Raw genomic sequence first — 129,970 nt, 5'->3', positions numbered from 1 at the left:
TTTGGATGCAACGGACGAGGGTGCACATCGGCGCTGTACGCTGAAGATGAAGGCGGTGGTGCCGCAGAGGAGCCAGATGGGTGCCGAGACTCGGGAAGGTGGAGTAACGTGTGGTGGCTCCGGTTACACACCTTACACCGATCACCGCTTCGGCAATCGTGGCCGGAGTGTCGGTGAGCCAGGCAATTGGTGCAGTAGCTGAAGTGGAGGACAGCTTGGAGCCTTCTTTCGGAATCCAGGCGGAGAAAGCGGCGGCATTTCCGTAGAGGATGGATTTCAGAGCAGACTCGGCATTGGTAGGACTTAGTACCTCGGAAACGTGTGCTCTCCACGGTGCGGTCGGGCTAGGGCGAAATGAAAAAGTCGAAGAAGCATTTCAAGTGAGCTTGGAACGAATTACGGGCACATTTGGGACATTGGAAGCTTCTCTGGAAATTTGACAAGAAAAGGATGCAACTTGATGGCTCGCCGTATCGGACACGGGACCAGTGAGCACCCATCCGAAAATGGTTTCTTGGCCGAGAAGAGAGCCACATATGTTGGGCTGTAAGCCGCTTGACATGACCGATGGTAGGATATCGGCTCCAATCAGGACATCGATTGGTGAGCTCTCGAAGAATGTAGGATCCGACAATGGAAGACTCGGCAGATCTTTCAATAAACTTGGCGAGATAGGATGCAACGGAAGATGCTTTGCCAATTCCGGGATAACATAGGCCGAAGCGTTTAATCGTAAACCCGGCCTTGTTGGGGAGCGCATAGAAACTTGACAGAGCTTATCGGAATGAGCGGATACTGTCTGATTGAGGCTGGAGATCTATGTCTGAATACGTTGGAATGGCAATTGAATCGTGTTGAAAAGGCGTTCCGTAATGAACGTTGCCTCGGAGCCCGAGTCGATCAGAGCTCGGGCGCGAAAATTTTTCCCAAGGTGGCAAATATTAATAATTGCCGTGCCTAGAAGGACAGAGCTTGTGCCGTAGGCGAAATACGTCTGAACGTTAGGATGAGGTTCGGAAGAGCTTGAAACTTCTGCGGACGGTACCGGTCGATCGACGTCTGGCCAAGCTGTGGAATTGGGTACGGATGTGGAATTGGGTACGGATGTGGAATGCAACTCGCTGGATGGTGGATTGCCACGATGCATAAGCGTGTGGTGTCGTCCTCCACAAGTGTTGCAATTGTGGGAGCTTGAGCAGTCGCGAAGCTGATGGCCTCTTGCGAAGCAATTTAAGCAGAGCTGCTTTTGCTTTATGCAGTTGGAGCGGATCTACGGTCATTTGTAGGAAATTAGGACATAGTCGGATTGGGTGATTCTCCTTGGAACAGAGATCACACGTGCTCTTGCTCGGATTCACGTGGCTTTGGAACGAGTGCGCTGTCCTTGGAACAGGACTGCCTTGGGAACGGAACGGATTGGACTGGCTTTGGGAGGATGGCGGATTCTGATTGCCTTTGCCGGGTGCCGGATTCGGAGCGCCTTGGGAAGTGGAAGGGTCGCTCTCGATAGCCTCTAGCGTTAGCCTCTGAGTCAGGAAGGAGTCGATTTCCTTCCAGGGCGGCACCTCCTTTTTTTCCGATACGGACGCTTCCCATAACGCCCGGCTTAACTTTGGCAATTTGGAAGTGCAGATGGTCACTAGGAGACTATCCCAATTGTCGGTACAGACGTTGGAGACAGCTAGTGCATTTAAGACCCCCTGCATTGTACTTTGTAGTTCCTTCAAAGCCCGACTGCACTCGGAAGTTACGCGGGGCAAGAAGAGGAGGATGTTTATCTGGTTGGTAACCAGAAGCCGATTATTTTCATATCGGCTGCGGAGAGCCAACCATGCGGACTCGAAACCGTCATTAGTGAGGGGGGATTTCTCTACGATGGCCTTCGGATCGCCCCGGGTCTTCTCGGTGAGGTAGTACAGCCTCTCTACCGGAGACAATCTAGGATTGTTGATCACCGCAGTGAACAGATCCCGGAATGTGGGCCAGCGGACGTAGTCCCCTGTGAATGCCTCAATGCTGACGGGAGGCAGTCAACAGTCGCCTTGTTGGACTGGCTGTGAAGGAGGAAGAACTGTGGATGTGGCCAGTTGGGCATTGAGGTCACTGAGGCACTGCTCAAATACCCCATAGCATTCGCCGTATGTGTCACGGATGTCCGCCTGAGGTGGCGGATTGAGCCATTGTGATGCAGTGGCGAGAGCTGACGGGGCTGCTGACGAAGGAGCCTTTCGGATCTTGTTTGGTCACAGCTGGAACCTTAAGAGTGACAGGAGACGGGAACAGAACCGATTTGGTCCTTGCCGCAGGGCTGCTACTGGCTTCTCTCGGAGTGAGGGGTGCCTTGATTCTCTGAGTAGGCGTAGTTCCGGAGGCGGACGAGGTGCGTAGCCGGTTGGAAGAGCTCACAGGCAGAAGCTGGTTGCCGTCCTTGTGACCTGTTGGCATATTCCGAACTCACACACGCACAGAAAATCGGATTTGGAAGTCCTGGAGGGACAGAAGACTGATCTGAGTGGAATTCCAACAGAAAGACGCCAGGAAACAAATATAACCCACTTATGGAAGGCTGTCAGGAAAAAGGCCTCGACCTTGTTGGAAAACAATAGTCGGGTCGACTCGGATTGTTTGAGATCACGGTGAAGTGGAATTTCTCAAACAATGAGTGACTTATATTGCGCTGAGCCGAGGAGAGGACCGGTTACACTGATTTTGGCAATATTTTGCAAATATTGTTAGTGCGGGCTCCTCCGTTTACCTCTTTGACGCAGTCGTGATCAGAACTGGGTTATTTGCGGATGGACGGCGGACGGAATGGCATTTATATCCTCGATAGTTCATTGGAATGGGCGATAGTTTGCTCTTTATGTCGGTTTGGATCGACAAAGTGCAGATAAACCTAGTCGCCGTAAGCGTTACCGCAAACTACAGTCAAGAATATGACTGCGGAGTGGGCGCTGGAGAACTATCGGGAGAAATACCGAAGGAAAACAGAAAAAGGATGACGAAAAGGTTTAAATTAGAAATCGTGGATCGTTCAATTTATTTCTTGTAGTGTCGGTGTGTTTCTTTGGAAATTATCAGATGAGAGTAAGGTTTTCTTTTTATTTTTTATTAATTTATTTTTGGTCGAACGCAAGACTCGGTTACGATACCGATATTTTTGGATTGCGCCACCTCTAATGCACGGAACAAAAACAACAACAAAAGACCCAAACACCAATTTGCCAATTGGCAGTGGAAATTGCCAAATAATTACTATAAGTGCGCCGTGCCTTGGTCGCGAGTAATTTATTCGGAAAGTGGAGGATGTTGGAGTTGTGGTAGCGATCGATAAAAGTCGTTGGAATGCACGAATTGCCCGAAATCGCGAATTTTATATTAAATATGGCACTTGCGCGGAGTATGTGTGTAGTATGGAGTGCGGTATTCTTCTACGGGGAGTGGTATTTTTTTGTATGGAATTCTGTTTTGTATATAGTTGGCGATATATTGCGGCCAACTATGGGAATAAATGTTTGAATGTATGGAAATAAATATATATGTGTTTATAGGTATGGAAATAAAACACTTGATGTGATTGTAGTTGCACTCGGAGTGTGCCAAAGTATATTTTATTGGGGTGGGTCGTGCTGGAATGCACCTGTAGAGACACGGATGTAGATGTGTGTGTATGTACGCCGCTCTTATGGGCTGGAATGTACGTACATACATATGCTCGGAATGCACTCTTTTTTTGGTTTAATTTTTAGTTATTTAATTTGTCCGCAAGTAATGGACAGACACAAGGAATTGAAGAACTACCGTATCACTGGTAGTTGGAGATGAACGAAGGGAGAACGACCGGAATTGCCGATAATATTGCGGTGTCGAAAAAAGAAGAAACGGATAACGGATGGCACAGAATGAAGAAATAAGTACATATATAAGAATATATATATGTACTTATATCGCGGAACTCGGACTTTTCGGAATTTCGGAACACAAATCGCGAATGGCAGGGATTTGTGGCACACGAAAATTGTACTTATCTTGGGATCCTGGTGGTGAAGGCGATGCCGTGCTCGAAGGCTGGATATGGTTGGGGAAGGCGAAGTATATCCGGCTCGAAGGACCAATGTTTGAGCGTAGAGGCGTGCGAAGTTCCACAGATGTTTTCCACAGATAAATATGACAGGCAAATCCAAATTCTTCAAGTATATTTCGGGGTTTATTCTGGAGCTTAGGTTATATATATATATATATGTATGTTTCGCGTGCAAAAGCCGGCCGTTTGCTTGTGGGTGAAGAAGCGCATTAATTAGATCGGTGGTACTCAAGCTGCCGAGGGCTGTCGGAGGCGAGAGCGGGAGCGTGAGCGTGAGCGTGGGCGGGAGCGCAAGCGTGGTGAATATGCGCTCGAGAGCGCGTCACCGGAAAAAAGGAAATGCCGCCCTGGAAGGAAATCGACTCCTTCCTGACTCAGCGATACCTAACGCTAGAGGCTATCGAGAGCGACCCTTCCACTTCCCAAGGCGCTCCGAATCCGGCACCCGCCAAAGGCAGTCAGAATCCGCCATCCTCCCAAAGCCAATCCAATCCGTTGCATTCCCAAGGCAGTCCTGTTCCAAGGACAGCGCACTCGTTCCAAAGCAACGTGAATCCGAGCAAAAGCACTTGTGATCTCTGTTCCAAGGAGAATCACCCGATCCGATTATGTTCGCGCTTTCTGAACATGTCCGCTGATGCACGTTCTAGTTGCATTAAGACAAAACAGCTGTGCCTAAATTGCTTCGCAAGAGGCCATTAGCTTCACGACTGGTCAAGCTCCCACAATTGCAACACTTGTGGAGGACGACACCACACGCTTATGCATCGTGGCAATCCACCATCCAGCGAGTTGCATTCCACATCCGTACCCAATTCCACATCCGTACCCAATTCCACAGCTTGGCCAGACGTCGATCGACCGGTACCGTCCGCAGAAGATTCAAGCTCTTCGGAACCTCATCCTAACGTTCAGACGTATTTCGCCTACGGCACAAGCTCTGTCCTTCTAGGCACGGCAATTATTAATATTTGCCACCTTGGGAAAATTTTCCGCGCCCGCGCTATGATCGACTCGGGCTCCGAGGCAACGTTCATTACGGAACGCCTTTTCATCACGATTCAATTGCCATTCTAACGTATTCAGACACAGATCTCCAGCCTCAATCAGACAGTATCCGCTCATTCCGATAAGCTCTGTCAGTTGTACATTCGCTCCCCAACGAGGCCGGGTTTACGATTAAACGCTTCGGCCTATGTTATCCCGGAATTGGCAAAGCATCTTCCGTTGCATCCTATCTCGCCAAGTTTATTGAAAGATCTGCCGAGTCTTCCATTGTCGGATCCTACATTCTTCGAGAGCTCACCAATCGATGTCCTGATTGGAGCCGATATCCTACCATCGGTCATGTCAAGCGGCTTACAGCCCAACATATGTGGCTCTCTTCTCGGCCAAGAAACCATTTTTGGTTGGGTGCTCACTGGTCCCGTGTCCAATACGGCGAGCCATCAAGTTGCATCCTTTTCTTGTCGAATTTCCAGAGTAGCTTCCAATGTCCCAAATATGCCCGTTATCCGTTCAAAGCTCACTTCTAATGCTTCTTCGACTTTTTCATTTCGCCCTAGCCTTCCCCTTCCGCTACGGAAATGCCGCCGCTTTCTCCGCCTGGATTCCGAAAGAAGGCTCCAAGCTGTCCTCCACTTCAGCTACTGCACCAATTGCCTGGCTCACCGACACTCCGGCCACGATTGCCGAAGCGGTGATCGGTGTAAGGTGTGTAACCGGAGCCACCACACGTTACTCCACCTTCCCGAGTCTCGGCGCCCATCTGGCTCCTCTGCGGCACCGCCGCCTTCATCTACAGCGTACAGCGTTGATGTGCGCCCTCGTCTTCCTGTGAGCCGCCCCGGCATAGGAATTCCGAATCCAGCAGCAACCTCCTTGCTTCCAAATCGGAGCATTTAGAGTCTTTGCAATCCTGCAAGGGGGGGAGAATGTTTAGAGTGAGGACGGCGCTGGCGGGGCAACAGCTCTGTGGGCATTCCAGCTACGCAAGCTGTTGCCCTCGCTCTCGCTCTCACGCTTAGGAGCTTTTTTCCCCCGGTGACGCGCTCTCGAGCGCATATTCACCACGCTTGCGCTCCGGCCCACGCTCACGCTCCCGCTCTCGCCTCCGACAGCCCTCGGCAGCTTGAGTACCACCGATCTAATTAATTAATCACCCACAAGCAAACGGCCGGCTTTTGCACGCGAAACATACATATATATATATAACCTAAGCTCCAGAATAAACCCCGAAATATACTTGAAGAATTTGGATTTGCCTGTCATATTTATCTGTGGGAAACATCTGTGGAACTTCGCACGCCTCTACGCTCAAACAGACTCCTTGCATCGTACTTTGAAGATCCTTCCAGGCACGACTGCACTCGGAAGTTACGCGGGGCAAGAAGAGGAGGATGTTTATCTGGTTGGTAACCAGAAGCCGATTATTTTCATATCGGCTGCGGAGAGCCAACCATGCGGTCTCGAAACCGTCATTAGTGAGGAGGGATTTCTCTACGATGGCCTTCGGATCGCCCCGGGTCTTCTCGGTGAGGTAGTACAACCTCTCTACCGGAGACAATCTAGGATTGTTGATCACCGCAGTGAACAGATCCCGGAATGTCGGCTAGCGGACGTATTCCCCTGAGAATGCCTCAATGCTGACGGGAGGCAGTCAACAGTCGCCTTGTTGGACTGGCTGTGAAGGAGGAAGAACTGTGGATGTGGCCAGTTGGGCATTGAGGTCACTGAGGCACTGCTCAAATACCCCATAGCATTCGCCGTATGTGTCACGGATGTCCGCTTGGATTTCTGGCTCCTCGTCAGTCATCACCGCGGAGCAGGCCTTATATTCGGCCTCGACGTCCGTCCACATGCTGAGGATTTGGCCTCGACGGACCTCGGACAAAGAGGCGGATGGGGCGGCGGTGATGCGCTCTGCCAGGTGCGACAGTCGGCCAATAGCGGCGACCAATTTGGTCCGAGCGACTGAGGTGGCGGATTGAGCCATTGTGATGCAGTGGCGAGAGCTGACGGGGCTGCTGACGAAGGAGCCTTTCGGATCTTGTTTGGTCACAGCTGGAACCTTAAGAGTGACAGGAGACGGGAACAGAACCGATTTGGTCCTTGCCGCAGGGCTGCTACTGGCTTCTCTCGGAGTGAGGGGTGCCTTGATTCTCTGAGTAGGCGTAGTTCCGGAGGCGGACGAGGTGCGTAGCCGGTTGGAAGAGCTCACAGGCAGAAGCTGGTTGCCGTCCTTGTGACCTGTTGGCATATTCCGAACTCACACACGCACAGAAAATCGGATTTGGAAGTCCTGGAGGGACAGAAGACTGATCTGAGTGGAATTCCAACAGAAAGACGCCAGGAAACAAATATAACCCACTTATGGAAGGCTGTCAGGAAAAAGGCCTCGACCTTGTTGGAAAACAATAGTCGGGTCGGATGTTTGAGATCACGGTGAAGTGGAATTTCTCAAACAATGAGTGACTTATATTGCGCTGAGCCGAGGAGAGGACCGGTCACACTGATTTTGGCAATATTTTGCAAATATTGTTAGTGCGGGCTCCTCCGTTTACCTCTTTGACGCAGTCGTGATCAGAACTGGGTTATTTGCGGATGGACGGCGGACGGAATGGCATTTATATCCTCGATAGTTCATTGGAATGGGCGATAGTTTGCTCTTTATGTCGGTTTGGATCGACAAAGTGCAGATAAACCTAGTCGCCGTAAGCGTTACCGCAAACTACAGTCAAGAATATGACTGCGGAGTGGGCGCTGGAGAACTATCGGGAGAAATACCGAAGGAAAACAGAAAAAGGATGACGAAAAGGTTTAAATTAGAAATCGTGGATCGTTCAATTTATTTCTTGTAGTGTCGGTGTGTTTGTTTGGAAATTGTCTTTGTATTTTTTATTAATTTATTTTTGGTCGAACGCAAGACTCGGTTACTCATCGCATCTTTTGCCGTGCTCTGTTGTCAAGCTGATACAAGCTGATACGGACTCGCCTTTACGGCACTGTGCACTATTTGGGTCTTGGTGCACTTACATATTTCACACCCGTTAATGAAATCCTTAACATCCGTTAGAAACGACGACCAATAATAGTAGCGCCGAATCTTTTCAAGCGTTTTATTTATGCCTACATGCGCAGACAGCGGGTGCTCGTGAGCCGTTTTCAGAACCGTATTTACGAGACCCTTCGCAACCCAAAATGTCTGATACCCTTTCGCCTATCACATGCTCTGTGCGACGATTGTGATTGATTGCCTAAAACCTTTACATTTGGCATTTGAGCTTGGTTACCCGAGACTTTAGCCCAAAAAGCAACGTATTCCGACGAATACGACGAATCCCTCCTACACCTGTATGACCGGCATCACAATGGATATAAAAGGGCTTTTCAAAATTAGGGGTGTGTAACACGGGCGCTTCACACATTGCGTTTTTCAACGCCGTGAATGCTGCTTCGGCTTCATCAGACCAAATGAACTGGCGCTTCTGCTTTAAGGTGTCCGTCAGAGAAGACGCAATGGCCGCAAAATTCTTAATAAACTTGTGGTACCATCCCGTCATACCCAAAAATCGACGTACCTGTTTCACCGACTTCGGAGCAGGATATTCCTTGATGGCCTCTATCTTGTCCAATTCCAATCCTATAGTTCCGTGACCAATATATGCCCCAGGTAATAGACCTCCGGTACACAGAACTTGCTTTTTTGTATATTCAGAGTCAACCCAGCTTCGGACAACTTCTCGGCTATTACTTTCAATACGCTAACATTCCGTTCAAAGGTCTCTGGCACTATAAGCAGGTCATCCAGGTATATAAATACTTCATTTCGAAGGTTGGCTGGGATAGTGCGGTCCATAAGCTTGGACATAGTTGACGGCGCATTGGTAAGCCCAAACGGCATAACATTAAATTGATACAGCGCTCGTCCAGGCACAGTGAACGCTGTTTTATCCCTAGACCCTTCTTCTAGCGGTATCTGCCAGTAGGCATCTTTAAGATCCAAGCTTATTATATATTCTGCCTTGGGAAAGCGGCTTAGTATCCCATCTATTATTGGCATTGGATAAGCGTCCTTTCGAGTCACTTCGTTCACCTTGCAGCTGTCTATACAAAGGCGAACTTTACCCGGCTTCCGGACAAGTACTACAGGACAGAACCACGCACTGTTGGATTCCTCAATGACCCCAAGCGCAAGAATCCGATCCACCTCTTCATACATCAATTTCTCAATTGCTGGGGAAACTGGATAGTGGCGTTGCTTTACGGGCTTTGCCTCTCCTACATCTATTGTGTGAGACAACAACGTGGTCTTCCCTAAACCTTTGTCATCGAAAGACGGAAGCCCCTGAATAGCCTTTTCAGTTCTTCACGTTGGCTCTCTGATAAAGGGCGTTGTTCTTCTGGCTGACCAACCTCGTCGCAATTGTCTATAACGTCACTAGGACCTATTTGTGGATACAAATCAACTGGCAATAACCCAAATTCGGTCCAAAAATTGATGCCTAAGTACAGAGGCTGCGTTAGGGCTGGAATGAGGTGCAGGGTTACAACCCTGGTTACACCTTTATAGCCAACTTCCGTTTTCAGCTTCCCAACCACTTTCTGAGACTGCCCGCCTACTGTCTGAACTGTCGACGCCAGGGGCTTAAACTGGGCTTAAATTGACTCTCAATCAGCTCTCTGGCCAACTCGCCGCCAATGCAACTAATAGATGCCCCTGTATCCATTAAACCAACTAAATTCCTGTCTAACAAGGTGACTTCTGCATATGGTCTAAGATCGTCTGATATTATTGACGTTATTATGGCTTTTCTCTCTATCTTTTGATTTTTAACAGATTCGGCCAGGCGCAGTTTAGCTCGATTCTTTCGGTTATTTCCTTATTATCTACGAGCATATTATAATCTATTATATTGTTTTTTGTCCATTTGCCTCTCTTGGGGATTGCGTGGTAGCCTCTACTGAACCTCCTCGGTGCTCGTCGCTTTGGAAGCTGTCGGTCTGCGTGCACTTTTCAAAGGTGCACGTCCTTGGGTGTTTTTTGGTGCTTTGCACTTTTGACACGACGGCTTGTAAGTGTCCGGTAGACCACAGCCATAACAAAACACCCGTCGCTCTGCTACACAATTTCGGAATCGATGACCACTTCCACTACAGTTCCAACAAACTAAATTAAATGCAGCTATCTGCCCATCACTTTCCTCCGACTAATCTTGCCCTGGGCTTTCCACAGCGTGAACTAACCGTCTTGGGGCTGGACGAGGCCTGGTCAACGGATCTTTACCAACAGTTTGCATGAACAATTTTCGGGTCTTCACGAAGTGCTGCAACTGTGCAATGCTGAACACCTTTTCGTAAAGGAATCTCCGGCAATAAATTGGACCGGAGGGCCTCCATAAGGGAGTTTTCTATCAAATGTCTTGATAGGGTATCTGCCAATTGAACTATGGCCCCATAGAACACATCAAATGGTTCGTTCTCCTTCTGCTTCCTTCGGTCGATTGCAGCTCGAATGTAGAAGTCTGTCTTCTCATCCTTAAACTACACCAACAACGCAGCTTCAAGGTCGCCCGATACGATCGTCCTTACACTTTTATGGTAGCGCCAATACCAGTCCCTGGCACTTCCTTCAAAGAGGTTATTGACGTATTTCGAAAGTAACTCGAAATTTCCGTCTAAAGTTTGTGCCGTGAACGCCTCTACCCGATAAATAAAATCATCGACAGATATTCCAGACCTTCCCGAGAACCTAAGCTTCCACTTTACCAAAATCTAGCTAATCCGCTCTGGTCGAATGTCCACACTCATAGGTGAGCTTCGGCTGACTGATTCGAGTCCCTGCGAAAGCAACGGTGTTGGCTGTCGTGCCGATGTTTCTTCGGCTTGGTGACCGCTTGAGGGAACATTAGCAGCATTTGCTAGTTGGCCCGTGAGAGAGATAAGACTACCTTGAAACCAAGTAGCGATCGCCTGGCTTAACATCTCGGTTTGCCTCAACGAGACCTGAGCCAACATTTCCGATTGGCGAACAGATGCAGCAGCCATGGCCTCGGCGATGGTTCTCTGCAGATCGCTACTAGTCGGAGACGGTATAATTGGTCCCTGTACATCCTCGGAGGTATTCTCAACTGTGTCGTCTATTAGACTCGAAGTCGATGACTGCAAGGATGTTTTGCACAGGGGACAAGCCTTCTTAATCCCTACTCTATTGCTGAAACAGGCCCTATGGAAGGAGTGACCACAAGAAGTATTAAGAAGAAATCAACAAAAAAAAATTCAAAGAGCTGCCAAGAAAAATAAAACCAATAATGGGGTGTATCTTTATCGATACGTATGCTGGCCTTTTCCGTGTGCTACAATGCATACTCGCAGCTACCGGCGATCACGCTATTTCGCGATAGATCGTAGTTTGGTACCACGTTTCCATCCGGCGATAGCAGACACAGCTTAATGAGTATGGGATATGCCCACTAAACTCTCCTTGCCTTTTTTTTTGAGCATCTCTCTCCATTTTCCTGATCGGAAATTCTGACCGGACCAACGGGAGTGTGCCCCAGGATTGGCGGAAAGATCAGTTTGAAGAAAAGAAGGAATAAAGTTCAAAAAGGTTGACGAATCGGGATGGTGCGAAATATTTCGTGCAACCATCATTCCAGCGTCCATCATAGACCCACATGAACCTCCAGATCGGTCACTTCGTCAGGTGGCAATAGTTTGTTCACCCACTGCTGGTCCAATAACAAAGTGACTACCAGACAAAAAACGAGAAGGAACGTGTGAGTCGCTTCTGGGGACGCGACTCTACTTATACTCGTACTCAGTCAGTATATACATTTTTGAACTTATGATTTTACATCTAACATGTAGATTATAGATGTACTATTTATATTCTACATCTCCTCCGCTAGGGGTTGCTCGCGCACTGAACGAGGCAGAGTGTGCGAGCGAGAAAGAGAATGAGTAGCGTGGTCGTTGGTAGGAGGGGGCGGGGGAGCCAACAGAAAATTAATTTCTTCATTCTGCCTATAATTATGATTCGATCTGATTCAGATTCGGCAATGCCCATATCGGATTCTGGTAGATATGGGCATTCTCTACGATACTGCGCTTTTAGTTTTATCGTATCCTTGAAATTGTGCCTGCCACAGATTTTCGTTCTTTGTGTGGGCGGAAGGGGGCGGGGCGAAATTTTGAAATACACTTGTAGCAGTGTGATGTCACATGAGTCTGGGAACAAAATTTGGTTACCCTAACTCTTATAGTCTCTGAGATCCAGGCGCTCAACAAGACGGACGGACGGACAGACAGACAGACATGGCTATATCGACTCGGCTATTGATGCTGATCAAGAATATACACAAATCTAATATACCCCTTAACTCTTTTTTGAGTACGGGTCAGAGAACTGCAAGTGTGTCACTTTTTGCCACCCTACTCACACCCAACGAAAAGTGTGTGCCGGTACCACTCGCCACCGGCTAAGCAAAGCAAAGACACACACTTATCAAAAGTTCTGTGTGTGTTGCGAGTGCCGGCAATATCTCGCACTCACTCGCACAATGACTCGTTTTTGTTTTTTGCACGCACACAAATGCTTTTAGGCAACGAGGTGCCGGTCGCAGTCATACTCAAAACGAATGTAGGAATAGGCGCAACTGAAAAAAAGGCTATATACATTGCACGTGCAACCTATGTATCACCCGTTTGTTTTCTACACACCATGGTGCCTGTGTGTGTACTTATGTGTAATTTTCGGCCGTTTTGCTTTTAACTTGGTCGCTTGTAAGTATTCAAGTTCATTGCTACTTTGATTTTGCCAGCTTCCGCTGTTTTTGAAGAAATGACTCCAGAAACAATTAAAAAGGGAATTGAGCGTGGTGTATGTGTATATACCATAGCTCCAACACACAAAGGCAAAAGTATAATTTGGACAATATTATGTGACATTTTACAAGAGTACCAAACTGTGCTAAAAGGCTGGGTTTATTGCAATACATGCGGAAAAGTGCTCAAATTTGTTTGCCACCAAACTTCAAATTTGTCCCGTCACAAATGCTGTCTGTCTTTACGACAGCCGACGGAAGGAAAACAAGTTTCTAACTTGGACAAAAAAACAGCTACATAGAAGTGCAGTGAGTGGGTTGTACAGGATTGTCGCCCATTTTCTGCGGTAAGCGGGACTGGATTTCGGAACCTGGTGAAATTTTTTGTACAAATTGGTGCTACGTATGGAGCGAACGTTGATATTGACGATCTACTACCGACGCCACGACATTGAGCCGAAATGCGGAAAAAGATGCAGAAGAAAAGCGGGCGATAATCTCCAATGAAATATAAGAAGCAGTGGATAATGGCTGCCAAAGAGCTGCCAAGAAAAATAAAACCAATAATGGGGTGTATCTATATCGATACGTATGCTGGCCTTTTCCGTGTGCTACAATGCATACTCGCAGCTACCGGCGATCACGCTATTTCGCGATAGATCGTAGTTTGGTACCACGTTTCCATCCGGCGATAGCAGACACAGCTTAATGAGTATGGGATATGCCCACTAAACTCTCCTTGCCTTTTTTTTTTGAGCATCTCTCTCCATTTTCCTGATCGGAAATTCTGACCGGACCAACGGGAGTGTGCCCCAGGATTGGCGGAAAGATCAGTTTGAAGAAAAGAAGGAATAAAGTTCAAAAAGGTTAACGAATCGGGATGGTGCGAAATATTTCGTGCAACCATCATTCCAGCGTCCATCATAGACCCACATGAACCTCCAGATCGGTCACTTCGTCAGGTGGCAATAGTTTGTTCACTGCTGGTCCAATAACAAAGTGACTACCAGACAAAAAACGAGAAGGAACGTGTGAGTCGTTTCTGGGGACGCGACTCTACTTATACCCGTACTCAGTCAGTATATACATTTTTGAACTTATGATTTTACATCTAACATGTAGATTATAGATGTACCATTTATATTCTACATCTCCTCCGCTAGGGGTTGCTCGCGCACTGAACGAGGCAGAGTGTGCGAGCGAGAAAGAGAATGAGTAGCGTGGTCGTTGGTAGGAGGGGGCGGGGGAGCCAACAGAAAATTAATTTCTTCATTCTGCCTATAATTATGATTCGATCTGATTCAGATTCGGCAATGCCCATATCGGATTCTGGTAGATATGGGCATTCTCTACGATACTGCGTTTTTAGTTTTATCGTATCCTTGAAATTGTGCCTGCCACAGATTTTCGTTCTTTGTGTGGGCGGAAGGGGGCGGGGCGAAATTTTGAAATACACTTGTAGCAGTGTGATGTCACATGAGTCTGGGAACAAAATTTGGTTACCCTAACTCTTATAGTCTCTGAGATCCAGGCGCTCAACAAGACGGACGGACGGACAGACAGACAGACATGGCTATATCGACTCGGCTATTGATGCTGATCAAGAATATATATACTTTATGGGGTCGGAAACGTTTCCTTCTCTGCGAAACACACATCCACTTTTACCACAAATCTAATATACCCCTTAACTCTTTTTTGAGTACGGGTCAGAGAACTGCAAGTGTGTCACTTTTTGCCACCCTACTCACACCCAACGAAAAGTGTGTGCCGGTACCACTCGCCACCGGCTAAGCAAAGCAAAGACACACACTTATCAAAAGTTCTGTGTGTGTTGCGAGTGCCGGCAATATCTCGCACTCACTCGCACAATGACTCGTTTTTGTTTTTTGCACGCACACAAATGCTTTTAGGCAACGAGGTGCCGGTCGCAGTCATACTCAAAACGAATGTAGGAATAGGCGCAACTGAAAAAAAGGCTATATACATTGCACGTGCAACCTATGTATCACCCGTTTGTTTTCTACACACCATGGTGCCTGTGTGTGTACTTATGTGTAATTTTCGGCCGTTTTGCTTTTCACTTGGTCGCTTGTAAGTATTCAAGTTCATTGCTACTTTGATTTTGCCAGCTTCCGCTGTTTTTGAAGAAATGACTCCAGAAACAATTAAAAAGGGAATTGAGCGTGGTGTATGTGTATATACCATAGCTCCAACACACAAAGGCAAAAGTATAATTTGGACAATATTATGTGACATTTTACAAGAGTACCAAACTGTGCTAAAAGGCTGGGTTTATTGCAATACATGCGGAAAAGTGCTCAAATTTGTTTGCCACCAAACTTCAAATTTGTCCCGTCACAAATGCTGTCTGTCTTTACGACAGCCGACGGAAGGAAAACAAGTTTCTAACTTGGACAAAAAAACAGCTACATAGAAGTGCAGTGAGTGGGTTGTACAGGATTGTCGCCCATTTTCTGCGGTAAGCGGGACTGGATTTCGGAACCTGGTGAAATTTTTTGTACAAATTGGTGCTACGTATGGAGCGAACGTTGATATTGACGATCTACTACCCGACGCCACGACATTGAGCCGAAATGCGGAAAAAGATGCAGAAGAAAAGCGGGCGATAATCTCCAATGAAATATAAGAAGCAGTGGATAATGGCTGCCAAAGAGCTGCCAAGAAAAATAAAACCAATAATGGGGTGTATCTATATCGATACGTATGCTGGCCTTTTCCGTGTGCTACAATGCATACTCGCAGCTACCGGCGATCATGCTATTTCGCGATAGATCGTAGTTTGTTACCACGTTTCCATCCGGCGATAGCAGACACAGCTTAATGAGTATGGGATATGCCCACTAAACTCTCCTTGCCTTTTTTTTTTGAGCATCTCTCTCCATTTTCCTGATCGGAAATTCTGACCGGACCAACGGGAGTGTGCCCCAGGATTGGCGGAAAGATCAGTTTGAAGAAAAGAAGGAATAAAGTTCAAAAAGGTTAACGAATCGGGATGGTGCGAAATATTTCGTGCAACCATCATTCCAGCGTCCATCATAGACCCACATGAACCTCCAGATCGGTCACTTCGTCAGGTGGCAATAGTTTGTTCACCCACTGCTGGTCCAATAACAAAGTGACTACCAGACAAAAAACGAGAAGGAACGTGTGAGTCGTTTCTGGGGACGCGACTCTACTTATACCCGTACTCAGTCAGTATATACATTTTTGAACTTATGATTTTACATCTAACATGTAGATTATAGATGTACCATTTATATTCTACATCTCCTCCGCTAGGGGTTGCTCGCGCACTGAACGAGGCAGAGTGTGCGAGCGAGAAAGAGAATGAGTAGCGTGGTCGTTGGTAGGAGGGGGCGGGGGAGCCAACAGAAAATTAATTTCTTCATTCTGCCTATAATTATGATTCGATCTGATTCAGATTCGGCAATGCCCATATCGGATTCTGGTAGATATGGGCATTCTCTACGATACTGCGTTTTTAGTTTTATCGTATCCTTGAAATTGTGCCTGCCACAGATTTTCGTTCTTTGTGTGGGCGGAAGGGGGCGGGGCGAAATTTTGAAATACACTTGTAGCAGTGTGATGTCACATGAGTCTGGGAACAAAATTTGGTTACCCTAACTCTTATAGTCTCTGAGATCCAGGCGCTCAACAAGACGGACGGACGGACAGACAGACAGACATGGCTATATCGACTCGGCTATTGATGCTGATCAAGAATATATATACTTTATGGGGTCGGAAACGTTTCCTTCTCTGCGAAACACACATCCACTTTTACCACAAATCTAATATACCCCTTAACTCTTTTTTGAGTACGGGTCAGAGAACTGCAAGTGTGTCACTTTTTGCCACCCTACTCACACCCAACGAAAAGTGTGTGCCGGTACCACTCGCCACCGGCTAAGCAAAGCAAAGACACACACTTATCAAAAGTTCTGTGTGTGTTGCGAGTGCCGGCAATATCTCGCACTCACTCGCACAATGACTCGTTTTTGTTTTTTGCACGCACACAAATGCTTTTAGGCAACGAGGTGCCGGTCGCAGTCATACTCAAAACGAATGTAGGAATAGGCGCAACTGAAAAAAAGGCTATATACATTGCACGTGCAACCTATGTATCACCCGTTTGTTTTCTACACACCATGGTGCCTGTGTGTGTACTTATGTGTAATTTTCGGCCGTTTTGCTTTTAACTTGGTCGCTTGTAAGTATTCAAGTTCATTGCTACTTTGATTTTGCCAGCTTCCGCTGTTTTTGAAGAAATGACTCCAGAAACAATTAAAAAGGAAATTGAGCGTGGTGTATGTGTATATACCATAGCTCCAACACACAAAGGCAAAAGTATAATTTGGACAATATTATGTGACATTTTACAAGAGTACCAAACTGTGCTAAAAGGCTGGGTTTATTGCAATACATGCGGAAAAGTGCTCAAATTTGTTTGCCACCAAACTTCAAATTTGTCCCGTCACAAATGCTGTCTGTCTTTACGACAGCCGACGGAAGGAAAACAAGTTTCTAACTTGGACAAAAAAACAGCTACATAAAAGTGCAGTGAGTGGGTTGTACAGGATTGTCGCCCATTTTCTGCGGTAAGCGGGACTGGATTTCGGAACCTGGTGAAATTTTTTGTACAAATTGGTGCTACGTATGGAGCGAACGTTGATATTGACGATCTACTACCCGACGCCACGACATTGAGCCGAAATGCGGAAAAAGATGCAGAAGAAAAGCGGGCGATAATCTCCAATGAAATATAAGAAGCAGTGGATAATGGTGGAGTATCGGCAACCATTTATATGTGGACGGATAAGTACGTAAACAGAAATTTTTTTGGTGTCACTCTCCATTACTTACAAAATTAAAAAATGAACGATATCATTTTGGGTTTGAAATCGATGGATTTTAACATTTTTGCACAATTTGATGTCGAAAATATAGCAGATATTAAATTCGTGACAGATAGGGGAGCCAATATAAAAAAAGCATTGGACAAGAATATTCGATTAAATTGCAGCAGCCATTTATTTTCAAATGTGTTAGAAAAATCCTTTGACGAATCATTTGATCTTTAAGAAATATTACACGCATGCAAAAAAATCGTTAAATATTTTAAGAAGGCAAGTTTGCAGCATAGACTTAACACAACATTAAAAAACTCATGCCCTACTCGATGGAATTCCAATTATACTATGCTCAATTCTATAGTGAATAACTGGACAACAGCTAATCATATATTAAGTGAGACTGAGGGCGGTCAAAGACTCATAATCGTAAACATATCGACTCTAAAAATAATACTAATACTTCTTCATAATTCCGAGAAAATTCTCAAAGAATTGCAAACGTGTAGCTCTCCTTCATTATGCTTTGTATTGCCCTCGATTGCCAAAGTTCTGAAACGAATTCTGAAGACATTTCGTCAATGTCGGTTCTTAAAGAAAAAATAGTAATTAATGTGAACACGATTTGGAAAAAAAATTGAAGTATTTGGCACAAAGCAGCCTTTTTCTTATACCCACCTGCAGCAAGCATGGAACATGAGGAGATGGAAATAAAAATGTTCTATAGTGATAAAATGGAAAATTTTAGTTTCTATTCAAACGAAACTTTCAGTACTGAATCAAGTCCTGCAAGCCCAATTGGTCAAATGTCAACGAAATCTACCAGCCAAACGCTTGTGACGAAAACTACATTTTTCTTTTCCGAACTGGTGGCTCATTCAAACAAAAATTTTAAATCGCCCTTAGAAGAAATAGAAAGTTATTGTACTGAGAAAGTAGCTTTGAGCGAGGACTTCGAACCAATTGAGTGGTGGAAAAGCAAAGAAAATTGGTATCCTCATTTGTCAAAATTAGCATTGCAAATGCTTACAATACCATCCAGCAGTGCAGCAGCTGAAAGGGTATTTTCTTTAGCGGGCAATATTATAACTGAAAAAAGAAATAGATTAGGGCCGAAAACCGTAGGCAATTTGCTTTTTCTACATTCATATTATAAAAATTGTAAACTATAATTTCATTTAATTAAATGCACTGAATCACAAAAATATTATTTAACTATGTTTAATGCACTGATGCAGTACAATTTGATTTGATTTTTATGTTAAGTATTGATTAATTTTTATATATTCTTTAATTTGTTAAGTGGATGAATAAATTAAATTCTTGAGCAGAATATTATTTTGTATTATGTTTTCATCATGCAGAATAAAGTTAATTCTTCGTGCTTGTCGAAATTTTCATATTTCGACTAAGTGACGTTTTTCCAGCAGCAGGTACTAAAAAAAGCAACAAGGCGAAGGCTTGCAAAAAAAACACCTAACACCCAAAACACTCTATACATTTTGTGCCTCAATTTTTGTGCTTCCCTTTTCACCCCATCCTTCTTTCGACTCCGATGCGTCAACGTATGCCACACTCTTGCACACAGCTACCTTTTCACTTTTGTTACTTGTGTGTCCAAACACTCATGCATTATTGTATTGTACACTCAGTTGTCCGGTGGTTAGAAACACCGGGTGTCAAAATCACCTTTCATTTACCCGGTGCACCTTAAGTGCCGGTGGCTTGATGCAGTTCTCTGGTACGGGTATAAAAAGAGTATGAAACAGGGTGTTATCCCCAAAAATCGGACAGGAACTGGGTCACGATGTGTTTGTGACCCCGTATCCCCACCCTACCATGATCACCACTTCCGTCTCGTCTGGTAATCCCTTACGGAAAGCCTTCACAGCTTCCTAAACACTCTCATTATTATCTTCATCCTTCCGGCATGGTCCACGCATTTTAAGATACTAGCAATTCATAATTTTACAAACGACAAACAACTAACTTTAATGCCGATTTCTTTGGCCGACTGGCGTTACTGGAAAGTTGTGCAAGCACAAGCTTCGTAAGCCCGAGAAAGACAGAAGGCCGCTCTCGATCTCTTTGGTCTTATACCGTATAAGAGTATTTTCTTCTTCTGGGTTCTTCCTCTACGTAGTACCCTGTTGGGTCATTGGGGTAAGGGTATGCCTATGGGACATGGCTTGGCCAATAATAATTTACCATTTCGTTTTCGCACTCACCCATTCCAATACGTCGATGAAAGCGCTTTCCACTAGTATTGCTGGATCGCTGAAATTGAGAATTACAAAATCAATCAAAACCAAACCCAGCCTAAACTTGGCATACCTTGATATCCCCCATTAGCCACCATATCTCGCAATGCCCTAAAGAGATATGTGGCTGGCTACCGGCTCGTTTCTTGTTTCGCTTCTCCGTTTTATGCGTGCATTTGTATATTTGCGCGGGCAAGTCCTTTTTTTTCCTGGGCGCCTATGCTCACTCTCCCGTTGTTCCCGCTACATTAGCGCTCTCACGGCCGTTATATGTGCATTTAAGAGCACGGCCAAGCCGCTACTTTAGTGGAAGCCCACGTCAGCGCTCTCGTGGCCGTTGCACTCTGCGAGAAGTTACTTCTCTCCCATTCTCCCTACTCTACCCTTGTATGGGGGCTATGTCTTATAACTACAACAAAAAATATAAAGTATTAACTACCCATAACCCGAATAGCATATATAATAAGAATTACCGAGTTCAAAAGTAGGTTTTTAAAAGGATGTTTTATTTAACCGAACATATATATTAGAACATAGGATATGATAATGAATTGCCCAACTCAATGTTAGATAGTCTCAAACGGAACTGTCTTCTTGTTCTCGAGTTATTGATCTCGAGACCTCTGTTGGGAAGCTTAAAGCTTATCTCCTTAAGCTTTCGCCTTCGGCTGATATTTCGTCTTCGTAATTGAGTGATGATGGCTTCGGCTGAGAGAGTCGAAGCTTCGGTTGCGAGAGGCGTTGTTTTGGTGAGAGCGGCTGATAAGCGATGCGTTGGCCTATGTGTGGGAGGCTTGGGAGATGCGTCGGCTTGGATGAAACAGGCAGCCGTAACTGGTGATTGGTGTCAGCTTTCATCTTGAGAACTCACTTGTTTACAAGAGTTCTCCCTTCTGTTGGAGTGTGGGACTGATTCTGAATTAGTCATGTGATGGAGTGTGGGAACGAGCTGATAACGTATTGGTCGGCGACGTTCTATTGCATTCCAAAGTTTTGGGTTGCATGGGACTTCCTGTTGATTTCGGTATGGACGAATCATGCGTTGTTTATGCAGGTGTTGGGGTATCTTCTCATATGTTTATCCTATTTCATATAGATGCGAATACATGGGTGTAATGGTGAGTGCTGGGCATATGCATAACGTGTATAGGTGTGGGTGTGGTTATGAATATGTCAAGTGCTTAACGTATACTTAATGCGTATATGGGTGTTATGTTATGTTACTCCCCCGGCATTTCTTATAAGCCTGTCCTCAGGTTTTCACTTTAAGGTATAGGGAGGGAATTTCATCTATAACTATTGGGGTACTTTTTTCTTCTTCTTCTGTTTCTTTACATATTTAATTGTTATATATTTAGGTATTTTCTTAAATTTAACAATTCGAAACCCGATTATGCTTATTATTGATAAAATTAACATAATTATTATAACTATTTGCAATATGTTACTATATTTTGTTTGTTCTATAATTATTTCTGTTGTCTGTACATAAGACAATGGTTCTAATCTAGTTATGTTATTACTCACATAGACATTTTGTGTGAAATCTAGCATTGAATTTGTTATTGTGAATTCGTTTAATTGGGTTGAACAGTTGTAAATCTTAATTATGTTATTTCCTTCGATTGTTATTTCTTTGCCTACACAATTTTGGTTTAGTTTGGATTTGGGAAGGTTCCATGTTAAAAATATATTTGGCTCAACGTAATTAATTTGGAAATTCTTAAATGTTTTTGTGTATGGACTTTTAGTGGGTTTTTCTTTTAAAATCCCTGTTGAGCTATTGAACTTTTTCAATAGCGTAGTAACTCTACTAATCGAAAATTTTTACTTTGATTAATTCACAAGACAGTTTGTTTGATTATGTTTGTTTTCTTTATTTGCCATACAAGGCGAGAGGGAAGAGTATGGGCAAGAGTTAGCAACAGGTGGACCCGTGGTGGACCGTGTTGAAGCGAGAACAAATGGGTTTTTGTATAATAAGAGCTTAGCTCTGCTCTCTTTGCGCTGCCATGGGCCGGCGCTTAGCCGAACATTCTCCCCCCGTTGAAGAGCACGGGTCTTCGACATCCTTCTTTGGCAGCATACATAGCTTTGCGATAGCCCTCGTGTTGCTCCCAGTAGCCGTTTTGAGCTCAGCTACCCTGGAAACGCCATCTCTGCCGGCGATCAGTTTCGTCACCCTTCCCAGCGGTCACTTAAGTGGAGGCAAGAACGAGAGTTCTTTACGAGGACCACGTCGCCGACGCTGAGGTTGGGCTGCTCAGTTCTCCATTTTGCCTTCTCCTGCAAAAGCGTGAGGTACTCTTCTCGCCAGTGGGACCAAAAAGTCTGCTGCAGGAAGTTGACCTGCCGCCAGCGATCAAGACGATTGAAATTGAGTCCGGTCACATCTGGTTTTGCGAAGGTACCTAAGAACGCCTAAGTCGTCGGGATGATCTGAAATGGGAAGCAATGGCCTTGAATTTATTATGGCAGTGATATGGCACACTAGCGTTCTCAGGTCATCAAAGCACAGCAAGGAGCTGGAAGCGGAACGGTAGAAATTATGTTTGGCTGTTTTAACCGCAGCCTCCCAGAGTCCGCCAAAGTTGGGAGAGCGAGGGGGAATAAAATGCCAGTCGATATGATCCGCAACGCAAAACTCCTGAACTTCCTTTATATGCCTTTCTGCCAGGAAAAGCTTCTTCAACTCTGCCAACTCGTTCTTTGCTCCCACAAAGTTGGTTGCGTTATCGGACCAAATTTTCCTGGGCCGACCGCGAGTTCAAATGAATCGCTTTAGAGCGCTTATGAACGCTGGCGTCGATAAATCCTGCACAAGCTCAAAGTGAACGGCCTTGGTGGCAAAGCATATGAAGAGGCATATGTAGCATTTGATGGGTGGTCTGGTCCGCACCTCACTCTTATAAAAGAACGGAGCACAAAAATCCACACCGGTGACTGCAAAAACGTACGACGCATTCACACGATCCTTCGGCAAGTCGGCCATATGCTGAAGCAGGCGCGGCTTGGCCTTTAAACATCTGGTGCAGCTATTTACGACGTTGGCTACTGTCTTGCGCCCTCCAATCGGCCAATACTAATGCCGAATAAGTGCGAGCAATGACCGAGGCCCAGCGTGCAGATTCTGCTCATGGACATGTACAATTACAGCAGATGTGACAGCACATATCAAGTGATGAATTTTCCAACCGCCCACCGACGCGTAACAAGCCATGGTCATCCAGGAATGGCGCAAGTGACGAGTCGTCGAGCTCTAGACTGCACCTGCTGTTTAGCCGAACATACTCCCCCCGTTGAAGAGCACGGGTCTTTCTTTCTTTGGGTCTTTCTTTCACTGGTCATCCTTCTTTGGCAGCACTGTTGTTGTCTTCAGCACCGTCTTCAGGACCGCTACTCCGGACTTTATGTCTGACCCTATGCTGGGTCGAGCGAGGGGCCACTTCAGATGAGCTAACTGAAAATAGTGAAGCAGAAAGTGGAGCTGCCTTGAGAGACGGAGAAACCTCTCCTGCAACTATCCATCCCAGTCTGGTCTCCTGAAGACGTGGCAGTGCAGTTCCCAACTTGTTATTGCCTGGCGAGGGCGATGGGATAGCTGGCGTGGCTGAATTCTATCGAAGAGATTGTGTCTAGAGCTGGTCCTTTCAGGCAGGATCGTAGGTGCTGAAGCTTTTCCACATTCGTTAGGTCAGAATCCTTGTCAATTATGGAGGCAAACATGCCCCGAAACGCGGCATATTGCGCGTAGCCCCCACTGAATTCGGGAAGCTTTAATTCCGGCAGGCGAGGCCGACTCTGCACTATGACTGTAGCTGGGGCCTCTCCAACATGGTCCGTCCGCATTGTTGAGCATGGGAGCATTGTGGGCTGCCGCTTGTTTAACTCACGCTTCATGCTAATCTCCAGCATGACCACGCATTCGTCAAACTCCTCCCTCAAGGGACTGTCGATCTCATCGATATCAATCCTCTCCAGGGCATTATGGTGCTCGTTGAACGAAGCGATCAGATCCGCTAGCAACTTTAGTCGCACATTCAACTCCTCCTCACTGAGTTCGCCAATCCTCTCCGACAGCAGTTTCCATTCTCCGTGCTGCCCCTACCATGGATTGCACCTTGAGCTTGTGGAATGCAGCTTCCGAATCGACGAACAATGGTGAGGGGGGCAGGATTGAAGGGGTGCTATTAGAAGCCATCGTATATGTTCAGCAGAAAAGCTGGGTTTAGAGTCACTGAGAGAGTGTAGAGGTTAACAGCCGGTGAATAACCTCGAATAGATTTACACGAACTGTACAATCGATCGCAGCGTTCAAAACACACGGACTTGCAGTTTTACAGATCAGCAGCGTAAGCTAACAGTTTGAAACGCACTGCACTTGTGCATCCGACAACAACAAAGGCATGCACACTGAGAGCACGAAACCGAAACGAAACAACAACAAGCAAGCAGACCGCAAAGCAGATGACGCGAGAACCGTTTCTGTTGCTTGTGCACATACGACAAAACGAACAAACCGTGGTTCAAAGCGAATTTATCCAACGAAAATGTTATGTTTTTTGTGATAAAATTTAACGAGTTTGTGTTTATATCACGTCGGGGTCACCAAATGTTGAGCAACTGAGCTTTTTCAGTAGCGTTGTTTTGCGAGGTATTAAAGAGGCGATGATTATTCAGTTCATATTTTCACAATTTATTGTACTTAAGTTTATATATATGTTTGTATAGAAAAATAGCGAAAGGTGTGCAGATTTGCTAGCAAGAGTTTACGATGGGTCGATTGAAGGCGCGGGGCCGATTCAAGACTGTTGAAACCGAGATATTTGTGTTATGAGCGTATAGAACTTGTGGCAGGCAGCTCACTGTGCCAGACAGCAAAACGTTTAACTACGGCGGTGATCGAATCTGAAGTGTTTTCTGCTTTCTCTGACGAGCCTTCCCTACAGCGGCTGACGAACGCCGACAGAGAGCAAAACACCAGATAGAGCATAAGCAAAGCAAACAGTTGAGTGTCGTACTCTGGAGTTCCTGCGTATATGAATATATCTGCAGGTGTTCGGTTGGTAGTATTATGTCGTATTTATTAAGTCTATTTGTTTTCGAGGTCATTCTCACTGGATATGATCCTCAATTTTTCGTTCACAGTTTTATGGAATCTTTCAACGTCTGATATTTCATTTTTACTGGATGTAATTAAGATTTTGACATCTTTCGAGATTAGCCATGCTTGCAATGCTGCGCACATAAAGGCTGAATCTTTGTCGGCTTTAATTTCTTCAGGTTTTCCCATTTCATTAAAGACTTTGAGTATGGCCCTTTTGGTTTCCAACCAGTCGCGACTGTTGACTTCTATGAGTGTAGCGAATTTTGAGTATATATCGATACATGATAGGAACTGTTGGTTACCTATCAGATAGAAATCCATTACGTAGCAGATCGGATGTTTAAGACTTCCGGTGTGACTTCAAATGACAACTTGGTGTTTCTATGCTCAGTCTTGGCAATATTACACGTTGTGCATTCGTTTATTATATTCTGTATCAGTTTTTGGTGGTCAGGGTAGTAGTATTTTCCCTTAAACCAATTGATGGTTTTCTATATTCCTGGATGAAGTAATTCTTTATGGTTTTTCATTATCAATTCTTTGAATTCCGCGTAATTTGGTATATCTATGAGTTTTGTACTCGATTTCATAACTTTTTTGAAATTGTTTGGACTGATAATTTCCAAATACGCTTGTTGGAAAGTTGGGAAATCAGTCTCGTTATGAATATAATGCACTCTTTTTGGTACATAGATATTCCTTAATGAGTTCTTTGGCCAAGGTGTTAGTCATTTCCTTGTATGTGATTTTGATAATTAATTTATGGAAATAGTGTTGTGTAGTTACTTTATCTTCATCTCCCCTTATCAACTCAATCTGGTGATTGAAATAGTTGATTGGTCGTTCCGTAATGAGAATATGATTGAGATTGTCTTCTTGCGCACTGTGTATTGTGGCGCCTGCACTGTCAGAAACTTCTCCGAGTCGGTTTTCGTTAACTTTGACTCGGGAAAGTGCATCCGCTACATGGTTTTCTTTGCCAGGTAGATATTTGATTTTGAAGTCGAATTCGTTTAATTTGATCTTCCACCTTTGTAGTTTCATGTTTGGTTCTTTGAGGTTGTTTAACCATACTAAAGGCTTATGGTCGTACGATCGGAAATACTTAGTTGCCTAAACAATCGCTAATAATTCTTTCTCGATGGCGGAACGGTTGATCTCATGTTCGTTTAGCGTTCGGCTGGCGTAGCAGATTGGCTTATGGTCTTGCGATAGGACCGCACCTATAGCCATGTTACTAGCATCGGTAGTATCAGAAAACTTTTTGTTGAAGTCTGGATACACGAGAATAGGGTCTGAGGTGATGAGTACTTTTAGTCTCTCGAATGCCTCGACATATTTCTCTTCTTTAGGATCTATTATTGCTCGTTTCTTTAGTTTGAGCGTCATAGGCTTAGCTATGTTAGCGAAATTAGGAATGAACTTCCTATAAAATCCGCATAGTCCTAAGAATGACTTGATTTGTTTTGCGGTTTCTGGGATGGGAAACCCTGTGATCTTTTTGGGATTTGGTACTGGTCATTCCGGTGTGACTATATGACCTACGAACTCAGTTTCTTTCTTCAGAAACTCACACTTATCCATTTGTAGCTTGAGGTCTGCATCTCTCAGCTTGATAAAGACTTTTCTTAGTTTTTTTTATTCATTAATTTTAACTTTAAACTTTAGCGTGGCTTACATCTAGTAACAATAACTGTAAGGGGCTATACACCTTGGAGATACCTCCGAGGAACATAGCAATCTGCGTTGACAGTCAAGCTGCCATCAAAGCCCTGGTATCCTGCAAGACCACAAGCAGACTCGTACGTGATACGGTGGACGCACTAAACCAGATCAGCGCGCACTCAATCACACTCACGTGGGTTCCGGGTCACACCGACATAGCGGGCAACGAGAGTGCGGACGAGTGTGCCAGAAATGGATCGGCCAAGCCAATGGCGGACGCAGTCAGCGACATAAGGAGACCACTACGAGACATCATCTCGCAGATGATGGGCCGAGCCAGAACGAGATCGGACAGGAGGTGGAACACCACACCAAACTGTGAGATCTCCGCTCGCTCTGGCCCCACTACGACCTTAAACGCACCAAGACTCTCCTAAGCTTCAGGAAGAGTCGGGTGCGAACACTGACGGGAGTTATAACGGGGCACTGTGTCATCGGCCGCATGGCCACAAGGTACAGACTGCCCCACCATGACTTCTGCCGCAGCTGCGGGGACGAGGAGGAAATAGAGAGCATCCAGCACCTTCTCTGCAACTGTCCTGCACTCATGGGGAGACGTCACCGAATACTCGGTGGCGCCTTCTACGAAGATCTGGACAGCCTGGCAAACATGCCTCTAGAGAAACTGGTGCTCTTTATAGAGGCCTCGGGATGGTGCGCGAAACCTCCCTAGGCACCGGACAATATCCCGTGACGAGTGTGGGCATCACAATGGGCAGACTTGCCTCCGAGTGACCTCGACTTCAGTCGAGCAGCCCTATAAACCTAACCTAACCTAACTGTAAGGGGTGAAGGACAGGGGTTTGATGGGGGGTAGGGGTCGTGCGTCGAGCGGTACTGCCACAAGGCAATGCTTCGCCGCCGCGAGGACACCTACTCCGTCCGTTCCTTCCGCCTTCTCTCCAGGGACCTAAGCGTTCTCATCACGCTACAGGCGAACACCGCGGCCGCTTCCCAAACTCTTGGCTCAGCCAGCATCAGCGGCACCAGAGTTTCCGCGCTTATTCTTGCCCCTGCTGCGGCTTCCAACTCCTGCCGCTCGTAGCCGAACCTGTGGCACTCAAAAAGAACATGCTGAGCGTCTTCCACTATACCAGTGCCACACTTTGGACACCAATCCTCCGTCTCGTGGCCGAAGCGCTTGAGATAGCTGTGGAAACAGCCGTGCCCGCTCAGAGCCTGGGTGAGGTAGAAGTCTACCTGCCCGTGCTTCCGCTCCACCCATCACGCTATGCGCGGGATGAGGGTTTGCGTCCAGCGCCCTTTTTGTGAGCTGTCCCACCTTGCCTGCCAGTTCTCCAAGCTGCTCCTCCTGACGGCAACCTTCAGCTCGGCCACGGTGTGGGCCGCTTCTCTGTCGTGAGTGGCGTCGTGTATATCCTTCCTCTCCCGTATCAGCTCACCGAGAGGGATTTGCCCGGCGATGACCAGCGCTGCTTCGTCCGAGATGGTTCGGAACGAGCACGTGATTCTGATGGCGCATATCCTATACGTGGCCTTCAGCCCTCGCATATAACTTTTTACCTTCGCTGCCTCCGCCCACACTGGCGCGGCGTAAAGCATTTGCGACGTCACGACGCTCGTCAGCAGCTTCCGCGTTGCCTGCTTTGGGCCTCTGGTGCATTCGAGAGAGCGATCCTTCGGTCCCGCTGGCCTTCCGGTGGGCGTATTCCAGGTGTTCCTTGAAGGACAGTCTCGTGTCGATGTGAACACCCAGGTACTTAATCGACCTCTGCGATTGGATTGTGGTCCCTCTGACCTGCACTCTGGCTGTTTCGACCGTTTTTCGGCTCGATATGAGCACCGCCTCCGTCTTTTGAGCCGCGAGCTCTAGTCCTGCGACCTCTAGCCACGACTCGACGGAGTGGATAGCCTCGTTGGCGAGGTTCTCCACTGCGGCGAGTTCCTTTGCGACCACCACTATCGCAACGACGTCCGCGAAGCCTACCATGCTTGTACCGGCTGGCATCGGAAGCCTCAACACTCCATCGTACATGGCGTTCCAGAGCAGGGGTCCCAAGAAGGAGCCCTGCGGGACTCCGGCTGAGACTTCGTATGCCCTGCAACCCAGACTCGTGTCCATCGTAGGCACCCTGGCGCTGAAATAGCTGTAGGCTATGTTCAGCAGGTAACCTGGGATGTTGAAGCCTCTCAGGGCCTCCAGCGTTCGGCTCCAGTCGGCCGAGTTGAAGGCGTTCCTGGCGTCTAGTGTCACCACTAGACAGTAGGACTCTTCCCCTTTTCCACCTGGTTCCTACGGCAGCCTCCTTTGCCGTTCCGACGACCTTCGAGATGGCGTCCAGCGTTGACCTTCCCTTCCTGAAGCCGTATTGGTCCGGGGAGAGACCGCCAGCAGCTTCGATAGCTGCACTCATCCTCGTTGCGATCACCCTCTCGAAGACCTTCCCAATTGTGTCCAGGAGGTAGATGCGCCTGTACTCACTGGTTGAAACTTCCATCGGAAGCAGCGATAGTGCCAGCTTCAGCGCTCTGTTGGGAATCGCATCAGGGCCCGGTGCCTTCTTGGGCTTAAGGTCTCTGCCCGCCTGTCGTACCTCCTCTCCTCCGTGACCTCGGAGATCTCACCTATGCCAATCTCGGGCCGAGGAAAGCTCTCGACTTTTTGTCCTCGCGGGAACAGGGCGCTGACTATCCTCTCCAGTACCACGGGATCAGTTGGGGCTTTGCCGCCCGCGTTGAGCCTTTTCACCACAATTTTGTAGGCGCATCCCCAGGGATCTGCTTCTGCTGCATCGCACAGCCTCAGGAAGCACTCCCGTTTGCTGTCCCTGATGGTGTTCTTCAGCTCATTCCTCTCCGCTTTGTAGCGCTCGATGCAGGGGTCTAGGCGCGAAGTGTCCCTGGCACGTTGCAGTAGCCTTCTGGCGCGGAGGCACGTTCTGCGGAGTTCAGCAATCTCCTCGCTCCACCAGAACACCGGAACGTGGTGCTTCCTGAATGACCGCCTCAGAAGCATGCTCTGGTCGCAGGCACCTTCCAGTGCGGCAGCCAGTCTGTTCGACCTCTCGTTGGCTCCATCCGTCTCGGTTGCCGTGAAGCTCTCCAGAGCGCCTACAAAGGACTGCGTCCTCAGGGTGTCCTGCCGGTACACCTTCCTCTGCTGGGGTGGAGTTCACCCCCTCGCCGGGGCATGCCTACCGAACACTCGATGGCCTCGTGGTCGCTGGCGGTGTAGACATCGGGCGTGGCGTGCCAGCGAGTTGCTGGCGTATGTTAGGTCGATTACCGACCCCGCGCCTGCTCTGTTGAAGGTCTGCTGGGACCATTAGTTGAGCAGGCTACATCCAGAGAGGCGAAAGCCTCCAGCACCGTGCGGCCTCTGGCATTTGTTCGGGAGGACCACCATTCCTGGCCCCAGGCGTTGAAATCGCCCCCGACCACGACGTTGCTCCGTCCTCGCAGGTCGCTACTCAGCTCATCCAGTATCCGGCTAAATGTTTCCAGCGAGAGACTAGGTGCTAAGTAGCAGCTATATAGCCAGATCCCGCCTACACTCGCACGGAAGAATCCTTCTGCCGACTTGGTGTCACGCATCTGTGGCGCATCCGCTCCACAGAGCCACAGGGCCGCTTTGCCAGAGCGCTGTAGGACGGCTTTGCCCAAGGAGAAAGGCAAGCTGACCACTGCCAACTGTGACTCTGCGTAGCTGCGGCGCAGGCTCCGCACTCTCACTCGTCCCTCCTCAATTCCAAATTGTATCTCCAGCACTACCACCTTGTTATCCTCCGTCATGGCACGCACTGACGCTACATCGCCGAGGACCCGAGCGATGCTCTCCTTCATGGCCTCAGCGCTCTCCGCACTATCTTTGGCCACCTCCAGCAGAAGATTGCCGTTCATGGTACGGCGTACCTTGCTGACGCAGCTTCCCAGGTCCGACAGCTGCTTGTCCTCCCTCCTAGTCACCATGGCCAGTACATGACTTGCCGCCTGCCTGCACCACGATCGCGTCTGGGCGTGCGCGGCTTGCAGACCTCGGCTTTTTGGCTACCACGTTCCATCCGCTCTCCGGGTTCTCTGGGCTCTCGGGGTTCCTAGCAACGCTGTGAGTTGCGTCCTCTTCTTGAGGCTCGATTTGGGGCTTTCTTCGGGTCCTCCTGTGTGCTGGGGCGCCTTTCCGCTGCGCTGGGCGTGGGGGTGGCGGAACCAGAAATTTGCAGATCACGCAAAAGCCTTGCATACCCCCAGGCTGAGCGCGAGGCAATTAAGGAAGTGCATAGTTCGAGGCTTAACCAGGCAGCCAGGTGGGGCAACCCCGCTCAGGGGTGTCCATCAGGGACGTGGGACCGGGAGGGGGATGCCCCATCTCAGGGGAAATCTGTGGCCTGCGCGGGAGCCACCTAGTGCAGACCAAGAGCAGAAGAGATGGAAGCAGCAAACCCTTTCGTGGGAGCTCGCCATCGTTCGCCAGCATCCACGTCAACTCCAGCAGCGGGACCGAGCACGGACCCGGACGGAGCCCGGACGAGAACCCTGCCAGCCGGCAAGCTCGCAAGAACGACACCGCCGAGAGCAAGGCCTCCCAGGAGGCAACCTGCCTTGAAAACCTCGTGGAGTTGGGGGAACTATTGCAGGAGGTGACCACCAAAATGATGGACAAAGCTCCACTACCGATGCTTCCTCCACGGCCGGCTGGCTCAGCCTTTGCCACGGCTCCGTCTGAGCTGCGGCCTCCTTGGTCCAGACTTTCGTCGTCTGCTGCTCCTTATCAGCGCTCTGTGTGCTCTGTGAGCATCTCGGGCACATGAATTCGGCGTTGTGGCCTTCCTGCCTGCGCCTTCGCCCTTTGCGGCTGCTCGCCTCGGCTCGAGGATGCTCGAGTGAAGCACCTTCATGCGCACAAACGTCGCCCTCGTGGGAATGGTGATGTGGCGCGAAGCCTTGTCCATCATTTTGGTGGTCACCTCCTGCAATAGTTCCCCCAACTCCACGAGGTTTTCAAGGCAGGTTGCCTCCTGGGAGGCCTTGCTCTTCTTGGGCGGCGTCGTTCTCTGCGAGCTTGCCGGGCTGGCAGGGTCTCTCGTCCTCTTAGGGGTCTCCCTAGGGTCCGGGTCCGTGCTCGGTCCCGCTGCTGGAGTTGACGTGGATGCTGGCGAACGGATGAGCGAGCTGCCCACGAAAGGGTTTGCTGCTTCCATCTCTTCTGCTTCTTGGTCTGCACTAGGTGGCTCCCGCGCAGGCCACAGATTTCCCCTTGGCTTCACGATGGGGGATATACCGCCCCTCCCCGGTCCCCGACGTCCCGTTGACTGGGACACCGCCTGAGCGGGGGATCGGAGGTTGGTCGGGTCCGTGACCTTTTCCCACGTGCCACCTGTGCTGCCTGGTTAAGCCTCGAACTATGCACTTCCTTAATTGCCTCGCGCTCAGCCTGGGGGTATGCAAGGCTTTTGCGTGATCTGCAAATTTCTTGCACCCTGGCAGCTGCTGCCTGCTACGAGACTTTTCTTAGTGACAGAAGGTGTATGTCCAATGAGGTGGAGAAAATTATTATGTCATCTAAGTATACCAGACAATCGGTGAAAAGACAATCTTCCAAAAGATCGTTCATGCATCTTTGGAATGTGGCAGGGGCGTTGGTTAGCCCAAATAGCATTCGAGTATACTCGTAATGACCATGTTTGGTTGAAAAGGCCGTTTTCGCTATCGAATTGGGTTCCATTGGGATTTGATGGAAACCTTTTGCTAAGTCGATCGTGGTGAAATATTGTTACCTTCCTAATTTGTCTAGTTGTCTAATTTGTCGTCCATTCTTAGAGTTGGAAATTTATCCTTTATGGTTATCTCGTTGAGACCTCTATAGTCTACGACTAACCTGTACTTCTGTTTTCCAGAAGCATCTATTTTCTTTAGGATCATTGAAATGGGGGAACAGTAAGGCCATTTCGATTTACGAATTATTCCTTGTTCGATCATTTCTTTGATTTGTTTGTTGACTTCTTCGTCATGTATTTGGGCATACTTATATGGTTTTCTGTATACCGGATCTTCGTGAAGGTCAAATCGTCACCATCTCTGTATTGCACATCACTGAACTCATACAACACCTTCTTCAAATTATCTTTTTCTTCATCGTTTAGATGACATTCCCTTAGTTCATTATCGATAGCGGAGGTAAAGTATTGATCCCTTTTTGAGGATGAGTCAAGGCACTTCTGTGCGATATTATCTTCTTCCCAAGATGTATCTTTTCACTTATATGCGGTCCTAACTTCTTCAATTGCATCTCCACTAAGAATGATGTTCTTTCTCCTAACCTTACAGTATTGTCTCTGTAATTAATAACGGCCTTGCTGGCCATCAGATATTCTCTTCCTAAAAGGATATCAAAGTTGTCCGCGAAGTTATACAGGTAGAACTTCTGCTCACTGGGACAGACTTTGTTGGGGGGCTTAACTATACTGTTTGTTAACTTAACTGGTCCGTTGATGGTATGGACCTTGAGGTTTTCTGTTTATTGGGGCATTCGGAATGTTTTCCTTTATGATGTTAATTGAAGATCCCGAATAGACGATACCTCTAAGTATCTTATTATTTAATTTTATTTTTATATAGGATCCCCCTCGGTTTCTTCCGAGGCTGTTTGATGAAAAGGAGGAATCAGTGGAGTGGCTTGGGAGTGAGCAGATCCTTGGGGGCTTACCTGGGCGAACATTGTGAAGGATGTGTGTGTGCGGTTATGTGGCTGTGCCTGCTGCTGCTGGGAGCTCCTTGTGTCTCCTCTGCAAGAACTCAGATCGAGTGTGAGATGCATTTTCCGCGATCTCTTCAGTTTTATCTTCGATTCGGGCACTGGCCACTGGCCTACGTCTCCGTCGCCGTCTCCTGCTGCACACACTCCAAACTGGACAATCTAATGGGCAGAGTGACAATTGCGTCTCGTCTCATTTGGTGGCTGCATTTGCAGCCGATCTCGAGCTCGATCTCGATCTTGCACCCCAGACCTCATCTGTGTGTGAGATCGGTGGCTATTTCGTGTTTCTGGTGCGGATTTCATCATGACTGCTAAACATTTTGTCAATGGAATAGCTCCCAGCAAGCAACCAGCACCACTCACAGACCAGACCAGATCGGGCTATAACCATAATGTCTGTTCAAGAGCGCCGCTCCAGCTTCAGCTTCAGGCACAGCTCCAGCTCTCAGATCTGAGCACTCTGAGCGATCGGAGACTCGTTTTCCGCTGCCCAATCTGGTTTGGTTTTTTTTTTTTTTTTTTTTCGGCGAATACTCAGTGAATTCTCCAAGCGAGCCGCCTAGGCCTAAGCCTTACTTTGTCTGATGTAATATCTGCCTCATATTGAGGCAGTTGCAGGTTGCAGTTGGAGGCAAAGAGACCAACAATAGCAGCAACAACAAAAACTACAAAAAAAGATCATTCATAGTATTCCATTCATTCCCATTATTCTTATGAGTGGACTTGCTGTTTATGCTGCTCTTTAGACAGGGTTGTTATATCTTTTCGAACTAAGGTCATAAAGGTCCTATCTGGGAGTTTACGCGATATTACGTCTTTGATTGTATTATTTAATGCATTTTTATAGATCAGGGTGTTGGCTGCACTGTTTTCTAATGCTAGCTTGTTAGTAACTACAAGAGTTTTTGTTTCTAGATCTTCTATAAACTTATGAAGACTCCCATTGCATTTTCTGAAGTAGATCTGTCTCAAAAGTTCTTCATATGTTGTGTGGTTTTTAGATTCGTCTTTTAGAGCTGTATTCAGCTCTAGCCAGGTGTAAGCTGCACCTCAATGCACCTCCAAATATTACTCGTGACTGTCTGGCGTCTTGCGTCGGGTACAGTTCTTGGATGTATTCGATGCGTTTGATGAAGGAGCTCAGCTTTCCAGCTGATCCGTCATATGCTGGCACTTGTCGAATTGACAGCAGTGCTTGGTTTAAGTGAATTTCACTTAGGGTTGCTGGTGGTAATGCCATTTTGATTTGTAATTGATTTTAATTCACTTCACTTGTATTTCACTCAATTGATTATTTGGTTGTTGATTTATTTAAATCATTGCGGCTGGTGATGTATATAAATCGTTGCGATTTTGGTTACACAATTATTGTTTTGTTTAACGTTTGTGTTTGGCCTAGTGCTACGTTGCACCTAGGTTCTTTGTCGGATTCACTTGGTCTAACTAGCTTCGCTTCCAGCAATCTAGTCGTTTAGATTGCTTCTAATAGATTAGTACCGGAACAATAACGTTAGTGTTGGGAATCCTACCGGCTGCGCCAATAAGAATTCCCGAGTTCAAAAGTAGGTTTTTAAAAGGATGTTTTATTTAACCGAACTTATATATTAGAACATAGGATATGATAATGAATTGTCCAACTCAATGTTAGAAAGTCTCAAACGGAACTGTCTTCTTGTTCTCGAGTTATTGATCTCGAGAACTCTGTTGGGAAGCTTAAAGCTTATCTCCTTAAGCTTTCGGCTATATGTTAAGACATATATACTAAAAAAAAATGTGTGTTCTTTATGTATATGGTGGATTGATATGGATTTAGGTGCCCCCTCTTTATAGGGTCTGGGCCCTTCTCGCTGCCACGGCGACTTCCGCTCCGCCTCCGTCTTGGCCTGATGATGAACAGACTAACGCCAACGACTATGCGACTTCTGGTCGGTCTGACGGCGACTTGTCTCGTCCGTTTTGCGCTGGCGGTCTCGGCACCCCTGTGCTCAACGCTAATCAGCGGATGATCGGGAACTGGCTCTTTTAGGCCTATAGCTGTGGTCCTAGAGGTCTGGCACAAACGCAAGGTTTCTTTTTTTCCTTTTATCTACCGCGATATTTATATATATATGTATGAATTATGCAGTTCCCGACTTGGTAAAATTCTCCGTCTAGCTCCATACTTTGGTAAAACTCGACAGCCGGAGCAAATCTCGACCGTCAAGAAACCCACTCTTCCCAATCCGAAACCGAAGTGCCTTTCGCCTTACTGTTTCGTTGGTGGCCAAACTCCCGCCTGCTGCTCTTGAGCCTAAATATGTTCTCTTTCACCCCCAACCTGTGATACATTTAGGTACTGTTACTGTAGCCTGCTTTCGGGTGAAATCTAAATAATCTTTGACGCTACAAGCAACTTCATGGTTCTTTCCTGATTGGGGGGAAGCATGAAGAATTAATGGACAGGGTGTAGTGGGTGCTTGTAGGAGTATAGGAAAGGTTTTTGTTAGTGCCTGAAAGAAGGAAATATCGTTTTAGGGCTAGTAGCCAGGTACCGGTAATAATAGGTTTGGGGTTATCCTAAGTTACATGTCATGTAGAGGTAGCGCCATCTATCGGCGATGCTACGAATGGGGTTAAAACAAAAAGAAATTCCCCCACACGCTAACCAACCGTTCAGAGTGAATGGCGAAGGATCGGTCAAAGGAAGATCCGGAGAGCCCAGTTTTTTCAGTCGGTAGACTAGACCCAGTTTTTCTTTCTCCTCGTGGCCTTCGAGGAATTAAGTTGTGGTGACAGAAAACTTGCCGTGAATTCCAAAGTTTTTGAAGAAAAGTTACATAAATTTACAAAATACAGTGCAAATTACCAAATAAAACCATTACTTTGCTAAGCATATAACACGGCCACGTTGCCGATACAGGCCAGTCCAATCAGTCCGAAACTATTTTGTACATCGGCCCACCGATCTGGAGAAAATTTGTCGAATAAAAACAGTCCGACCCAAGAAAGCTCCCTCGGATTTTTGTGGTGCCAGTTCCGACTGGTTAAATATGTGATTTTCCGTAACGGTGCGGGAAGCAAAAACTTATCCATATTTTCAATTTCCATATTTCAATTCAAAAATTAGAATTGCCACCTAGTTTGGAGTTTAAATAAACGCTTTTTAAACTGACCAAATAGCAGCAAAAGGAAAACAGATGGAACCAAAGCTTTAAGCCCCACCAACAACCAGCTGATCCACATATGTACGGGCTGTGCGTGTCGAAGACAGACGTCAGCTCTGGCGTAGCTCGGCGTATTGGCGTGTTCTAGCTGCATGCTCTCCAAGGTGATCGATTCGGCCTCCAAATCTGCATCACCAGCAGCTGTCGTAGCCCCTTGCTTGGCAAACGATATAAGCTGCTGCACTGTAGGAGAGTCGGAGTCAGTTTTTCAGCGATCAGTGGCTGAGAGACAGTTGGCATTTGCAGAGCCCGCGGAGTAACCTTTTTGCGCCTGTAATGCAGGCCATTACGTTTTGAGATGGCATCACCTACGAGGCCTATACATTTTACGTGCACTACATTATCGCAGAGCCAGCATGGGATGCTCGACTGGTCGTGGTTTATCTGCGTCTTGCAGGTTTTGGCGGAACAGACAATTGAGAACTCCATAATTAAGTTTTTATAATAATAATCACTGTGGCACATTGTGGTTGTATGGATGAGAAGAGAGTCGAATAATACGTTCAACATAAATGTTTTTCAATAATTGGAGGGTATAAAATACACAATATTCCATTCCCGTTTCCGGCATCTTCAGTTGATCGACTCCTATTCCGTCTCCCGCTACGCATATGGATGCTTCATGGTATTATCTCTCGTAGGGATTCCCGTTTTTCACTTCATATTTCATATTTAAAATCATCTTCTTGTGCAGCATCTTTATTAATGATGATAATACTCACACAAAACAAATTTCAAAACAGATCAAAAATTTATATAACACATTCCAAACAATTTTCCGACTTTTTCAGCAAACAGGCACTTTTAAAATATTTTTAAACAATTAGCCAAATCGGTTTGAACAGATTTATTTCATCTGCACTCTAACCGACTGAATTTATTTTTTGATTTATATAACTCCACACAAAAAATCAAGCAAGCTTTTGACAGCCCTGGAAAGGCATACTTCATACAATAATACTAACATTATCCTAGTATTCTTAAATTTTTGAATTTTCCGCAATTTTCTTCCATAAGAACCTTCTACTGACAATAACAAATACAACAAGAACAAATTTGCGAATTCGGTCCAGCCGTTCACGCGTGATGCCGTGGCCAAGAAATATAGGGATATAAAATAAAAGGAAATTCAAAACAAATAGATATCAGACCACGGTAAAGACTGAGAGAGGGGGAGAACAGTTGCAGAAGCAGCTAATTTGAGAGAGAGCTCTATTGCACAAAATGTTTCGTGCAGTTAGTTAGATATAGGTGATGGGAAGAGAATGATAGAACGAAAAGCTACAACAAGAGAGCGGGCTAAATGTAGTTTGAGCGTACTTACAGAAAGCAAACAACAACAAACACACACGAGAGAAGACAAACTTTATCTACACTTGTCTTAATGGATATAACAGAAGACTGCACACAACATTTGGTAGGCGTTACACAAGACTTAGGGACGAACATGGATATTTTAATACCGAGTATAATTATGTTTTTAATTTAGTTTTACGTTTTTGATGGAGTGGTAAGAACCATATTTTGCTCAGAAATTTTTGGAAAGTTGAGGAAAGCTAATCTTTGAATACGGAATATACTTCATTATGCCAGCTTTAACCATCGTACCATACATTACACTAGTCAACACTAGAATTAGGCTGTGGCCCAAAATAACTTTTTCTGATAGATTTTGGGGTTTAAAACTTTTTAATGAATTATGGTTTTATTTATGGTGTAGTTTTTTTTTAAAGAATTTTTAAAATCTGTTTTTTTTTTAATGTTTTTTTTCAGAGGTAGTGCTTCTATTTTTTACATAACTTAAGTATCTTATATCTGGTTGCAAAGAACTTTGCAGTTCGAAAAAGCTGACAAATGCAGCTGTACCTTTTGTACCTGCAGCTCAACGCCTGAAAGATATTAAGCTTTCAAATTCAAATTTCATCATTTTTTGCCGTATTTTTTTTTGAAATTTTGACTTTAAAAACTCGGGAAAAGTCGAAAAAAAAATTATTCCTGGCCATTCGGTGGAGCTAAAATTCGTTAACCAAACCTCAAAAGTGAAAAAATGAAAAAAGACAGACACGGCGGTGAAAAGTCATAAGTTTGCACTTAGAATGGTTCAAGAAAAGTAGGTTATTTGAACACCAAATGCTTAATTCATCAAGGTCAAGTTGTAGGCGAGTATGCAAGTACCAGTCGGAAAAGGAAAAACAAATTTTAACGTCATCAGCATACATTAAAGTAACTGAGTGCAAAATAACTTGGGGCAGGTCGTTCACAAACAAATTGAAAAGAAGCGGAAAGCTCTACTATCCCATAGGCACAGGAAACAGCAGTATTTTTTGTAACCACCTTGCAACCCCATTACCATTTGTGTTATATATATTTTATATTTTTAAACAATTTAGCCATTGTTTGATATGTTTCCTTCATATTAACATCATGGGCGATAGGAACAGAAGGCTTTTGGTTTCCATTGTGTAACAAAACATATTATAACACTACTCGACAAAATCCCAATTTTTTTTTCCTCAAGGATCCAAACCGACTTTTTTTGATAGATATGGGACTTTAAATTTTTTTAAGAACTATGGTTTTTTTCTATTGTAGAACTTTTTTTTGAAGAATTTTTGAAAACTGGTATTTTTTAAAGCATTTTTCAGAGGTAGCGCTTCTTTTTTTCACATAACTCTAGTATCTTATGTCTACCGCTGAACTACGTGGACTACGGCTCCACGCTTGGGTAGCGGGGAGGAGGAACGGAAACTAGCTTGTGTGTGTGTGTGTGTGTGTGTCCCTACTTCCCTAATATCGCACCTATCTCTTTTCTCTTTCTCACCTACGTGAGACTAGCTTACTCCTCTTCTTACTAGGTGGTGGTAGGTAGTGTTGATTGCGAAGGGATTGCCCTTCCTGGATGGCTGCCACTGTTGCGTCGCCGGCGATGGCGATTCGTCGTAGTGCTACCCATGAGGTGGATGGGCCTTCGGCGAGCTCTTGTAGCCAGTGCATGGCCCCGTGGAATGGGACGCCCCCTGTGAAGGCGTGGGGTTGTGCTCTCTGGACCGGTGAGAGACCAGCGAAAGCTTCCTCGTTGTTGGCCCGTGGTGAGCCAGGCGTTGTGGCCATATTGGTTGAGGCACTGGGCGCCGTTTCCTGGGTCTGACTGCCTTCTTCTCCCGAAGGCTGAGCGTCGTCCGCGCCCGTGTGATTCTCGCTGTTTTGCTAAGAAAAAAACCTTGATGGGTTAAAACCTGCCTAGCCATTTTGTCTACATACCCTGACCTGCCTACATTTACATTTACATTTGGTTCTATGACTTATGATTAGTCCCTTAAGGGGAGTTATACCAAAGACTATACAATACAAAGATTTTGCATGAGGAGCAAATGCTCGTTGAATTTTCAGTTGACGCTTCATGGTACGGGCGCGCGGGGTATTTCTTCCATTTTCCTTTAGGCTAGCCTTTGCCTCTGCTTTCGGCTTCGTAAATGCCTCGGCCCGCGTCGAGTCGAGCGACAGAATACACCAACAAAATATGAAGTCTGACGACAGGAATTGGTCCATGGCCGGATAAGCAGTTGCTTAAGGCCCCCCCCCTTAGGGTTTAAAGAAAAATTTGTTGAAAAAACAAAACTCCAAATAATGAATAAAAAATATAATAGCCACTGAAAAACATAAAAATTAATCAAATAAACATAAAATTTTAAGTTTTTATTTCTAATGAAACGAGAAGGAACGTGTGAGTCGCTTCTGGGGACGCGACTCTACTTATACCCGTACTCAGTCAGCATATACATTTTTGAGCAAAAGATTTTTTAGAATTTTAGAATTTAAAAAAAATTTTTACATTTTTTTGCTACATCTGTTATCTACATCTCATCTACAATGTATATTCTACATCTAACATGTAGATTGTACATGTACCATTTATATTCTACATCTCTTCCGCTAAGGGTTGCTCGCGCACTGAACGCGGCAGAGTGTGTGAGCGAGAAAGAGAATGAGTAGCATTTCCTTGATGGATGGGCGGGGGAAGCAACTGAAAATGAATTTCTTCATTCTGGCTATAATTAAGATCCGATCTGATTCAGATTCGTCAATCTGGTAGATATGGGCATTCTCTACGATACTGCGTTTTTAGTTTTATCGTATCTTTAAAATTGTGCCTGCCACAGATTTTCGTTCTTTGTTGGGGCGGAAGGGAGCGGGCCGAAATTTTGAAATACACTTGTAGCAGTGTGATATCACATGAGTCTGGAAACCAAATTTGGTTGTCCTAGCGCTTATAGTCTCAGAGATCCAGGCGTCAAACAAGACGGACAGACGGTCAGAAGGAACAGACAGACATGGCTCTATCGACTCGGCTATTGATGCTGATCAAGAATATATACACTTTATGGGGTCGGAAACGTTTCCTTCTCTGCGTTACACACATCCACTTTTACCACAAATCTAATATACCCCTTAACTCTTTTTTGAGTACGGGTATAAAAAGGAAGGGAGCTGGCTTGAAAAAATGGAGGGCCCCAGATTGATGGTTGCCCAGGGCCCGGTTGAGGGTTGATCCGACCCTGAATAGGTCGAGTTTGGTTTTATAGTTATTATTTGTTTGTATTGTGTGTATTTACAGTAGGTTCTCAGACGAAAAGACTGGCAAAATTAAAAAATATTTTATGAACGCTTTGAATAAAATATATCTTTAGCGAATCTAATTTTCAAGATAATTTTAGTTTAGGAGATAGGCAGCGCACTGCCCTAAGTGGCCCTCATGAACTCGCGGGGGAGGTGGCTGCTTTGCCCTGGTCGTTTTCGTCTGTGATGTCTTCGTGTTGGTTGCTGCTGTCGTCGTTGTGGTCGTGGACCGCCAGCCCGTCGGTTCGTCGCTGCCGTCCAGGGTGTTGTTGCAGCCGCACTGTGGTCGGGGAGATATACTTTATGACCCGATATGGTCCCTTAAACTTTGAAGCCAGTTTTGCAGCGAAGTTGTCGGCAGCCTAGCATAGCTGGTGTTGGCGAAGCATGACCAGTGTCCCAATCACGGGTCGCCACTTGCGCCTCCGAAGATTGTAATTTCGACTTTGCTTTTGAGAAACGCGCTTGTTGTTTTCTTGTACCACCAGGAAGATTTCGCTGAGTCTGGACGTCCTGTGGGTCCTCACTGGTCTCGCTTGGCCCTAGCGTGACCTCGTCCTACAGTGCTCTGGGTAGGGCGTGGCTCCCTTCCATGTCTAGATGTCTAGACATTCCTTCTCCGTGGCAGAGTAATTTTCCTCTGCCTTGAGGAGCGACGGCTAGCGTATGCAATGACCCTCTCCGGCGATCTGCTGCGTTAACACTGCTCCGAGGCAGTAATCAATGGCGTCTGTTTGTAGTACTAGCCGATCAATGAAATCGGGACACGCCAAGACTGGCGCCTGGGTCAACTTTTATTTGAGGCTGTCAAATGCCTGTTGCTGCTCTTCCGTCCATTCCCATTTCTGGGCCTTCTTCAACGGCTTGGTCATGTGCTGGACCACCGTGGCGAAGTTTGGGACGAACCTTTGGTACCAGGAGGCCATTCCAATGCAGCGACGAAGTTCCTTCAGTGTGGTCGGCGGCGTTAGTTGCTGGACTGCGATGACCTTGTCCGGGTCTGTGTGGATACCCTTTTCACTTATGACATGTCCAAGGTACACCAGGCTCTTCGCAAAGAAGCTGAATTTATTCTGGTTCAGCCGGAGATTGGCTTTTCGTAGTCTTCGCAGGACCTCCCGCAGATTTTCTATGTGCTCCTCCAGGCTGGCTCTTATTACGATGATGTCGTCAAGATATGCAAAGGCGTGTGGCTCCATGTTGGGGACAATGACGCTGTCCAGGGCTCGATGAAAGGTTGCTGGTATGATCTGGTCTGCAGGGCACTAGTCGTTGTCTATATTCCCTATTGTTCACACGCTTTTATTTGTGGCGCTCGGCACCGCACTAACGATCCCGATCCTTATCTCTTCAGAGTCCCTGCTCGGGCGCCATCTGTAAGGAAGTTTCCCAGCCAAGGTACAGCCTCTCAGTCTGACCTATGTATTAAAGACCATACCGATGTCAGGGAGGCATGTAGGAGGGGGGCGGCGCTGGCCCAGGGTTATGGATAGTGGTGGAAGACCGCGTGGTCGATATGGGCATAGGGCACGCCCCGTGGGACGCAGACCCCGCGAAAGTGGGACGTCTCGCAGCGCTTGGGTGCGGGGACAGAGCACGAAGTGCTGGCTGCACCTAGGTATGGAGGAGGATAGGTTAGAGTAAGGCGAAGTGAAGACAGTGGTTCGTGAAGACCCAGGATGAAGGGGAGACCAGTTCGAGGATGCCGTGACATCCGCTTATGACACCACTGGCTGGCTTCCACAAACATGCAAGGGAGGGGACGGGAAGGTAGCAGACTATGTATATACATACATTCTATACATGTATAGAAACGATGTGTGTGAGTTTTAATATTTTTCTTTATTTCCTGCCTACTAGCTTAGTGTCTGTGTGAGTGTTTGTGTGTGTAAGTGTTAAGCAGGCCATCCACGATAGAATTTGTTGGAAAACATGTTCTATATTATAAATTTCATTTGCCCACCAACGAGTGCGAACATTTCTCGCAAACATCATTTTGTTTACATTTGTCAACGAGTCAACATGTCACGGGACACCGAGACAGTAATTGCCTTAATGGCAATATAAATAAATAAATTTATAATAAATCTAATAAATCTAAATCTAATTTATAATAATTTATAAATTCTTGCAAAAATTGTTTTGATATTTTAAACGAAGGTTTTCACTCAAGCAAAAACTTTTACAAATGATGTTCGTGCCAACCTTGCCATCCATTGACGAACACGTTGGCACGAATACAGCGAAGATAGAACCATGGTGAAATTACTAATAGGTGTTACTTGTTTACCACGCTCTCTCAGCTCTCAGAGAGGCAAGCTATCTCTTTCTAGCAGATAGCAAACTTTTTACGTTCTGCACTCTTCGTTTTTATTGTTTCTGCCTACAGCAAAGAAAAGATGTTCGATAATAAATAAAACGAAATAGTTCAAAACAAATTATAACATTTTAATAGGTATGTTATAATAAAATCTTAAGATATTTTTTTTGACCAATTAGTCTTTGTTTCTGCTTTTGAATTTTAATTCTTCTATTTAAATTTTTAATACGAAATTTTATCCGCATTTAAAAACAAATTCTTTGGTTTTTGTATCCAATTCAGTGTTATTGGAACTTTTTATCATTTTTTGCAGCAAAAATCTATTAAGGCAAACATTGTTTCCATTAAATTGAAAGAAAATTCGTCCGCTACACAACCTCTTTCGTCGACGTTTAGCAAACAACTGACAAGCTGGTGGGCCCATGATGCAATTATATAAGGTGGTCTCGTCGGCTGCCGAGTCGTTGGTGTTTCAGGACCTTAACGTTCAGTGCGCGCTCGCTTGTTGTAGTAAAAGGTTGGGTACTCAAAAAAGAGTTAAGGGGTATGTATATTGTATTTGTGGTAAAAGTGGATGTGTGCAACGCAGAGAAGTTTCCGACCCCATAAAGTATATATATTCTTGATCAGCATCAATAGCCGAGTCGATATAGCCATATCTGTCTGTCTGTCTGTTTGTCTGTCTGTCCGTCTTGTTGAGCGCCTAGATCTCAGAGACTTTAAGAACTAGGGCAACAAAATTTGGATTCCAGACTCATATTATATCACACTGCTACAAGTGTATTTCAAAATTTCGCCCCGCCCCCTTCCGCTACCACAAAGGACGAAAGTCTGTGGCAGGCACAATTTAAAAGATACAATAAAACTAAAAACTAAAATGCCCATATCTACCAGATTGCCGAATCTGAATCCGATCAGATCGTAATTATAGCCAGAATGAAGAACTTTAATTTTCAGTTGCTTCCCCCGCCACCGCCAGCCAGAGAGAGACCCGCTACTCATTCTCTTTCTCGCTCGCACACTCTGCCGAGTTTAGTGCGCGAGCGCCCTCCAGCGGAGGAGATGTAGAATCTAAATGGTACATGTACAATCTAAATGGTACATGTACAATCTACATGTTAGATTTAGAAAATACATTGTAGATGTAGATAACAGATGTAGCAAAAAAATGTATAATGTACAATTTTTTTTAAATTCTAAAATTCTAAAAAATTATATGCTCAAAAATGTATATACTGACTGAGTACGGGTATAAGTAGAGTCGCGTCCCCAGAAGCGACTCACACGTTCCTTCTCGTTTTTTTTTTTGTGTTGTGTGTTCTGGAAAGCTCTATGGCGACTCAGCGCCTAGTGGCGCCGAAGTGTGGGACTCTAAGCCACTAAAACCAATCTAACACACCAGCCCCGGTCCCGGAACTGTCTCGAGATATTACTTCGCCGGGCGCCTATACGCTCATCTATTTTAGAGTATGTCTCTCTCCTTTCCTTGCGTGCTCTTTCTTCGCTACGCAGCTTGGTAGTCATCACTGTGGTCATGCTGCTTATCGCAGCCCAGGTATCTTCTGACTCCAGTAGACATTGCGCTAGGTTTGCCATTGATGTCGTCCTTCCAAGCATGTGGGTGAGGACTACCCGATCTTGTTGGATCCTTGGACATTTAAATAAACAACGTTTCGCGTCTTCGGCGACCCGTGTGCAAAAGGGGTCATCCTCGTGCTTAAACCTATGCAGGTAGGCTATAAAGCATCCATGTCCTCTCAGCAATTGGGTCAGGTGGTACTCAACATTTCCGTGGCTACGGCTCAGCCAACTCTGCAGGTCCGGGATAAGCCTATGTGTCCAACGCCCTTTGCTGCTGGAGTCCCAAGCGCTTTGCCATTGCCCTATTGTCCGCTGCCTTGCGTCACCTCTGGTGTCCTGGTCACTAGTCCCTAGGTCCCGTTGTGTCCTTATTCCACCTGCTGCCAACAGGTGAATAGGGATCATTCCTGCTACCACTAGTGCTCCGTCTTGCGATACTGTTCTGAATGCACAGCATACTCTCAAGGCGCGCACTCTCTGGACATCTCTGGACGTTGCATTCTCGGGCATAAGTTTTCTGTTCAAATGCATCGGCCCATACTGGTGCCGCATATATTAACGTCGAACTGACGACGCTCGCTAAGAGATACCGTCTCGGCTGTTTCGGCCCTCGCGTGCTTGCCATTATGCGAGATAGGGAACTGCTTGCATACTCCATGTGGTCCCTAAAACTGAGCCTATGGTCAATCATGACCCCCAGGTACTTCAGGCTTGGACTGGAGCTAATAGTGGAGTCACCTACTTGGATTTTGGCCGTCTCAACAATCTTCCTTCTGCTTATTAGCACCGCCTCTGTCTTATGGGTGGCTATTGTTAGCCCATCCCGGAAATCCAGTTTTTGGCTCCCTCTACGGTGTCATTGCAGATTCTTTCTGCCACTTCTATATATTTTGCCACTGCGACTATTGCTATGTCGTCGGCAAAACCTATCACCGTGACACCCATTGGCATATTCATCTGTAGGATTCCATCATACATGATGTTCCACAGCAGCGGTCCGAGTACCGATCCTTGGGGAACACCTCCAGTGATTTCGTGCTCACGCGTCCCCTTATCTGTCTCGTATATGAGCACTCGGTCTCTGAGATAGTCAGCGATGATTATCTGCAAATACGGCAGTACTTGGAAGTTTTTCAATGCTTCTAGTATGTGGTCCCAACTGGCAGAGTTAAACGCATTTTGGACGTCGGGTGTTGTCACTATGCAGTACTCTTTGCTCCCATACATCCATCGGGTGCCATCTATAGCTCGCTTTGCTATCTCACATACCTCGCCGATTGCGTCCACAGTGGAGCTGCCTTTGCGAAACCCATACTGTCTCGGTGAGAGTTGACGCGTTACAGCTGCCTCCAGCCTTGTGTGGATTATGCGCTCGAGAATCTTACCCACTGTGTCTAGCATGCAGAGTGGTCTGTAGGATGATGGCTCCTCGGTGCCTGTTCCCCTGGGTTGGTTCTCGGGCACCCCCACTCCGTCGCCCATGCGTTGCTCGCTTATGACTGCTACATCAATGCGGTGTTATCTGATGGTTTGCTCCAGTAGCTGCTGGGCAACCTCACAGTGGTTGAGGTTTATCTGGATGATTTTCATCTATCCCTCATCTGCTGGATCGCCTTTTGGTACTGCGGGCACCTCGAACTCGTCGTTTGGTGCTTCGTGTCCTTCGCCCGCTGCCGCTTGCAGATAATGCAGGTCGGCTGGACTTTGCAGTCTTTAGCCTGGTGATCTGTTTCTACACTTTGTGTAGTCTTGGGCACTTTTGCAGTTCGTCGCGATGTGCCCAAACTCCATGCACTTAAAGCATCTTCTGGGCGTGGTTTTGGGCCGTATCCGGCAATAACCCCATCCCAAACGGATTCTTCCTTTTCCTAAAGGCGTCGCTGCTACTGCCGGCGAGACTTTCAGCGTCAGGGTCTGGGTTCTCCTGTAGGCTGGTCGAAAGGCAATGACCGCAGCCTCATTTATGGCTACCCCTGCCTGCTCCTTAAGCTCCGCCAGCACTTCTTCTTGAGTGGACACCTCGTCTATGTCCTTTACCTCAATGATAGCCGTTTCAGTAAGGCTTCTGACTTCGGCCGTGCTTCCGAGCGCCTCTTGAAACGCTGCCTGCATTACCTGGGTTTTCGGGTCTGCCGCTTTCTCCAGTACTAGTAGGAGCTCTGCCTTTGCGGTGCGTCGCACCCCTTGCACTGTTTGCCCTAGAGTCTTAAGGCTTGGCTCATTCTTGACCTTCCTAAGGATGTCTGCGTTTGAGACCGCGCTAGTGGTAGCGATGACTATTGCGGGGGTCTTGGTCGCGGTTGTTGTGGCTTCGGCTTACGCCTAGCTGCGACCGTTACCCAGCCCTCCGCTCGCTCCTTGGGGATTGCCGCTGGTCCCTTGCGGGCTACAGCGTCCCTCATTGGGGCTTTTTTGCCTTCTTTTTGTGCCCATGCTTTACCTTCTTTGGGGTTGGGGACGGGTGGGTGCGGCTTCGGGCCTCTGGCCGCACCCTCAATCCCTCCCTCTCCGTTCCTTCCGGCTCCGCTTGCTCTTTCGGATGGCTGGCCTTGGCTGAAACCTGCTCCGCACTGACCGCCTGCTCCGCGCTGGCCACCTGCCAGTACGATTCTACCTCTCGCTGCAGGTAGTTGATCCCATCTACCAAATCCCTCATTGGAATGGTGATGGAAGCACAATCAGCTTCCTCAGCTCTCTAGAATTCTGTCCCAAGCTCGCCAGTTGCGCAATGGCTGTCTCCCTCGGGGATGCATGCTCCACTTGGGGGCGCTGCAACGCCGGGGGAGACGACCTTGCGCGCTCCTCCACTGCCTGTATCGGCTGCGTTGAAGATCTGGCGATAGTTGCCCTTCTCCTAAAGGGATTTCCGTCATCCCATGCGAATGAGCTTTTAAGCGGAGTGCTTCAAGCTGCCGCTAGTTCAGGTTCCGGTTCCATCTGGTCGCTCATCTCTAATGAGCTCCTTTTTCCACCGGTCTGGCAACCCTGCGTTATGGCAAAGTTGTGCGCTGCGATCGTTACACCGCACTTTTTGGTGGGTGTGATCTGGCAACGCCATGCCAGCTGATCTGCCGTCGCTTCCTAACACCACTTGGAGAGTGTTTGGCCGAAATTAGCTCAAAAAACACCCGACAAAGCAAGTGGCGCCAAGAAATGGAACAAGGAAAGGAAATCAGGCGCTTACCTGCGGTGATTTATAGCTGAACGTGTCAGCTTTTCAGAACAGTTAAGTTCTATGCAACCAGATGTAAGATACTTAAGTTATGTGAAAAATAGAAGCAGTAACTCTGAAAAAAATTTCAAATTTCAAAAATTCTTTAAAAAAAACTAAACCATAAAAAAAAAATATTATACAATAAAAATTTAAAAATCCAGAAATCTATCAGAAAAAGTTATTTTGGTCCACAGCGGGAAGAAAAAGTTCAATTTTGTCGAGTAGTGTTATCAAAGACTATACAATACCAAGATGTTGCATGGGGAGCAAATGCTCGTTCAATTTTGGTTTGATGATTCATGGTTCGGTAGCACGGGGTAGTTTCTCCATTCTCCTTTAGGCTAGTCTTTGCCAATGCTATGTCGTCGGCAAACCCTATCACCGTGGCACCCATTGGCATATTCATCTTTAGAATTCCATCAACGCTCGTTCTCATTCGTAGTCCAAGTTGTCTATTTTCCTTTGTTTAACTTAAACTATATAATTTAACTCTCTAACTAACTTACATTAAAATCATACTTTTACCGCGGGTGCATGCCTGATAATTGTGTAAAAACACAACTTATTTAATAAATGTTGTGCGTCGGTTAGTCGTGTGTTTGTGTTGCTGCTTTTCGTAAGTACGCGCTTTCATTACATTTAGCCGCTCGTAATTATTGCCGTCTATCACTCTCTCTATCACCTAACTCTAAATAACTGTTCTTTCGCTCTCGCTCTTGTAACTTTTTGTGCAGTAACGCTCTCACTTATACGCTGTTGCTGCAACCACTCTCCTCTCTCATATTTTAACGATTTTGCTTTAAGCATTGCTCTATGCGTTTGCTCTGCACAGTGGTCTGATTGCTATTTGTTTTGAACTTTTGAAAAAAAAAATTAAAGGCATAAATATGGAAATATGGAATTTTCTGTCGTCTGTGCCAAAAAAAACTGCAAGAAGCAGATCACCCATGACCAGCCCAATATCCCCTGCTGGCTTTGCGAAAGCGTAGTGCACGCAAAATATGTAGGGATCTCGGGCCGTGTAGGAGACGCCATTTCCCAAAACAACGGCCTGCATTATAGTTGTGAGAAATGCCGTGCTGTGAAAACGACATGCGTTTGTTCATGAGGCAGACGCGGAGTGGCTTCAAAGAGCTGATCGTATGCTTTAAACAGCAATATGATCGGCTCTTGGCCATGGACACTCAGTTCAGCAGTTTACAGCTGTTGGCTGTGTCTCCGAGGCGCAAGAAGTCTACTCTGCGGGACTTGCAAGTGCCGACTGTCTCATGTCCGGCGGCATCTGAAAAACTTGCTCCGACCACTCCCTTACTGCAGCAGTTGATTACGTTTGCTACTCCCAGGGCAACGATCGCTGCTGGTGATGCAGATTCGGGAGCCGAATGCGTCACTTCGAAGAGTATGCAGGTAGGCATGTCTGTAGCGTCCGTGTCCGTCGAGTCCACACCTATCTCCTTAACTATCCCATGTTTCGCTCCGACTAGCTAATAGATGTCCAGGACCACCGGAAACTGGCATCACAGGTACTAGGCCTGTGGTGCCAAAACCACTGGTGGGAGTCCCACCAAAGCGACAAGTTTTTGTCTCGCGGCTAGCCCCTGACCTCACATCCAATGACGTGACCGCTTTTATACAAAGCAAAATAAAAGCCGTCGGCTTAAAGGTGGAAAAATTTAACTTTTCTAACGCCAGGGAGATATCTTCCTTCAAACTTCACCTCGGAACATTTCATGGTCCAGGTTCAACAAGATCTGGAATTCCTGTGCGTAAAACTGATTCTCCCAGGCTTTTCCATTTTCATTACTTGCTCGTATATTCCACCTTCCTCGGATATCTTAATATACAAGCACCACCTGTCCGCTTTAAAAACTGTTTCTTCCTCGCTATCAGATAAAGACCATATGATAGTTCTTGGTGATTTCAACTTGCCAGGTACTGTTTGGTCTTCGGTAAACGAGTTTAATAACCTTGTGCCCATGTCACGACATGACTTTATCGACGGCTTGCTAGACCTATCCCTGTCTCAAGTCAACCATGTACAAAATTCCTTGGGTCGATTGCTTGATCTGTGCTTTGTCTCGGATCCGACCATAGCGTTGTTAAACCGATGTTAACTCACTATACCTGAAGACTCCTACCATCCTACATTCGAAGTGTCAGTCGGTATTGGCCCTACTGTATTGGATTGAATGGGTAGGCTATCTGAACGTGTCGGCTGCTTTCGTAAAGCCGAGCTTACGAAGCTTAATAACCTCATTAGTGATTTTGATTGGTCCGCTCTGTATTTGTGCACTGACGTTATGAAAGGCACAAACATTTTTTACAATGTACTTGACACATTTTTTGATTCTTATGTCCCACTTTCTTGTCCGGTTAGATCTGGAAAGCCTCCTTGGTTTACCAAAGAGTTATCCAGTCTAAAAAACTTAAAATCAAGACTTTATAAAAAATTTCGAGAAGTTGGTTCTCCCTCTTCTCTTTCTCAATATGTAATAGCTCGGTCAAATTTCTCCGTTCTTAACGCTCAATGCTATAAAAACTACCTATCTCGATGCAGGATACGATTTTCACAGGACCCTAAACAGTTTTACAGCTTCGTAAATAGTAAGCGTAGAACGTCCGCACATCCATCCTCGTTATCTTTTCTCAATATGTCAGCAAACAATGATCAGGCGATTGCCGATCTTTTTGCCAAATTTTTCAAAACAACCTATTCTCATGAAAGCTACTCTGGTCAGCCGTATCCATACAGTTTACCAAGGTCGAATGGCATCTTCAGCCCCTTGATAAATGAAATCTCACTGCTTCATGATCTTCGACTAGTTAAGCCGGTGTTTTCACCAGGTCCCGACGGAGTTCCCGGCTGTGTACTTAGGTACTGTGCCGACGCTCTGTGTGGACCCTTGCTTAAACTATTCACCCTATCCATTAACTCTTCATGCTTCCCCCATCATAAGGACATTTCATTTCACTCTCGCTTGCAATCCGATCTCAATAACTTTCAGTCATAGTGTTGTGCAAATATGTTACACCTAAATGCCTCGAAAAGCAAAGTAATGACATTTCATCGCTCCAGCCCCCTTTTTGGCCCCTTATAGCCTCTGCGGTGGTTCTCTTGAGAGAATCAGCTTGGTTGATGATCTTGGTGTTAAATTAGACCCAAAGTTAACGTTTTCTGAACACATTTCTACCATGGTAAATAAGGCCATGGGTGTGCTTGGGTTTATAAAGAGGTGGTCAAAGGAATTTGACGACCCCTATATAACGAAAACTCTCTACATCTTGCTTGTTCGTCCGATTTTACTGTAAGGCCCTTGTGTATGGTGCCCCCAGTACAAAGTACACCAGGACCGTATAGAATCAGTCCAGAAAAACTTTTTACTTTTTGCTCTGCGTGGCCTTAACTGGGATGCAGGTGTGAGACTGCCATCTTACCCTCGTAGATTGCTTTTAATAAACCTTCCAACCTTAGTTAGTCGTAGAAAAATGCTTGGTGTGATCTTTATGCACAACCTGATCAAGGGTGACGTAGATAGCCCTAACTTGTTGAGCCGCATAAACTTTACGAATTCTATTAGATCTACTAGAAACTTCATTCCTTTGTTCCTTCCGCCTTGTAGATCGAATTATTCCTTGCACGAACCATTAAGGGTCCTTTGCTCGGACTTCAATTCCCTCTACCACATAATATCAACTACTAATTCCCTTCCTCTTCTTAAATCACTAATACTAACACACCTTTCCCGTAATTATTTATATATCTTAGCTATCTTTGCATGTTTAGCTCTTTGAGTTGTGTTTAGCTCTAATTTTCCTCGAATTTTAGTCTAACACCTATCTTTCCGGCATGCTCGCGATCGGTTCGGTAACACGCGTCGCGCGTCATGCGGCCGGTCGGTTGGGCGGGAGGAGGGCTGCGTTTCTGCCTGGGTTCCGCGCGTAACAGGCTTCGGCTTGGTGTATCATGGGCCTCTTGATGGTGCAGTCACTGCATATAAAAAAAAATAATAAAAATAATGATGTTCCACAGCAGCGGTCCGAGTACCGATCCTTGGGGAACACCTCCAGTGATTTCGTGCTCACGCGTCCCCTTATCTGCCTCGTATATGAGCAGTCGGTCTCTGAGATAGTCAGCGATGATTATCTGCAGATACGGCGGTACTTGGAAGTTTTTCAATGCTTCTAGTATGTGGTCCCAACTGTCAGAGTTAAACGCATTTTGGACGTCGAGTGTTGTCACTATGCAGTACTCTTTGCTCCCATACACATCCATCGGGTGCAATCTATAGCTCGCTTTGCTATCTCACATACCTCGCTGATTGCGTCCACCGTGGAGCTACCTTTGCGGAACCCATACTGTCTCGGTGAGAGTTGACGCGTTACAGCTTCCTCCAGCCTTGTGTGGATTATGCGCTCGAGAATCTTACCCACTGTGTCTAGCATGCAGAGTGGTCTGTAGGATGATGGCTCCTCGGTGCCTGTTCCCCTGGGTTGGTTCTCGGGCACCCCCACTCCGTCGCCCATGCGTTGCTCGCTTATGACTGCTACATCAATGCGGTGTTATCTGATGGTTTGCTCCAGTAGCTGCTGGGCAACCTCACAGTGGTTGAGGTTTATCTGGATGATTTTCATCTATCCCTCATCTGCTGGATCGCCTTTTGGTACTGCGGGCACCTCGAACTCGTCGTTTGGTGCTTCGTGTCCTTCGCCCGCTGCCGCTTGCAGATAATGCAGGTCGGCTGGACTTTGCAGTCTTTATCCTGGTGATCTGTTTCTGTGCAGTTGTAGCAGCACTTTGTGTAGTCTTGGGCACTTTTGCAGTTCGTTGCGATGTGCCCAAACTCCATGAACTTAAAGCATATTCTGGGCGTGGTTTTGGGCCGTATCCGGCAATAACCCCATCCCAAACGGATTCTTCCTTTTCCTAAAGGCGTCGCTGCTACTGCCGGCGAGACTTTCAGCGTCAGGGTCTGGGTTCTCCTGTAGGCTGGTCGAAAGGCAATGACCGCAGCCTCATTTATGGCTACCCCTGCCTGCTCCTTAAGCTCCGCCAGCACTTCTTCTTGAGTGGACACCTCGTCTATGTCCTTTACCTCAATGATCGCCGTTTCAGTAAGGCTTCTGACTTCAGCCGTGCTTCCGAGCGCCTCTTGAAACGCTGCCTGCATTTCCTGAGTTTTCGGGTTTGCCGCTTTCTCCAGTACTAGTAGGAGCTCTCCCTTTGCGGTGCGTCGCACCCCTTGCACTGTTTGCCCTAGAGTCTTAAGGCTTGGCTCATTCTTGACCTTCCTAAGGATGTCTGCGTTTGAGACCGCGCTAGTGGTAGCGATGACTATTGCGGGGGTCTTGGTCGCGGTTGTTGTGGCTTCGGCTTACGCCTAGCTGCGACCGTTACCCAGCCCTCCGCTCGCTCCTTGGGGATTGCCGCTGGTCCCTGGCGGGCTACAGCGTCCCTCATTGGGGCTTCTTTGCCTTCTTTTTGTGCCCATGCTTTACCTTCTTTGGGGTTGGGGACGGGTGGTTGCTGCTTTGGGCCTCTGGCCGCACCCTCATTCCCTCCCTCTCCGTTCCTTCCGGCTCCGTTTGCTCTTTCGGATGGATGGCCTTGGCTGAAACCTGCTCCGCACTGACCGCCTGCTCCGCGCTGGCCACCTGCCAGTACGATTCTACCTCTCGCTGCAGGTAGTCGATCCCACCTGTCTCCCTCGGGGTTGCATGTTCCACTTGGGCGCGCTCTTCCACTGCCTGTATCGGCTGCGTTGGAGATCTGGCGATAGCTGCCCTTTTCCTTAAAGAGATTTCCGTCATCCCATGCGAATAGCTTGTAAGCGGAGTGCTTCAAGCTGCCGCTAGTTCAGGTTCCGGTTCCATATGGTCGCTCATCTCTAATGAGCTCCTTTTTCCACCGGTCTGGCAACCCTGCGTTATGCCAAAGTTGTGCGCTGCGATCGTTACACCGCACTTTTTGGTGGGTGTGATCTGGCAACGCCATGCCAGCTGATCTGTCGTCGCTTCCTAACACCACTTGGAGAGTTTTTGGCCGAAATTAGCTCAAAAAACACCCGACAAAGCAAGTGGCGCCAAGAAATGGAACAAGGAAAGGAAATCAGGCGCTTACCTGCGGTGATTTATAGCTGAACGTGTCAGCTTTTCAGAACAGTTAAGTTCTATGCAACCAGATGTAAGATACTTAAGTTATGTGAAAAATAGAAGCAGTAATTCTGAAAAAAAATTTCAAATTTCAAAAATTCCTTAAAAAAAACTAAACCATAAAAAAAATATACAATAAAAATTTTAAAATCCAGAAATCTATCAGAAAAAGTTATTTTGGTCCACAGCGGGAAGAAAAAGTTCAATTTTGTCGAGTAGTGTTATCAAAGACTATACAATACCAAGATGTTGCATGAGGAGCAAATGCTCGTTCAATTTTCGTTTGATGATTCATGGTTCGGTAGCGCGGGGTATTTCTCCATTCTCCTTTAGGCTAGACTTGCTAGTTGTTATTATTTGTTTGTGTGTATTCACAGTGGGGACTCGGCCGAAAAAAGGTGGCAAATGTCAAAAATATTTTATGAACGCTTTCAATCAAATAAATATACACATCTAATTTTCCTGAGCTTTAGAGAATTTAATTTTAAAGATAATTTTAGTTTAGGAGATATGAGCACTCAAAGTTTAAAATTGATTCATTGTAAAATAATTTATTGAACTCTTATTGACTTTATAATTTAGCAAGCTATGCCCACTGTGCGCTATCTCGAACATTATCGTTGACAAACAGACGGGCAGCAGCGCTGTCTCCAGCTCGCTCGGCTCGTCGTTGACAAACTGACGAAGTCGATGGGCAGTGGGGTCGCGGTCAGAGACGAGGCATAGCAAAAAAGAGAATTGAAACACCACGCTCATGTAGCATCTTGTATAGTCAAAAAATAAATGTCAAACTTCATATAAAAAAAAGTACCAGGAATTTTTCGTTTACGGTTTCCTGGCGTGAGAATCCAGCAACATGCGCGGAATCCAGATTTATCAGGACTGAGTGGACTGAGATATTCCTAACACACAGCTCAGAAATATACATATGCTCTACAATTATACTTGAAGTGAGAGCTGGAAGCAGAAACTGTGCGCAAAACCAAAAAGACATGCAAATTTCGACTTTTTCACTGCAACTACAGTAATATTATTCGAACACCCTTGTCACTCAAGTTTAAACAACTATAACTTGGCGTACGGTTAAGTTAAACAGAAAAAGTTAATTTTATAACATCTATCATATAATTTATTTTTCGATTCCTCGGTGCTGGAGTGTTAAGCTTAAAGAGTTAACCCACGTCAGCTTAAAAGTAGTATTAATTTTTATACATTTGTGTAAGAAAACATACTTTATTTTAAAGTTCAAAATTTAAAACATAGGTTTTCTAATACCTAATGGCCTGTTATCTGGGTTGTATTTTTTAAGTTTTGATTTTTCATATATTTACTAACCAGTTTTTTTTTTAAACAAGTCTGTAATGATCTTTCAATAATTTAAAAAAAGATTATCTATTTGAGAAAAATTATCAAATTTTTGCAATTTACATATAATCAAAGAATGGGAATGGCATGGTTAATTGCGAAAAGCTGTTATAACACAAAAACAAAATTTAAAATAGAATTAAGGAAAATATTATTACTTATACACAAAGGAGTGATCTTTAGCTTATACGAATCCAAAATTTTTGGATTTGATGGCCATCAGCATTTTAGTGCGTAAAATGGATTTGCTAGAGTACAAAGGAATATACAGTCGAGAGATACAAGTATTTGCTGTGGGAAGATGAGAGTCATCCGCAGGTCTTATAGTAACAGATGGCAAAGGTTGAAATCCCTCTTCCGAAGCAGGTAAGGCTGGCGAACCTGTCCAGAAATAAACCTAAAAATATAGAATATATAATTATTATAAATATTTAATTTATACAAGAACAGTTACCAAATCTTGACGTTCCAATATATTCATTTTTTCAACAATGCTCCAAAACCATCTTTTAAACTTTAAAAGTTTATCAGGACCTTCGCTAGACTCGTCGTTAAAGGTAGTATATGAAATCAACGTTGAAACATTAATATCTCCGACGCCATTCAAAAGCAAACGTAAATCTTCTGCGGTTAAGCTGTTCATACTGTTGTCAGGCAGAACGTCAAAAACCCCGTCTTTTAATGCCTAAAAGAAAAATATTAAAAATATCGTTCTAGTACAATTAATAGTGTCTTACCTCAAGTGCCTTTTCCTGCGATTTAATCAGTCTATATTCGGTATAACGTCTTATATAATCGAATATGTTAATTGGTGTTACCGGTACTTCACGACCTCCAGGAATTAACTCTGTATTGCCACAACCTTCCTCTTTCATTAAATCAATGCTACAAGAAAATTTCTTTATAGTATAAGTTTACATTCCGTGAACAAAATTTGTACATACACAAAACATAATTCCATTCGATTGATGGTTTCTTCACCCTCTTTTGTTTGGGCATTTTGAATAATTTGCCTGAAAGATTCATATAATGCTGGATCGAAAAACGCCAAGTCGTGGAACTTAATTTTACGACCAAGTATGTACTTTAGCACGTGCCTTTGTAGGAATAGTGGAAGCAATTCATTTTGCAACAGACAAAGTCCAATTAGTCTTAACATATATGGAGAAAAATAAGTTAGGCTGTAAATGACAATTTGATTAAATAGCTCACAAAAGTCTTACCTTCCAATATTTCTAAATGCGTTAATGCGTTCAAAGGTCGCAAAGCCCTGGCGTGGTGTATAGAATCCCCGCTTACCCGGAGAGTAAAATAATGGATCATTATCGTCATCTGCGGGTTCGACTAACACTACTGATGCAGATTTTTTTTGCTGACTATTTTGAGAACATGATTCCGACTTTTGCTTAAAAGTTATAATTTCTATGGCTTCATTAACTTTTTGACGCAGTGTTTCATCTGACGAGAGTACAGATAGAAGTTGGGGGGTTGGTATCTCCAAGAGCATTCCTGTTATCTTCGGTGCATGTGCTGAGTTTATTGAATTGATCTGGTAAGTAAAACATATTTAATTATTTCGATGCTATTATTAACTGAACATTGGCTACCTTAGGGTATAAACGTTCTCCAAGTTGTTGCAAATGAACAGACAAATGTTCGTTTGCGCTCTCCGCCATTGTATTATCTAAGTAATAAGAATTGCATAAGTTATTGGCAAGATAACACATTTAAAATTTAACGAGAAGGAACGTGTGAGTCGCTTCTGGGGACGCGACTCTACTTTTATACCCGTGCTCAGTCTGTATATAAATTATTGAGCTTATGATTTATGTAGAATTTTAAAACATTTTATATTTTACATTTTTTATACCCGTACTCAAAAAAGAGTTAAGGGTATTGATTGGGGTGGGTGGGGGTCCACCCCAACAGCCGGCGGCGGGGCACCACGTCACACGGATCTGTACCATGGTTACACTCCGGGGCCGGCCGGCCGGGGGGGGGGGCGGGGGGGGGGGGGAGCTAGCCGCGCATGGGGAGGCGCGGCGACTGGCGCCGCGGCGGACGGGCCGGCTGCGGGTGCTATAACTACCCATCGAGACGGACATGGCTATATCGACTCGGCTATTGATTCTGATCAAGAATATATATACTTTATGGGGTCAGAAACGTTTCATTCTCTGCGTTGCAGACATCCACTTTTACCACAAATACAATATACCCTTTAACTCTTTTTTGAGTACGGTTATAAAAAAAAAGTGATTTCATACATATACTATTTACCTGTACTGTTAGAGGGGGTGTACGGTCTGGCATCTACATTTAAAACCTTTCGGTCCCGAGCTGTTCGCCATAGAATCTTGCTACTTGTGCCACGTCTTTGTAATGTGGGCTGGTCGCGACTTGATCCGGAGACTGTTCTACTTCTCAGTATACTCGAAAATGGCACTCCGTATTTACTATGCGAGCTCCCCACTTGTATAGATTCAAGACTAGGCATTTTTGCGTTTGCCAGCAATGCTTCTGCTATGGAAGTATAGAAGCTGCGGGCTACTCCAGATCCCTCTCCAGGTTCATCTTTAAATGTTACTTTTACTCTGTTGAATGCAATAGGAGGCTGAGATCGCCGATTTTGATTCCCAAATTGGGTGTTTAGTTCTTTAAAAGTTTGAACAATTAAGGTTTCTCGGTTTCGTTCGAGTTTACAGAACACTAAGTCACGCTGTTGACCATTTCGAAGTTTTTCCATGTGTCGTCGAAAACGCATTTCCTTAACAGGAAAACCTCTCAATTCTGGCAATACAGACCCATGTTCCATTCCAACATCATCCATGAATACACGTCCGAAGATATCAAGTGTTAGTTTCCAACGGCTCAACAAAAAGTTCCAAGATGGCAGTTCCGAAAAAGTATTTTTGTAAAACAAAGAACCTCGAATGGGAAACACCAACATATGCGGTGGTGTCTTTTGCTGAAGTGTATCACATTTTGTTTTTTCCGAAGTCAATAAAATGGAATTAGAAGAATTATTGTGCTCTGAGTCAATCGTTTTTAAACAAGAACCTCCAGCTAGTACTATAACACTACAGTGATCGGCTGTCGATGACGTTAATGATGCTTTGTTTGGGGCAATTATAACTTCTGGTCTTGTAGCCATTAACTCATCAGTCGTTTTTGATGTACTTGCACCACTGCTTAATTTTTCCAACTCATCTGTATCCATTGATACCACTCTATCGAATTGACAGCTTTGATTTGCTACTAAGAGAAAAATATATATTTTTATTTTGGGCGACACAAGTTGAAAAGAAAGAATAATTTAACGTACCATCAACGTCTTTACGGGATTTTGAATCTTCGGCACACTGCTTTTTCTTTAATTGTAGGTAAATATTGGTTTCTGCAGTTTCATCAGCCTTATATGTCATATTTTCATCACCTAAGATGCCAGTCACCGGATTTTGAATTATTTCGACAGATTGTTGGGATGAGACAGTTTCAAAAACAGTCCCATCCGTTTTTAAGGAATTGGAAAATCCAAGCCTTGTGGGAGGGTCATCAATAGTAGCATTAGCACTTGTAATTACAAGCAGCGGTAGATTGGCAAAAAGCTCCTGCCGTTTCGAATTGGGCTGCAGCAAATGAGGTTTATCGGCAAGGGGCATTGCCATATCAAGTGGTAATTCAAAGCCATCTGGCGCCGAGCAGCCTAAGCTAAGGGTCGACTCAGATCTAGTGAAAAAGGCATGTCTGCGTGTGCCTAGATTACTTGAAGAAAGCGTACTTGTAGACGGCTGTGTGTCACCACTAAACTCTTCAAGGTTCGTTAATTCATCGTCCGTGTCATAATTTTCTGACATTGGTGACAAATTGTTTATACGTCCAGAGATATTTTCCTGCTTATCATAAAATCCTGTATCATTACGCATATAGTAAACAAACGCGTCGAGTACGTATGCAATATGTCGAAGAGCAGTTATATCCAATACTGGGAGGGCATCTCTATGTTCAGAGGTGTGTGCACGCATCAGAGACAGGCAATATGTAAAGAAGTCTCGACGTGAGTTAGATCCTTGGGAAATAACATTTTATATAATTTTCAAAATAATTTCAATACAAGAATTATATATTATACCCAGAACATTAACACCAATGGATGTAGAAGTGGCAGGAGCAGATGTTTGATTATTGGTCGATTGTCCGCTAAGGTTAAGGGGGTGCAGAGGATGATTGGGATCGGTATAATTGGTCAAATAAGCACCAAACTTTAGCTGTGCTTCCGTTCCGTCCATCACTGTAAACATCCAGTCCCATGTAGACTTTAATCGCGTTTCAACAAATGCCTTTTGAATGAAAGAAATTTTTAATTTAATTTAGTTTAAAATTAAAATTTTGTTGTGTATATGTATGTATTAAACTTGCCTGGACCGCAACTGCTTCCTCGCATTGAATTTTTAACGATGTTTCTATATCATTTACTATATTGTAAGATAAAATACTTATAAGTTCAGAAATCTGTCTTATTGTAATTCCAAATGCTCGTGCTAAATTGCTAGCAGTTGTCGCCATTGTATGAGACTCTGCGGATGGTGTCGTAACTGCGGTGGTAGCTGGTACTGTGGAGCGTCTTAAAGCCATCGGGTCAATGAAAACTAAATTGTTACCCGTTGGTACGCGTACGGAAGACCGAGCCGTATCACGGCTTCTGATTGCCCATTGCATTGTCTGGGGAGCTAGATCATTGCGTGCATTTGAATTAGTGCTACGACGTTCAAGTTGTTGATCGTTAAAATTAAATTCATCGGAATGATCATCAGATTCACCATCTTCTGAACCATCTTCCTCTTGTGCTGATGAGTCTCCCGATTCGTCTTCCAAAAATAGTACACCAATATCTTTAAAGGTACGAATGAAATATTAAAGATCTATTTTGTACGTGCCTAAAAATTCTATATTCTTTTTATTTCGACATACAAATTTTGTTAATGGTATAGAGTACGAATTATTTTAAATTCCTGTAAATGTAGTACTAAGTAATAGCCAGAATGAAGCCCAATTGCCCTTTTGATATAGTCATGTCACTGTGAGCCCATTTGACGCCGAGATCTCAATACAATATTCCAAGGAACAGATACGCCGGAGATACGCCTTTCGGAAAACTTATTGACTTCACGTCCAACTAAGCAGAAGAAGAGTAAGAAATCCAACAAAACTGACCCAAGCATGTCAGGTTCCTAGCGAAGCTTACTTTAATACTATAAGCTTTTCTAAGATATACTTATATATCCGTAAGCTTGCATCAAAGTCACTGTTAGCCAATGCTATCTTCTAACGCATTTTCACCTACATAAATTTCTCTTAAGACGGATCGGTCTTATGGCTGCTATAAAGCTTCCGGCTTATTCAATAACACTACCCGACACCATTACGCCGCATCAAACCAAAACAAACATTTTTTTTAATAGATTTTGGGCTTTAAACATGATTAGTGATAATTGTTTGCCACTACGGCAACTCATTTAAACATCTAAAGTGACAGCCAAGCTAAATCGCTAAATGCGATAACATCGAGCTCGGCCACCGTGACAAATTGTCGCAAATCTCTTCCGGGCCGACAGGACATTTACGGCAACTGCATACCACATGACTTGCTAGAACTGTCACAACAATCCTCCTTCTCCAAGATATGGAAGACAATCGTTTGCCAATGCCTGTCCGGCTCTCAGTAGAAGGAGTCTACAATAATTGGTCTCGCCTTTCATGAATAACATTTCAGACATGTCTACAATGAGTCCCCAGAAGGATCGCAAACTTCATAAGGGCATCTGGATGGGGCAACTTCTGACATAGTATCTTACAAGGGAAGAAGACATGATCCACGCGGTATCACAACGGGTCGTAACCGGCCCAAGTGTGTCGGGTTCCTGGCGATCCCGACAACCGCCTCAACCTAACCTTCTTCATTAACAGTACAAGACAGACCTGCATAAGAAGACACGACTTTTTTTCAAAAAAGAGTTAAGGGGTATTTTAGATTTGTGGTAAAAGTGGATTCGTGACCCCATAGTATATATATTCTTGATCAGAATCAATAGCCGAGTCGATATAGCCATGTCCATCTGTCCGTCTCGATGAGCGCATAGATCTCAGAGACTATAAGAGCTAGAGCAACAAAATTTTCCAGACTCATGTGATATCACACTGCTAGAAGTGTATATTTTAAAATTTCGCCCCGCCCCCGCAAAGGACGAAAATCTGTGGCAGGCACAATTTTAAAGATACGATACGATACGAGGGGCGGAAGCAACCAACAGAAAAATTCTTCATTCTGCCTATAGTAATGATCCGATCTAATTCAGATTCGGCAAACTGGTAGATATAGGAATTATCTACGATACTGCGTTTTTAGTTTTATCGTATCTTTAAAAATGTGCCTGCCACAGATTTTCGTCCTTTGTGGTGGCGGAAGGGGGCGGGGCGAAATTTTGAAGTACACTTGTAGCAGTGTGATATCCAGTGTGATATGAGCCTGGAAACCAAATTTGGTTGCCCTAGCTCTTATAGTGTCTGAGATCTAGGCGCGCAACAAGACGGACAGACAGAAAGACGGACAGACATGGCTATATCGACTTGGTTATTGATGCTGATCAAGAATATATATACTTCATGGGGTCGGGAACGTTTTCTTCTCTGCGTTACACACATCCACTTTTACCACAAATCTAATATACCTCTTAACTCTTTTTTGAGTACGGGTATAAAAAATCATAAGCTCAAAAATGTATATACTGACTGAGTACGGGTATAAGTAGAGTCGCGTCTCCAGAAGCGACTGACACTTGAGATGGGCATGGACTGCAATTTTCCGACACGGCCCAACACGACACGAAAATGAAAATTTTCAACACGCACGGCTAAACAATTTCCGAACACGGTCCAACACGAAATATTATACTTTTTTTATACCGTTGTTAACATCGATTTTAATTACTTATACGTTTTTATTTACATCTTTTTATATAAAAATAACAATTTATCAAGGTTAGAGCTTAATAAGCGTGTACGGCGTTCATTTAATATTTGTCCCGAGGTAGAAAACACCCTCTCGCTTGTAGCCGAGCTGGCTGGAATATTTAATATTTTTCTAGCTAAAAGCAGTAACCCTTTCATGTTGTTCGCATTCTTCCAAAATGTTAGTACATTTGTATCCGGCAATGAAACTGTTCCATAGAAAAATTTTAACTCCTTGTCTACATCTGTTTTTTCTAGTTTCATTTTTTGCTTTGATGGATATCAAGAAACTCTGCGAAAACATGGCAAGGAGATGGATAGCTTTTATCAGGGGAGTCTTTATTGTCTGAAATTGACTGCGTACAGTCCATTAGCATCGCTTTGACAGTGGCCAACACTTGCTCCTTTTTTTATGGGCTTAAAATACTGAGCTCCTTAAACGGAGGGTTAAGAAAAAGACCTACATAATGCGCTGTTGACGGCTGAAAACATTTTTCTAACGAGTTTAATGTATTACGTTTAAGCATAGACATTATATCTGAATCGATATCATCCAATTGGCAATGTTTTTTTAGTTTCTCATACCAGAGAACGTACATACAGTGGTGCTCATAGACTTAAGGCACTGCCACTACCATAAACTGTTTTCTTAATAACTTTTTTGAACATATTTATTTCGGCCTGAAATTTTTACATATTGCAACACTGCTATTTTCCCCCTCGGAGAACTACCATCTTGCCGCGATGAGGGGGCTTAGTAAGCGTAAGGAACCCAAGAGCTTTACCGGCGGTAGCGTAATGCTGCCAGAAGGGCCACCCAAGCCGGGCAGGTCTTGGGGGAGCGCCGAAGCTAAAAGTAGTTCACCCTGGCGGTAGGGATAAAACGCATCCGTTATGGGGGAATGTCCTGTAACGAAGAACCAGTTAAGGTGCAGGGAGTCGGAGACCGGCGGTGATTGGGGGTGCGAGCCCAGGCTCCCCGGCGTCGATATCCTGTGACTGCAGGAAACCCGAGATGGCAGTGGAGTGCTTGGCTGCCAAATCGTGTAATGCCACAAGCAACAGAAGGATCCGCAGACAGAAAGGGACGATAGAGGATCTGGAACCGGGAACCACAGACGGAAGCTTCGTCTTCACTGGTCCCTCAGTGTCAGAGGTAGAGTTGGCTACCGCCTTCTCTCGACTCGGATACAACGAGGAGCCGCAGAAGGCGGAGCCACAAGTCACGGCTCCCAATATCCAGGTCGACTCGGGTCCACTACCTGTGACGGATGAGAAGACGGAGGCTGAGACCCTACGCAAACGGCTGTCGGGATACAGGGCATCGGCAAAATACCTCCGTGGTATTAGCCAAAGACCCCCCGATACGCTGACGGCGAGGGAAAGGAGCCTCAAGAAGAAGCACGAGCAAAACGTGCGGAGGTACGAGCGGCTTAACGGAGTCGCTCCTACCAACGGAGACAAAGCCCCCCCCCCAAGCGCACACGCGGCGGTGACTGAGGACCCCAAACCGTCGACTTCAGCGTCAGCATCAGCTGGCACGAAGACGAAGGTGGACCAACCCTCAAAGTCATCGTCTGCGAACGCGCGAGGGAGAAAGGGAAAAAAGTTGTCCGGGAAGCAGAGGGGGAAGACCACACCTCTGACGCAGAACACGGCGAGTGCCAAGGCACCACCAACGCCTTCTGTACAGAAGGCACCGGTGGAACCGACTGGTCGAGAGCCAAGGTTCAAGCGACAGGGAACGGACGACTCCACAAAAGCTTCCGAGTCGAAGAAGGCGAAACCAGAGGACATTCTGGCCAGCCTAGGATCGCCGGCCGAGCTGCAGGTAGCCATCATCGACCAAAGTCACCCAGAGGGGAAGATATCGGACGTAAATTGGCTGAAGGCAGAATCGGAGATCCTGACCGCCATGAAGGATGCCATTGTGCGCGCAGATAACCCGTTTGTCTGCGAGTTCAAGGGTATCAAGTGGTATAAGGGAGCCAAAGCAGTGGCCTGTGGCAATGCAGAAACTCTTGAGTTTCTCAAAACCACGGTCCAAGGTTTTGGTGAACTTTGGCCAGGAGCGGCACTCCACGTGGTCCCGACGGATCAGATTCCCAGGAGAACGAACATGAAGGTGTGGATTCCTCCCCCGATTAAGGCGGATGAGGACACACTCGTTCTGATCAAGGCACAGAACCGGATCCTGGAGACATCGGACTGGACCATCACAAGAGCGATAGCGCGAGACAAGGGGAACGGCAAGGAACTCTGGACCAGCATTGGTCAAGAAAGCCTGGCCAAACTCCTTGCAACGGACTGCCGCATATCCTTTGGTATGGGCACCCTGGCGGTAGCAGTACCGCGACACCCCAGGTCCGCTGAATAGCATGAAGGTGGTGCAGATTAATCTGCATCACTCAAGTGTACCATCGGCGGACCTGCTGCGGTTTATGGAGGAGAAGGCGGTGGACGTGGCCCTCATCCAAGAGCCCTGGATCGTAAGTGAAAGGGTTCGGGGACTGAACGGTCGCGGATACCGCCTTCTCACGCCACACCCCGCGGGTAAGCCAAGAACCTGTATCGTGGTAAGGAACGAGCTTAATGTTCTGTTTTCTTCCAGGTACAGCACTCCGGACCTAACGGTGGCACTATGTGAGAGGAGGACGGGAAAAACCTATACCTAGCCTCTGCATACCTGCCGTACGAAGAGGAAGACCCACCCTCGGAGGATGTCAGGGCCCTGATCCACCAAGCGCGGAGGGAGGGACTTGATATTGTCTTAGGCTGTGACGAGAATGCCCATCACTTCCTCTGGGGAAGTACGGGCACAAATTCTAGAAAAGAGTCGCTGTTCGAGTACATTCTGTCCACAAATCTTGTTGTGTGCAACGGGGGAGACCACCCCACCTTCCGCAACAGGAACCGTGCAGAGGTTATAGATATAACACTGGCCTCGAATAGCGACTCCCTTACCATCGATGACTGGCACGTGTCCAGTGAGTGTTCCTTTTCGGACCACTACAGGATAGTGTACAGCAACAAATGGAACAAGGAGAGGCCCAAGGCCTACCGCAATCCCAAGCGGACAGACTGGAACGGCTTCTCCGCAACCGTACAGAAGGTGCTGCCTAACCCACCGGAAGGGGACATAATTCAAACGGAAGCACTAGAGAAAGCTACGCAGACCGTCACTAATGCTCTACAGATGGCGTTTCTCAAATCCTGCCCGATCAGCCGACCCCCAAAGTCCAATCACAACCCGTGGTGGACACGGGAGTTGAGCGAAGTCAGAAAGGAATCGAGGAAGCTCTTCAATAAAGCAAAAGTGACAAACACACAGGAAAGTTGGGACGAGTATCGCCGCAGCTTCAATACCTACAAAAACACCTGTAGGAGGGCGAAAAGGGAATCATGGGCAGCCTTCTGCGATGCCATAGATGGTACCACTGAGGCCTCAAGGCTTCGACGCGTGCTGTCGAAGGCACCCACCACACCAGGCCTGCTCCGCAGCCAGGACGGTACCTTCGCAGAGAGCAGCCAAGAATCCCTGGAGCTCCTCATGAGTACTCACTTCCCGGGTTGCTCAGATGTCACCGGTGACGAATCCAACGCCACCAACGACACTGAGGATCATCCAGGAGAGGAAATCGAGGATCTCATACGAAATATAATGGCACCAGACAAGATTATGTGGGCCATTCAGTCCCTACAAGTCACCGGGAACGGATGATATCCGACCAGCCATGCTGCAAGCAACTTGCCTGCACCTACTACCATGGCTGAAGAAAATATTCGAAGGATGCCTCCTAACTGGGTACGTCCCCCATGGGTGGACGGAGGTGAGAGTGGTCTTCATCCCCAAGGCCGGGAAGATAAACCACATCTCCCCAAAGGACTACAGACCCATCAGTCTGTCGTCATTTTTGCTTAAAACGATGGAGCGACTGATGGATCTATATATAAGAACCAAGCTAGACAAACAAGTGTTCAGTGGAGCTCAGCACGCCTACCTCAAAGGTAGATCAGTTGAGACCGCACTACACGAAGTTGTTGGGCATATTGAAAAGAGTCTAAGCTATAAGGAATATGCCTTGGCGGCCTTTCTAGATATAGAAGGGGCCTTCAACAACGTCAGGATCGAGTCAATAACGGCCGCACTGGCCAAGATTGGCACACACCCGACGGTAACCGGATGGCTAGACAGCGTTCTCAGGAGCAGAACGATAAGCGCCAATCTAGGCTCCTCCTCGTCAAGAAAGACGGTCACACGAGGTACTCCGCAAGGGGGAGTTATATCCCCTCTACTGTGGAACCTGGTCCTCAACGACCTCCTTCTTCAGCTGGGGAGGAGCGGATATAAGGTTACGGTCTATGCAGACGATCTAGTAATACTGGTAACGGGTAAATTTCTGCCCACAATCAGTGACCTTCTGGAATCTGCACTGGGCACTACCGCCAGCTGGGCACACCAGAACGGTTTGGGGGTCAATCCTCAAAAAACAGAACTGGTGCTGTTCTCACGAAGATATAAGATACCGAGTTTCAAACTACCAGCAATCGGTGGAACGACACTCGAGCTATCGAGCGAAGCCAAGTACCTTGGTGTCATCCTTGACTCCAAACTCTCCTGGAAGAGAAACACGGAGGAAAGGAAGAAAAAGGCAATGGCAGCTTTCTACACCTGTAGGAAGACTTTTGGACGAACATGGGGCTTACAGCCGCACATCATCCATTGGATGTATACAGCGGTAATAAGACCCATCCTGACATACGGAGGCATGGTATGGTGGGAAGCGGTTAACACCAAATCCCACCTGGAGAACCTCCGTATCTCTCAAATCCACCCCACAGGCAGCTCTGGACACCATGTTAGGCCTGGAACCGATAGACCTTCATCTTAAGTGCAAGGCTGAGACAAGTGCCGCTAGGCTATTAGCCGCGCAGTTCTTCAAGCCATCGCCTTATGGCCACGCCACTATACTCCGTATGGAAGATAGTGGAACGGCCAGGTGGAGTGACTACTGTGTCTCAGAGTTCTCATGGAAAAGAAACTTTAAAGGACACATACCGGATAGGGAGAAATGGAAGAGTAACACTGTCCTGGGGCAGAACGAGCTCTCCATTTTCACCGACGGGTCAAAGACGGCCGAAGGGACAGGAGCTGGAATCTTCTCCGAAGAACTAGCAACCAACATATCCCTAAGACTACCAGACTGGTGCAGTGTATTCCAGGCGGAGATATATGCAGTATGGCAAGCGGCAAAGTTGGTATACACCTTGGAGATACCTCCGAGGAACATAGCAATCTGCGTTTCCAGTCAAGCTGCCATCAAAGCCCTGGTATCCTGCAAGACCACAAGCAGACTCGTACGTGATACGGTGGACGCACTAAACCACATCAGCGCGCACTCAATCACACTCACGTGGGTTCCGGGTCACACCAACATAGCGGGCAACGAGAGTGCGGACGAGTGTGCCAGAACTGGATCGGCCAAGCCAATGGCGGACGCAGTCAGCGACATAAGGAGACCACTACGAGACATCATCTCGCAGATGATGGGCCGGGCCAGAACGAGATCGGACAGGAGGTGGAACACCACACCAAACTGTGAGATCTCTCGCTCGCTCTGGCCCCACTACGACCTTAAACGCACCAAGACTCTCCTAAGCTTCAGGAAGAGTCGGGTGCGAACACTGACGGGCGTTATAACGGGGCACTGTGTCATCGGCCGCATGGCCACAAGGTACAGACTGCCCCACCATGACTTCTGCCGCAGCTGCAGGGACGAGGAGGAAATAGAGAGCATCCAGCACCTTCTCTGCAACTGTCCTGCACTCATGGGGAGGCGTCACCGAATACTCGGTGGCGCCTTCTACGAAGATCTGGACAGCCTGGCAAACATGCCTCTAGAGAAACTGGTGCTCTTTATAGAGGCCTCGGGATGGTTCGCGAAACCTCCCTAGACACCGGACAATATCCCGTGACGAGTGTGGGCATCACAATGGGCAGACTTTCCTCCGAGTGACCTCGACTTCAGTCGAGCAGCCTTATAAACCTAACCTAACCTAACCTAACACTGTTATTTGAGCAGCTGATCACAGTAAAAAATGACAAGTAGGAATTCGGTGGTTCCCAAAAAATTGACTAAATGTCAAAAAGGAGTATTGCGCTCTGCTCATATACTTAAGCCACCTTGAGCTAAAATCGTCAAACTTGTGTTTTTTCCGGGAAAGTTGTGCTAGTTATTTTCTAAACTAAAATATTGATAACTAAACAATTTGACCGCTATGGCTAAATATAAAAATACAAATCCGGCCGAAAGAAAGCTAATATGGGAATATTACGAAAAAGCAAAAGTATTCTACAAATTTGTAAGACTTTACATTTTTCACGTGGCAAAATCAGAAATGCCATTGCATTTTATAAGAAACATGGAACCTGGGAAAAAACCACTTTAAACGACGATAGACGGATTGCCAAAATCAGTAAAGCCGATCCGTTCTTGATTGTTCTCTGACAAATCAGAGGTCAAATGGTGGCAGATTATGGCGTGAATGTGTCAGCTCAGACCCTAAGAAGACGGCTAAATGAATATTCAAAAAGGTCCCAATTTTTGGAACATGATTGTTTGGAGCGACGAATCCAAGTTTAATGTCTTTGGGAGTGATGGTAAACCATATTTACGACGTCCTCCCAACAAACAATTGGACCCCAAATGCACGAAGAAGACCGTTAAACATGGTGGCGCTTCGATTATGGTCTGGGGCTGTTTCACCGCATCGGGCGTAGGTCCCCTAGTGAAGATAGAAGGCATTATGAACGGCGAAATGTACAGGTACATCCTTATTAACAATTTATCTGGAGAATATGCCGATAATTTGCCAATTGCCTGGATATTTCAACAGAAAAACGACCCGAAACACACCAGCAAGATAGTCAAGTCGTGGCTTAACCAAGAGGCAATCAATGTTTTGCAATGGCCACCGCAGAGCCCCGACTTGAACCCCATAGAGATCTTGTGGGGAATTCTTAAACAAGTCGTTGGCCAAAAAAAACCAGTAAATAAAAACGATTTGTGACGAATTTTGCGAGAAGAATGGAAGAAAATCACCCCTCAACAGTGCGCACGTCTTGTAGATTCAATGCCAAAGCGTTGCTCCGCTGTTCTTAAGCAGAAAGGTCATCCCACTCAATATTAAAGTAAATTTATTAAAAGTATAAGGAATATTGGGCAAATTTTAAATTTTTCAACCATTTTTTTCCAGGTGGCTTAAGTATGTGAGCAGGACATTTTGGAGATGGTCTCCGATTTTTTAAGTTTTTCGTTGAATATATATTTTTATAACTGGGTTATTCTTCTATTAGAACACTGATATATAGAACTAATGTGACACAAAAAATTGGAGCTGTGAAATAACAACTTTTCTTAATTCTCGTTTAAATTCTTGGTTGAAGTCTTGTGGCTTAAGTCTATGAGCACCACTGTATATGTTAAAAGTTGTCTCTTTATCAGAACTAAGCTGCTCTGAGCATTCTTTAAATGGCTTCAAAAACACTAACAATGAACTGATCACATGAAAATCTATTTCTGACACTCTTTTCAGCTCATTCTTTTGAAGAAGTAAGCTCTGAATTTCATTTTGCATATCGTTTATGCTGCTATGAATCAGAGAACAGCATTGGGTGATTGCAAATAGGTTTATACAAAAAAATCACCCGATTAAACTGACTCGGCGTTGATACACACTTGCATGTGCACATATTTCCAGATGATTTTAAATCACTCAACCTTTGCCTTTTTTTATTCTGGCTGAGTTTATTCATGCTCGTTCGTTTTTCGGGTGTCTTTACTTCGGCTCAGCAATGAGCCAATACGATTATGAGCAAAGACGCAAATGAGTAAAACAAGACATTACAAAGGAATTTTTTCTCAAGAGGAGCCCGAAGACCTCTTCGGCTGGAAACGATGAAAACACGGTCCATGCCCACATCTAACTCACACGTTCCTTCTCGTTCTTTTTAAACCCATACTTAAAAAAGTGTTAATGGGTATATTGTATTTGTGGTAAAAATGGATGTGTGCAACGCAGAGAAGGAAACGATAACTATTTTAAAATAATCGGGAAAGCCACTGAAATCTGCAGAGATTTTGACACCTGGTTTGGTCTCTGGTTTCCTTAACGAAAGAATTATATTTGTAGCACAGAATTGCTCTTTCAAAAATATTTTTTTTCTAAATACCGTTCAGAAATTAGTACCCCCACAAATTAGAACTGTCCAGAAAATTCAACCGGGCATATTATTGCATTGGCGAATACGAATTAGAACCTATGGTTCTAATTTCTGAAATAATTTTTTTATTGCCCACGCAGTTTTGCCTTTTTGGTTGAAGAAAACACAAAAATGGGAGTTCCCGAAATTTTCGTGGTGTATACAATTCGGTCATATGCATGTGTGAAGGACAAAATATAAATTTCAAAATAACTAAAAAGTCATTTATGAATTTTAGTGTGTTTAATTAATTATATATTAATAAATAAAAACTGGTTAGTATTAAAATAATGCTTGCGAAACTATTTAAAATGTGATACATAAAATAATTCAAGCCGGATGATTTGATCGCACAGTTGACACGGTTGATATTGAATGGTTTTATTAACGGCAAGCAATGGGCGCGTTCAACAGCATAACTAAATCAGCGCTCAGTGATGCATTTCATCCATCATGTTTTGAGTGCTAGTGAACGCATATGTTGCATACCATACAATCGCGACGTCGTAAATACAATCTGCTCAGAAACTATCGAAATTGGCTTCAGAGCGTCGACACGCTCACGTAAAATTATATTTCTTAGTAAAACATTAGTATTCAACTAACTTCATGATATTTTACACCATAAGCTTTGTTTATTTATTTTTCTTTGCGATTTTTCGCGTCCCTAAACGATATGTAAGTTATCGATGTAATCCATAAGCAATCCATCATAAGACAATGTAGGGTACTATTTTCACGCTCCATTTCTCAAAATCTGATGCATGAAAATCACTTATCATGTGCGTTCAAAAGTTGTGCTGGTGAAAACTCTCATTGCCTCTTTATTCTCTCCAAATTTTTGGATAATTTACAGAATGTATGTACGTATCAAACGGTACATTTAAGAAAATTTTAGAGTAATGTAAATCACCTGTTTCGGATCCAGCGGTTGCACCGGTTGGAACGTTTCTTTGCACCTCCTGATTACTTTGGTTGTCATCGGAGTCTGATTCAGTCTCAGCGTCATTAAAAGTAAAATCATTATCGCTTTCATCATCCTGGAGACCATCCTCGTTTCGTTGATTTTCTATCAAATCATCGTCTTGAGTATGAGAATTTGCTTCCCGATTTATAGCTTCTTCCGATTCTGAAGCATCGCGAATTGCTGAATAAATTATTATTAATGTTAAATGAATTTGAAATAAGTATAAGAAGCCAAAGAAGGAACTCACTCTCCATTGCGACAACGTCGTAGTTTTGCTGTATATTAAAACTAGTACTTTGATCGTTTGCAGCATCGTGTCCCAATATTTGCTCGGAAAGGGGCTCTACATTCGACGGTGCTAACGGGTCTACGCTGAATAAATCATCCGAGTTCTATAAAATTGTTTTATTAGAGATACGCAGCTTTGAATGAAAATGTGAGATATACCTACATCAAGGTTTGATGATGACATTGTAAAAGGAGCTGTGGGCCTCACAACACCAAGTCGTACTGGAGCAATTAGAGCTTCAGAAACCTCACATAGTTCTTCAATAGATATTCTGTGTAACGTCTGAAACACTTTCACACAGCTTTGAACATATTTGTTACACGCAGTGTGTGGCTTTCTTTTTTCTGGATTTGGTTGTTTTTCTAAATTAAAAATTACGAACACACGAGCAACGGAGCGAACAAAGCGCCGTGCAACTTCCTCAGCTTCTTTACATCGATTAGTAATACCGATGTTTTGTAGCTCGCGTACCAATGTAAGCAGCAAAGTGTCAAGATGGTCGCCTGTGCACTTTACAATTAAACTGTGAGTAAACTTGTCCAGAAGTGTAGAACCATTCTGCGTCTGCATAAACGTGTTGAAAATATCCGGACTATGGCTTTCCGAAACGTTGCTCGCAGAATTATGTATATTTACATCACTTTTTTCAGCTCCACTCATTATCATGCAGCGTACTGCATTCCAGTCAATTAAGAGCCGTTCGAGTGCTTTTCTTGCAAATTTCGGTGGTTCGAGATCATGGTCTGGCATTTCACTATCTACGTCCAGCGAGGAAGACTTTCGATTCGATATAACTGTGTTGCTTCCATTCGTGCTCCCTGTAGTATTCCCGACATTACGAACCCTAACATTGAAACGGTATTGTCTTTGCTCCACAATTTGTCTACCCACAGTCTGTATTAGAAATAGTAGAATAGATTCTCCTTTAGAATTGAATTTCGTGACCAAATCGGTACAAGAAACTAGTTTGCAGAGCAAAGCAAATCTCTTTGTGAGATTGCCAGCGATAAGTGCCTTACACTTGCATTTTTCCCAGCAATCACAATAAGCTGTCGGTGCTGTCCGTTTTAGCTTACAATCATGACCTTTGTGGCATACTCGAGCGCACTCTGTGCAGCAGCATAATGATCCAGTCAGACCACATGTCTTACATTCGAAAATGTTTTGGTTTATATGATCAGCCCCTGTCCAAGTAAATGAGCATGTATCATTGTAACATATCACATGTAATGGTGATTGATCCGCTGGAGAACCGTTGGGAAAGATCATAGATTCCATAAGCTGAAAATCTTGATCAGCAAGCATGAGAATTGTGTTCAAAATGATAATCCCTGCTTCATAGGCGCGACATGAAACGGATAACATAAAAGCAGTTTGACCCTGCGCATCTTTGGTACTTAGCATCTGGTACAGGTAAGGCCGCAATGCAGGACTGGCGCACATTTGTTGCAAAATCAAGAGTGCATGCTCACGGCGTTGTGATAGATCAAATGTGTAGTTTGGGGACCCTAATTTAATGCTTGATAAAATTGAACTCTGGGTAGAGGACGGAACTACTTTGGAAATATCTTCAATGCTGTCAGCGATATTTTGCGATGAGACACCGCTTAGATTGCTAGCTGAAGACACTTCTGCTGGCCATGGAACATAAGCATGGTCTTCGTTTCCGCTGGCCGTTGGATGACTGGTTTGCTCAGGTTGATCAGTGTTAATAAGGCGTTGCATCATATCACGCAAATGAATGCGATTATCTCTGGCAGCAGATGAGCTTATTCCAGCCGTCATCGTGGCGAAACTAGCGCTGTCACTGGTAGTAGCCGCATTCGCTCCAAAAGCGTTACCGCTGACATATGGTGGTGCGTTTGCAGATGGAATAGAACGTGTGACCGAGAGCCCAGCCGAAAGTGTCTTTTTATCAGAGCTACTACCAGGAGAATCTGCATGCGAATCCTTGTTGGAGGTTGGGGCACACATAATAACGCATGCATGGAATATGTTACGAGCCCCATCGCAACGCTCTTCGACAACTAAAGCAGTGTCAGTGTGGTCCTCCTTCTCGAGGCGCGTTAGAGCAGCGAAGCTATTCTTTATGTCACATCGTAGTATATGCGGCATGAGTTTTTGTGTGTCAAAAAGCAAAGCTGTCATGCACACCTTCGACTTAAGGTTTAACCCAGAAACCATTGCCGGTAGCGGTATAGTTGCCATGGTAATTGATTTTACTGGCGGTAAATCAAACCACTGGGGATCTTTTATTGAGCCAAGACAGTCCTTTGCTAACGGATACAGGGCACCATTGCCATCCCTGAGCACAATAGTACTGTTATTTCCACTGCAATCATTATTGCAAGCCATTAGTATATTCGTAGGAGAGCCGCCAATAAATGAAGCGCAGTCTGTAGGAAAGAGGCAGTTTTGCTCTTGCTTGCTGTTATACAAGTTGTACAAACTGTAATGTATTTTGCCGAGTACCTTTTTGATTACGTGAATCCCTCGCATATCAACAGCTAATGTGAGCAACTGAACGCCAGCTGTATCAGAACCAACATTCATTTTTTTGGGTTGCTTTTGCAACCAGTCTGGACCCCGCGTGGACATTACAGTTCGAAAAACTTGTACATCTTCGCGCCGAAGAAGTCGGCATTGTTGCCAGTCGTCTTCTTTGCATTCGTCTTTGGATGTTGAAGCTGCATTAGATGCCGTATTCAATGCTGGAAACCGAACGGCTACAAAGTCGCCATCCACTTTTAGAACTTTTCCAATAGGGCCGACCTTATCTTCAACAAAAACAACGTCTTTCAGCTGCCATAACTCTTCGTCTTTTCTGCTCTCTTGATTGGTGTGCGAGTCCTCTTTTGAAGTCATTCTCTTCGTGCGTTTGTGTGATGTAACACTCCCAGTATCACTGCAAGTGCTAGATGCCGGTGATGGTGGTGGAGGCATGTCGATCCTATCTGTTGATTCCTTGCTTGTTGAACTCATTTGACCATTTTTACTATTGCTTGTGTTTTGCATGACAGTGGCCTTCGAAAGATCCTTATCTGTCGAAGTTCCTTGGATATTTGGGTTACTCACAGTTGCTTGACATTTATCTGTGCTTAAATGAGTGCTGATATTTATAATTTTCATACGACACACATCAGTAAAATTCCAAACAGAGTTTAACAGTTGCCCAACTTTGGGTACACCGTTGGAACATGTAAAGCCAATTGATCCAGATTGATATATGGGACATTTTTTCATTATTACCTGCGCACCTACGTTAATATCTGTTACAATAACCTTAAACGGTTTCTTTGTTTTTGTTCGAAATTTGTCCCACAGATATCGGCGCTGATCGAATGGAAGAACGCCCCACCAATATATGTTGTTGTTGTCCGTTCTAACCACTGTATACAATGAACAAACATAAATATTTGTTATTGGATCTGAAATAAATTCATTGAAAGTGCAACAAGTATGCTCCAGCTTGGCTCCAAGATATCCCAGTTGTTCGTCCATCCAGGTGGCAACTCGATTTGACTCAGTCACCACGGAACATCGTATAAAATTAGCTGAAATATGCACGATCCTTTCGTTAATGTTGAGTGTCAAGGTTTTTGGGTGATAAATATTTTCCACCTGAAAAAAAAAAAATTGTTTCTTGTTATCCTAACGATCAGGCTGAGGATATAAATATGGCTTGGTCGGTGTGTAAAAGGTAGAAATTAGCAGTTTAGCTTTTCATGTAGGAAAAAAATAGGGTTATGTACACATAGAGCCGCGCCAATACCACGCCTTTACTTTTATTCCAATTAGTCAGTCAGTAAATGTACAGTTATGGAGGAAGCTACTTTCCTTACTTCCTTACTTTCCTAAATTGTATAAGTCAACAAAAAAAAAATACCGCACAAAAATGATCAATTTTACATTTGAAAGCTTAATATTTCCCAGACTGTAAGCTGAAACAACATATTGCTTAGGTCCAATTTATAACTGCATTTATTAGCTTTTCAGAATGGCAAAGATAGTTCACACCAGATGTAAGATACCTAAATTATGTGAAAAAAGGAGGCGCTACCTCTGAAACAGCACACAAAAATAACCAATTTAATTAATTAATTTTATTTAACCTTTAATTCTTCAAAAACTCCTGGCCAAAATATGGAACGAAAACTGCGGGCTTCGTGCCTCATAATCAAGTTTGGCACGAAGTCGTGCGGCCTTCGTGCGTAAGCTAAAAGCCCGTTTGGCCCGAAAGTCCGCTAGGCCCGAAGAGGTTTGCAAAATCATATTAAAGACACATGCTTAACATGTATTTTATTTAGTTTGTGTGGTTTCTGAATAGCTGCTTTTGTGATATCGTCCAAAATATATACATATCAAGCCTGCGCGTAGAAAAATAGTTATAAAACACAGAGGATGATATAAAACGAGAAGGAACGTGTGAGTCGCTTCTGGGGACGCGACTCTACTTATACCCGTACTCAGTCAGTATATACATTTTTGAGCTTATGATTTTTTAGAATTTTAGAATATATATATATATACTTTATGGGGTCGGAAACGTTTCCTTCTCTGCGTTACACACATCCAATTTTACCACAAATAACTATTTTTTGAGGTATAAAAATATTACTACATATTTTATTGTATAGTTTTAAATATATTTATGGAATAAAACGTAATAGCAGAAATATTATTCCCTGATCAAAAACCTAGAAAGAATTTTTCGTTAAAAATAATGTGAATACTGTTTGATTTAAGGATGCTTTTGAAAACTAGGACATTTTGGTTCTATCTTTTGGTGTATCTGTTTAGACTTTTATATTGTTTACTTAGTTTTTTTCTTGATAAAATATTAAAACTATTTTTACTGTCCACATTTCACTGTACATCGATGCAGGCCAGTGTATCTGATGTATTCTGAAGCTGCACTGCCGCTCACGTACACGTGTACAAAATCGGTTGGGCACCAATAGAATTCTCCATTTTGCCTGTCTACTCACACCTGCCGATCCCTACCCTGTACTCTTTGAGTACCGGATATGAACACAACTACAATAATTTTTGGATGGAATATCCTGGAACAGGAAAAACTTTTATTGCTTGTTAATATTTGTTTGTACCTATTTTAAATTTTTCAAAACTGAAAATGAAAATTATTTCAATTTGTGATTTGTACGTACTCTCGTACCAGAGGTGTGCTTGGATTGCAAAAACCGGTATTCGAATTAACAATGTTCAAAAAGAATTGAACGAATTCGAATGCTACACCGCACTATGGGAAATTTGACCACTTCCAAACGCAACAATATTTTTTGGTTTAGTTTTTTGATGAGTTTATAATAGCAAAATTAAGGTTTTTGAAAAAATGGGCGTGGCAACTCCTATTTTTTAAAGAAATAACAATTTTTTTTGCATAAAAGGCAGTGATTTCCTATATGAAATGAATTAAACCGAATGAATATGAAAAAAATGTATTTTTTCATTATTCAGGATTTTATTCTTTGTTAAGAAAAAAAAAAATTAGCGTTCTAAGTCATATGTTTTTTTTTTGTAATGTTATTTTGTGTGAGTACCCTAAAAACATGGTATCGATCAATAGAATAGACTCAGGGGCTTAAAATTAATATAAATGACAAAATTTTTAAAAAGCTTTGATATAATTATTAGGTTTATACTAGGGGGCAACAAGCCCCTTGCTATTTGGCTATACACATTATTAGTTAAGCTTCAAATGATCTATATATATATAAATCTCGTGTCACGGTGTTTGTGGTTGAACTCCTCCCAAACGGCTCGAGCTATTTTTATGAAACTTTTGTCTTATATTAAATAGGTCTGCGCATAAGTCGTAAATTACTTTTGATCTTCATATTGCCTTTTAAATAACTTTTAAATGGGATTTCAAGATTTTTTTTTTATTACGTATTACTTTGTCTTAACTGTCATTGTGTTTTGTGACATTACATATGTTTAATGATTTTTGAACAAGTATTGCCTTGATTTAGTTGTCAGTGTTTATTTGCGATATAATATCGATCTAATATATTTCTGTGTGTTTGTTACGTTTGTTTGTGAATTTGGTTATTTTTTAATTGTGCTAAAGTGAAAGATGCCAGCAATACGAAAGGGGGCCCAGTTGCACCGGGTAACAAATAATGCAACATTCATGCGAAATAGGAGACCAGAAAGAACAGTCGAACAAGTCGAAGAAGATGACGAAAATGTGCCTGAGGGCATACCGCACTTGCGTGAATCTCAATCACAAGAGGTACAAAATGAACGCGTCGCTACATAATTGACAATATCACAGAAAATTACCGATAACATCCGCTTCGTTCCTTCGTATCGAATTCGCATACGAGCAAGATATTGAATATTCCGCACTTAAGAAAGTGTTGATTGCTATGAAAAGGCATGTCCCCATTGTCAAGTATAAACATGAGTCAAGTGGTATGTGTTGCGCATGAGGAAAAGTACAACTACTTGAAATTGAGACACCACCGGAACCATTGAACAGCTTGCTTAAAGACAAGGATCCAGAATTAAACATCTTCCAGCAGTCAGTTCGAAAATTCAATTCATACTTCCAAATGACATCGTTCGGTGAAACAGAAACAACAATACTGCGGCAAATGGTCAACAATACAATTTCACATTTAAAATCAAAGCGTACCACAAAGTAGGCTCTTTGCTGCCAATGCCAATCAAAGCACATGAGTTTTAACAAATATACTTCATGGGTGGTGAGGACATAAATCGCGCACTCACCAATCGCGTAGATGCACGTTGTGGTTACCATAACCTCAGGTTGGCAATAGCCAGGCGCATAGTTGTCGAGGTGGACAAACTACTAATCATCACAATGAATTATTGAAATTATTCATCAAGCTAAAATTGAAGTCTTTAACCCATTCCTAGCTATTGTACCCAAGGGAGTACAATTAAACGGCCACTTTTAAATAGTCGTCACTTTAACTAGACATATCTTTTTTAGCACATTTTGAGTAGTTCGATGAATGTTTGGCTCTATAAAAAGGGTGTTGCGTTTTAATTGGACAGTTTTTTTTTTTGAATTTAGAAAGCATAGCCTTAAGATTATTAAATTTCAAAAACATTTTTTTATGTGTTTGTTGGGCTAGCGAGCTTTTTCACTAGCTGTTTAATTTAGATTAAATTAAGAAGTCGAGCGATTCAATATACTTTATGTGTGTACAGTTTATTTGTTAAGTAGGAGAAATTTGGGGTGCGTAGGTGTAGCGAAATAAAGCGAGATGTGCCGGTTGATCAAATCAAAGCGAGAATTGAAGACGCAGGGTCTGTTAAATATGCGAGAGAAGTGAGTGATTGATCAAGACGGTAGAACGTGAGTGCGATAATGATGACGATCAATTAAAGACTAAAAGAGGGCAGGCGGACCGAATTGCCCGTTTCCTAATGCAAGCGAGAGAGAGAACGAAAGAAGCGATAGAAGCTCGGCTGCTGCTGAGCCGAGCGATAGATAGAGAGAGAGAATGCGAGAGAACAGCATAGATGCTGTAGCTGCAGTAGCAAATGAAGAAGGAGATATAAAGAGGCGAAAGAACTGCCGCTGCCGTGATTAATTATAATCGGTTACATGCAGTGGGCAATGCAAATAGAAAACAAAGGTGGGATTACGTTAATTTGCTCCACTGGCTATTTTGAGGAATTTAGAGAGGCACTCCCCCCAATAGGCCAATATTGGGATGGACTTAGTCCAAGCAGAGCACGAAGTCCAGCGCGAAGTTTCTGCTTATTACGCTGATTGGATGACGGCCAGCCAGGTTTAACGAAGATTGAGAATGAGTTCCATAAATCAAAAGAGGGGGCTCGTTCAAATGAATCCGACGAGACCAACGAGAAGAAATACCATCCGGATTGTGACCGTTTGACTTCACGCAGCTACTGGCACGATAAGTCTCAATGCTGACGTTGCAGAATCCGTCAGCTTCACACTCAGAGTTTAGAGCGGGTCTTGATAAAGGAAGTTTAGGACCAGGTAGTCCGGAGGGGTCGTTGGGCTGTTCTTCTGTAGACAAGGCATGAACTGACCGCCTGCAGGGGCGCGTCGACGACTGAATGTTCAAGCACGAGAGTATTGGCCCTCAGTAGCCGGTTCCGAAGCTAGTTCCAACGGTGCTGGGACATCGCTGCCAATGTCGAACTTCAAATGTAGTTCCTTGTAACCTGTCGTCAATTGAGCAGCTGATAAAGCTGGTTTCTCCAAAATCGTATTGTACTCCTCCTGAGACCAGGAGCCGGATTAGGAGACATCCATGCATACGTCGCCAAAATGAATTTCTGCATCAACAGACTGCTCTACCCGCTTATCTGTTGTCAACTGCAGCATTTGCCCCACAGATAAGCATGTGGCAGGCTTCTTTGTATCCGCAGATGGCGATTGCACAAGGCATAGAACGGGTGCCGGATTCCTCCGTGGTGGAAGCTGCCTGCCAACAATATTAGCAATAATAGTTTTTGCTGAAACTGTAGAGGGAGGACGCAGGTGAGGGTTGAGACTAGAGATTTCAAGCCGAATCGAAGCATTCAGCGGCATGAAACATCAATTAAACTTTTCGCACAATCCAATGTGAATTTTGTCGTAATCCAACTCTTGGAGCTCGTTGTGCAGGGTTTTAAAAGTTCCCTGCAGCTCCTCGATCTCCTCCAGCCATACAACTAGCGTAAAATAATCACGCAGCGATATCTCTCTCTTCAAAATAGCCTTCATCCTTTCCAGTTTTTTTTTTATTAATGAAGGTACTTTCAGTCTCAGGAAAGTCACCCTGTTTTTAGCTGCGGCTACTGCAATGTCGTTTCCAGCATCGGCTCCCTAGCAAGGGCAGAGTTAGAAACGTTTCTAACGGTAAGATGACCGAATAGAGCAACACGCAAAATATACGGGAAAGACTGCCGACAGCTATGCCTATATGCAAGGGCTGACTCTATAAGCTTGTGTGTGGTCGATGACACGGGTTGAGACAGCATGCAAGTGAAACCAAACGAACGAACGGAACTTGAGGGTAATTTCGGTATTAAATTGTAGTTTGTAATTTGCACTACCGAATTGTTTATTGCACAAATCACGTCGGGGTCACCAAATGTTGAGCTATTGAGCTTTTTCAATAGCGTAGTTTTGCGATATGTTTAGTAAAGAGACGATTGTTGTTCAGATTAAATATGGTTTATTGTTGTGAACAGTATAGAAGGCGATACAGAGTCAAAGGGATAGCGAAAGGTTCGAGTTAGATTGATGACGAGTCGGTTGGAGAGTTAGCTGGATTCAAGACGGGGTCAGATTGTAGACGCGGGGGTCGGTACAAGACGGTGTCGGATTGAATAGCTCGATTCCAAGACGATGTGCAGTGTTTGCTAGATCCAGACTGAATCAAAGGGCAGGCGGCCGAATTGCCCGTGTCCTAATGCGAGCGAGAGAGCGACAGATCGAGAGAGTATTAGCAAAGCAAAGGAAAGAAAGAAAGGCGCGTGATGAAGAGGCGAAAGAAATCGGCTGCATGGGCTGCTGGCGTGCGGGAGCATGAATGCGTGCATAAGTTTGTAGGTAGATGACAATTTAGTACAGTGGGCAGTGCAAACAACGAACAATAATAAGGATTTACCCTACTGCTGCACCACTGGCAATAATCTATGACTTTGTCCACTATTTGGCTGCGTAACCAAACAGTGTTTAAAAGCCATTTTACATTGCTGCATCATTGTCGAAGGTGCGGAAAATGATGCGAGTCGTTTACACCAAAACCGCATATTTTTTCGCATCATTTTTTAGCTTTGTTGTCATTATTTGATGCGATAAAAACAGCTGTTTGCTATAGACAACCAATCGATATCCGTCGATACCCCGAATAATTGCAGTATTTTGTAAAAATACTAGACAGAATACGGCAACACTTGCGAATGATGCGGCCGCATCATTGTCTTATTCTATCAACAGGACTCTTATGGGCACCATTGTCCCATTTTTCATTTAACGGACAAATCCAATGATGCGCCCAGTGTAAAAGGGCTATAATCCTTACACCTGGATTTTGTACTTTTAATTTGAAAAGTTTAAAAAAAGTCAAGTTAAAAAATATAGGATCATTTAAAAAATTCCTTAAAATTGCCAAATGTCCATATTATTTATCACATAACGGTATGGCCCCCATATTTTGCCATTGTAACTAAATAAAAACAATGGATTTCAAAATTTGTTTTTAAAGAATCTCGGCGCTTAATGGGTTATTTGAATAAAGGCAGCGATATGACTATGTTTCAAATTCAAAATGCTGATGTGAATTGCAAAAAAAAAACTTTTTAATAAAGATCTGTAAAATGATATAGAAGACCAGACCAGAAGAGCAGGGGGCTTGCCCCCTAGTATAAACATAATAATTATATCAAATCTTTTTAAAGATTTTGTCATTTATATTAATTTGAAGCACTAAGCATACAGTATATAGATGTGCCAGTTCATACAACGAAAGGGGCGCAGCTGAGTTTTCGGTCCCAGCACCGCCAGGTCTTCGGCTAGGGTGCTGGGACCATTCGGCTGTGGTGCTGAGACGACATTTTTTCGACATGTTCGATTCAGGACGAGATGCGAAAGCAAGCCGAGAATTACAAGTGTATGTGTGTACACAGGCACGAAAAAATATTTATGAATTCTTATTTTCCGAAACCGTTTTGAGTTTGTTTTGAGTATTGTTTCCAGGTTACGTAAATGTGTGTGTGTCATGTATTCACACATACTGTGCTTGTGTATGGGCTCTACAATTTTTGGCCGCTTGAATTCGTTTTTCGTTTTGTTTTGAGGGCTGATGTAGCAACCTGAGCTGACCTGCTGCAACATAAATGAGGAATGGGCAGAGTAATAATTACAATATATAAAATAAAAGCTGTTATTTGTTTGATTTATTTGAAATTGCACATTTACATATGCATATCCCTATTTACGACAGGTTTTTTTTTTTTTAAATTTCATATTGTGCAAATGCCGTCGGCCTTCGACTTTGAAACTCTGTCAACAAATTCCTTTTTTCCAGAGAACTTTTCTATATATATTTCTTTCTTTTTATATATACTTATGCATATATCCAAAGAATTGGTATATGTACATATATACATATGTTGATTTTTTACCTTAAATCAATTATTTTTCATATACATACATTCTTACTTATGTATGTACATAAATATTGTGCAAACGCAGTCGGCTTTCGACTTCGTTGCTGATGTAATATCAACTTTATCAATTAATTTATGGTTTTCAGATTCTATAAAACAAGTGATTTAGACTAAAACAATTTTATATATGTATTTACATATGGATATGCATGTATGAATATATATGATCTATGAATATATACCTACAAACAGATGTATATGGGTTACATTTTACGTGATACATGATATTTTTAATCGGCATTTCGAGAATAAGTCTCACGAATTCCATTTGAAAAAAACCATAGTGCAAAAATGTATCATTTTAAAGTCCAAAATAGATAAAAATGCAGAGTGGTTTAAATTGTCCGATCCGTGCTTTGCACACCGAAACCATCAGCTCAATCAGTTTGTTTTGATTTTGACCCTAGCCGAAGACCTGGGGGTGCTGGGACAGAAAACTCAGGCGCAGCTGAGTTGTATGAACTGGCACATCTATATTACTGTATTACTGTACTGGCACAGTGCATGCTCGAATTAAAGACAACAACAAAGTCATAACAAAAGTCGGGTTAACACCAATCAGAGAAGAGACAAAACCGGTTTTTGCTGGACGAATCGCATACACACAAAGTTGTTTGCATGTGTTGGGCTTTCGGTATGCTGGTACACAGCACAAGCTGTGTATGAATGAATACAAGAATTGGTTTCCTATGCTGAGACCAATTACAAAAACAAAAGAGCGCGCGGAGCAATGGGCCTGGGCACCCCTAAACAGGTCATACTTTTTTAACATCCTGTGTGTTTTAGAACTAGTTTTTTATGCGAAAGCTTTGTATTTACTAGATTTTAGAATGTTTTGAGGTTTTTTTTTGGTAAACTAACCTTTTTTAAAAAAAAATTTTTTTAGTTCAGATAGTTTTTTTTTTTACAGTCTGGACGTTGATATACAATGACTGCACCATCAAGTGGCCTATGCGACACCAAGCTGAAGCCTATTACGCGCGGAACCCAGGCAGAAACGCAGCCCTTCCTCCCGCCCAACCGACCGAAGGGAGCAGCCACATGACGCGCGACGGGTAACACCCGAACCGATCACGAGCATGCAGAAAAGATAGGTGTTAGACTAAAATTCGAGCAAAATTAGAGCTAAACACAACTCAAAGAGCTAAACATGCAAAGATAGCTAAAAAATATAACTAATTACGGGAAGATTTAAGAAGAGGAAGGGAATTAGTAGTTGATATTATGTGGTAGAGGGAATTGAAGTCCGAGCAAAGGACCCTAAATGGTTCGTGCAAGGAATAATTCGGCTCAATAAGTCAGGGCTATCTACGTCACATTTGATCAGGTTGTGCATAAAAATCACACCAAGCATTTTTCTACGACTAACTAAGGTTGGAAGGTTTATTAAAAGCAATCTACGAGGGTAAGATGGCAGTCTCACACCTGAAACCTAGTTTCGCCACTCAGAGCTAAAAGTAAAAAGTTTTTCTGGACTGATTCTATACGGTCCTGGTGTATTTTGTACTGGTGGCACCATACACAAGAGCCGCACTCTAAAATCGAGTTCCTTTGACCACCCAAGCACGCCCATGGCTTTATTTACCATGGTAGAAATGTGTTCAGAAAACTTTAACTTTGGGTCTAGCTTAACACCAAGATCATCAGCCAAGGTAATTCTTTCAAGAGAACCACCGCAGAGGCTATAAGGAGCCAAAAAGGGGCTGGAGCGATGAAATGCATTTCGAGGCATTTAGGTGTAACACGAAATGAAATGTTCTTAAACTGGACAAAGAGTTTAACATCCGCATACATGTGGGGTGCGGTAGTGATAGTGTAGTGCCAAGGAACACCAGAAGCGGGAAAACCATTAATCCTCTGTCTCTACCCTAAGATATCGATAGGAGACGAACTCAGTTGCAACGTGAGAAAAGAGTGGCAACGTATTCTTCATTCACTGCCGAAATCTCGTACAAGACACAAAAAAAATCTGTTAAAATTAAGTCGAATAAGCTATAACCCTTTAAATAAACAGTCATAGTTCTTTAAACAAAACGAAGGACTCTGCATACATGAGTACTCGAGAGTTTGTTAATACTGAAGGCAGATCATTAATAAAGAGTGTGAATAGTAGGGGGCCTAGATGGCTGCCCTGTGGTACTCCAGAAGTAACCTTAACAGGTGAAGAGAAGGAGTTTTTGAAAAGGACTCTTTGAGACCTAGAACGAAGGTAGCTAGAAATCCATCTCAAAAGATTAGGATGCAAGTTACCTTGAAAGCCTTTAATGATAAAAGAGGTAAACTCTAATAAATTTGTGGTTGTTGATCGTCGCCTTATAAATCCGCGCTGAGACGGAGATATAAGTGATTTGAAGAGATGTTGCAAATGCGGAGTTTCAAACATTTTAGGAATAGCGGATAACTTAGATATACCTCTATAAGTATTTGCATCAGATTTGTTACCTTATGCGCAACCAAAATCTCCTCCTGGAGCTCCTAATCAAACAGAAATCTGTTTAAAAGTCCTGTCTTAATATATGTTTCTGGAATGCAAATGGCATTTCGCAGCACAAATGCGAGCTCTTACAGTTCCTCGCTCAACACGACATTGACGCCATGCTCATATCAGAGACTCACCTAACAAATAAAAACTATTATCACCTCGATGGCTATAATTTCTATGCGACAAATCATCCCGATGGTAAGGCACATGGAGGTACTGGCGTTCTGATCAAGAATCGAATTAGGCATTATCCATTGCCTTCATTTGCTACACCTTATCTACAGCAACAGCAATTCATTGAAATTCAGAGCGGCTACCTAAACCAGCCGCTGTATACTGCCCACCACGCTTCTGCATTTCCGAAACAGAATTTGTAACATTCATGTCAGATCCACTTAACAGATCTATCTTCGGATCACTCGCCCATTCTTCTTCACCTTTACAACCATCCACAGCTTTCGGAACGCCCACACTTTCTAACTTCTAGCAAAACAGATTGGCTCAAATACAGGAAGTACATAAGCTCTCATATTGATAGCTGCCCAAACATTAATTGTAAAGATGATATTGATAGGTCAGTCGAAGCATTTGTTTCCTCAATGTCACTGGCGGCAAAACACTCAACACCAATATTAGCATCTAATAAATTTTCCAGCAGCAGTCGTATTTCTAGGCACATTGAAGTGGTGCTACGCGATAAAAGAAGGCTTCGCCGAGAGTGGCAAGCACACAGATCACCTGCCTCGAAAGAGCGGCTAAAAATAGCCAACCACCTACTACGCAGAGCCCTAGAAGATGAAAAAAACCGAGCTCAAATATCCTATATGGAGCAACTCTCCCCAAATAGCAAACGATTCCCACTGTGGAAAGCAAAATCAGGCGTATGCCCACCAATCGAGAGTGAATCACCTTTGCGTACACAAACAGGAAAGTGGGCTCGCAGCAACAAAGAGAAGGCAAATACATTTGCCGTCCATCTAGAAAACGTCTTCAAACCACACCCACACAATCCCGAAGCTATCATATTCCAATCAGGAGAAGTCACAAGGGTCATTAAAGACCAAATCTCAAAGCAAAAGAAAGCTCCGGGCCACGATTTCATCTCTCCTAAAATGATCATCGAATTGCCGAGCTGTGCAGTGTATTTCCTTACTGTGATATTCAACAGCATGATGAAATGGGGCTATTATCCTCAAGAATGGAGGAAATCAGTCATCAAAATGATCCATAAAGCCGGAAAAGACAAGTCCAAGCCATCATCATATAGACCTATCAGCCTACTGCCTTGCCTATCAAAGATATTTGAAAATCTGCTCCTGAATCGTATCAAACAACACCTACACATCAACGGTGCCATCCCGACTCACCAATTTGGATTTCGCGAAAAACACGGAACCATTGAACAAGTAAACCGTATAACCTCTGAGATACGAAATGCATTTGAAAGACGGGAGTATTGCTCCGCTGTTTTTCTGGATGTCGCACAGGCTTTCGACCGCGTTTGGTTAGATGGCTTAATCCACAAAATCAAAATATTACTTCCACAGAACATCCATGGAATATTGGAGTCATACCTACAGCAAAGAAGTTTCGCAGTACGATGCAAAGATTTTCTCTTTGAATATCATCCAATTGAAGCTGGTGTACCGCAAGGCAGCGTGCTTGGCCCGACACTGTATATCATATTCACAGCAGATCTACTGCCATATTAAGTCGCTCCAAGTGCCCAAGAAGGGCCACGGATCACTTATCATCTCATCTGGTGGCCTTAGAAAAATGGCTAGCAGACTGGCGGATACATGTAAATGAGCAAAAGTGCAAGCATGTCACCTTCACGTTAAACAGACAAACTTACCCTCCATTATGTCTGAACAATATCAACATTCCACAAACCACCGAAGTAACATACCTTGGTGTTCATCTGGATAGAAGGCTTACTTGGCGTAAACAAATCGAAGCGAAGAGAAATCTACTTAAATTTAAAGCTAGTAATCTACATTGGCTAATAAACACCCGTTCACCACTAAAAATGGAGTACAAAGTACTTTTGTACAATGCAGTTCTCAAACCCATCTGGACATACGGCTCCGAGCTATGGGGAAATGCTTGCGTTGGTAATTTAGAAATAATCCAGAGAGCTCAATCGAAGATACTAAGAACTATCACTGGGGCACCATGGTACATACGGAATGAAAATATCCATAAAGACTTAAATGTAAGATCTGTTAAAGATGAAATTGCCAAAGTGAAAGAAAAGTACCAGGTCAAGCTTCAAGCCCATCCTAATAGACTTGCGCAGTCTTTAACTTGGCACACTAGCCAAACACGACTCCGGCGAGGAGACCTTCCCACCCAGCACTAATACTTAGCTAGGGACGTACTCTAAGTAATTAAGTGTAATTAAATAAATATATTAGGCTAAGATTTGTATACTTGTCGTAAGTCTCTAATAGGGAAGATTCGATGATGAAAATCCCGTAATAATAAAAAAAAAAAAAGATTTGCTACCTTTCTTATGGAACGGAATAATAAAAGTTTCCTTCCAGATAGGGGGAAGCATGTAGAGTTAATGGATAGGGTGAATAGTTTCAGCAGGGGTCCACACAGAGCGTCGACACAGTACTTGAGTACACAGCCGGGAACTCCGTCTGGACCTGGTGAAAACACCGGCTTAACTAGTCGAAGATCATGAAGCAGTGAGCTTTCATTTAACAAGGGGCTGAAAATGCCATTCGACCTTGGTAAACTGTATGGATACGGCTGACCAGAGTAGCTTTTATGAGAATAGGTCGTTTGGAAAAATTTGCCAAAAAGATCATTGTTTGATGACATATTGAGAAATGATAGCGAGGATGGATGTGCGGACGTTCTACGCTTACTATTTACGAAGCTGTAAAACTGTTTAGGGTCCTGTGAAAATCGTATCCTGCATCGAGATAGGTAGTTTTTATAGCAAGAGGGAGAACCAACTTCTCGAAATTTTTTATAAAGTCTTGATTTTAAGTTTTTTAGACTGGATAACTCTTTGGTAAACCAAGGAGGCTTTCCAGATCTAACCGGACAAGAAAGTGGGACACAAGAATCAAAAAATGTGTCAAGTACATTGTAAAAAATGTTTGTGCCTTTCATAGCGTCAGTGCAGAAGTACAGAGCGGACCAATCAAAATCCCTAATGAGGTTATTAAGCTTCGTAAGCTCGGCTTTACGAAAGCAGCGGACACGTTCAGATAGCCTACCCGTTCGATCCAATACAGTAGGCCGTCGATAAAGTCATGTCGTGACATGGGCACAAGGTTATTAGACTCGTTTACCGAAGACCAAACAGTAACTGGCAAATTGAAATCACCAAGAACTATCATATGGTCTTTATCTGATAGCGAGGAAGAAACAGTTTGTAAAGCGAACAGGTGATGCTCGTAAATTAAGATATCCGAGGAAGGTGGAATATACGAGCAAGTAATGAAAATGGAAAAGCCTGGGAGAATCAGTTTTACGCACAGGAATTCCAGGTCTTGTTGAACCTGGACTATGAAATGTTCCGACGTGAAGTTTGAGTCCACTGCAATGAGGACCCCACGTCGAGACGAACGATCATATCTAAAAATTGTGTACCGACCTGCCAAAACTTCGGAACTAAGGATGTCCGGCATCAACCAGGTCTCGGTAAACACAATAACATGGGACGAGAATGCGAGACTCTCAAGAAAAAGAGTGCTGAGCTTATTACGCAAGCCTCTAGCATTCTGGTATGTAACTTAAAGAGAGGAAGCTAGTTTTTTGGATGGGTAGAAGTTGATGTGGAAGATGAGGGTAAAGATGGAGCACTGGTCTGACTACTGGGAAGAGTTATGGGGGGCCTATTCTTTTTTTTAGCCTTAAACGCTTTGACGACCAAATACTCCGGCCAAAACTTGGCGGAACAAATGGTGTCAAATTGAGTCGGGGAGTCACTTATCTTAAAGGAAGATATCTCCCTGGCGTAAAATAAGTAAAATTTTTCCACCTTTAAGCCAACGGCTTTTATTTTGTTTTTATTTTTATATCATTGGATGTGAGGTCAGGGGCTAGCCACGAGACAAAAACTTGTCGCTTTGGTGGGACTCCCACCAGTGGTTTTGGCACCACAGGCCTAGTACCTGTGATGCCAGTTTCCGGTGGTCCTGGACATTTATTAGCTAGTCGGAGCGAAACTGATGGGATAGTTAAGGAGTTAGGTGTGGACTCGACGGACACGGACGCTACAGACATGTCTACCTGCATACTCTCCGAAGTGACGCATTCGGCTCCCGAATCTGCATCACCAGCAGCGATCGTTGCCCTTGGAGTAGCAAACGTAATCAACTGCTGCACTAAGGGAGTGGTCGGAGTAAGTTTTTCGGCTGCCGGCGAACATGAGGCAGTCGCCACTTGCAAGTCCCATGGAGTAGACTTCTTGCGCCTCGGAGACTCAGCCAGCAGCTGTAAACTGCTGAGCTGAGTGTCAATGGCCACTCAGGTATCTTTGGGTATCTGTTTTCATATGAAAACGTTGACGATGTGCTTAAGATTCTTGATAGCACTGAGATCAGGACCATTTTCCGGCCAGTCCAATATTCTTATTCCCATTATTGCTAAATATTATTTTCCAAACTTTTTAAGTAATTCATAACAAAATTCAATAAAGTTAAAAAAATATTCTTGACCAATTTCACAAATACAAATATTACGTTTCTCCAATCATTTACAGTCAAAGTTTTGTTGATTTTGGCCAACCTGAGATTTTTTTCTGGAATTTTTGTTGTGCCAAAAGTGCTCATCTTGCTGGCTTACGTCCATTAATTCCTGTCTTCTGAAGACGTCGCCGTTCATTTTTGGTGGATACCTACCGACTAAATCAACTCCCTTCTAATATCTTATGCAGATCTCGACGCTCAATCGTTGACAAATACGGTCCTACTTTGAAGGTTATTTTGGGTGGTCTTCTTGCTTATACTAATTTTGGTAATAATGACATTTTTAAAGTTTTTCATTTTTGATGAAACTTTTAGCTTTGTCAAATGAAAAAAGTCATCAATTACACTAGTCAACACTAGAATTAGGCTGTGGCCCAAAATAACTTTTTCTGATAGATTTCGGGGTTTAAAATTTTTTAACGAATTATGGTTTATGGTGTGTTTTTTTTAAAGAATTTTTTAAAATCTGGTAATTTTTAAATGTTTTTTTTTCAGAGGTATTGCTTATATTTTTTACATAATTTAAGTATCTTATATCTGGTTGCATACAACTTTGCAGTTCTGAAAAGCTGAAAAATGCAGCTATAAATCCTACCCAGACCTTTTGTATCTGCAGCGTAACGCCTGGAAGATATTAAGCTTTCAAATTCAAATTTCATAATTTTTTGCGGTATTTTTTTTCTTCGAAATTTTGACTTAAAAAACTCGGGAAAAGTCGAAAGAAAAATAATTCTTGGCCAACATTTTGGTTTTACATGGACGCATTAATTAGGCGTCGTTTAAGGTATTGATCATTAAAATCTATGGATAAACTTTCATCTTGCAACCGTTTGACCAAAATGACTCAAAACTAATTTTACCTGAAATTAGTGCTTTTATTTTTCACATAACTTAAGTATCTTATATCTGGTTGCATAGAACTTTGCAGTTCTGAAAATGCTGAAAAATGCAAAACTATATATAAAACTATATATAAATTGAGGGCTGATGTGATGTAGCGACCTGTGCTGACCTGCCGCAATATAACTGAGGAATGGGCAGATTTGGTGTTGGTGGGAAATAAATACAATATATAAAAATAAAGAATGTTATCTCTGCTCATATCTCCTAAGCTAAAATTATCTTGAAAATGTTCTACTAGATGTGTACATTTATTTTATTCAAAGCGTTCATAAATTATTTTTTAATTTTGCTACCTCTTTTCGCTTGAGTCCCCAATGTAAATACACACAGTATATGAGTCTGGAAACTAGATTTAGTTGCTCTAACTTTTGTGGTCTCTGAGATCTATGCGCTCATCAAGACGGACAGACGGACATGGCTATATCCACTCGGCTATTGATGCTGATCATGAATATACAGTTGTGTTCAATGAAATAGTAGTGCCGCACCTCATCACTTTCAAAACAATTTTTGAGATATTTCTAGTCTTTCAAATTGAACAAGTGATACCTTTCCGGAAAGCCTGGAATGTAAGCATTAGAAACTTGAAGAAACCCCATTACATTTGCATTCTATCTTCTTGTTATTTATGACTCTAGACAACTACCCATGATATCTGCTGTTCAATGAAATAGTAGTGCTGGGTTAAATTAATTTTTAAAAATGAAAAAGCAAAGCAAATTTTTTTAAATAAGTCACCATCCGTAAGCTCAATTCAGATATCGAATAATTTGATGAAAGAAAGTTTTGGACATTGCGGTAATTTTGATTTTGAAGCGTTGAAGAAATCATTGCTCGGTCCAGAAGAGGAGACCTAAGAGTTAGACTAAAAACTTAAGGCAGGAGGCATAATGGGATTGAAAACTAAGTTGTAGGCACTCTCACTATTGTATTTAACCCAATTAACTAAAAGAAGTAGACTGGAAATCAATTTTGTATTCGAAAAAATTATTTTTTTGAAGATCGTCGGCGATGGTCGAAGGCAAAACCAGGCCTTTAATATCTTCAAAAATTATGAAAAAAATTTTAAATCGCTCTGTCAGTGATGTGACATTACATGGTACATGGGTACATTACAGTACATGGGTGCACGACTTCAGTTTGGAAAAACGCATGTGGAATGGCCTGTGTCACAGTGACAAAAATACTTTTGACTAAAGATAGTAAAGTTGTATTATATGGTAAGATAAACTCACAAGATTATGTTTGGCATTCACAGAAATCCGATTACCACCTAAAATCATGAAAATTATAGCATTAGGCATGCTAGGCTGAGCCTTATGGGGCCCAGCTCATATGAGCTAGTACTTTCTAGCCTGGCGTTTGAGTATAGTGTGGTTTTGAGCGAAACTGTGTATGTAGGTATACTTTAGAATACATTACATTCATATTACAGTTGAAAAATTCATGTTAACAGGATCTTTTAACAGGATAATGACTTAAAATGCCCAGAAAAGCTCGCTAGGAATTTATTTTTATCGGAAAAGATCGACGTTTTGCCATGGCCAACTGTCCAACTGGATATAAATCTCATCGAAATCTTATGCTGGAATACCAAATACATTGTTGCAACTGCAAATCCGTGAACCAGAGCCAAGTTTTAGCAAGTGGTTCATGGATTATTGGCTCAAATCCTATTGAAGCGTTGGCAAGAGATTAATGACCCATGTTCGGCCGGTGCAAGTTCGCAATGAAAACCAAATTAATAAAAAACTAAATATTAAAGCTCAAGAAACATGAAGAACATGAAATATATGTTTTTATTTGAGTTTCGTTGTTTTTTTTAATTTTCTAAAAAAACACTACTATTTCATTGAACAGAATATTTTATGGGTATTCGGCTTATGTCATGTAAAACAAGAAGATGGAACTGAAATGTGTGGATATTTCTTCGGTTTTCTTATGCTAACAGTCCAGTCTATTTAAAAAGGCATCATTTGTTCAATTTGGATAACTGGAAGTGTCTCAAAAAGAGTTTTGAAAGTGATGAGGTGCGGCACTACTATTTCATTGAACACAACTGTATATACTTTATGGGATCGGAATCGTTTCCTTTTCTGCGTTGCACACATTCACTTTTACCACAAATACAATATATCCCTTAACTTATCGAGTACGGGTATAAAAAAAGCTTTCAAGCTAATAAGGAGCTATAAAGTTTTTTTTAAAGGAGTTGCTTGTTTTTTCACATAATATAAGTATTTTAAATCTTGGTGTAACGGACTTTGCAATGAACTTTTGAACTTTGCCACTACCAGTCATTGCCGAACTACAAGGATACTTTATATGCGGTTCGCCGAAGCTAGCTTTAATCATTATTTTATATCATATCATATTTATCTATCTGTTTTTTTTTAAATGTAATGTGGCGACCAATCGAATTTATAATAGTAATATCTAGGTTTGATTCACTTACATCTGACTTATAAGGCTCCGAGTCGGACCAACGCCATTGGTATAAATCTCCATTATCAGACAGTGCAATAAATTCCGAGAATAAAGCTCCGATTGTCTTAAATCGAACCGAAGTTTTATCAGGCCATGGTTGTAGTTCCTCGGATATCCATATTGGAGACAGCATTGATGAAGGTTCTTTTTTTTTAGAATCTAACATAAAAGGGTTTGTAAAAAAAAATTAAGTATTAATCTAATTATCTTGTTCAAATTACCTGCATCCTTTTCCCATGTATAATCGTCTTTACTTATCCAGCGGCGCGGCCCGTAATACTGACGATCCCGCCAACGACTGAAGGCTTCGCGATCAGCATTAACAGATATTTGAGCTGATAGACCACTGTTTCCAGATATAGAACCGCCTGATGTCGTTGAACGGTTTGATTGATTACTCTCTGCATTATTTGTGTTGGAATTATTGCGCTCACTACGTATACGGTCGAACAGTAAACTGAAAATGAAATATATTTTGTAAAATGGTATCTTAACGTTTAGCTGACATAGTTAGATAGCAAACTTTCGATTTTTCTGTAAGGTACATGTATTTTATATAACAGGAATAGTTGCTGATTTGGTTCTCTTCGGTATTATTTTATGGATTGATTCTGAACACGCAAAATACTTTGTTGATCTGCGTACTAGGTATTAGAGAATACCCCTATACTAATCAACAGTACCTTATTGTGTTTGTTTTAATAGCAGTTTCTACAGTTTTGTAACGTTCATACAAGTTTTTTATTTTTTTTTTGGGTAGTGACACACGCTTAGGAAAGGAACGTGCCCTGGGGTATTTTTTCATGGCCAGCTGTTGGAGCAGCGGAAGGAACATAAGTACGTGGGAAACACGCTGGACACCCGCTTGACCTTTGCCAGCCACACAAGGATGGTCAGAAGCGCCTTGGGAAGCAAGGCTAGAAAACTACTGGCTTCTTAAGCCTAACAACAAGCTCAGCCTGGCCACCAAGATCTTAATATATAAGGTAATCCTGGCGCCTGCATGGAGGTATGACATCCAGGTCTATGGTATCGCACCGAAAACGAACCTTGACAGGATCAGGGTGGATCAGAACAAGACCCCCCCAAAAGATCTGTGGAGCTGAATGGTATGTCCGTAATACAGACGTCGGCAAAGACCTTGGAGTTCGGTGAAATTTTTAACGAGCAAGCTAGAGCAAGATACCTGACCAAACTAAGGAGCCACCCGAAAGTTTTCGCTAGAAGATTGGTAAGGAGCACAACCAAGCGAAAGTTAAACCGCATCCATCCGTCCGACTTGGCCACAAGGAACATATAAATTGCTGTTGCACAATCTCCGTTTTCGTCCGTTGGTCCCGCATTTAACTTAAAATGGTAGATAGTTGCTTGTACTTTATTGTCTGTAATAATTATTATCGATTATAATCGATCAGTAATAAAAGCCTGGACATGGTTTGTCCGTCTGTATGAAAGGGGTTATCTCGGAGATTTTTGTATATGTACTGAAGAGATTTATGCATTTCATTTACAAACGGTATACCCGAAAATTCTTTTATAAGATGTATTACAGTCAGAATTTTCGAATAATTTTGTTGAAACTTACTTTCGAATGCTTGAATAGTTGCTGAATATTTCTTCTGAAAATAGTCCATCTGAAGGATCGATGATAACGCTGCTATTATCTGCACTAAACCCATTGTCCAACAGTGATATAAGATCTTCAGGCACATAATTGTCCGCACCTTCCTCCGTATCTTCAGCTTCTTCATCATCGCGCGAAAGTAAATTGTTCACAGCTAAATTTACATCTAAATTGGTGCGCTTTTAAAGGAATTTATTATTGTTTTTGAATTAGGTTGTGCAAATTAAACGCTTACCTGTAATTCTCTTATTATGAGATTTCTGCTCTTGCCTTGTAGAACTACTTCTGCTTGCGAAATAAGTTCCTCTGGGACATAAGTAGCTGGTACAGTTACCAAAGGACGATTAGATGTGCTGCCTCCTATAATTACGCCTGTGCTTCTCGATCCGGATCCCTGGCCACTTGAGCTTGACCGGCCTGTTGCACGCAAAAGGCGTGCCCTAGAACGGGCCATGGGACGCGAAGATGAGGGAGCCTTTGAAGCATTGGTGTTTACACCGCTACCAGTTGTGGGACTTATAATAAAACAGAATAAACATTAAAGTGAACACAAATAATTGAATTCTTAACATACCATTTAGTATCAGATTTTGTCAAATCAAGTTTCTCAGAGTTGATAGAAAATGATACTCGAAATGCTTTACCATCCTCAAGAAGCACACCAATATGGGTGGGTCCAATAACGACTTCTCTTACTGGAATTTTTAATTGCTCAAATATACGATGAGTGCCATACCCAAATCGATTCACTTTTTCCGAAACTTCCCGTACTCTACAATACAAATTTTAAAGGTTAATAAATAAAGAAATACATAAACTGAATACATTGTAACACTATCATAGAATTTGTGTTGGGTTCTAAGAATAACGGGCAGGACATAGCAAAACCAAGAATTCAAGACCGGATAGTTGATTGCTTGTTCTGAAAACTTCTGCATGCTGCACCGTCCTCTGCAACAGAGGGCTCCAGATAAACACTCAGCCTAGAACACTGTCAAAGCAGTAATGATCACAAGTAGTGTTTGGTAAGTAGTGCTCAGCGAGCAATCCCAGTTGCTTACTGGTCACTGACTCACTCTTCTCAGTTTGCTCACTTGTTCAAGGTTTTCCTGTGTTTACTTGTGGCTCAATCATGGCACAATCTGCAGCTTCGTTTTGTTTTCTTTTTCTACTATTATGTATTATTATTGGATTTTCGATAACGCACAAATAATAATAATAATAATAATACATATTGGAAAAAAAAATATATATACAAATACATATGTATGTATATTGAATGTACTAAGAAACTAAACTGGGAAAAATAATGATGGGTGAAGAATTAACAATTGAGCAGGGAAAAACTGAGTGAACAGAAGAGTAGGGAGCATGTTCAGTTCGCTCACCGAAGTGATCAACTTAATTTTGGTTAACCATACCGTGACCGATTAACGCAGATCGGTGCACTGGCGTGGTCTTTGCAGTCTGCCAATCGCGGGTTAGTGCCTCCATGTAAGGTTACTCCTAAAGGGAATGACATAGCTTAATCTATGTCAATAACATTAGGCACCTAGTCTTCGCCAAAGAATAGACAGACGGAAATATTGCTGACGTAGGAACGATCAGTCAAACAACAATTTATGCACAGTAAAGTAAGAACATATTTTAAACCTGCTCTAATGAATTTTTTTTTCGAATTGTGTATATATATTTTTTAAATAAACGTTTCCTGAGATGTTATTTAATTTAAAATCCTTGGCAGGCTTATGCCACATAATGTTTAATGTTTTTTTTTTAGCAAGTAGCTAACATTTATTGCTTTGAAACGGAGATATCTGGAGCATGAATATCATTAGAATAACTTTCTGCATTACAGATAAGAAAGCAGTAGAATGTAAATCAAATTTTTTTGGCTTGCAATGAATACTTATGTGAGCCAATGTATGTACATATTTACGAGTATGTATGGTTCAAATTTAAACAGTTCTAATACTTTCTTATATACTTAAAAATAGGTGTGCGTCTAAGCACGTACATATGATCGCAAGACAACTTATTTATATGCGTGTTAATATAGAACTTAACATAAAAGTACTTTTCAAATATGTATATTATAGTATAAATGATGTTTTAAATGATGAATTCGAAGAAAATTCATTAGAGCAGGTTTCAAATATGTTCCTACTTTACTGTGCACATTCTGGCAAATATTTATACGTATGTACATACACACACAAAGATGAGTACATATTTTTATCAATATTAAACTGCCTTAGATATATTTTCTATCCTAATCTAAGGATATATGTAAATTGAGTATAAATGTATTTATATTTCATATTCAACAAAAAAACATGCAGCTAGTCGTGAAACATGCATGCACATTTGAATATATATATTTTCTTGACTATGTTTTATATTCACATGTGCGTTTGAGTGCAGCTACACTATTATATTTACCTTTCAATAAATTGATCATCATTGCCTGGAAGAGGTTGCAAAACAAATTGCATGGAAACCATTTTTATTTTTTAATATAAATAAAAAGAATGTATGTTCTTAATTTTCATTTCACACAAAAATTCGCAGATTTTTCACAAGCTATTGGACTAATGTAGTAACTTTCATCGATATATTGATTAGCGATATAAACGGCAGTCGAAGTATGGTACAAGCAGATAAGTGACAGCATAGTCCATTTGAAACAGTGGAATATGGAGTATAGAAAAAATATATGCAATTCACACTGACTCGTGTCTGCTTTCAATATATGGCCATATCTCTGAAGGCGAACAAGACAGTCGGACGCATGGCAAATAAGACACTTTTTCCAAAATGGTTTTACCTCAATGACACACCTTCACTAGCTCTACAACTAGTGCTACTGTCGATTTTGGGCAACTATTCGTATCCGAGATTTTGGCAATAAAACAAAGCCATTCGCACGGTACATATATGAAAGTCGCTTTCACGGCGATTAATTCAAACTCAGATTCCAGCGAAAGTTGAGACTATATATTGATACTAATGATGTCTCTTAAAAATGGCTATAATTTTACGCAAATATGAATCGTGGTATTTTTTAAATTTAATTAAAACCATATTCACACTAGACTAGATTAATAACAGATATAAATATTCCGTTAGCAAAGATTAAACCAATTTTCTCATATTTTTATATGTATGTGTCGTTACACCATAGAATAATAGTCAATAAGTAGAAAGCAATGAAGTTATGTATGAAATGTAATGTAGTTCGTAAGGTTACGGTATGAAGTCCCGCCACTGTAAATCCAAGCAACATGTAACTACACGCCCGCAGCATAGCCGACAAGCGATGCGTGGGAATAAAGCACTCGTAAATTGAACTTCGTTTCGCACGGTTTATTTTTTGATCGCCCTTTATCGCCTCCCACAGCTCTGGTCTGTACTGCTAATTCCCGCGTCTCAAGCCTAAGCAAAGGCATCAAACAAACAAACAAAAATAGTTTCGAATTTTCTACATGGCGCCCGAACAAGGACCTTGGGATTAGTTTTGTTTTTAAATTAATCGTTGTTCGACCAGAACGCTGTTCGCGAGTTAAAGCCGCGAAAAAACCGCCGAGCCAACAATCGACAATCCAGAAGGAAGATCACGGAATCCACGGAAGACCACATTGGAGACCGCCATCCACACCTACAACCGAAGCAGAACATGGACATTGAGTTGCCAACGCCCAGGGAAGTGGATTCATCCGACGACCAGGTAACAATGCCAAAGCAATAGCGGCTAAAATAATAGCGTTTAATACCTATTGGCTTGGCATTGAATAGTATTGTACATACATTCACCTACCGTTTAACTATTCGTGATAGCTGGGTAGTTCGGGAAGAGTATTAGAAGGCGCCAACGACATAGTTTACCGCTCATTTCGCATTTGGTAGCATTATTTCGCATTTCGTTTCGTTCGCTGAGAAAACATTGACCCTTGCAGCGGTAAACTAATTTTCGCGCTCTTTAATGTACAGCATACGGTTCTCTTAAGTTTACGTTCATGCAGTACCCTCGTCGTAACTTTGCTCCCGCAGCTTCGTGGTTATCCAACTCTCCAACTGGTGTCGCCCAGCTTGTCGTTTGTGACGAGAGCTGATCATCCGCTCTTATATTGTGCCAATCAATTGAAACATCGTTCGCCACTTCCTTTTTGGGTCGAACGCTGTTCTAATTTAGGTATTTGTGTGCGCTTTGACATCTAATTTTCTAGCTGGTGTCGCCGAGCTTGTCGTATGCGCCAGAGAGCTGATCATCCGCTCTTATATTGCGCCACTCAATTAAACATCGTTCGCCACTTAGTTTTCGGGTCGAACGCTGTTCTAATTTGGGAGTCGAATGCGTTGCGCGCATTAGAATTGCGTTTGCTTGTTGGTTCGAACTTGGTTCGAGCTCAGTGTGTCGAGCCAAACTTTGTGTTGGTTGCGAACGCTTAGCTTAGCGTTGCGCGCATTGGAACTCCAGACGTCCGTTTCGTAGGGGATCGAACGTGGGTCGAGTTTGGTTCGCCGTGACAGAGCTCGGTTGCGAACCTAATACGTTTATACGTGGGTACTTGAATACTTTTGCCGTACTGTCAAACATTGTTCTCATTGAACGCAGTGCATTTCCTCAGGTTATCGTCGCCTTCGCTTAGCAAGTTTGAAGTTTAGAAGTTAGGAACAGCCAACGTTGGTAATTTAATCAACATGTCTAAAGATCATGATGAAGAGAAGGCAACTGGGAGCGGAATGTGTGGAAGCACGAAGCTCACAAAATTGTATGTGAGGTTGAAGGAGATAAGCGAAGATATAAATCGAATGAGGATAGCATTTGAGGAGGGTTCAATTTCGCTGGATCCATTACAAATCCAATGTCGTTTGGAAATATAGAACTCCTATATTGAAAAAGCAATGGCAGTCCGAGATCGATGTACTAGACCCAGATAATTCAGAAAGGGGGGCGTTGGAAGAAACGTGTGTGATCACAAAGGCTCTGTACATGTCGGCAGCGACCAACAGATCCCCTCAACCATACATGAATTCAGCACCCACACACCACCACTCCAATTTGCCAAAATTGAAGTTGCCGAAGTTCAGCGGCAAGCATGCGGATTACAAACAGTTTATTAGTCTGTTTGAAAGTTTGGTAGATTCCGACCCGTTGTTGTCCAATATAGAGAAGTTCAACCATCTCATATCGTGCTTGTCCGATGAAGCCTTGGGAACCGTTAAGGCGTTCCAAATGTCAGATGCCAACTATCCAAAGGCATTAGAAAGTTTGAAGAGGGTGTACGACAACAAGTGCTTAATATTCTTTGAGACACTTGCCCAGTTGTTTGACATTCCTGCCGTAACCAAGCCGTCAGCGTCTGCATTGCGATCAACTATAGATATAGTGTCAGCCATTCTGGAGTCGCTTTTATCGTTAGGAGACGAGCGAGAGGTTGCTAACGCCATGATAATACATCTGGTGTTATCCAAGGTGGACCCATACACAAAAACAAAGTATGAGGAGCAGCTGAACTACGATGAGCTCCCTTGCTGGTCGGATTGTGCAAAAATGTTGAACCGCCGGTACCAACACCTTTCAGCAGAGGAGTCATCCAAAGCGAGAGGCAAACCAAAGTTTGACATGCCGTCGACCAGCAAGAAAACCAGCAGATCGTCATTTTCTTGCGCGAGGGCCGAAAAGTCGATCGACCCCAAGTGTGTATATTGCGGCGCCAACCATTCGATCGGAAACTGCCAGGGTTTTGGGGCAATACCCGTCTTGGAGCGTTTCGAGTTCGCAAAAGGCAAGCAATTATGCATTAATTGCCTCCAATCTGGACATAGGGTATCTCAGTGCACATCCTCTAAGTGCAGAGTTTGTTCACAGAGGCATCACACCCTCTTGCATAGATACGCAGCTCAGAGCGCAGATTCAGAAAGTCAGGCAATAGGAGTACAAGCATCGTCCCATCCTGCGCAGGTGAAGCAGGCATCCAGTGAGCCCGAGCATGTCATCCTTGCCACAGCAGTGGTAAGAGTTCGGGACAGATTTGGCCAAGTTCACTTAGCAAGAGTGTTGTTGGATTCGGGTTCACAGGTCAATTTCATGACAGAAAGTCTAGCGCAATCGCTAAGGTTGGCAAGGGTCAACCGTTGCCTGACAGTGACATCTGTAGGCAAGTCAAGCTCGACGACAATATACTCCAGGTTAAATAACCATTGTTTCGTAGCAGATTTCTGGGTTCTTAGCAGCATTACCAATCAGCAGCCTGACAGGAGTCTGCCCATTAAGCAGTGGAAAATTCCTGCGAATGTGGAGTTGGCAGATCCAGCATTCCATCGACCTCAAAGGGTAGATATGCTGATTGGAGCAGACTCGTTCTTCGATCTGTTGTGCACAGGCCAAATAAAACTGGGTGAAGGGGCACCATTGTTGCAAAAGACCCTTTTAGGTTGGGTAGCTTCAGGTCGGTGTAGCAAGCTTCTGACTGGAGAAGCCGCTTGCTGCGTCGCAACCTACTCACCGGAAGAAGACTCTCTGTCTCAAATGGTCGAAAGACTGTGGGAGATAGATGCAACGCCAGAAGAAAAACATGCTCAAACAAATTCGGCAGAGCAGCTGGCATGCGAAGAGTTTTTCAAAGCCAATGTCTGCAATCTACCGACCGGAAGGTTTCAAATACCGTTGCCTTTTAAGACAGACCCAGTATCGTTGGGGTCGTCGTTCGAGGTCGCAAAACGTCGTTTCTTATCGTTAGAGCGACGAACGTTAAGAGAGAGTGAGCTGAGAGACATGTATCTCAGTTTCATGAAAGAATATATCGAGCTCGGCCATATGTCTCCGACAGACAACGCGATTCCGCCAGGACCACATTATTTTATACCACACCAGTGCGTCCTGAGGCCTGATAGCAGTTCCACCAAGCTTCGAGTCGTTTTTGACGCGTCGAGCAAGACCACAACTGGGTGGTCATTAAACGATTTACTTATGGTGGGACCTACTATTCAGAGGGAATTATTTTTATCACTCGTTCGATTTCGGGTGAATCGGTATGCTTTAACGGCAGACGTTTCGAAAATGTATAGTCAAGTGGATGTGGCCGTAAAAGACCGGAATTTCCAACTCATCGTGTGGCGAGAACATCCCACCGATCAATTGAAAATTTTTCGGTTGAACACAGTTACCTATGGTACTTCCGCAGCACCTTTCCTTGCCATTCATTGTTTGCACGAGCTCGGTGTACGCCACAGAGACACCCACAAGAAGGGTTCTGAGGTGATCTGCAGTGATTTTTATGTAGACGACATGCTGACAGGAGCCGATGACGTAGACACGCTGAAGTCGATTTGCGATCAGGTGTCTGAGATTCTTGGCTCCGGAGGGTTTCAGCTTTCGAAATGGTTTTCGAACCATCCAGAACTAATGGATGGAAACAATGAGGAGAAATCCCTATCATTCAATGATGCCGATTCGACCAAAACATTGGGGATGAGGTGGAGTCCAAGAACAGATACGTTCCGGTATCACTTGGAAGATAGCTTCACAAACTTGAATCCGACTAAGCGCACCATTCTGTCAATTAGTGCTCGACTGTTTAATCCGCTTGGGCTACTTAGTCCAATCAGCATAACAGCGAAAATTTTCCTCCAGAAGCTGTGGCATCTTCAGCTGGATTGGGATGAAGCCATCCCAATGTCACTGCATACAAGCTGGGAGAGGCTAAAGCTAAACTTGTGTGGTCTTGACAAAATAGCCGTGCCTCGGTACGTTATGGCTAGTGGGTGCTCGTCGATTCAAGTGCATGTCTTCGCGGACGCGTCTAGTCAAGCGTATGGGTGCTGCATTTATGTGCGAGCGCTTTTCGAAGGTCAAACGTACGTTCGATTGATCGCTGGGAAAGCAAGAGTAGCTCCCCTAAAAACAAAGACCATCCCGAGGCTCGAATTGTGCACCGCAGCGTTATTGGCGCAATTTTGGGCCTACGTAAAGCAAGTTTTGGAAAAGTGTCGAATCGAGAGCGTATTTTTCTGGACGGATTCAGAAATAACGCTACATTGGATTAAAACCCAACCGTCGTCACTTGCAGTATTTGTCTCAAATAGAGTAGCCATGATTCAGGAGCTATGTCAGGGCATTACGTGGCGTCATGTCCCATCGCTGTCGAATCCAGCGGACTTGGCGTCTCGCGGATGCGAAGTGCCTGAGCTCCTGGAGTCCATATGGCTAGAAGGCTGAAATTTATATGTGAGCCTGAGCACTGTTGGCCAGAGAACCCGCATTTTAACATCCCAGATGATGTGAAGAACTCCGAGGCGAAACGGTCCGCCCAGGTTCTAATTGGCGTTGCGAACTCGTTTTCAAATGAAATATTTTCTCGTTTTTCGTCGTACCCCAAATTAGTTCGAGTTTTTGCGTATGTATACCGATTTGCTAATATCGGCAAGAACAAGGAACGTTACAGGGAGGAGGAGGAGTGCAAAGGAGTTGCAGCAATCGTCTCTAAAATTGATGGAGCTGGTTCAGCGCGTCGGTTCAGCGCGAAGCGTCTTCTCTGAAGAGTTTAAGAAGCTGAAGAAAGGGCATACGCTGCAACCGAGCCTGCAGATGATGGCCCCTTTTATCCAAAAAAGATCAGAGGAGGGGCGATCGTTTACACTTATCAGGTTCGGAGGAAGGCTGTTGCATGCTCCAGTGCCAATAGAGGCTAAGTTTCCGGTTCTACTTCCCGCCAAGAGTCAATTCGTCGAACTCTATTTAAGGAACCTGCATTTTAAGAATTGTCACGCCAATGCAAAGACATTAGTAAGTTTGCTGAGACAAGAGATTTGGCTAGTAAATGCACGTCGAGAATGCACTCGCATAGTGAGGAGATGCATCCACTGTTTTCGATACAAACCTAAATTGATGGGTCAGATTATGGGGAATCTTCCAGCAGACAGGTTTAGGGAAGGTCGTCCGTTCCTGATTTGCGGGGTAGACTTTTGTGGTCCCATCAACGTCTCGCTTCGGATTCGAGGTCGTCAGCCGCTCAAAATGTACGTAGCGGTATTTGTGTGTTTCGCTTCGAAGGCCGTCCATTTAGAGCTTGTCCCAGACCTGTCGACTAATTGTTTTCTTTTATCTCTAAAAAGCTTCATCGCAAGACGTGGCGTTCCGCTGAGGATGTATTCCGACAATGGGACAAATTTCGTTGGAGCCCGGAACGAGCTGCAGAGGCTTCAGGAAGCGTTCGAGGAGCAGCAGTCCAGCCTGAGGACGTTCGCGGCGGAGCAAGGGATGGAGTGGAAGTTCATCCCCCGCGAGCACCGCACTTCGGCGGTTTATGGGAGGCGGCCGTCAAGTCGGCAAAGCTGCTGATCGTGCGGCAGGTCGCGGACGCCGCGCTCACCGAGAGCGAGGTGAGGACCGTGTTGGCCGAGGCCATCATGAATTCCAGGCCGCTCACTCCAGCCAGTACGGATCCAAACGACGGAGAGGTGCTTACGCCAGGCCACTTTTGATCGGCCAGCCCCTTCATTCGCTGCCGCAAGGGTGCGAGCCAGACGGACGGAGCAGCGGTACCACCTATACCAAGAGGTGGCAACTACTCTCCGAGCTCAAGCGACGGTTCTGGCAGGCTTGGTCGAAGGACTACGTCCACAACCTGCAGGGACGCAGCAAATGGCAAACCCCAGAGGCCAACATCGAGGTCGGCGCCATGGTGGTGGTCCACAACGACCATACGCCGCCGCAGCAGTGGATCACCGGCAGTCCAATGGATGCCAATTACTCTATAGTCCGGTATTCAGATCAGAAAAAAGATTTATTGCAACACGTGCCATACATTTTGCTAGCGGCCGAGTGTGACCAGAGGTATGCAGTACATGCCATACTGTTACACTTGTGACGGCACTTCAGCCGGGGTATGCTCGCCGAGCCGTGGTTCACGGAAATTTTTTTGATCTCTGGATGTGGTGGCTGAAGGAAATTGCCTCCTGGTTGAAGAATAAGGCAACACGAGTAAGGTGGTAAAAGTAGGTTTTTATATATAGTAGTCTTATTATACAGATCTTGGGGTACGGTATCGGTGGAAAAGGCGCTCCGGGAGACCTGAGGGGTGCGGAGGGTAATGCATTCCGGAAGAGATTAATATTGCGGAGGATAATGCGCTCAGGAGAGGATGGGGAAACGATGTAATGCCGAAAATAGGGTGATCAGGAAGGCAGATCTTGACCCTAGGCGAGTGCAGATGGACATCCTTGATTTCTTGTATTGCCAAAGTCAGCTGTTGTGCCTCTTCTTTGTTCTCTTCTTTGTGCTGACAGTGTGCCCGTTTCTGGTTGCGGCAGGGTCACACTGTCCGATCATCTCTTAGTGTGCCCGTTTGTATTAGATTCAGGGTCACACTGGGTGTGGCGTGCTGTTGGGAGTATATTTGTGGCGCTGGGCATCAGACAATGATCCAACAGTTGTCTTGTTTTTTTTACATTGTGAAAATCTATGGCAAGGACCTCTTGTCTTGTTTTGTAAAGCCCAGTACTCTAAATACTCTACGGTTACACTGTTTTTGGCTTTTTTTATAAAAAAATCTGTTAAAATTGAAAAATGTTGTATGAAAGCTACTGCTCCGAACAGCTGCATAAGCTCTTTGGGCTAATCAGCGCTCTAACGCTCTCTCACTAATTTTAGAATGTCAGCTATAAATCTGACTCAGACACTTTGTATCTGCAGCTTAACGCCTGGAATATATTAAGCTGTCAACTTCAAATTTCAGAAATTTTTTGCAATATTTTTTTTTTTTTTTTTTTTTTCTCGAAATTTTGACTTTAAAAACTTACCGTTTATCCATAGATTTTAATGAACAATACCTTAAGCGACGCCTAATGAATGCGTCTATCTAGAACTAAAAATTATAGGGAACCTATTTCAGGCTGGGGTAAGCTCAGTCTGTCCAGGGTTGGCTACAAGAAATTGGTAGTTGTCGTTGGGACTTTAGGCGAGGGACGAGACCAAGCGAGGCAATGCCGTAACCGCGCTGTGCTTGGCGTAAGTCACCAATGTCTGCCCGGTGTCCCAGGATGTATCGCGGTGGGTTGGTACCTTGGGCGGTGGCTGATCCCACTACCTGGAGCGTGCGCTTGGGGAAAAGGGACAGGCGTGGCTTGGAATCTGGGTAGGCGGGCCAGCGCGTCGTCGCAAAGCCACCGAAGGTTTGAGAGGATCATGGAGAGGCGATGCAGAGCATTGTGTTGTCGCAAAGGCTCAAGAAGATCAGGAAGAGGCGGGGCAGAGCAGTGCGTTGTCGCAAACGCTCGGTGGGATCAAGAGCAAGTGAGGCTGAGCAGTGCGTTGTCGCAAAGGTTCATTGAGGTTAAGGAGAAAGTGAGGCTGAGCAGTGCGTTGTCGCAAAAGCTCATTGAGGTTAAGGAGAAGGCGAGGCAGAGCAGTGCGTTATCGCAAAGGGTCAAGAAGATCAGGAAGAAAAGAACGTTAGTAGTTAATTTGAATAAAATGACTCGAAAGGTGTGGGCTTTGAGTATAAAATTATGTGTTTATTCAAGTAATATTCGATAATAAGGTCCCTGGCTACACCTTGTGGATGTTGCTTACAACTTACGTGTGACCAATATACGGGAAATTAACCGTGCTGAGTTGGATATGCGCGTAGCCATGGGCACGTTCTGCCTTCGCAGCGTGTTCGTGTGCCTGTTGTTGCAGTCCGGTACGCGTGTTTGTTTTAATCGTGACTGTGTTCTCGTGGGTCGGACCGAGTTAAGTGTGGCAAGGTTATGTTGGCGTGTTGTACTCGTATCGGTGCGTAGCTAGGCGTTTTGTCACTGAGAGTTGTGCTTCAGCGTGGCTTGGAGGTTCGTCGCAAAGTGCCGGCTGCTTAAATCTCTGCCTGCCTCGAGCCCTGTTGTTTCCTCTTCTTTCTTTCCGATAAGTTCTCCTATCCTGTATCGATAGTGTTGGGGTTGCCACCTCGTGTTTGTGGGAAATGTCTTAACGCTTTTAGTGGCGGGTTTATTTACTTATAACTACTTATTAACTAGAACAAAAGATTAGGCTAGAATTTGGCCTTCAGTGGCGGGTATCGTTGTGGGTGTGGGCATACAAATGCATGATGATCAAAATAATGCTGAAAAGACTGCCTCCAGTGGCAGTTCCATGTCTAGTCCTCGGTCGCATGGTGTATGGTGAGGAAGGTGAGGTCTGTAAAGCCGTCTAGGTTGTTAATGTGTTTTTGTGTGTGTGTGTGATTTGGTATGCATACGGTACATAAACCGTTTACAAATTTGTCGTCGCAACTAGAACTTGAACCAGTTGGACTGCGGAGAGGGTTTCCTACGTCCAGCAAATGAGGGTCTGAAGACACGGCGACAGCCTCTGTTGATTGCAGTTGTAGAGAATGAGTGAACAGGCAGTGATGGTACTGTTTCTGATACTGATTTTATTCAACAAACTTAAATTCTATTTATAGGTAACAAAAGGTACAGAAAGTGCTGAGTCTAGTAAGAATATGGTAAAGGGAATTGGAATTAATATTGAATTAATTTGGATTTAATATGATATTGTGTTATTGGGCAATTGTGATAGTCAGCAATTGCACCAGTGTTTTTGACCTCTGAAGAGCGATCGCATCGTTGGCAGAAATTGCTGCAGAAGCGGTTATTGTTGACTCAGCTACAATGCTTTGTCATTTGTTATTATGTCTCTCGTTACATGGGTCGACGTGACTTATTCGATAAGTGTATATTATGTAATATTAATTAATGCATAAATATGTGACTGAACATACATAGGTCTCTACAATATGCATGCCAAAACTTATTTTTTTTTTCGACTTTTCCTAAGTTTTTAAAGTTAAAATTTCGGAAAAAATATACCGCAAAAATATAATGAAATTTCTTTTATCTGGACGTTGATATGCAATGACTGCACCATCAAGTGGCCCATGCGACACCAAGCCGAAGCCTGTTACGCGCGGAACCCAGGCAGAAACGCAGCCCTCCTCCCGCCCAACCGACCGAGGGGCGCTGCCGCATGACGCGCGACGCGTGTTACCGAACCGATCGCGAGCATGCTGGAAAGATAGGTGTTAGACTAAAATTCGAGGAAAATTAGAGCTAAACACAACTCAAAGAGCTAAGCATGCAAAGATAGCTAAAAAATATAACTAATTACGGGAAAGGTATGTTAGTATTAGTGATTATAGAAGAGGAAGGGAATTAGTAGTTGATATTATGTGGTAAAGGGAATTGAAGTCCGAGCAAAGTACCCTAAATGGTTCGTGCAAGGAATAATTCGATCTACAAAGCGGAAGGAAAAGAGGAATGAAGTTTCTAGTAGATCTAATAGGAATCGTAAAGTTTATGCGCCTCAACAAGTCAGGGCTATCTACATCACCCTTGATCAGGTTGTGCATAAAAATCACACCAAGCATTTTTCTACGACTAACTAAGGTTGGAAGGTTTATTAAAAGCAATCTACGAGGATAAGATGGCAGTCTCACACCTGCATCCCAGTTAAGGCCACGCAGATCAAAAAGTAAAAAGTTTTTCTGGACTGATTCTATACGGTCCTGGTGTACTTTGAACTGGGGGCACCATACACAAGAGCCGTATTCTAAAATCGGACGAACAAGCGAGATATAGAGAGTCTTCGTTATATAGGGGTCGTCAAATTCCTTTGACCACCTCTTTATAAACCCAAGCACACCCATGGCCTTATTTACCATGGTAGAAATGTGTTCAGAAAACTTCAACTTTGGGTCTAATTTAACACCAAGATCATCAACCAAGGTAATTCTCTCAAGAGAACCACCGCAGAGGCTATAAGGAGCCAATAGGGGGCTGGAGCGATGAAATGTCATTACTTTGCATTTCGAGGCATTTAGGTGTAACATATTTGCACAACACCATGATTGAAAGTTATTGAGATCGGATTGCAAGCGAGAGTGAAATGAAATGTCCTTATACTGGACACAAAGTTTAACATCATCCGCATACATGAGTACTCGAGAGTTTGTTAATACTGAAGGCAGATTATTAATAAAGAGTGTGAATAGTAGGGGGCCTAGATGGCTGCCCTGTGGTACTCCAGAAGTAACCTTAACAGGTGAAGAGAAGGAGTTTTTGAAGAGAAGGAGGTCTCTTTGAGACCTAGAACAAAGGTAGCTAGAAATCCATCTCAAAAGATTAGGCGGAAACCCTAAAAGGTCAAGTTTTTGTGCTAAAAGGGAATGGTTTACAGAATCAAATGCTTTACTAAAATCAGTGTAAATGACATCCGTCTGCAAGTTACCTTGAAAGCCTTTAATGATAAAAGAGGTAAACTCTAATAAATTTGTGGTTGTTGATCGTCGCCTTATAAATCCGTGCTGGGACGGAGATATAAGTGATTTGCAGAGATGTTGCAAGTGCGGAGTTAAAATTTTTTCAAACATTTTAGGAATAGCGGATAACTTAGATATACCCCTATAATTATTTGCATCAGACTTGCTACCTTTCTTATGGAGCGGAATAATAATAGATTCCTTCCAGATGGGGGGGAAGCATGAAAAGATAATGGATAGAGTGAAAAGTTTGGGCAAGAGTCCACACAGAGCGTCGGCACAGTACCTAAGTACACAGCCGGGAACTCCGTCGGGACCTGGTGAAAACACCGGCTTAACTAGTCGAAGATCATGAAGCAGTGAGCTTTCATTTAACAAGGGGCTGAAGATGCCATTCGACCTTGGTAAACTTTATGGATACGGCTGACCAGAGAAGCTTTCATGAGAATAGGTTGTTTTAAAAAATTTGGCAAAAAGATCGGCAATTGCCTGATCATTGTTTGCTGACATATTGAGAAAAGATAACGAGGATGGATGTACGGACGTTCTACGCTTACTATTTACGAAGCTGTAAAACTGTTTAGGGTCCTGTGAAAATCGTATCCTGCATCGAGATAGGTAGTTCTTATAGCATTGAGCGTTAAGAACGGAGAAATTTGACCGAGCTATTACATAGTGAGAAAGAGAAGAGGGAGAACCAACTTCTCGAAATTTTTTATAAAGTCTTGATTTTAAATTTTTTAGACTGGATAACTCCTTGGTAAACCAAGGAGGCTTTCCAGATCTAACCGGACAAGAAAGTGAGTCACAAGAATCAAAAAATGTGTCAAGTACATTGTAAAAAATGTGTGTGCCTTTCATAACGTCAGTGCACAAGTACAGAGCGGACCAATCAAAATCCCTAATAAGGTTATTAAGCTTCGTAAACTCGGCTTTACGAAAGCAGCGGACACGTTCGGATAGCCTACTCATTCGATCCAATACAGTAGGGCCAATATCGACTGACACATCGAATGTAGGATGGTAGGAGTCTTCAGGTATACTGAGCGGAAGGGCTCGGGTTAACAACGCTATGGTCGGATCCGAGACAAAGCACAGATCAAGCAATCGACCCAAGGAATTTTTCACATGGTTGACTTGAGACAGGGATAGGTCTAGCAAGCCGTCGATAAAGTCATGTCGTGACATGGGCACAAGGTTATTAGACTCGTTTACCGAAGACCAAACAGCACCTGGCAAATTAAAATCACCAAGAACTATCATATGGTCTTTATCTGATAGCGAGGAAGAAACAGTTTTTAAAGCGGTCATGTGATGCTCGTATATTAAGATATCCGAGGAAGGTGGAATATACGAGCAAGTAATGAAAATGGAAAAGCCTGGGAGAATCAGTTTTACGCACAGGAATTCCAGGTCTTGTTGAACCTGGACCATTAAATGTTCCGACGTGAAATTTGAGTCCACTGCAATAAGGACCCCACCTCCACGTCGCGACGCGTCGAGACGAACGGTCATTTCTAAAAATTGTGTACCGACCTGCCAAAACTTCGGAACTAAGGATGTCCGGCTTTAACCAGGTCTCGGTGAACACAATAACGTGGGATGAGAATGCGAGACTCTCAAGGAAAAGAGTGCTGAGCTTACTACGCAAGCCTCTAGCATTCTGGTAGGTAACTACAAGAGAGGAAGTTAGTTTTTTGGATGGGTGGAAGTAGAGGTGGAAGATGAGGATAGAGATGGAGCACTGGTCTGAATGCTAGGAAGAGTAATGGGGGGCCTATTCTTTTTCTTAGCCTTAAACTTTTTAACCACCAAATGCTCTGGCCAAAACTTGGCGGAACAAATGGTTTCAAATTGAGTTTGGGAGACGCTTATCTTGAAGGAAGATATCTCCCTGGCGTAAGAAAAGTTAAATTTTTCCACCTTTAAGCCGACGGCTTTTATTTTGCTTTGTATAAAAGCGGTCACATCATTGGATGTGAGGTCAGGGGCTAGCCGCGAGACAAAAACTTGTCGCTTTGGTGGGACTCCCACCAGTGGTTTTGGCACCACAGGCCTAGTACCTGTGATGGCAGTATCCGGTGGTCCTGGACATCTATTAGCTGGTGGGAGCAAAACTGAGGGGATAGTTAAGGGGTTGGGTGCGGACTCGATGGACACGGACTCTACAGACATTTCTAACTGCATACTCTCCGAAGTGACGCATTCGGCTCCCGAATCTGCATCACCAGCAGCGATCGTTGCCCTTGGAGTAGCAAACGTAATCAACTGCTGCACTAAGGGAGTGGTCGGAGTAAGTTTTTCGGATGCCGGCGGACATGAGGCAGTCGGCACTTGCAAGTCCCGCGGAGTAGACCTCTTGCGCCTCGGAGACTCAGCCAGCAGCTGTAAACTGCTGAACTGAGTGTTCATGGCCAAGAGCCGATCGTACTGCTGTTTAAAGCCTACGATCAGCTCTTTGAAGCCACTCCGCGTCTGCCTCATGAACGAACGCATGTCGTTTTCCACAGCACGGCATTCCTCACAACTATAATGTAGGCCGTTGTTTTGGGAAATGGCGTCTCCTACACGGCCCGAGATCCCTACACATTTTGCGTGCACTACGCTTTCGCAAAGCCAGCAGGGGATATTGGGCTGGTCATGGGTGATCTGCTTCTTGCAGGTTTTTTTGGCACAGACGACAGAAAATTCCATATTTATGTCTTTTATTTTTTTTTACTTCGGGAAAAAAAAGTTAAAACAAATAGCAATCAGACCACTGTGCAGAGCAAATGCTTAGAGCAATGCTTAAAGCGAAATCGGAAAAAAAAGAGAGAGGAGAAGTGGTTGCAGCAACAGCTTATAAGTGAGAGCGTTACTGCACAAAAGGTTACAAGAGCGAGAGCGAAAGAACAGTTATTGAGAGTTAGGTGATAGAGAGAGTGATAGAAGGCAATAACTACGACAAAGAGCGGCTAAATGTAATGAGAGGGCGTACTTTGAAGTATTTGAAGTTGAAAGCTTAATATCTTCCAGGCGTTAAGTTGCAGGTTCAAAGTGTCTGGGTCCGATTTATAGCTGCCTTTGTCAGATTTTTAGCAGTGCAAAATTATATGCAACCAGATATAAGATACTTAAGTTATTGGAAAACCAGATTTTTAAAAATTCTTAAAAAAAAAATAAACCAGAAATGGTCATTTTGGGCCACAGCCTAAATGTCGTGTTGACTAGTGTAATCAAAGAGGATATCCCATCTTTCTCGATTCCGCCCATTCTGCACTTTTCGACTGCCCTGCGGTTTTTAGGAGTTGGGTCGTTCCAAAGAGCAATAGGAAAGGACGCGGATCTGTCTATGTCCAGGCAATCCGTTGGAAAAATTCTATGGAAAATGATTCCGTTGCTGGAAAGGAAACTTGGTCCCCGTTTCATTCAACTGAGGCAATCAGAGCAAAAGCTGAGTAAATGCAAACAGCATTTCTATTCCTGGTGTTATTGTGTGCATTGATTGCACCCACATCAAGATCATGAAGCCCGGCAATGCCGAGCAAGTTTATTGTAATAGAAAGGGGTATTTTAGCTTAAAGGCTAGTACTCAGATCCAAAAACTGTTTGCCAGCAAACAAATATCATATATTCTTCGAGCGGCAAGTGTGCGACCAGAGTTGTGCACTGCATTCCGAACGGTTACTCTGCTCAGACAGCTGCTTGGTTTTGTTTAAAGTTAATAAAATGCACTTCTTCGGCTGGGGCCGCTCTTCCCCAGCCATATCCTGGGCTCCCCAATATTTTATTGGCAAGGTAATGTGTCTGACTATCAGCAACAGCAGATGGCGACGCCTCCCGTGCCGGACACCGTGAAGAAAAAATGTTTTGAAAACTATATTTGTTTTATATTTATGAAAATTAATAAAAATAATAAACTATAATATCCATATAATCGTCATTCATATAATACTGCATTAACTAGATTCTATTTTTCTTCATGATTAAAATACTTCATTTAGTTTTTGTTCTCTTATTGCATTGTTTGCTTCGTGTTTGCTGGCAAATTATATCAAATTGATATCTTTTTCGAGGTGGGTCAAAACATAGCAAAAAAACAAGCATATACTTCGGATACTTTTCCAATATATACTAACCATTTTGTTTTTTGATCTGAGTACTGCCTTCCGTACAGAGCCTAGAAAACAGTTTTTGCCGTAAAACATTTCCTATCGGTTTCATACAAATATCAACCCTGATTCTGTTCGCGAGGTGTTTTTTCGATCTGAGTACTAGGCTTAAATCTAATGGCAGTAAGTGAGATGCTTTTAAGATGTTTACTTTTCTTATTTTGTATAAGTGGTTTGTTAGTTGTGTCTGTCTGTTTTTTATGTGTGTTTTAGAACGCTGTATATTGTTCCAATGTTGTCTATACATTTTATTAACTTTTAAATATTGCTTCCTAGAGATATGTGATTACGACCTTAAAGTCATTTATGTTGATGCTTCGAAGCCTGGAGCAACTCATGACTCTTGCGCTTGGGGTCAGAGCGAGGCCAGGGCATTTTTGCAGAAAGAGTAGTGGTTGCCGTGGTAATTGGCTTCTTGGAGATTTGGGTTACCCCTTAGAACTCTTTTTGCTTACGCCTAACAGAAATCCAACGGCAGGGTCCTACCAACATACTATTAATCTTCGTCATGCTTCTGCAAGAAATGTGATTGAAAGGACTTTTGGAGTTATTAAAAGCCGATTCAGACTACTCCAAGAGATCCTTTTGTATAATCCCTGAAAGGTCACATGCATAATAAATGGGTGCTGTGTTCTTCATAATTTATGCCGCGAGCATATGGATCAGGAGTTTTGATCAGCCTGAACCAACTTCACTTAGCTAGTCTTAGAACGATTTGTATGAAGAAATAGAATCGCAAATTGGAATTTTGATCGATTGCACGCATTATCAATTTTTAAATAATTCTTTAAACGCCACCAAGTTATTTTCCGGTTTTTTTTTACTATTTAGAAAAACTATTCTAATTTTTCATGGCGCCCCCGGGTGGACTATAAAGAATTAAAAGGCAAAAAATAAAGTGACAGTGACACTGTGAGCATAAATAGTGAACAAAAAAAATACAACATACCTAGCTATAATAAATAACTAGTTTATTCCATATTATAGAATATTGTATTGTATCGTTGCACGCGTCGTGTGTGTATCTAATCTAAAGCCTGCCAAGACCATCGTGTCGGCCGCGCAATTTTGATTGGTCCGCTCTGTATTTGTGCAGTTATGAAAGGCACAAACATTTTTTAAAATGTACTTGACACATTTTTTGATACTTGTGTCCCACTTTCTTGTCCGGTTAGATCTGGAAAGCCTCCTTGGTTTACCAAAGAGCTATCCAGTCTAAAAAACTTAAAATCAAGACTTTATAAAAAATTTCGAGAAGTTGGTTCTCCCTCTTCTCTTTCTCACTATGTAATAGCTCGGTCAAATTTCTCCGTTCTTAACGCTCAATGCTATAAAAACTACCTATCTCGATGCAGGATACGATTTTCATAGGACCCTAAACAGTTTTACAGCTTCGTAAATAGTAAGCATAGAAAGTCCGCACATCCATCCTCGTTATCTTTTCTCAATATGTCAGCAAACAATGATCAGGCAATTGCCGATCTTTTTGCCAAATTTTTTAAAACAACCTATTCTCATGAAAGCTTCTCTGGTCAGCCGTATCCATAAAGTTTACCAAGGTCGAATGGCATCTTCAGCCCCTTGTTAAATGAAAGCTCACTGCTTCATGATCTTCGACTAGTTAAGCCGGTGTTTTCACCAGGTCCCGACGGAGTTCCCGGCTGTGTACTTAGGTACTGTGCCGACGCTCTGTGTGGACTCTTGCCCAAACTTTTCACTCTATCCATTATCTTTTCATGCTTCCCCCCCATCTGGAAGGAATCTATTATTATTCCGCTCCATAAGAAAGGTAGCAAGTCTGATGCAAATAATTATAGAGGTAATTAAGTTACTAAGTTACTTACTAGGTTATCCGCTATCCCAAAATGTTTGAACAAATTTTAACTGCGCATTTGCAACATCTCTGCAAACCACTTATATCTCCGTCCCAGCACGGATTTATAAGGCGACGATCAACAACCACAAATTTATTAGAGTTTACCTCTTTTATCATTAAAGGCTTTCAAGGTAACTTGCAGACGGATGTCACTTACACTGATTTCAGTAAAGCATTCGATTCTGTAAACGTTTCCGCCTAATCTTTTGAGATGGATTTCTAGCTACCTTCGTTCTGGGTCTCAAAGAGTCCTCTTCAAAAACTCATTCTCTTCACCTGTTAAGGTTACTTCTGGAGTACCACAGGGCAGCCATCTAGGCCCCCTACTATTCACACTCTTTATTAATGATATGCCTTCAGTATTCACAAACAAACGAGTACTCATGTATGCTGATGATGTTAAACTTTGTGTCCAGTATAAGGACATTTCATTTCACTCTCGCTTGCAATCCGATCTCAATAACTTTCAGTCATGGTGTTGTGCAAATGTGTTACACATAAATGCCTCGAAATGCAAAGTAATGACATTTCATCGCTCCAGCCCCCTTTTGCCTCCTTATAGCCTCTGCGGTGGTTCTCTTGAGAGAATTACCTTGGTTGATGATCTTGGTGTTAAATTAGACCCGAAGTTAAAGTTTTCTGAACACATTTCTACCATGGTAAATAAGGCCATGGGTGTCAAAGGAATTTTACGACCCCTATATAACGAAGACTCTCTACATCTCGCTTGTTCGTCCGATTTTAGAGTACGGCCCTTGTGTATGGTGCCCCCAGTACAAAGTAAACCAGGACCGTATAGAATCAGTCCAGAAAAACTTTTTACTTTTTGCTCTGCGTGGCCTTAACTGGGATGCAGGTGTGAGACTGCCATCTTACCCTCGTAGATTGCTTTTAATAAACCTTCCAACCTTAGTTAGTCGTAGAAAAAAGCTTGGTGTGATTTTTATGCACAACCTGATCAAGGGTGACGTAGATAGCCCTGAATTATTGAGCCGCATAAACTTTACGATTCCTATTAGATCTACTAGAAACTTCATTCCCTTTGTTTCGTCATGTCGTCGTCTTAGTCAATGTTTCATGTTAAGATTATTTTTGAATTGTTTTGAAGTCTAGTTTAAGTAGGTTAAGGCAAGGCGGGAGCGCAATAAAAGCTCGCTCTTTCGCTCAAGGCGAATTCGCCCCGCTTTGCCACCGTAGGTTAGTTAGGCATAGAATGAAGTGTAATGAATTTTTAGAATATAATCGTTGAAATTGAATTCGATCGAGCGCACCCACATTATTTCGTCCCCGCTTTTAATAAATCTTTACGCCACCCACAGTCTTTCGGTTTCGTTAATTAGAAAAACTATTCTAAATTTTCAAGGCGCCCCCGGGTGGACGATAAAGAACAAAAATAAAGGCAACAAATAATAGTGACAGTGACACAGTGATAGCACAACCAGTGTAACAAAAATACGCCAACATTAGTTATAAATAATATAACTAATTAATTCTATATTATAGAATAAAAAGTATTGTATAGTTGCCCGCGTCGTTTGTGTATCAAATAACAAAAGACTTGCCAAATCCATCGTGTCGGCCGCGCAATACCCCCTCCCGCTTGCTAATCGTTGCTGCTACCCTGCTGGTTACCTGCCGCTTCACCATCAGACACCGTTGCTGCAACCCAAGAGACCTATGGCCCCTTGTGATTGCACGGACTGCAAGAGGAAAGTGGCAGCTGGACTTAAAGATCCGAACGCACAGCCTGAGGTATTTGTGCAAAAAATTGAAAGCTAGAGCCGAAGACATACATAAATACATATATAAATTGTCTTGTGCTGGAAAAATTGCACCTCGCTCTCAATTCTTGGCACAGCCGTATGATATAGTAGAGTTTGATTTGCATGAATTTAATTTATTAGTGCACATACATACATATATAACACCATATAACACATATGTACAAAAACCATACCATACTCTATTTCAACCGCTATTTGGACGCACAATTATATATATATCGTTTACCGCAATCACTGTCGCCCCCCCCTTTCCCCTCTCGTTGTGTGAAATTCGCCAAAAAGTTGGTTCGTTAACCCAAGCCGCGGTGTATAACACTTACTTCCATACATACATACATACATACAAGCAGCTGCACCGGTGCATTCTTTTCGTCTCTCGCTTTCGCTTATCCACCGTTGCTTGCTGTGTATTTGGTGGGAGAATTTCGTTGCCGCGCTTGATCAAAACGGAGCGCCAAGTGACGCGCTACCCTGTTTTTCGAGGGTATATTGTTTTTCTTGTCACTTCGCAAGTGACGCGCTACCCTGCATTCTTAGGGTATATTGTTTTGGCTCTCAGTTGGAAAGTGACGCGCTACCCTACATACTTAGGGTATATTTCTTCCGGCTCTCACTTGGAAAATTACGCGCTACCCTACAGTGTGAGGGTATATCGTTTTGGCTGTCACTTGCAACCAACTATACACCTCGTGCCTCGACATTCAATTATTGTCGTTCTCGATTTTCATTCTTGTTTGAACATTTATTATTTCTTTATCTACAAAAATATTGGTTTTCGTCGCGTAGATTATAAATAGTAAAATGGCACAAGAAAATAAGTCTGTTCTCGATGACTTAAAAAGTAAGCTCAGAAACCGAGTCAAAAGCATTCGCCGCTTAGAGGATCGTTTAGAGGGTGGGTCGATTCCATTGCAATTGACAGAGCTACAATGCAGACTCGATGTTCTGAATTCTGCTATTAACAAGGCCAACCTATTGCAGGAGCAAATAGAAGAAATTGATAGCAAAGATGAATTTGGAGCCGAGCTGGAAGAAATGGCCATTGTAACCAAGGCAAAGATAATGTCGCTTATCGATGCCTTGAAGCTAACAAGCGATCCGCCGCCCTCGGTATCAGCTTCTACAGCCCCAACTCGTGCTCGACTTCCGAAATTGGCACTACCAAAATTTAGTGGTAAATATTCGGAGTTTAAAAATTTTATTAGCCTTTTTGAGACTCTTGTTCATAATGATGAGAGTATACCGGTGATCGAAAAATTTAATCATTTAATTTCGTGCCTCTCTAATGAAGCATTAGGAACAATAAAGGCGTTCCAAGTCACCGAGGCCAATTATGCAAAGGCCATGGACAGCCTAAAGCGAGTATATGACAACGAATGTCTAATATTCTCGAACCAAATCTCCTCACTGTTTAATCTGCCAAAAATCTCGCAACAGTCCGCATCGTCCCTAAGAAGCCTCATCGATACAGTGTCATCGATCTATGGTTCATTATTATCGATAGGAGACGATACGAAGATTTCGAATGCAATGCTCATTCATCTCGTTTTGAACAGAGTCGACCCAGTGACTAGACAGAAGTGGGAAGAACAGCTTGACTTCGAAAAGTTGCCGCTTTGGTCCGACTTTGAAAAGGTTTTAAATCGTCGATACCAGCATTTGTCTGCGGAAGAGTCGACAAAGCCAAGACACGAAAAAGTCATGCCAAGCAAGTCGCACAATCGCAGTTCATTTGCTTGTTCTTCCACTCCCCCCAACAGTAGAGCTCAGCGAACATGCACCTATTGCAATTCGGGAGACCATGTAGTGGCCAACTGCACGCCATTTTCACGTCTCTCGGTTATGCAAAGGTTCGAGTTCACAAAGTCTGCGTCCTTATGTATAAATTGTCTGCAAAAGGGTCACACGGTTGTAAGATGCAAGGTCGCCAAATGTCGAGTTTGTGGCCGCTCACATCACACATTGTTGCATCGATACACAGTGACTGATAATAGTCTTGCGTTGCCGCCACCCCCATAGAGTTCGTCTCCTCCTTTAAATCAGGACCACCCTTCCACCTCTCATGCTCTGCATGCGACTTCGTTGGACAGGGTGATTTTGGCTACGTCGATCGTAACTGTCAGAGCAAAAAATGGTGACCACATTTTGGCCAGAGCTCTCCTTGACTCTGGATCCCAAACAAACTTCATCACGGAAGACCTCGCCCACCGCTTACAGATCCGTAGAGAGGAGTCGTGTATTACCTTGCTTGGTATTGGTGAATCCAATTCTCAAGTAAAGAATAAAATACACACTGTGGTGAAGTCGCGCATAAATGGTAGTGAGTTCTCCTTTGATTTTTGGATCCTGAAATCAATTTCAGGTTATCATCCTGACCAGTCAGTTAATGTAACTGATTGGAAAATCCCAGAGAACCTACCACTGGCAGACCCCTATTTCTACAAGCCACAAAGAATAGACATGCTGATTGGAGCTGAATCATTCTTTGAGTTATTAGCTGTTGGTCAAATCAAGCAAGGTCCTGACTATCCAACTCTTCAGAAGACCCTTCTTGGCTGGGTTGTTTCGGGAAAATATGTTTCCAAAAGTTCTGCCCCCCAAACGGCAAACAGTTTGAGTTGCAGTGAAGAGCTGTTAGTTTCCATTGACAGGACCTTGCAAAAATTCTGGTCACTGGAAGAAATGCCATCTCCAAAGAAAATTATTTCGCCTGAGCACACGTTATGTGAAAATCACTTTCGGAAGACGACTCAGGTATTGCCATCAGGTCGGTTTGAAGTAAGGCTGCCGTTTAAATCAGATCCAAATTGTTTGGGCAACTCCTTTGAGGTTGCTAAACGGCGGTTTTTGTCGCTCGAAAGAAGATTGTCTCGTGACCCTGAGTTGAAGAAAATGTACTTGGAATTCATGGAAGAGTACCTCTCCTAAGGTCATATGTCACCGACTGACAATACGGTTCCTTCTACTCCACACTACGTAATTCCACATCAGTGTGTCCTTCGGCCCCAAAGTACGTCCACCAAGCTTCGCGTCGTGTTCGATGCGTCGTCGAAGACGTCCTCTCAGGTGGCCTTGAATGAGATTCTGATGGTCGGACCGACCATTCGAGAGGAATTATACTCAACACTGCTCCGCTTCCGTCTGCACAGGTTCGCCCTGACTGCCGATGTGAAAAAGATGTATCGCAAAGTGATGGTGAATGAAGCGGATAGGCAGTTTCAGATGATAGTGTGGAGAAGAGACCCATCTGAGTCCTTGAGATTATACAAGCTTAACACCGTGACTTATGGGACTGGACCAGCCCCTTTTTTGGCTATCCGGTGTTTAAAAAGGTTGAGTGAGTCTGTGAAGCCATCATTCCCTAAAGCTGCTGACGTTATTGGGACCGACTTTTACGTTGATGACATGTTGACTGGTGCTGCATGCGTAGAGGAGCTAAGGGCAATTAAGTCCGAAGTATCTCAGGTTCTTCAGACCGCAGGGTTTGAGTTAGCGAAGTGGTTTTCGAACTCACCTGAAATCACCGCATCTGAGAGCACAGCAAAACCCATAACGATCTCGGATTCAGAATCGACTAAGGCGTTAGGAATCTCATGGTTGCCTAAGGAAGATGCCTTTCAGTTTAAAATTGACAATGAAGTCATGGGTCTCCGAGCGACAAAACGGAACATACTGTCGGTGACATCGAAGCTGTTCGACCCCCTTGGATTGTTAAGTCCTATCGTCATAAAGGGCAAGATCCTATTGCAGGAACTTTGGCTTAACAAACTAGATTGGGATGAGTCGATTCCGATGCATTTGGAAACAGCATGGAATATGTTGAAAAATACACTGTCTCAATTGGAAGAGATATCCATACCTCGGTTTGTGTATTCCGATCCGATGTCACCGATCCAAATACATGCCTTCGCTGACGCCTCCATGAGAGCTTATGGAGCGTGCGTCTATGTCCGTAGCAGAACTGCAGAAGGTTTAAAAATATCATTGTTGACTTCAAAGTCCAAAGTAGCGCCGCTTAAGACCAAAACGCTCCCACGGCTTGAGTTATGTGCCGCTCACCTTCTCGCGGATCTCTGTCAGAGAATCAAGCCCCTATTAAAGGTCCCTATCGAACGAGCTGTTTATTGGTCAGACTCTGAAGTAACTCTTCACTGGATTCGGTCGCATCCATCTTCGTTGTCGACGTTCGTTTCGAATAGGGTGGCTGAGATTCAGGAGTGGTCAGATGAAGCTACGTGGCGGCATGTCCCTACAAAACAGAACCCTGCAGATATTGTGTCAAGAGGTTGTGACGTCAAAGAAATCGTCCAGTCAATCTGGTTTGAAGGACCATCATTTTTGAAGGATGAAGAAGAGACCTGGCCAAAAAACCCTCATTTCGAGCCTACAGAAGATGTCGAGCTGGAGAAGAGGAAGAACGCGGTCGGGCTGACCGCTGCGGTAGAAATTTCGGATTTGGTAGATGTCATCGAGGGATTCTCGTCACACCTCAAGCTGCTTAGAGTGTTTTGTTATATGTTCCGCTTTATAAAAAAATGTAAGAACCCGAGCATAACGTTTGAAAAAACGGTTTCACCGACCGAGTATGATGAAGCCTTTCGCATAATCGTTGAAATTGAATTCGTTCGAAGGAACGCGATCAGGTACCAAATGTACAACCCTTGCTCGTTTGCTTTGTTCCCAATTGGCAGTTGGGCCCGCCGCCTTCAAAAAGGTATTTTTTGTTCATTTTTTCCATATTTTAGGTTTGGTTAACGAATTTTAGCTCCAAAGTGTCTCCATAGATCTTAATGAGCGATACCTTAAACGCCAAATTAACGCACCTATACACAAAAAAATAGATAACACAAGATATAATTTTTTTTCGACTTTTCCTGAGTTTTTAAAGTCAAAATTTCGTAAAAAATACCCCACAAAAATCATCATTTTTGCATTTCAATGCTTTATATTTCCCAGACGTTAAGCTGAAATCACAAAGTGTTTGGCATCAACTTCTAGCTGCGTCAATTATCTTTTCAAAATAGCAAAGTTCTTTACAACCAGACGTAAGATACTAGAGTTATGTGAAAAAAACAAGCGTTACCTCTGAAAAAAGCTTTAAAAAAAAATACCAGACTTCAAAAATTCTTCAAAAAAAAGTTCTGCCATAGAAAAAAAACCATAATTCTTTAAAAAATTTTAAAGCCCCATATCTATCAGAAAAAGTCGGTTTGGATCCTTGAGGAAAAAAAAAGTTCGGTTTTGTCGAGTAGTGTTATAAATAGTAAAATGGCACAAGAAAATAAGTCTGTTCTCGATGACTTAAAAAGTTTGCTCAAAAACCGAGTCAAAAGCATTCGGCGCCTAGAGGATCGATTCCATTGCAATTGACAGAGCTACAATGCAGACTCGATGTTCTGAATTCTGCTATTAACAAGGCCAACCTATTGCAGGAGCAAATAGAAGAAATTGATAGCAAAGATGAATTTGGAGCCAAGCTGGAAGAAATGGCCATTGTAACCAAGGCAAAGATAATGTCGCTTATCGATGCCTTGAAGCTAACAAGCGATACGACGCCCTCGGTGTCAGCTTCTACGGCCCCAACTCGAAATTATCCCTACCAACATTTAGAGGTAAATAATCGGAGTTTAAAAATCTTATTAGCCTTGAGACTCTTGTTTATAATGATGATAGTATACCGGTGATTGAAAAATTAGGAACAATAAAGGCGTTCCAAGTCACCGAGGCCAGCCTAAAGCGGGTATACGACAACGAGTGTCTAATATTTTCGAACCAAATCCCTGCACTGTTTAATCTGCCAAAAATCTCGCAACAGTCCGCATCGTCCCTAAGGAGCCTGATCGATACAGTGTCATCGATCTATGGTTCATTACTATCGATAGGAGACGATACGAAGATTTCGAATGCAATGCTCATTCATTTTGAACAGAGTTGACCCAGTGACTAAACAGAAGTGGGAAGAACAGCTTGACTTCGACAAGTTTCCGCTTTGGTCCGACTTTGAAAAGGTTTTAAATCGTCGATACCAGCATTTGTCTGCGGAAGAGTCGACAAAGCCAAGACACACAAAAGTCATGCCAAGCAAGTCGCACAATCGCAGTTCATTTGCTTGTTCTTCCCCTCCCACCAACAGTAGAGCTCAGCGAACATGGAGCTATTGCAATTCGGGAGACCATGTAGTGGCCAACTGCACGCCATTTTTACGTCTCTCGGTTATGCAAAGGTTCGAGTTCACAAAGTCTGCGTTCTTATGTATTAATTTTCTGCAAAAGGGTCACACTGTAGTAAGATGCAAGGTCGCCAGATGTCGAGTTTGTGGCCGCTCACATCTCACATTGTTGCATCGATACACAGTGACTGATAATAGTCTCGCCTTGCCGCCACCCCCAGAGAGTTCGTCTCCTCCTTTAAATCAGGTTCACCCTTCCACCTCTCATGCTCTGCATGCGACTTCGTTGGACAGGGTGATTTTGGTTACGTCGATCGTAACTGTCAGAACAAAAAACGGTGAACACATTTTGGCCTGAGCTCTCCTGGACTCTGGATCCCAAACAAAATTCATCACGGACCTCGGACAGACCTCGCCCACCGCTTACAGATCCGTAGAGAGGAGTCGTGTATTACCTTGCTTAGTATTGGTGAATCCAATTCTCAATTGAAGAATAAAATACACACTGTGGTGAAGTCGCGCATAAATGGTAGTTAGTTCTCCTTTGATTTTCGCATCCTGAAATCAATTTCAGGTTATCATCCTGACCAGTCAGTTAATGTAACTGATTGGAAAATCCCAGAGAACCTACCACTGGCAGACCCCTATTTCTACAAGCCACAAAGAATAGACATGCTGATTGGAGCTGAATCATTCTTTGAGTTATTAGCTGTTGGTCAAATCAAGCAAGGTCCTGACTATCCAACTCTTTAGAAGACCCTTCTAGGCTGGGTTGTTTCGGGAAAATATGTTTCCAAAAGTTCTGCCCCCCAAACGGCAAACAGTTTGAGTTGCAGTGAAGAGCTGTTAGTTTCCATTGACAGGACCTTGCAAAAATTCTGGTCACTGGAAGAAATGCCATCTCCAAAGAAAATTATTTCGCCTGAGCACACGTTATGTGAAAATCACTTTCGGAAGACGACTCAGGTATTGCCATCAGGTCGGTTTGAAGTAAGGCTGCCGTTTAAATTAGATCCAAATTGTTTGGGCAACTCCTTTGAGGTTGCTAAACGGCGGTTTTTGTCGCTCGAAAGAAGATTGTCTCGTGACCCTGAGTTGCAGAAAATGTACTTGGAATTCATGGAAGAGTACCTCTCCTTAGGTCATATGTCACCGACTGACAATACGGTTCCTTCTACTCCACACTACGTAATTCCACATCAGTGTGTCCTTCGGCCCCAAAGTACGTCCACCAAGCTTCGCGTCGTGTTTGATGCGTCGTCGAAGACGTCCTCTCAGGTGGCCTTGAATGAGATTCTGATGGTCGGACCGACCATTCGAGAGGAATTATACTCAACACTGCTCCGCTTCCGTCTGCACAGGTTCGCCCTGACTGCCGATGTGAAAAAGATGTATCGCCAAGTGATGGTGAATGAAGCGGATAGGCAGTTTCAGATGATAGTGTGGAGAAGAGACCCATCTGAGTCCTTGAGATTATACAAGCTTAACACCGTGACTTATGGGACTGGACCAGCCCCTTTTTTGGCTATCCGGGGTTTAAAAAGGTTGAGTGAGTCTGTGAAGCCATCATTCCCTAAAGCTGCTGACGTTATTGGGACCGACTTTTACGTTGATGACATGTTGACTGGTGCTGCATGCGTAGAGGAGCTAAGGGCAATTAAGTCCGAAGTATCTCAGGTTCTTCAGACCGCAGGGTTTGAGTTAGCGAAGTGGTTTTCGAACTCACCTGAAATCACCGCATCTGAGAGCACAGCAAAACCCATAACGATCTCGGATTCAGAATCGACTAAGGCGTTAGGAATCTCATGGTTGCCTAAGGAAGATGCCTTTCAGTTTAAAATTGACAATGAAGTCATGGGTCTCCGAGCGACAAAACGGAACATACTGTCGGTGACATCGAAGCTGTTCGACCCCCTTGGATTGTTAAGTCCTATCGTCATAAAGGGCAAGATCCTATTGCAGGAACTTTGGCTTAACAAACTAGATTGGGATGAGTCGATTCCGATGCATTTGGAAACAGCATGGAATATGTTGAAAAATACACTGTCTCAATTGGAAGAGATATCCATACCTCGGTTTGTGTATTCCGATCCGATGTCACCGATCCAAATACATGCCTTCGCTGACGCCTCCATGAGAGCTTATGGAGCGTGCGTCTATGTCCGTAGCAGAACTGCAGAAGGTTTAAAAATATCATTGTTGACTTCAAAGTCCAAAGTAGCGCCGCTTAAGACCAAAACGCTCCCACGGCTTGAGTTATGTGCCGCTCACCTTCTCGCGGATCTCTGTCACAGAATCAAGCCCCTATTAAAGGTCCCTATCGAACGAGCTGTTTATTGGTCAGACTCTGAAGTAACTCTTCACTGGATTCGGTCGCATCCATCTTCGTTGTCGACGTTCGTTTCGAATAGGGTGGCTGAGATTCAGGAGTGGTCAGATGAAGCTACGTGGCGGCATGTCCCTACAAAACAGAACCCTGCAGATATTGTGTCAAGAGGTTGTGACGTCAAAGAAATCGTCCAGTCAATCTGGTTTGAAGGACCATCATTTTTGAAGGATGAAGAAGAGACCTGGCCAAAAAACCCTCATTTCGAGCCTACAGAAGATGTCGAGCTGGAGAAGAGGAAGAACGCGGTCGGGCTGACCGCTGCGGTAGAAATTTCGGATTTGGTAGATGTCATCGAGGGATTCTCGTCACACCTCAAGCTGCTTAGAGTGTTTTGTTATATGTTCCGCTTTATAAAAAAATGTAAGAACCCGAGCATAACGTTTGAAAAAACGGTTTCACCGACCGAATATGATGAAGCCTTTCGCATAATCGTTGAAATTGAATTCGATCGAGCGCACCTACATTATTTCGTCCCCGCTTTTAATAAATCTTTACGCCACCCACAGTCTTTCGGTTTCGTTAACTAGAAAAACGCCCGAGATCGCTTTGTAGATCGAATTATTCCTTGCACGAACCATTTAGGGTCCTTTGCTCGGACTTCAATTCCCTCTACCACATAATATCAACTACTAATTCCCTTCGTCTTCTTAAATCACTAATACTAACATACCTTTCCCGTAATTAGTTATATTTCTTAACTATCTTTGCATGTTTAGCTCTTTGAGTTGTGTTTAGCTCTAATTTTGCTCGAATTTTAGTCTAACACCTATCTTTCCTGCATGCTCGCGATCGGTTCGGTAACACGCGTCGCGCGTCATGCGGCAGCGCCCCTCGGTCGGTTGGGCGGGAGGAGGGCTGCGTTTCTGCCTGGGATCCGCGCGTAACAGGCTTCGGCTTGGTGTCGCATGGGCCACTTGATGGTGCAGTCATTGCATATCAACGTCCAGACAATACCCTCACCGCTTGTTGCTGATCGTGGCTGCTACCCTGCCGCCATAATTGCTGCTTCACCGTTGCTGCTACTGGTTACCTGCTGCATCCCCATCAGACACCGTTGCTGCAACCTAGAAGACGAATGGCCCCTTGTGATTGCATGGACTGCAAGAGGAAAGTGGCAGCTGGACTTAAAGATCCAAACGCATGCAAAATTTGAAAGCTAGAGCCGAAGACATACATAAATACATATAAAAACTGTCTTGTGCTGTAAAAGTTGCACCTCGCTTTCAATTCTTGGCACAGACGTATGATATAGTAGAGTTTGATTTTCATGCATTTTATTTATTAGTGCACAAACATATATATATAACAAAATATAACATATATAAAAACCATACCATACTCTATGTGAACCGCTATTCGGACGTACAATTATATTTATCGCTTCCCGCAATCACTGTCGCCCCCCTTTTCCCCTCTCGTTGTTTGAAATTCGCCAATAAGTTGGTTAGTTAACCCAAGCCGCGGTGTATAACAGTTACTTCCATACACATATACACACATACAAGCAGCTGCACCAGTGCATTCTTTTCGTCTCTCGCTTTCGCTTATCCGCCGTTGCTTGCTGTGTACTTGGTGGGAGAATTTTCGTTGCCGCGCTTGATCAAAACGGAACGAAACGTCGCGTAGATTATAAATAGTAAAATGGCACAAGAAAATAAGTCTGTTCTCGATGACTTAACGAGAAGGAACGTGTGAGTCGCTTCTGGGGACGCGACTCTACTTATACCCGTACTCAGTCATTATATACATTTTTGAGCATGATTTTTTAGAATTTTAGAATTAAAAAAAAAATTTTACATTTTACATTTTTTTGCTACATTTGTTATCTACATCTCATCTACAATGTCTATTCTACATCTAACATATAGTTTGTACAAGTACTATTTAGATTCTACATCTCCTCCTCTAGGGGTTGCTCGCGCACTGAACGCGGCAGAGTGTGCGAGCGAGAAGGAAAATGAGTTGTGATGTCGTTGGTGGGATGGGGAGGGGAAGCAACTGAAAATTAATTTCTTCATTCTGGCTATAATTATGACCCGATCTGATTCAGATTCGGCAATCTGGTAGATATGGGCGTTCTCTACGATACTGCGTTTTTAGTTTTATCGTATCTTTAAAACTGTGCCTGCCACAGATTTTCGTCCTTTGTGGGGGCGGGGCGAAATTTTAAAATATACACTTGTAGCAGTATGATATCACATGAGTCTAGAAACAAAATTTGGTTCCTCTAGCTTTTATAGTCTCTGAGATCCAGGCGCTCATCAAGACGGACGGACGGACAGACGGACAGACGGACATGGCTATATAGACTCGGCTATTGATGCTGATCAAGAATATATATACTTTATGGGGTCGGAAACGTTTCCTTCTCTGCGTTGCACACATCCACTTTTACCACAAATCTAATATACCCCTTAACTCTTTTTTGAGTACGGGTATAAAAAGTAAGCTCAAAAACCGAGTCAAAAGCATTCGGCGCCTAGAGGATCGATTCCATTGCAATTGACAGAGCTACAATGCAGACTCGATGTTCTGAATTCTGCTATTAACAAGGCCAACCTATTGCAGGAGCAAATAGAAGAAATTGATAGCAAAGATGAATTTGGAGCCAAGCTGGAAGAAATGGCCATTGTAACCAAGGCAAAGATAATGTCGCTTATCGATGCCTTGAAGCTAACAAGCGATACGACGCCCTCGGTGTCAGCTTCTACGGCCCCAACTCAAAATTGTCCCTACCAAAATTTAGAGGTAAATAATCGGAGTTTAAAAATCTTATTAGCCTTGAGACTCTTGTTTATAATGATGATAGTATACCGGTGATTGAAAAATTAGGAACAATAAAGGCGTTCCAAGTCACCGAGGACAATTATGCAAAGGCCATGGCCAGCCTAAAGCGGGTATACGACAACGAGTGTCTAATATTTTCGAACCAAATCCCTGCACTGTTTAATCTGCCAAAAATCTCGCAACAGTCCGCATCGGCCCTAAGGAGCCTGATCGATACAGTGTCATCGATCTATGGTTCATTACTATCGATAGGAGACGATACGAAGATTTCGAATGCAATGCTCATTCATTTTGAACAGAGTTGACCTAGACAGAAGTGGGAAGAACAGCTTGACTTCGACAAGTTTCCGCTTTGGTCCGACTTTGAAAAGGTTTTAAATCGTCGATACCAGCATTTGTCTGCGGAAGAGTCGACAAAGCCAAGACACGAAAAAGTCATGCCAAGCAAGTCGCACAATCGCAGTTCATTTGCTTGTTCTTCCCCTCCCACCAACAGTAGAGCTCAGCGAACATGGAGCTATTGCAATTCGGGAGACCATGTAGTGGCC

The 129,970-nt window shown here is 43.7% G+C and overlaps 4 protein-coding genes across 6 annotated transcripts; 1 reads left to right on the top strand and 3 right to left on the bottom strand.

Annotated features, from left to right (window-relative positions):
* Positions 1-46,902: 46,902 nt before the first annotated feature.
* Positions 46,903-47,714, bottom strand: LOC121404364. Its single transcript, XM_041593699.1, has 3 exons — positions 47,633-47,714; positions 47,049-47,555; positions 46,903-46,988 (listed from the first exon to the last, which is right to left on the bottom strand). The coding sequence occupies exons 1-3, from the start codon at positions 47,712-47,714 to the stop codon at positions 46,903-46,905; spliced, it is 675 nt and encodes a 224-aa protein (XP_041449633.1).
* Positions 47,715-53,154: 5,440 nt separating this feature from the next.
* LOC121404363 lies at positions 53,155-53,984 on the bottom strand. Its single transcript, XM_041593698.1, has 2 exons — positions 53,903-53,984; positions 53,155-53,825 (listed from the first exon to the last, which is right to left on the bottom strand). Exons 1-2 carry the CDS (start codon positions 53,982-53,984, stop codon positions 53,155-53,157), a joined length of 753 nt encoding a protein of 250 aa, XP_041449632.1.
* Positions 53,985-56,058: 2,074 nt separating this feature from the next.
* Positions 56,059-98,560, bottom strand: LOC111076627 (E3 ubiquitin-protein ligase hyd). 3 transcript variants are annotated; one of them, XM_022370489.2, is made up of 19 exons: positions 97,388-97,503; positions 96,541-96,738; positions 96,202-96,481; positions 95,928-96,145; positions 94,564-94,799; positions 94,311-94,501; positions 72,731-76,189; positions 72,527-72,671; positions 72,226-72,459; positions 60,461-60,933; positions 60,174-60,381; positions 59,367-60,110; positions 58,322-59,299; positions 57,649-57,725; positions 57,265-57,590; positions 56,986-57,192; positions 56,779-56,926; positions 56,496-56,726; positions 56,059-56,438 (listed from the first exon to the last, which is right to left on the bottom strand). In XM_022370489.2, the coding sequence occupies exons 1-19, from the start codon at positions 97,486-97,488 to the stop codon at positions 56,226-56,228; spliced, it is 8,667 nt and encodes a 2,888-aa protein (XP_022226181.2). In that variant the 5' UTR covers positions 97,489-97,503; the 3' UTR covers positions 56,059-56,225. The 3 variants fall into 3 exon arrangements, with proteins under 3 accessions (XP_022226181.2, XP_022226182.2, XP_022226183.2); XM_022370490.2 differs by having other exon boundaries at positions 58,322-59,296; XM_022370491.2 differs by lacking the exon at positions 97,388-97,503 and adding an exon at positions 98,409-98,560 and having other exon boundaries at positions 56,060-56,438; positions 58,322-59,296.
* Positions 98,561-104,868: 6,308 nt separating this feature from the next.
* Positions 104,869-105,838, top strand: LOC121404362. The gene is made up of 3 exons (XM_041593697.1): positions 104,869-104,997; positions 105,084-105,405; positions 105,483-105,838. The coding sequence occupies exons 1-3, from the start codon at positions 104,869-104,871 to the stop codon at positions 105,836-105,838; spliced, it is 807 nt and encodes a 268-aa protein (XP_041449631.1).
* The last annotated feature ends 24,132 nt before the right edge of the window (positions 105,839-129,970 follow it).

Source organism: Drosophila obscura, unplaced genomic scaffold, assembly GCF_018151105.1.
Source record: "Drosophila obscura isolate BZ-5 IFL unplaced genomic scaffold, ASM1815110v1 contig_194, whole genome shotgun sequence".
In the NCBI taxonomy this organism is placed as follows: domain Eukaryota; kingdom Metazoa; phylum Arthropoda; class Insecta; order Diptera; family Drosophilidae; genus Drosophila; species Drosophila obscura.
The sequence above is the reverse complement of the archived record's forward strand: the minus strand, read 5'-3'. Positions and strand labels throughout refer to the sequence as shown.

Coding starts and splice junctions, on each gene's coding strand:
- LOC111076627 (XM_022370489.2), bottom strand. CDS start 97,488: ATGTCATTCCCTTTAGGAGTAACCTTACATGGAGGCACTAACCCGCGA. Junction 94,800..95,927: donor AACTATTCAAGCATTCGAAA/GTAAGTTTCAAC, acceptor TTTCATTTTCAG/TTTACTGTTCGACCGTATAC. Junction 72,460..72,526: donor CGACGTTGTCGCAATGGAGA/GTGAGTTCCTTC, acceptor TAATTTATTCAG/CAATTCGCGATGCTTCAGAA.
- LOC121404362 (XM_041593697.1), top strand. CDS start 104,869: ATGGGGAATCTTCCAGCAGACAGGTTTAGGGAAGGTCGTCCGTTCCTG. Junction 104,998..105,083: donor CGCTCAAAATGTACGTAGCG/GTATTTGTGTGT, acceptor ATCTCTAAAAAG/CTTCATCGCAAGACGTGGCG. Junction 105,406..105,482: donor CAGGCCGCTCACTCCAGCCA/GTACGGATCCAA, acceptor CGCTGCCGCAAG/GGTGCGAGCCAGACGGACGG.
- LOC121404364 (XM_041593699.1), bottom strand. CDS start 47,714: ATGAGGGACGCTGTAGCCCGCAAGGGACCAGCGGCAATCCCCAAGGAG. Junction 47,556..47,632: donor GGTAACGGTCGCAGCTAGGC/GTAAGCCGAAGC, acceptor TCTCAAACGCAG/ACATCCTTAGGAAGGTCAAG. Junction 46,989..47,048: donor TGCCCAAGACTACACAAAGT/GTAGAAACAGAT, acceptor ATTATCTGCAAG/CGGCAGCGGGCGAAGGACAC.
- LOC121404363 (XM_041593698.1), bottom strand. CDS start 53,984: ATGAGGGACGCTGTAGCCCGCCAGGGACCAGCGGCAATCCCCAAGGAG. Junction 53,826..53,902: donor GGTAACGGTCGCAGCTAGGC/GTAAGCCGAAGC, acceptor TCTCAAACGCAG/ACATCCTTAGGAAGGTCAAG.